General features: G+C 38.3%; 9 protein-coding genes across 15 annotated transcripts; 6 read left to right on the top strand and 3 right to left on the bottom strand.

Annotated features, from left to right (window-relative positions):
- The first annotated feature begins 20,227 nt into the window (after positions 1-20,227).
- Positions 20,228-21,436, top strand: LOC120110691 (zinc finger BED domain-containing protein DAYSLEEPER-like). Its single transcript, XM_039126283.1, has 3 exons — positions 20,228-20,316; positions 20,563-20,873; positions 20,950-21,436. Exons 1-3 carry the CDS (start codon positions 20,228-20,230, stop codon positions 21,057-21,059), a joined length of 510 nt encoding a protein of 169 aa, XP_038982211.1. The 3' UTR covers positions 21,060-21,436.
- Positions 21,437-41,208: 19,772 nt separating this feature from the next.
- On the top strand, positions 41,209-50,421 carry LOC103697284 (probable 6-phosphogluconolactonase 2). Of its 3 annotated transcripts, none has more exons than XM_039126122.1 (4): positions 41,209-41,306; positions 43,893-44,106; positions 44,195-44,330; positions 49,482-50,421. In XM_039126122.1, the coding sequence occupies exons 2-4, from the start codon at positions 43,931-43,933 to the stop codon at positions 49,977-49,979; spliced, it is 810 nt and encodes a 269-aa protein (XP_038982050.1). In that variant the 5' UTR covers positions 41,209-41,306; positions 43,893-43,930; the 3' UTR covers positions 49,980-50,421. The 3 variants fall into 3 exon arrangements, with proteins under 3 accessions (XP_038982050.1, XP_008777339.2, XP_017696120.2); XM_008779117.4 differs by lacking the exon at positions 41,209-41,306 and adding an exon at positions 41,412-41,601; XM_017840631.3 differs by lacking the exon at positions 41,209-41,306 and adding an exon at positions 41,612-42,273.
- A 227-nt stretch (positions 50,422-50,648) lies between these two features.
- LOC103697286 (fructokinase-like 2, chloroplastic) lies at positions 50,649-67,586 on the bottom strand. Its single transcript, XM_008779118.3, has 5 exons — positions 67,401-67,586; positions 65,925-66,250; positions 65,101-65,732; positions 51,465-51,936; positions 50,649-51,196 (listed from the first exon to the last, which is right to left on the bottom strand). Exons 1-5 carry the CDS (start codon positions 67,439-67,441, stop codon positions 50,988-50,990), a joined length of 1,680 nt encoding a protein of 559 aa, XP_008777340.2. The 5' UTR covers positions 67,442-67,586; the 3' UTR covers positions 50,649-50,987.
- Positions 67,587-67,698: 112 nt separating this feature from the next.
- On the top strand, positions 67,699-71,358 carry LOC103697287 (folate synthesis bifunctional protein, mitochondrial). Of its 2 annotated transcripts, none has more exons than XM_008779121.3 (3): positions 67,699-67,791; positions 69,007-69,238; positions 69,328-71,358. In XM_008779121.3, exons 2-3 carry the CDS (start codon positions 69,154-69,156, stop codon positions 70,845-70,847), a joined length of 1,605 nt encoding a protein of 534 aa, XP_008777343.2. In that variant the 5' UTR covers positions 67,699-67,791; positions 69,007-69,153; the 3' UTR covers positions 70,848-71,358. The 2 variants fall into 2 exon arrangements, with proteins under 2 accessions (XP_008777343.2, XP_008777341.2); XM_008779119.3 differs by having other exon boundaries at positions 69,319-71,358.
- A 1,716-nt stretch (positions 71,359-73,074) lies between these two features.
- LOC103697290 (COBRA-like protein 3) lies at positions 73,075-77,640 on the top strand. The gene is made up of 6 exons (XM_008779124.4): positions 73,075-73,389; positions 74,862-74,941; positions 75,251-75,707; positions 76,377-76,536; positions 76,620-76,897; positions 77,096-77,640. Exons 1-6 carry the CDS (start codon positions 73,206-73,208, stop codon positions 77,386-77,388), a joined length of 1,452 nt encoding a protein of 483 aa, XP_008777346.3. The 5' UTR covers positions 73,075-73,205; the 3' UTR covers positions 77,389-77,640.
- Positions 77,641-79,633: 1,993 nt separating this feature from the next.
- On the bottom strand, positions 79,634-82,075 carry LOC103697288 (peptidyl-prolyl cis-trans isomerase E-like). 2 transcript variants are annotated; one of them, XM_008779122.4, is made up of 3 exons: positions 81,952-82,075; positions 81,568-81,831; positions 79,634-80,073 (listed from the first exon to the last, which is right to left on the bottom strand). In XM_008779122.4, the coding sequence occupies exons 1-3, from the start codon at positions 81,986-81,988 to the stop codon at positions 79,856-79,858; spliced, it is 519 nt and encodes a 172-aa protein (XP_008777344.1). In that variant the 5' UTR covers positions 81,989-82,075; the 3' UTR covers positions 79,634-79,855. The 2 variants fall into 2 exon arrangements, with proteins under 2 accessions (XP_008777344.1, XP_038982051.1); XM_039126123.1 differs by having other exon boundaries at positions 81,568-81,858; positions 81,952-82,049.
- Positions 82,076-84,887: 2,812 nt separating this feature from the next.
- On the top strand, positions 84,888-89,640 carry LOC103722254. The gene is made up of 3 exons (XM_008812730.3): positions 84,888-85,096; positions 85,241-85,329; positions 89,334-89,640. The coding sequence occupies exons 1-3, from the start codon at positions 84,938-84,940 to the stop codon at positions 89,482-89,484; spliced, it is 399 nt and encodes a 132-aa protein (XP_008810952.2). The 5' UTR covers positions 84,888-84,937; the 3' UTR covers positions 89,485-89,640.
- LOC103722253 (cytochrome b5) lies at positions 89,179-97,147 on the bottom strand. Its single transcript, XM_008812729.4, has 3 exons — positions 96,771-97,147; positions 90,090-90,156; positions 89,179-89,930 (listed from the first exon to the last, which is right to left on the bottom strand). The coding sequence occupies exons 1-3, from the start codon at positions 96,855-96,857 to the stop codon at positions 89,683-89,685; spliced, it is 402 nt and encodes a 133-aa protein (XP_008810951.1). The 5' UTR covers positions 96,858-97,147; the 3' UTR covers positions 89,179-89,682.
- Positions 97,148-99,149: 2,002 nt separating this feature from the next.
- Positions 99,150-106,099, top strand: LOC103722255 (PI-PLC X domain-containing protein At5g67130-like). 3 transcript variants are annotated; one of them, XM_039126119.1, is made up of 9 exons: positions 99,163-99,320; positions 99,435-99,578; positions 99,699-99,821; positions 102,170-102,307; positions 102,400-102,498; positions 102,918-103,221; positions 103,599-103,822; positions 104,234-104,320; positions 105,680-106,099. In XM_039126119.1, the coding sequence occupies exons 1-9, from the start codon at positions 99,288-99,290 to the stop codon at positions 105,713-105,715; spliced, it is 1,188 nt and encodes a 395-aa protein (XP_038982047.1). In that variant the 5' UTR covers positions 99,163-99,287; the 3' UTR covers positions 105,716-106,099. The 3 variants fall into 3 exon arrangements, with proteins under 3 accessions (XP_038982048.1, XP_038982049.1, XP_038982047.1); XM_039126120.1 differs by lacking the exons at positions 104,234-104,320; positions 105,680-106,099 and adding an exon at positions 103,386-103,495 and having other exon boundaries at positions 99,150-99,320; positions 103,599-103,705; XM_039126121.1 differs by lacking the exons at positions 102,170-102,307; positions 102,400-102,498 and having other exon boundaries at positions 99,160-99,320.
- Positions 106,100-143,323: the final 37,224 nt, after the last annotated feature.

Here is a 143,323-nt window from a genome sequence, read left to right as displayed (position 1 = left end):
ATAATTTTGAGATTTCTAAGCCAGTCTCTGTAATTAGTACCGGTCAGTCGGTTGGTCTCAAGAATACGGGTCAAAAGGTTTGAGGCTGACATTGTGATATGTAGAGAGTAAAGATTCTAGTTAGATTTTTGTACTTGATCCTAATTTGTTCTAGGATCTTTTAGAACAAATATACCTCCACTATTTTTTCGAATTCCTCACACTCCCCTGGTAGGAAAATGGAAATCCTACACGACTAGGGTTTCTAGTGGGTACTGCGGTCCCACCGATTTATATGCCACCTCACCTAACAGTTATTGATGACACATAAATGGATGAGTGTATAACTCTTATACAATGCTTCTCAAGCATGTTGCAGTGCTACTTGGTCTCTAAGTCATGTAGACCTCACCTAACAGTTATTGGTCCCATTTCTTAGTTAAGTCAGACCCACCGTATAACCATAGAAATAAAGTTGTCATTGGGTCCTCACCTAACAGTTATTGGTGCCCAACCCCATCTTTATCCCTACAACATCACATGTCTATAGAGAGGTCCAGCCCTCCGATGCAACTTGCCCACTGTGTCCAGCCGAGACAAGTCAACACCAGAAATACTTAATAGCTCTACTACGGTGGAAGACCTATGGACTTAATATTAGTTAATCATGTCTTAGTGTTTGCAACTTGAGCTCTTCATAAGAGGTAATCGAACAATTGGCCAAGTAAGCAGGTGGGAGGCTCCCCTTACTCAGAGAGTAGGGTCCTAATTAAGTAACCACCTTTCATGCTTTCCTAGACACCAATTAGATCAATTAATCTAATATGACTTGCTCATGTTGGTTCACTCTCAACTTGATTGAGGAGGTTTTAGTTTAGGTCTCATTGGGATTGGTCTACTAGATTGCATCATATGTAAATTTATCTACTCCGCTCACATTCACATCACATGCAAACGGCACATCGCAGGCAGTTATAATTGCAGCAATAAATAAAAATTGAATTTAAATAGGTGATGATCATGGATTCTAATTAGGTCATATTACAAGCACATGCACGTCAATCGATCAACTGGTCTTCAACTCTTGAATTGGTCCCGAGCCTCCTTGATTCGATCCCTGATCAACTCTTGATCCAATCGCCATCAACCGCTCAGATCGCCGTTCATCTCATGTACTGTCTTCGACTTGATCGTTGACGTACATTACACCACAGAAATACAAACAGATATATAATAATAAATTACATCTCTTTTAGGAGGCACGCAGGCCCCTCAAAATATTAAATAAGATGCATGCAAGTATCTGAAAAATTACATGACATTACAGATCACATCTCAGGTCTTTACATTTAATACCAAAAGGATTTGAATCCTATGATCATCACCACATGCAACAATTATAATTTTCGGATCTGAAATATAATTGATTACGTTATGACATGGGAGAAATTTCAGCATGCATAATCTTTCAATTTTCAGATCTTATACGCCTTTTATTAATTAATCCTAATCTTAAACTACGAAGCCTAGGCTCTGATACCACTGTTGGGAACCCGCCCATGCCGTAGAAAATTAAAAAAAATTTCAGATGTAGCCGAAGTGGCATGCGCGGGATCAACGTTCATCTCATGAACATTATTCAAAAACCGTTCGTAGATAGATTAGGATTAAAAACTTTTTAACTAATTATGAAGATTAGATATTCACCTTGTGCGGGTAGATGATCACCGCAAACTGAAGTTCATAGTTTAGGATAAAGGTTCGCTTGAAGCCGTTCACGCATCCGGCCTCTACGGGTATCCACACGAAGCAGAGGACCAATCCAAACACTCCAATCTCCCTGGGATGTTAGCTCCCTTGCAGAGATTGGTTTTGATGGCTGATCTCCTCCCTTTTGATCAACCCTTGATTGTGCTTGGGAGGAGGAAGAAGAAGGATGAAACTTGAAGAAAGATCAAAGCACCTTGCAGCCTTTTTCTTCCCCTTGCGTTGGATGAAGGAAGGGAAGAGGATGAGGCCGCCAACACCACCTTGTTCTTCCTCCTTGCTTGCGGCTGATCCAAAGGAAAGGGAGAGGGGCTCACGGCTGAAAACAAGAGGGCTTGAATGCCCTAGGTGCTGCTCCTTGATCCCTTAAATAAGCAAGTGGAGCTCCTTAAAGTTAGGAGCTCCCTTGAAAATTTTTCAAGAGGGGCGCCAGCCCCTCTTGTGTTGCCGCACCAAGGAGAAAAAAGGGGAGGGGCGCACGCCCCTTCCTCATGGTTAACCCTAATCCTCCTCTAAGGAGGATTGGGATGCCCTAATGTGGCTAAGCCCTAATCCAATTAGAACTCATTGAATCATGACTCAATTGAATCCTTCAATCCTAATCTAATTAGGAGTCATCTTGATTCATTAGATTAATAATTAATTAGGACTTAAGAAATCCTAATCCAATTAGGATTTATTTAATTTTAATCCTAATCCAATTAGGACTCTAATTTGAATCCGAAGTCCTAATCCAATTAGGACTTCTAGGAATCCTATTCTAAGTAGGAATCCAAATTGAATTCAAAATTCTAATTCAATTAGGATTGTAGGAATCCTATTTCAAGTAGGACTCTCAATCCTACTCCAAGTAGGACTCCCAGTCCTACTCCAAGTAGGACTCCCAGTCCTACTCCAATTAGGACTCCAGAAATCCTACTCTAAGTAGGATTTATATTTAAGTCCAATTAATTAATTCCTATTGTTTCTTCTTCTACTGATTATCAATTGAATTGATTACTCGTGATTCATAATCACATTTCAACCATCGGATCAGTCAATACCTCTAGTGTGTGTGACCCCATAGGTTCTATTCTGACTGGTAATAAGATATATTGCGATCTCTATCACAATATCATTAAAAACTTCTTTCAATGGGTTGGAACAGTTCCAACTCAACTCATCAAGGTTTATTGATCATCAAGATATTCCCTGTGAGTCTCACCATCCACCAGTGACACCTAGCAGCATGTAGTGGCTATCCAGTAGAATGGAATGATGAACCTCTAGGTGCAGTTATCGTATGATACAGTCCTTCTATCATAGATCCCTACAGGATGGAGGTCATGGACAACTCGTCAAACCTCATCGTCTGTCATATGTCAAGATTTATTCGACTTAAGTTCGAGAGTAGAAAACTCTTTATCCACTGTATATACTACCCTGGCCGAGGTCTTACGAACTCAGTCTTATAAATCATATAGGATCTCTCCTTATTTACCAAGGTCGATAGATTCCATATAGGTGCATACCCTACTCCTACAGTGAACCTATTGCAGCCAATCTACACTGCATGGACCCGTATGTCTAGAGACCATGTATACGTGCAGTCAAACTACAATAACCTCACTGTGAGTAGCCGAAGCACCGCAGGTCAAAGGACCAGTCATACTACTGCAACATCAAGCAAGTCATTGATGAGTGGATAGACATCCAAGTGACTTCTTGTCTTGGTCATGCTCAGTACCCTTGTTCTTTAACAAGCATTTGCACTATTACTTCAGTGTCGCCACACTGTGGACTCGAGTCTCGTCCATCCACAAGAAAAGCAATGCGTGCACTGATCTTATCGGATCGATCACCGTCCTCATGATGATCCATCGATCAGGAGCATTTAGAAATTAATCACCAATGATACATGGCTCAAATTCTCAACTCTTGAGAATATGCATCATCATCTTATTAATTCCTTGGACGATTCATAGACACATAAACAATATGAATGAAAAAGATGTCTTTTATTTATTCAATAAAAAATTCAAGTACAAAATTATGTCCTAGAATTAACAATGTGTCAGCCAGATTGGCTTCTAGGGCATACATTTAACACCTTACACCATCAACCTTTGGCTAACCTAACATCAGTCCACATTGATCACAAATATACTTGGATACTAAATTGTGCTTTAATGTAATATTATTAGCCCAGCAGAGCATGTTATACACCCAATGGATTTGCAACAGTTAGCAGATATCTGATTACATTAACTCTATAAATCTCTCTTGCAACATCATCTCATCATTAAATTGACATTTCCAGAGGAACATCTACTGAAAATATATTAAAGAAACAGGGCCTGTATCAATTAGCTATGTATAAACCTAGTCAGGATCACCTAAATTGGCTCAATTTACTGTTCAAGCAGCTGGATTGTTATGAGGAGATGTAATTGAATCACTTCCCAACTATGCGACAAACATAGTTGCAGAAATGTCTCATACTTCGATCTTAGCTAAAGTTCCTTTTCAAAAAGTGCTTTGATTTTAGCTAAAGTAAAGTGAAAAAATATCAGAACCTGTATACACATTAAGTATAGACCAGAGATTCTGAAGGAAAAGTTTACAAAGTACAGATCTGCTGCTCCACTTCCTCAAAACAAATCTCATCCAGTATGCATGCAATACATGGTTAGGTAGTGATTGATGTTAGGAAGTATGAATATTATTACAGAACAGCATCTTCTGGACTCAAAGAACAATAAAAACATTCATTAGTTTAATCATGTATGTACCTACGTATGTGCAAGAATAGGGATGACACTTCCTGAATATGGTTATAGCCATGGACAGCAATATTTCTTTATATGGAAGAAAATATGTATTGCGCCCAAAAAGAGAAATTACATAACAAGAAAATAGGTGCCCGAAATTGGTGTAAGCATTGTCTTAACCATTTGGGTCAGATTTATGAAAAAAGAACTATAACTGTTGCTGGAAATTGGACCCGGGAGCGGCCGTCGGCTGAGAAGGAGGAGCTCCTGCGTGAGATGGCGGGTGGCAATCCATCGACGGGCGGCGTCCTCCGGGAGACCTGCAAAAAGCCGGTGGCCGGGGTTTCCGGCGTCGGCCCTCCGATGCCTAAGTCAGAGGGGGGCAAATGTATGGGGGGAGAGGAAAAATGTCTCCGGAGTTTCAGAGTCCAACCCCCTCTAAGATGGAGGGGTTCCCCTTTTATAGAGTGGTACAGGATTACCTGTGATGTGACGGGGCGAACGGGTTACCGTCATGATTGAGCATGTCGTATGAATTAATGCACGATCATGTGAATTAATGCATTGCCGTAGGAGATCAGGTCGGAGCCAATGAGTCGTCGTGGCTGATCGGACGTGGCCGAGCGGGTCAGCTGTTTGTCGTGAAGGGCTTGAGATCCGTAGATAGCATGCGCATTAATTGTTGAGTGAGCCGGAGATCAGCAGAGGCCATGCGCATTGATTGTTGACAGCGGTAGCAGGGCATGGTCCCTGGTCGAGCTGCAGAAGGATGTGACTGCGGCGAGTGGATGGTAAGGCCGGGCTTCCGAGGTCGAGAATGTTGAGGTCGGGTGCCCGAGTCGGACGTCTCGAGGTCGAGCGCTTGGTCGGGCGCCAGGTTGGGAGTCTCGAGGTCGAGCACTTGGTCGGGCGCCAGGTTGGGAGTCTCGAGGTCGAGCGCCTCTGGAGCCGGAGCGTCTTCAGGTCGGGCGCCTTCAAGTCGGGCGCCTCCAGGTCGGGCGACTTCAGGTCAGGCGCCTCTGATCACGTGCTGGCGATGTGCTCACATGCTTTGGGGTGATTTATTTTCTCCCAACAATAACCAAAATTTATAGGAAAATATTAAATGTAAGAGAATGTAGGCAATATAATTATCTTACAATTTTAATTAAATGAAATGTACTGGAATGAGTGTTCAAAAATTCTCGTGCAATAATATTCATACATGTTTTACAAAAGATAAGCATTTTGATAAGAAACAAATCTATATTTGCAAAATCCTCCATTTCAAAAGAAGAAATTATTTCAAATGTTGCTCCCATTTCAAAAGACACTAACAATTGAAAATAAATGTACAGAAGAATAACTGATGAAAATCACAAAGAAACACACTCTAAGAAAGAATTAAACCACATAAATATTCATATATTGTCCAAAGATGATAAAGGAGGAAAAGAGATTTTTTCATTACTATGGGCATAATTTGCATTTATCAGATAAAAATAACTCATGGTAAAATAAAGAAGTAAGCATAAATTCTTCTCATTGTGCGTGATAGGAAAGTTCTCCAAATACAAAGCAATGTCCAGGCACTGAGTATTCTGTACATTAATCCCAGAAATCAAGGGCAGCTGTTATAGAGGATGCATCTTGGTTAAAATGGGCTAGTGGAATATTAGTACATCATAAAGTTGGGATTGCAGGCTATGGTTACACTGTTACAGACTTACCGTGTTGTAAAGCAATTCAGCATCTATATACCTACTTGTACTCTATAACCAAAATTATGAATCAGCACACTTATATTAGGTGGGGCTTTCACCCGTCCTACTTTCTCGAAAAAAAACAAAACTATGATATTCAGCACATTTACAACTTACCATGCACTGCAAGAGGCAGATCATGATGTACACGAATTTGTAGATAACAGAATCTAAGAAACCGATTCTGATACTAGACTAACAATAGTATTCAATGAGATCAGTTTTCAAGTTGAAATACATGACTACGGTTTTCAGGTTCCTTGTTATGTTTCTTAATAGAGAAGCAGAAAGATTTGCTTGACTTCAACACTTTGAAAAAGAAACTAAAAGTTATAACTGTAAAAGCCAAAAAAAAAACCTCATACCACATCAATAGGAACAAATACAGCCTGGGCCGCAACGAGAAGCTGCCATGCCTGCAATTCCATTCGCTATGGCAGCCTGTACTGGTTCAGAGAGCTTAAATGGTTCGACCACCAGCTTGAGCGAAGCTACTTTTGTTGTTTCCAAAGAAGTAGGGAAAATAATGCTGACAGGAACAGTGCCAATGATAACTGTGCCGAATCCACTATATAAGCCTGGGATACCATCGACCTTTAGAATATTTTTGTGCAAATGCATTATTCTGTGCAACATTTTTTTGAAGAAACCTGTATCTTGGTCTTTATGACAGAGGTTGGATCAAGGTCTGCTGAACGAGTCGGAACCGACCGGTTCAGCTTGTACCGTACCGGTACCAGCCGGCATCGGTACGATACAACTATAGAATTCAGTTCTGACGCCAAAGGGGTCGGAACCGAGTGGTTCCTTACTCGTACCGGTGTCAACCACACCAGTTTGCACTGGTACTCGCAGTTTGAACCGATACTCGCAGGAAAGAAGAAGAAGAAGAGGAAAGAAGAGGAAGAAAGAAGAGGAAGAAGATAAAAAAGAAGAGAAAAAGGAGAAGACTACCTGTCAAAGGGAGGAAGAAGACCTCTCTTGCGGGGAAGAAGACTATCGGGCCTCTTTCTTCTACCTGAGTACCTCGCGGGGAAGAAGACTACTTCGCGGGGAAGATCTCCCTTGCTCGCGGGAGAAGGGGGAAAGAGAGGAGAAAAGAGGAGGAGAGAGGGAAAGAAAAGACAAAGGAAAGAAGAAGAGGAGAAGGAAAAAAAGAAGAAAAAAAAGGAAAGGCCGAGGCAGCGCTCGCGCGCGGGGCGCGGGCGCGAGTGGGGAAACGCATTTTCGACTCGCGCCCACGTGCGTTCCACGCGGTGCAAACTATGTGCCCACGCACGGCGCGTGGTTCCCCATGCGAGACAACGAGCCGCACCACGTGTCCATGCGTAGCGTGCAGGCTCGCCATGCGGGGCAGCCCGCGTGGGCTTTTAATACCACTCTGTGGCATAACACAGCGTCCGCGTGTTTTCTTTTTTTTTCGAACCGGTTCGGTACCAGTACCGGTTTCCACCGGTACGTTGGTTCGGTCAGTACCGCATACCTTGGGCTGGATACAGGGCCACTATAACACCACTAAAGAGGCCAGCGTACAACTTGGTTTTGTCAAGCCTGCAGGATTGGATAGAATAAGTAAGTGTATGGACTTGGTTTAAGAACAAATGTTGCACAAAAACAGTTTTTAGAAACATACACATTAATTTCAGTTATATACTAGTTATGATGGAAGGCCTTTGAATAAATAGCACAAGCTGTATGAGTACTTACATGGTAGTTTAGTTTTGTGAGGATTCATTATTGGTGGCAGCACAACAGAATATGCAAAACACAATAATAAAAGTAACAAGTAGAGCACCGAAGAACATTCCTGATTGTCTTCAAGAATAAGTGAACAACTAAGACAACAGTATGCACATCGAGAAGCAAAGAAGAAAATAATCAGGGAGGAACTGAGCAATGAAACAGCATTCATTATATCCTTCACCAATTTATAGAGCTTTTGGCTGAAACAAATCACATATTTAAAAGGTTGACAGGTAATAAGAGACAACAATCTTTTGAAAACAAATATAAAAGTAAACAAGTAGCATGAAAGAGAAGAGTGTGACTAAGAGTGATCTGATTAACTCAAGAAATGAAGTTTTACACCAGTAGCAGTTTATAAGCAACAAATTTGCTAGATATTACAATTAACAGAAGAAAGAAACCACGAAAGCAATACAAAATTGAACAACATGGACATGGGGATAACCTCAATATATAATCAAGTCATGAAGTCAACACTAGGCAGCTAACGTATACAATTTATTTTTTACACAAAAAAAGAGTATGCAATTTACATGCATGAGGTTAATCTTAACCACAAATGGTTTTCCATTTTAAGCCAAGTATGATGTGCCATGGTTGGAGAATGTTCGAGAAACCTATTTCACGTATAATTATCAATTCATTGTGAGTTGGTGAAAGATTCTTTGCCTAAGCATCTTTAGGCAAGATAAAGGCAACATCATGGATGACATTGTCAAAAGGCATATCTGCCTCATTGGTCACAAATAGCAAGCTCATGAAACTGAAGGACAGCACTCTTAACAAAGCAGAAAGAAGGCAACATGTTTATTCCTTTAAAAATCATTTCAAAAAACCTCAGGATCGAATGGGTAGCTTTCTATCATTTTACAAGAACAAATGTTTGTTCATAAAGATGGCGCTTAGGCATTTCCATGCATGAATCTTTTTGAGAGCACAGTTCCATGCTCCCATCGTCCCACCCAAATTCAACTCTTGCAGCAGCTCTTGGTCTAGAAAACCTAAAGTCTGATAATATGAAAGAGATGTAAAAAGAAATACCATCTAGACCTCAAAGCTATTTCCTTCCATATCAAAAACCACCTTTCTAATTGTTCATTCAAAATCCTATTCCAACACAAGAGCCTCACTTGTTAACAAAAATGCACAGCATTAGACAGTTAGCTTATAGCCCCTGACCAGGACACAAGAAGTAATATTCAATAAAGTAGACAACCACATGGCACACGATCATCAAATATTCTCTATCTTCAAAATTATACTACCTTGGATTTTTCTTTTTTAATAGTCCTTCAAATACAATGAATAGCAAAGGAGCTGTTCATAAATCCAACATATTTTATATGTCTATGTGTGTGTGTATATGTAAATTTATGTTACCTACCCACTCCATTTTTAAGCTGTCTGGAAGTGCTGACACTTCTGGACATATGGACATCACACAACATGAAACGCTGCACCTGAACACTCCACTTTGAAGTGTCCTGCTAACAACAACAAAAAGTGTTCAACACTTGGCACTTTTTTTTTCTTTAGGAGTGCCATGCAGGGGACTCAGAGTTTAGGTGAAGCGTCCAATTATTGTTGACACTTCAAGCGTAGTGTCCCTATGTTCTTAGTATAACATATCAAGATTACATGAAAATTTTAAGCAAAATGTCGATGTGATTTTAATATGAAACTATCATAATTATATGAACACTTTTAAGTGAAAAATCATTATGCTTTAAATATAAATATATCATGGTTCGTTATCAATTTATGTATCTCAACATATCGTAAGTAACTTTAAGTGTGCCTAGCAAATAGATTAACTTGCAATCTCACAGCTATCACTAATTTATTTGTTGGCATTTATAATTCTATTTTTTTGAATAAGCATCAAAAAATCACAAACACATGTGTGTACATATGTAAGTATAATATTTAATGTATATGTATGTGTGCTTGCATGTATGCATGTGTATGTTATGTATGTCATGTCTCTATTACTAGATTTTTGGAGCATGTGCTTGTGATGAAAACCAACTGGTAGATTTTGGATTCATTAAATGAAATGGTTCAAAATTTTACCAAGTTAGTCAAAACTCAAGTAGAAGCCTTACAAAGTGGTCCTTCGTGACTCAACCCACCAATTGAACATGCTTGGCCAACTTGAATAAGTACCAAAACAAATAGCTTTGGGGCCAAAGTTCCGTTCTTAAACAATTGGTAAGAAAAGATTGCAAAGCAGATAAAAATCTGTTGCGTGGTTTAGGTAAAGGAAAAGCTCACAGTTAATTATTCTAGAAAATGCATATTTGTTTAGATATGAGTTAAGACAATGTAAGGAAGATGTATAAGCAAGTAGTGATTTATGTCATAAATGGACATATTAACTGTATTACTTATTATCCTCATGAATTGAAACAGACTACAGAAGTTATAATGAGCCGTCATTGGTTTCACTTCTTTGCTTTGGCTAGAAAAGAAGACTTGGGTTCAGAAAGACATTGCACTGGATGAAAAGTAGGATTTCATTTAAGACAAACTGTAAAGAACCTATACGTAGTCATGCTACTTTACTACTTTGAAACAAATTGGTAAGAAAAGGGAGGTATATTGTATGGGTATGAGTGAGTGAGAGAGAGATCATAGGCTATGGACAAAGCAACAACAACAAATATGAGATAAGCATGATAAAGATGACCAAAAAAGGATCAAGGTTAATTTGCTTCAAATGATTGGAAAAGAATAGCTTGGAAAGAATGCATCTAAAGAAAGTGTTTTGGACTAACAAAATAGTTGCAATGATCAGCGATGTCCAAAAGACAAAATCAATGGAAAGGCAGGCATGCAGAAGGATCTGTGGAAGCTTATTATGATGAAATATCTACTTAGACCTATATGTTTCACGAGCTGAACCTAGTGATTAGAAAACAGCTAGTTAGATATTTTTGAAGGCTGCAGCAGCACTTAAGGAGTGAAATTGCTAGTCTTCTTTGCAGTTAAACAACTATTTCTACTTATGGGCACAGGTTCTCTGCACTTGATCCTCCAGCAAAGTTATGATTTTGCCGTACAATATACTATCCTGACAAAAAAACATTCATTTCTTTAGTTCTTCTGCAATATATTCTTCATCACCTGTGTTTAAAAAGCAAGAGCAAAAGGTGGTCTACCGGTTCATAGATGCGAAGAAACAGCAAAAACGAATCAATGAACAAGATACCAATAGCACATAACATTAAACCAACAGAAATGCAGGATACTATTTACTCAATGAAAAGAAGAAAAAAGGAATTAATGAAAGAAAAGAAGAAAAAGAATTGATGAAAGACTAGTCTTAAACAACATATGAATGCATCAAGCAATAACTAAATTGGGAAAAATCATCACCAACGAAATCCAACAGAAGTAGCAACTTCTAAGAATCAACACGCAGCAACTTCTTATAAGCTACACTACATAATATCTAATATTCAAAAAGAAAAAACAAAATCTGATCTTATGATGGAACTCAACCAACATCGGCATGATCGCAAACAGAAGCAATCTGGAAAATAAGAAGCCAATATTTTCAGACATAACAGGAAAGCTGAACTACAAAAACATGTTAATGAGAACTTTCATCAAGAAAAAAATTAATGAGAACTCTATCGGATGAGTGAACTGATATCAGAGAAAATATCATATGATAAGTCTATAAAGAGAAGAAAGAAAAGAAACCCACTTTTCATAAAATAAAAAAAAGAAAGAAAAAGAAAAGAAACCACTGAAATCATCGTTACGTGCAAAATAAGATAAAAATTACCGTACAAGGAAAAAAAAGGGACACAAAGGACCAACGTGGAAAATGTATTGCTCTGAAAAATCCATCAAACCAATTAAAATCTTGATATACGCTAAAACACGATGAAGAATACGGTGCAAGAAGAGATATAAAAGGGGGAAGAATGAAAACAAACAATGATGATAAATTAAGCACGTAATCAAAAGAAACGATCCAAGGAAACGAATCAAGGATCAACGATTACCGAGAGAAAAAAAAACGAAAGAGAGAACGATCCTTACTTGTCCCAATTGATGTCGGTTTGGTCGAAGGCGGGGACCTTGGGAGGAGCGATCGCCCTCGAATCGATCGCTTTCAAACGTGGCCAAGATGAAGGAGAATGGAGGGAAGGAGAGACGCCCTCGGTTTCCTTTTGAGACCAAGAAGTACTCGCGAAGGAGAGATCGCACTCGGTATTCGTCGTGCAACAACGTTCAGGGCGCACTACAATATGAGAGAAGATTGACAATGCTGCGTCAGCATATTGGATACAGTGCTTCCCCATCTATTAGGTTGCCATGTGCCGAGCTTCTGATCATTATCTATTTTGATCCCTACAACTTCTAACTCCAATTATTGCAGCCCTTTTCACTGCTTCGAAAAGTTGTGGCTTTCGTAACTTCAATCTTAAAATATTATTCGGGCCTAAGAGACGCCGATGAGAGAAAATGCCATACAGAGAGGGCCTAGGAGATCGTCGGTGCAAGGAGATGCTATGCATGGAGTTTCTCGCAAGTTGGAGCTCACCAAACGACCATCATCAAGAGATGCCATACAGAGTCCAATGTATCAGGAAACAGAACAGAAATACTCATCACAAAAAAATTTACCTTTCCTAGCACTTTTTAGAGCCTCTACCGATACTTATTCTGACGCTGACGCTTTCAAAAGCGTCACAAAAGCATCAGCTAGGTGAGAATGAAAATTATTTTTGCCGACGCTTTTGAAAAGCATCGGCAATTATAATGGGACCTTTGCTGGTGCTTTAAAGCATCGACAATACTTATTCTAACGACGTTTTAAAACATTATTAGAATTATTATTTTTAAAAAAAATAATTAAAAGGCCAAATTAATTTTTTTGGAGGCAAAAAAAAATCTAGATCTAGTCGGAGAGAGATATTAACAGAGCCAATTTTCGATTTCCTTCTCCATTCCAATACCAGGATAACCCTTTTGATTCTTCTTTTGATTAGCTAGAGAGAGAGAGAGATTAGCTAGAGAGAGTTCCTTTTGATTCTTCTTCTTCCAATACCATAAGATAGATAACCCCAGCAAGTTTTTTTAAAAAAAAAAAGACAAAGAATAACACAAAAAGAACAATTTATATGATGTTTGTTTTACAAATTACAGTAGAAAGCATATTACAACATATTTACAAATTACAATAGGAATAACACAGGATAAACAGAAATATTACAACAAATTACAACATACCCCCTAACCCCAATCGCAACCTCATCATCTCCAACCTCCGCCTTTCCTCTTCTCGCTCTCGCGTCGGCGGCGGCCGCTTCTCGCCCTAGCATCTTCTCGCTCTCGTGTATGTAGCTACCGAAGAACCACCTGAAGCTCCCTTGGCGGCCAGAGATCAACGGAGCGTGGGGCCAGTGCTCGTGGTGATGTTGCCGGAGAAGAGGGTGGCAGATCTGGTCCGGGCAGCGGAGACATACGCCAAGCAGGGTCCGGACGACAGAGCGTGGGGCCGCCGATAATACGCACTCCCTCCTCCTCTTTTCCTCTCTCTGACCCGCACTAGGGTTTCCATTGATTGGGGGCATTTTATAGCAAAACTTGGCCTCCAACGACGCGCCCCCATGGCCTCCGACGACGCACCCCCATGGCCTCCAACGATGCAGCTGGGCGTCATCTTGGACCATTAGATTCCGACGACGCTTCTCAGCATCGTCTAGCCCAAGCTTAACCACACCACAATCACAATATTAAGCCTTAACCAATGGTTAAGAATGTGCAGTAGAGAGTTGTTTGATTTTTTTCCTTTTTTTTTTTTGTAGAAGAAAATGAGCTGCAGCTTATAAGCGTCGTACATTACAACTTGTAAGAAAACCAAAGAAAACACCAAAGATGGAAAAGTAGAGTGTTGAAACCAGAACAGTGAGCCTTTGGCTCCCGACGATGCTTATACGCGTCATCTTGAATCTTTGGCTTCTGACGACGCTTATAAGTGTCGTCTTATATATGGTTTAGGCCATAGAATTTGGACGACGTGTTTAAGCGTCGTCAGCTAATTTTCCCATTGGCCTCCGACGACGCTTAGAAACATCGCCTTATAATTTGCTTGGACGACGCTAATAAGCATCGTCTTAGTTTGATTCCTGCCGACACTACTAAAAAGCGTCAGCAAATTTTGGCGCTGGAGCCAAAATTACCGACGCTTCTATCTAGCGTCGGTAGGCATATGTCGGCAGTGACCCTTTTTCTTATTATGACTCAATTCTTCCACTGCCCGACCATCATCAGGAGATAGAAACATGATCCAGTCTTTGAGAGATAGGGCTAGGCAGAGAGTGAAGGAGAAGAGCAGAGTCAGGCAAGTTCTATTTGACCTTTTCAGGTCCAAGGTGGACGGAGGACAATAACTCGGAGGTGTCCGCCTAATTTTCTTTGCTAGATGTCAGAGTTGGGATGGCGAAGAATGCAGACTTGATTCGGGCAATGTCAAAGACTGAGGTGCAGGGGGCCATTTGGACCCTCGTGGAGTACAAAGCCCTGGGGTCGAACGGCTTCACCCTAGGGGTGGCAAAATATGACCCGACCCGCCAACCCAACCCGTGTTCGACCCACCATAAACAGGTTTGGGTTTGGCTTAAACGGGTTCGGGTCGTAAACAGGTCGACCCATTTAACCTGTTTATTAATTGGGTCGGATACGGATTTTAGATGTTTAACCCGTGTAACCCGTTTAACTATTGAGCTGATAAATAACTAAGATAAGGGCCACAATCCACAAAGCCCAGGGCCGACCCAACTCCCCGCCTCAGCCCATTTTCTTTGCCTCGGCCCAACTCCCCGCTCGGCCCAATCTCAATGCGAGGGCCACCAGCCGTCCACTGCAGCACTGGCTTCACTGCTCCACCCATCCACCGTCCGCGACTTTAGAATCAGATGGATCTTTTAATTGAGACTTCTCTGTTGTTAGGGTGAGGACTGAGGAGTGAGGACCTAGGGTTTATGCGTCGGTGCCGCCCAAGCTCTATTCCCTCTTTCAGCATCCCTCTCGAGTGTCTCCCCTCTCCTCTCCAGCTCTCCTCCGGAGTCCGGACTCTTCGTCTTCCAAGCCCTCTCCTCCGGACCTTCGCCTTCGCCCTCTCCTCCCCCGTGTCGACAACTTCGGCCTCCCCGTCGACGGCGACCGCGGCGGCTCAACGGGTCTTGGGATTTTTTTGGCTCCCATCGCCTTCCCTCTCCCTCTTCCGTTCGAAGTCTTCCGTGCGTGCGAGGTCGGATCCTCTGCTCTACCGAGGTAAGAAAGATCCATCTTTTCTTCTTTCTTCCCTTAATCTTTCCTCTTTTCTTCTCAAATCTGATACGGATTCATCCCTTCCTTCGTTTATTTCTTCGATTTCTAAGTTTTTTTTTGTTGTTCTCTTTTCTATTGTATTCTAGGTCATCGGTCGATGCAGGCTTTATAAGTGATTCATTTTGGTATAGTTTCTGGTTTTATTTTTTGGGTGAAGTTGATGATTTCAATATTATTTTTTTGTTCTTCCGGCATTGGTTCTCCTAGAACCTAGATGCTGATATTTGTTTTTTTTTTTCCTTTTTTTGTGGGCTTTCGACTATAATATGATGTTAGGGTTTGGGGTTTACTTCATGTGGCAGAATATTTATGTTGTATGCGTGATTGCGTGGTTGTGATTTTCAGTCATTTAGTTAATTAGAATTTGTTGCTTAGCAATGCATTCCTCTTTTGTTGCAGGAGCTTGTGACCGAGTTTCAGGGCACATCTAAAGAAGGTAATAGATGAGAAAGCCTTTTGTTTTTCTGTCATCTGGATTAAGAAGCAGTGTATTGATGCTTTGTTGTTAGTTGTATAATAGAATCAGAACCAGTAAATGTGCCAGGCCAGTGCCTTCTTATTATTATTAATGTTCAGCTGGAAATGGATGAATCTTTATAAGGGTTTTTTTTTCATATCTACAGTCATGTTTATTGCACATATGACATATCCACCTTAATATACTTATATTGGTCAGTTCTCAAACATTGTGAACTATGCTGCTGTTGATCTTTCTATGTCCTTCTAGGCATGCCATCCAAATGTAATAATTATGCAATGCTGACAATTTTATCAGCATGAATTTCAGCACAACATGTCTTTGCTAGCGATGACCTCTAACAAACAAAATTTAGCGTTCTTATTGAAATACAAAACATAGCCATCACATTTTTCAATATAAATTTGAATGGAGGACACTCAGATTTAACAGTATCTTAACCATCCATCTTTATTTTTTTTCTGAATATTAGTGAGTCAGTTCCTTGCAGAAGTACAGGGTGTTTGATAATGTTCTTGCAGTGCTTCATGGAAGAACAGCTTTCACCTCCTTCCTATCTGCACCAAACACCTGAAACATAACAAGTTCAGTTTAATCATAATGTACCAATAGTTCTTTGCATAACATGAAGGGTTTTAGCATGTTATAATGCGCAGCGGAAGCTAGGGATTTTAAAAATTTCTTAATAAAGTTCCTATGCATGAAACCCTTTTAAACCTAGATCACCTTAATGATTACAATCAAATGATATAAAATAAATGCAGAATTAGTAGAATACCTCAAACGCTAATCCAAAGTGTACAATCTCCACGAGGCATCCAAGTGTCCGCCCTCCAATGGTGATCCACACGAAAACTTGATCAAGACTTTAGCTCCAAAGACTTTTGATCCTTAATGCAGAATTCTTCTAAAGAACTCTAATGGCTTGCTTTCCTTCCTTTCTATTTTCCTTTAGCATTCTAAAATCACTTCTAATCCTTTTGTCCTAAAGAAGACCACCTTGTCTTGGCTTAGGACACACTAGAAGCAATGCTAGAAAGAAAGAAACTAATGTAAGAAAGAAAGAAGAGAGGAGTGGGGTGGAATTGAAATGATGAAACCCATGGAGTGCTAACCTATTTATAATAGGTGTAGGGATGCATCTCCAAGGGATGCATCCCATCCACACATCCTCTCATGAAAGGGCATCATCTAAAGGGCCATATCAAATAAGAGGGGGTGCAGATCAAGTGAGGAGGTGTATCAAATGATATGTCCTTTCATGTGGTGCCATATTTTGACCAAGTCAACATCACATGCTAATCACATGTCCATCACGCCTCACCTCTTGATCTTTCATGATGATGATCCAAGGGCTCCAAAGCAAGGCGCCATTCACTTGACCCATTATGTCTTCATCCAATGGTGGGATTAAGATCCAATGGTCAATTATGGTAGCCATCCTCTAACCCAATCCAATTGGGTTAAACCAACACTCCATTATGTCTTCATCCTACGGTAGATCAAGATCTAACGGTCTAGATTGAATGATTTATTAAATCTAATCCAATTAGACTCAAACCAAGCCAATTAGGTGCCAACTCTTGGCTAATCCATATTAGAATATGATCTAATCAAATTAGATCAATTAAGAATCAGATTCGAATCCAATTCGAATCAGATTCGAATCCAATTCGAATTAGGAGCTAAGGTTTGCAACACCTGCTAGGATATTTATCTTGCAAACATGATCTAATCCAATTAGACCCTTGATAAGTTTTCTTGTGTGTGACCCATTGGGTTCCATACTTAGCCAGCAATAGGTGTGAGTGCGAGTTGACCCAACTTGATTTAATCGATTTAAGTCCAAACTGCGCGAACCCAAACTTAACAATTAGAATCCTTTCTAATTGGTGATCGAATTAAACTCTTTAATTTGATCAAACCTATAAAACAAGATTGACGTCTAGCAACGTGTCATGTCTATCCGAAAAATATGGAATTTGGTAGAAATACCAAAAATACCCTTCAGTGGCAAGTTACCATGCAATTCAATCCTTTAATCAAACTGCATCCCAAATATGTATATGAGTATGAATATATGTCAAACTCAATTTCATATTCATATTTTTCTCAATCTTTTAGTGATAATTCAAATAATAAAATATTAGAAACTCTTTCTAATTTTCATTCTGCTTTGATCAAAGGCTTTCTGAATTATCATATAATTAGAATAAATAGGATGCTATCTTCTCTTACTAGAAGTGATTAATTCCTTGTTGATCTACTCATAATCTTCGTACACAATTCACCATATCCAGAAGACCTCGTACATAACTTATTGTCATGAATGAGTGTAAACCAAAATATGGGTTCATGTGCACAAGATACCATGGTGTCTCAGGTCATAGGATCAGTTGCACAACTCCCACTAAAAGAATCATCTTTTGACATTTAAGTAAGACTTCATAAGATTTCTCTTTGTAGGTCAATTCAGTGAACTCATTCCTCTAATGAGCACCCACATCTTTGTATTAGTGTCTCCACACAAATGATTGTGAGATCAATCATCCTCTGCATCGAGCATACATAAGACATGCCAGTTTTTCCGGTAATCATTGATCCCCGACTCAATGTACCAATGACTGGAAATATTTAAGATTAGGATTTTAGGATTTTAAGTCTCACTAGTATGATCTCATCATAGTCTTAAAACCATTGCCCTAATCTAAGGAGTTTATCATAAATATAATCAACAACATATGATAAAACATAACGCCTTTATTCATATTTAAATGTCATATACATGATTTGGACAAATCAAAAGAAAAAACCTTTCGCAATACATATTGCGATTAGCTTGTAGGGCATCTACTCTTTCATAACACACCAATCATTATTCCTCCTAACCCACTACCTCATTCAATTTTCTTTGACAATTATCTGAGAACTGTTGTGTCATTTGAATCGGCTGCTTTTCAAATTATGTTTCCGTTCTCTTTTCAAATTATTTTCTTTCTAAATTGGTATTCTGATATAATTTTAAATTATATGATATAGATGGATAAACAGTTCGTGAATATAGAGTTAGAGAGTGATGGTGATAGGGCAAATGAATCGACGCCCTTAGGTTCTAATACAGTTGTATGAGACTCCACACATGGAAAACGTAAAAGAAAGTTGACTTCTCCTGTTTATCAATATTTTCATATAAATGAAGCAACTGAAAAATGCAGATGTATAAAGTGTGGTGCAGAATATTCATTTGGTGGTAAGGCTGGGACCGAAAATCTAAAACGTCATATAGAGAATTGCAGAAAGAACCGTGACATAGGACAGATGATCTTATCACAAGCTCAATGGTCCATGTCAATGTGTTCTACTAAGTTTGATCCTGATAAATTTCGTGAATTGCCAACACTTGCAATTATTAAGCATGATCTACCATTTCAGTTTGTTGAGTATGAAGGCATTAGATCTTTATTTGCTTATGTTCGTGAGGAGGCCAAGTTAGTATCAAGGAATACTGTAAAGGCTGATTTGTTGAAATTATATAAAAAGGAGAAGAAAAAATTCTTCATTCAATTCCATCTAGAATAAGTTTAACTTCGGATTTGTGGACCTCCATTACTACTGATGGATATTTATGTTTAACTGCCCATTTTATTGATGATGAATGGGTGTTACAAAAGAAAGTTCTTAACTTTCGCTTCATGCCTCCTCCACATAATGGCATATCTTTATGTGAAATAATTTATAGTTTGTTGATTGATTGGGGGATTGAAAAGAAATTGTATTGCATGACTTTAGATAATGCATCAGTAAATGATGTTTTTGTTGACATGCTAAAGATCCAACTTAATTTGAATAATGCACTTTACTCAGATGGTGATTTCTTTCATGTCCAATGTTGTGCTCATATTCTTAACTTAATTGTACAAGAGGGATTAAAGGAGATAGATGAACCCACCTCTAAAGTTCGTGAAAGTATTAAATATGTGAGAGGTTCACAAGTTCGGAAACAAAAATTTTTGGAATGCGTTAGACAAGTTTCTTTGGACAGTAAAAAAGGCTTAAGGCAAGATGTTCCTACAAGATGGAATTCAACTTTTTTGATGTTAGATAGTGCTCTCTTTTATCGTCGTGCCTTTCTTCATTTGAAATTAAGTGACTCTAATTACAAGCATTGTCCATCTGAAGAGGAGTGGGGTAAAGTTGAGAAGATTAGCAAGTTGTTGAGTGTATTCTATGATGCTACTTTAGTATTCTCCGGAGCTAAATATCCTACATCAAACTTATATTTTCCTCAAGTTTTCTTGATTGAGCTTACTTTAAGGCAAAAGATTCAGAGTGTAGATGCTTTCATACAAAGAATGACACGGCAGATGTATCAAAAATTTGAAAAGTATTGGTCGGATCATAGCTTAATCTTGGCCATGGCAGTTATTTTGGATCCTCGGTACAAATTTCAGTTTGTGGATTACTATTATAAGAAGTTGAATGGGTATGGTTCTACTGAGAGCATGTACATCCGTGATTGTATGTTTTCTCTCTTTAATCAGTATATGCTTGCTTCTTCTAAAACTCCAACTGCTAGCACATCAACTCAAGGAGGTGTAGAGACCGGTACTTCTTCTGAAACTTTCGAAGCATTTAGAAAAGCAGATGCTTTTAAGGTAATATAATTTTTTTTAATCTAAAATAAATGTATTGTACTTGTATATGGTATTGTTTCTTATAAATAACTCATTCCATTTTTTCAATAATGTAGGATTTTGATACATTTGAAATTTGATTTTGTGACTACTGCACAGAAATCTCAATTGGAATTATATTTGGATGAGCCTAGAGTTGATAGGATGTCCAATTTGGATATCCTTGATTTTTGGAAAACCAAACAGTCTCATTATCCTCAACTTTCTCTTATGGCACGTGATATTCTAACTATTCCAATATCTACGGTCGCCTCTGAATCTGCTTTTAGTATTGGTGGGCGAGTACTTGATAAGTATCGTAGTGCTCTTAAACCGGATATTGCTGAGGCCTTGATTTGTACTCGAGATTGGGTGTTTGAAAAGAAAGGTATATGTTTTATCAATTACATTTCTATTATTTTTTGAATGAATTTATTATTAATTATTGCAATATTTCAATGTAGATGTTGAGGAGGCCGAGTTAGATGAGATTGTAGAAGATGTCATAAACTCAAGTTCCTACAATGAAACTCAATCAACTCAATGCTCGGCCAATGTTGAATCCAATTCATAGTGAGATGAATCATGATCATGGATACTACTTTTTGGTTTTGGTTTAAATATGGATGTTGTTATAGTTTGGGACTTTTTTTAGTTTTGCTTTGACTATGGATACTCCTTTTTTGATTTTTTTGTTGTCATTGGACTTATGGAGTTATGGACCTTATGGCCAATGTGGTTTCCTTTGATATTTATAGCTATTTGGTAGTTTATTTTGCTAGATTCTATGCAATGCTGTTTTTATTTTTATTCAATAATAGTCTAACTCTTCTTGGGGTAAGTTTTCTGAATTCCTTGAAAGTAGAAGATCTGACCTGTACCAAACCAGAAGTGAAGAGATTGTAAGTTTTTCAGACATTGCAGTGTGGTGAGTTAGTAACTCTCTTGTATGATTGTATGCTCAGCATGTTGTGGAGGTAAAAAATGTTGATGCTTGTATGCATGAGTTTCAGAAATATATAGTACTTATCAAAACCAATTTTCTGGTAGATGCCTGCAGCAGCATTTGCCAAAGGCCTTCTTGATTTGGAGGGTCAGTTAACTCCAATTCTGGTTCGTTTTCAGTTTTTTTTGTATTTTTCATTGTAAATTATTGATAATAGTTTATTAGTTTTACTTTTATCTATCTTTTTCTGTCCTTTAGGATTCACTGGTTAGTAAAGACTCTTCTATGCTGGATGGACTAGAAGATGCTAGCACTGAGATGGATGAAGCAAAAGTTTGTTTTCTAATATAGATATGCTGATTAGTTGGACCAACATGTTTATCAAAGATGAAAAATCACTGATATTTGGACCATCATGTTTATCAAAGATGAAAAGTCACCTATTGATATTATCTTGCACGGTTGTTTTGCGCTGTTGCCCTGAGAGTATTGTCTTCACTGCCATCTAATGATATTAACCATTGAATTGTTGGCACGTGCAACTGCAAAAGTGCAAATCATCCAAACTCAGAATTGTGCTGGAATCTGAAAATTGACATAGTATCTCATTTCCTATTATCTCTTTTACTTTTTGGTGTTGGCCTAGTCTAATGAATTTGAATTCAGGGCCTGGTTGTTCTTGGCTTTGGAGAGGCAGAGGAACTTGGACCTTGCTTACTTTAACAGGGGACTTGCAAAAAGGTATGCAAAAAGGAACTTGGACCCTGCTTAATGAACAGGGGAGATGCAATTTGCAACAACAAAATATTATACTAATGCTTGATTATGTCTTCTGCAGGCAGAGAAAATAGGGCTTGACTATATGAATGTTGAGCACTAAAAAAATGAACAAAAATAGGAAGCTGGTCAAAAAGCTTGCTAAAACGTACCATGCTTTCCTAGCATCAGAAGCGATTATGTATATTGACATTTGTTCTATGTCAAGCAGATAGTATTTTCAGGCTATCCCATATGTAAATTTGGATGATTTGACTTGTATTCCTTGTCTTTGTAAAGATTAAATGCTTTTTGAATATTGCTGGTATTAGATGAATGAACAAATAACTTGTATTCCTTATGTTTAGCTTTTTGTAAAGATTGAATCCTTTTTTAATGTCGATGATGTTGGGACAAGATTTTTGTAATATTTTCTATATTTATCTTCTTTTTTTCTTGTGCTGCTTAAATGCTTAAATCTTAATGTATAAAACAGGTTGGGTCAGGTTGGGTCGGGCTAAGGCCTAAGGCTAAGAACCTAAGAGGTGACCTATTTATTAAACAGGTTAAACAGGTTTGGTTGGGCAGGTTAAACGGGTCGGGTTGGGTAGGTTAAACGGGTCGAGTTGGGCAGGTTAAATAGGTCTAAACAGGTTAAACGGATCAGGTTAGGCAAATAGGTTAAACAGGTCGAGTCGGGTTGGGTAAACAGGTTACCTGTTTATTAAACAGGTTAAACGGGTCGGGTCGGGTTACCTGTTTAATAAACAGGTCGGGTTCAGATTAATGATTTTCTGACCCGACAACCATGTGACCCGACCCGTTTATGAGCCGACCCGACCTGATTGCCACCCCAACTTCACCCCCCCCCCCCCCCCCCCCCCCCCCCCCCCCCCCCCCCCGCATTTAGGAGTTATTAGGGCATAATCCGGAGGGCGATAGTGGAGGCAGTCTAGTTGCTCTTCAGTACGACATCGATAGCCGATGACTGGAAGGCAACCTATGTCACCCTCATTTCGAAGTGCTTGGACGCGGCGAAGCCTAGTCACTATAGGCCTAGCAGCCTTTGCACTACCTTTTACAAGGTAGTGGCAAAGATCATGGTGGGCAGGATGAAGATCTTGTTGCCCAAGCGAAGATCCGAAGGGCGATCGTGGAGAGTCGGAGCATTACTAACAACATCTTGATTGCCTGAGAGATAATATGCGAACTGCAGCGTGCCCCGAGGCAATGGAGCTACATAGTAGTGAAGCTGGATATGAAGAGGGCCTACAATAGAGTCCGCTAGTGCTTCCTCACGTTTGCGTTGGAAAGCTTTAGTTTCCATGAGACCTAGATAGACTGGTACTTGGCTGTGTGTAGAGGCTCTCCTTTTCCATCCTCATCAACAGGTCCTCGTCGCATTTCTTCCGCTCTACCATTGGGTTTCACCAAGGTTGTCCCTTGTCCCCTTACTTGTTCATCATATGTGCTGATGTGTTATCTCGCACCCTACGAGTTGTTTGTCGGGAGCGAGAGTTAGGCACCTATGTGCCAACCCCTATTGTCCGACCAATCCCCTATCTTTTGTTTGCAGACGACTGCCTCCTTCTTGTTAGGGCGAGGACGAGGGATGCACTGGCCCTTAGAAGTGTCCTAGAGAACTACTGCGAGATATCATGGCAAAGGGTGAACCTTCACAAGTCTACCATTCATTTCAGTCTGAAGACAGAGTTGCAGGTGAAGCAGGAGATCAGGGGACTCATTGACATGAGGGAGCAGGAGGGGCCAAGGAGCTATTTAGGCGTCCCCATTATGGAGAGGAGACTGCAGGTGTTGGAGTGCCTTAGCATGGTGCAGTGCGTCCAGGAGCAGCTGGAGGGCTGGAGAGCGGCCTCATTATCTATGATGGGTAGGCTGATGCTGATAAGGTCAGTCCTGAGCTCCATACCAGTATATCTCATATCCAACATAGTTGTCCCGAAGACTATGTTGATGAGGATTGAGCGGCTTCTTCGAAACATCCTTTGGGCTCTTATGGCAGCGGACATGAGGTGCATCTGCTGGCATGGGAGACGGTTTGCCAGCCGACTCACGAGGGAGGGCTGAGTGTCCAGTCGCTTCTTATAAGGAGGGACGCTGATTGCTCGGCACGCAGGGGACTTGTACTTGAGCTGTAGTGCTTCTGGACTCAGGTGATGACTGCCCGCTATGGATCGGTGATTGCGAGTGGGGCAGCTCGGAGTGGCCAGAGGTGCTCCTTCTTCCGGCGGAAGATTTGCAAGTATGTGCCCACTGTCTTGGATAACATCAGGTGGAAGATAGGTGATGGGTGTAATGTGGATGTGGTGGAGGACCCTTAGGTGGACACTCTCTTGGTGAGGCTTTGGTCGACCAGGGTCAACGTTGAGGCCGTGGGCGGACTTCGAGTTTGTGATCTTCTACGCCCTAAGAGGGTTAGGTGGGACACTAGCCGGATCGGCTATCTATTTTGGGAGCACCTCATAGAGAGAGTATGGTCGTTGTCTGTTCTGGAGAGTGCTATCTCAGATGTGAGGGTTTGGCGTACATCTTGCAGCCCTAGAGTCAGAGTGAGAGATATCTATGGCCTCCTTCAGAGTGAGCAGCACCCGAGGCAGGAATGCGCTTGGGTCTGAAGATTCTGTCTTCACTCGAGGGTTGCTCTATTTCTCTGAAAGGTGGCTTAGGGACTGTTGCCAATGAGATTGGTGCTGAGTGGGTGGGGACTGGGCATCCACCTTAGTGCCCTGATTGCCAGGTGGATGAGACTATGGGCCATGCTCTGTTTCAGTGCGAGCAAGCTATGAGGGTCTCAAAGCTCATTGATATCCCGCCGGATGCTCGGTGCCATTCGGGCTCCTTCACTCAAGTGCGTAGATGGTGGGCCACTGCTCCTCAGATCCAGTATGTGCCCGTTGTGGCGACTTATACGGCTTACCATATTTGGCTGGCCAAAAATGTCTAGATTTTGTTGAGAGCAACTCTACACCCAGGTTCATCATTGAGTGGGCCCGAGCATCGGTAGCGGAGATCACCCATGCAAATCCAGCGGACGGGCCTTTGCTAGCGCATTTGGGGCTCTACATCTGCTCTTGTAGTGCCATGGCCAGTGTTCTTCACCAGGGAGCCTCCATCCCCAAGCTTCCTCAAGGTCAATTTCGACGGATGCGTACTAAACGATGACAGGAGGGGTGATGCAGGCTTCGTCATCAAAGATCCGAACTCTAGGATGGTTGTTGCTGGTGGATGCCAGATCTTTGACATCTTTGTGCTGAAGGCAGAGCTGAGAGCAGCTTGGGTTGATCTGTGTCAAGCCCGATGTATTCTGCAGGCCAGCGCAATTCCACTCGAGGGTGACTCGGCGACAATGATTGGCTAGATCTAGGGAACACCGACGATGTGGTTGGGTACCACCCCTTGCTCTGGGATATTCGAGTCATGGTTGGTGGAGACGTTGCTTTCTAGGTCAAGCATGTTTATGGAGAGACCAATGGAGTTGCGGATTGGATGGTCTCATATGTGGCTGACCACTTTGGAAGGCCCTATGTGTTAGCGAGGGGGAGTTGCCTAGAGTGCTCCATGACTTGTTATCTTTTGACTTTTTTAATATATTCACATTAGAAATGTATGAACTATCTGTTGTAGTAAAAAGAAAGAAAGAAAGAAAGAGAAATCGCACAGCCGTTTCAAATGAGCGCTCTTCTTAGTTTTTAGTTTTTCGTAAACCGCCCTCGCGAGGCCTCGTGCCCTCAAGAGTGCCCATTTGTCTTGAGCCCAAAAAGAAATGGGCATTCTAGAATAATTGTTGATTTATTATTAGTTAAATATTCTTGACCCATCCTTCAATTTGACAGAGAACACCTATATTAGATGATGCGTCATTCTTCTATTGGTGCAAAAATTTCGTTACATAATTTTTTAATTAAATAAATGTATACATTTACAAATAAAACTATAACTCTATTACATGGAAGTGTTTTGATAAATTCTTCCATATGAAGTTTTCTAGCCTCATATTTTGTCATGCATGACATAAATCCAATCCGTAGAGCATATGAACCGACCCCATATAAATATGATACACCTTGGTTGATGACCCAAAGATTGATTTAAAGATTGATTTTGATGATCACAAAACCTTGAAGTATAAATACTAATGTTTGTGTTGCAAGGAGAAAGATATTTATTTTGCAAGGAACATAGCAAGTTGGAAGAACACAAGAAGGCCTCCAAAGCTCTCAAGAAAAGTTGGAAGAAAGCTACAATTTATTGGCCCAAGTCTCAAGTTCAAAGGATTCAATTTAGAAGAGCAAGTTTTAAGAAAAATTCAAAGGAAAGGCACTCGAGTTGACTCCTATAGTTCCGAGTCGACTCCAAGGAGCAACAGACAGACGGACAGAAAGATTCATCTCAGAACCTGTCAACGAGTCGACTCCTGAAGAGCGCGAGTCGACTCCGATGTTCACCGAGTCGACTCCAGGGTAGTATGAGTCGACTCCTAGGAGTCACAGGCAGAAAAGTCAGAGAGCAGTTTTTGGGTCTGAGATTCGAGTCGACTCCAGTGGAACGCGAGTCGACTCCGATGGTTGGCAAGTCGACTCCAAAGAAAGTGAGAGTCGACTCTCAGAGGAACACAAGGAAAAAGACAGAAGACCAATTTACTGACTCTGAGATTCGAGTCGACTCCCGCAATACGCGAGTCGACTCCTAGACACCGCAATCCAAAGACAGAAGACGGTATTTTCGTCTCTGAGAGGCGAGTCGACTCCAAGACAGTTCGAGTCGACTCCAAGGCAGCGCGACCCCAAAAATGCAGAGGATCAGTTTTCGGGCTCTGAGAGCCGAGTCGACTCCAAGAGAATCCGAGTCGACTCGAGGAAGAAAATCAGAAAGTATGTCCTCTGGATTCATGGGATGAGCCGACTCCGAAGATGCCAAGTCAGCTCCAGATATTGGCGAGTCGACTCCGGGTTAAGTCGAGTCGACTCCCAGTCAAGGCATGCACTTTAATTCAAATTTGGAACAGTGGCCGAGTCGTCTCCAGTAAAGCACGAGCCGACTCCTGCAACAGGCGAGTCGACTTCTGATCGCGCGAGTCGACTCCGATCCCAACGGTAATATTGTCAGGAAGTGCAGACTGTGTCCAACGGCTCTATTTTTGTCTCTAACGGCTATATTCTTGTTTCCACGCCATCTAAAGCTATAAAAACAAGAAGAGAGCTAGGGGAGAACTTATGGAAGTGGGAGAGAACATTTAGGAAAAAGATTCCAAAGAGATTACACGGAAAATCTCCCATAAGCACAAAAGGGCCATTCAAAGGAAAATAGAGAGAAGAAGAGCATCCAAGTAAATCCCAAAGCTTCCTCTCCATCCGTGTGCTGCCTCGGTGATCTTCTATTTTGGGCAAAATCAGAAGAGGGTCAAGTAAAGAAGAAGCCGAGTTCCTCCATCTACAAATCTGTTTGAGGGCTTCTTCCCTTTACTTTACTTGTTTATATTTGCTATATTCGCTTATTTGAGAAGCTTGTACTTGATTTAAACTCTTGCTCTAAATATCTTGTAACTTGATTCAATCAAGAGATTGAATCAAGGGGTTAAGGTTTGTTGGTGAGCCAAAGGAAAAAACCAACGTTGTAAGGTTGTGGTTGGTGAGCCTTTGGGAAAACCAACTGGGTTGATTGTGAACCCAGAAAACAATCGTTGTAAGGTTGTGGTTGGTGAGCCTCTGGAAAAACCAACTGGGTTGGATTGTGAGCCCGTGAAAACAATCGGGTGGTTCTAGTCGGTGAGCCTGGGAAAACCGACCGAGTTCGTTGTGACCTCGTAAAACAACAAGTTGGGTTGTGAGCTTGTAAAACAACCGGCTGTAATCTGTAGGATTATAGTGAAATTCCCAAGAGGTCTTGGGGAGTGGATGTAGGTGCTGGGGTGCACCGAACCACTATATGTTTGTTGTGTTTGTGATGCTTTTTGTCATTGTCTATCTTGCTCACTTACTTACCTAGATAAATTGCATGCTTAACTCTTATCCGCGCATCCTTTAGTTGCAAGCATATTAAATTTACTTAATCAAGTCTCATTCGATAAATCAACCTATTGCTAAGTTTAAATTCCACTGTGCAACTATACAACTTAGCATAATTAATTGAAAAGTGTTAGAAGTAGCTTAAAAGTTTTATAAGACCCAATTCCCCCCCCCCCCCCCCTCTTGGGTTGTATCTACTGGGCAACAAGTGGTATCAGAGCAGGTGCTCAAATATTATTTGTAGTCTTAACCAACTAGAGCCAAAGATCATGACAACCCCACATAACGTATTACCTGCTAAGGGACTGTCCACAAACAGACCTCCACTGTTTGATGGATCTAACTATATTCAATGGAAAGCTAGAATGAAAATCTTTACTCAATCACAAAACTATGAGTTATCGAATGTCATAACAAATGGCCTACACACACCCACGAAATTAATTGAAAGTATGTTTGATAAAAATTTGGCTGAACTGAATGCTAAGGCTATGAACCTATTATATTGTGCATTAGATAGGAATGAGTTTAATTACATATCTTCTTGCATGACTGCTAAAGAAATATGGAATATGCTTGAAGACAAATATGAATGCCCTAACAAATCTGAAACATCATGTGTAGAAGAAGAGCAGTATCATATTGCAAATTCATGTTTCATGGCACATGAGGTACATGCTGAAACTGAAAGCAATTTTACATTTGATGAATTTCACGATGCCTTTTCTGATTTGTATTTAGAATATAAGAAACTTGTTTGTAAGAACAAGAACTTGAGGAAAGAAAATCAAGAACTAAATCAGAAAAACCAACTTCTCACTGAAAGCCATGATAAACTTAAGAAAAATAATGAATTGCTTTCAGAAGATAACAAAAGATTAACTAAAGAAGTTGACACATTAAAACCCGTTGTTGAAAGATTTACTTTGAGCTCTGAAAAGTTGAATCTAATGATAAATAATCAAAGAGCTGAATTTGATAATATTGGGTTGGGATGTCAACCTTGGTACACCCAAAAATCTTTCAAGAATATGTTTGTTAAAACAGTTTCTAATCATTTTAAAATAGATTCTTATAATGCTGATAAACAGGAACAAAGGTTATGCAAAATCTCTTCTGTTCCTAAATCTGTACATTACAAATTTGATAAACCTAAAAGGCAAAAATAGAAAACTGAAGGGTTATCTACCACTCATGTTAAATCCATGTTTGTTAAATTTAATAAGAAGATGCAGAAATACACTTCTTGTAGCCCTAAAATCTGCAAGCCGATGGACAAAATAGCTATTAAGAAAATATGGGTTCCAAAAGGAACAATAATAGCTAACCTGCACGGACCCAAAAGAGCTTGGGTTCCTAAGTTGAAAATCTAAATATTTTCTGCAGGTGTGTCTAGCACTCAAGGCTCCAACAAAAGATGTTAAATTGGACATTGGGTGCTCTAGACATATATTAAAGAATGAAACTTAAAATATACTTAAGAAAAGTGACTAAAATGGAAGAAATAATGAAATTAGTAATTCTTGCATCCTCTCATACTGAAATTGTTTTATTAGTTGATTAAAACACATCTTGCAAGTATTAATCATTCTTTTCTTGTGATATAAGTGATATTTCTGATATGAAAAGAAAATATATCCAAATCACTCCATCTTTCTAGATTATGCTTTACTTATAGATGGATAATTTGGTAAATCAATTCTCCTAAGAATAACTCTATGAATTCTCTATATGCTTGACTGAGAGTTTTTATCCATGGCATTATTGTTCATTGATCATAGATATGAAAATGTGTACTTGGTATATCTTTGAATATATGCATTATAAATACTATGATCAAAGAATTCTTTTTGGCATATAAAATTAACTTATGCTAGTATGGACCTAATCTCAAAAGATCTTGTCATTGGTTTACTTAGAATATCTTCTGCAAGGTCAAAGTTTACTATGCATGTTAACTAAGGAAACAAACAAGAATCAAGTTCTAAATCTAAAGATGTTGTTTCCATCACTAAGTTTTCACAAGCTTACATTGGATTTGTTTTTGGCAAGTAAAATTAAAATATTTTCTGCATTGGCACAAACTCACAAAAAGGGTTCAAATGAAAAAGGTTTGCAAAAGTATCATGGGATAGTCTTGAAAACCAATTTTTTATCAAGTTGTGCATAGAAAATAATATTGAATACAATTGTTTCAGCACCAAGGACACCATAAGTAAAATAGGATTAATAGATTTCTTGAAGAAATGAAAAAGACAATTGTGTATGTTAGTCATTTTTAAAAGCTATCATCACTGCTTGTCATACATATGATTTCTATTAAATCTATTTTTTTTTTGATGAAAACTCTTTTTGATCTTCTGAAAAATAGAAAATGAACTATTGCATATCTTTCATATTTATCAGTAGTATATGTTATACTTGATATGGTTTCTTGAAAGTAATGCCAAATCTGATAGAGATATGTCTATCCTTGGATATCATTCATCAAGCAATGCATATAGAATATTCAATGAAAAGATTTTAGTTGCAGAAATATCAATTCATTTTATTCTTTATGAGACTAATGATTTATTATCAAGATACTAAAATCAAATTATATATGTATATGGTTAATCTTTTACATATAACAATCTGAAAACATGTTAATAATTAGAACCAAATTGAGCTTTTCAGAAATGCACTTAATGAAGAAAAATTGATGACTACTAAAAGACTAAATCAAGAAAAGATGTAATAGATCTTGATTCTTGCATGATTAAAAGTAAAGATCACCACTATCATTTGCTTGCCTCATGAGCTTTATATTCTGTCAAATGAATGTGTAGAATTCACTCCTATGTGGTTATTTCATTAAAAAGGAGATCTAAATAAAATAACCACCATATTTAAAGATTACACATTACATATATGATAAAGCAATATGTGATTTGGAACAAGCATCAAAAGCATGATAGCTTAAGTAACCTTTTTGATAGAAAGTAATCGTGATAAATCTATGCATCAAAAAGAAGAACTTGTGATGTCTTATTTGCTCAAAGTATACATAATTTTTGGTTCTACTAATGAAAAGTTATATGAAGATTTTACTTAGCTCATGTTAAGTGAGTTTGAAATATATATGATGAATGAATTAACATCTTCTCTCAAACTCCAAATTAAGACAAACAAGAAAGGGGATCTTCATTGACCAACATTAGTCCACAAGAAAACTCTGATAGAAGATTGGCATGAAGAAGGTATGTCTATGACCCCATCTTGTAGAATTTGTAAAGGATGAGCAAAGTAGATCTATTGTTTAAAGCTGTATTGAAGCATGATAGAATAATTATTTTATCATACAGCTAGTAGACCAGATTGTATGCTCATTATGTGACCTTGTGCAAGACTTCAATCTAACTTTAATTAATCATATTTTATTGATAACAAATACGTCATAATCTGAATTTTGATAGAAACAAACGTTTAAGATAAGTTGATTAAAACTTAGTTAACACATCTTATTGATAATTATCTTAAGCAAATAGAATCTAAACTAAATTGATTTGACCTTGATAAATCTGTCTATTGCCTCACATGCTTGTCCTTGAACTATCTTGGTTAATGAATTTATCTCTTTAGTTCAAGTGATATGTGCTTGCTTATATTTAGGCAATCTCTTGAGGAAAGTGACTCAACATGCAACTATTGTCATATCTCATATTGAGTCATCTAATTAAAAAATATATATATATGTTGGATGAATGCTTTGTATCTTAAAGAAACTAATGACCTTCCTTCAAGAAAGAAAAATGAGAAATTTCAACTTGAAGGATATCTTCATGTAAGATACACTAAGCATTCACATGCAAACAAGAGAGAGGATCTTTTTCAGCCAAAAGTTCACACATAAGAAATCTAGTTTGGCTTGAAGAACATATAATGAATAGGTAATTTTAGATACCTTTCTCACAAATTAATTGAGCAAAGTCAATAACTTAAATCCTATTATGGCATGATTAAATTCTTTAATTATTAATTTTTGATATCATGTCTATATGTGTATTGACTGACTTATACTTTTAGAAATTGTTTCATGGTTTGCCCAAACTAAAATATATCTTTGCCTATGTTATAACCATGAAATACACAAGTATATGCTTAAAATTTTGATGTAAAATAACTTGTGAGAAGTTATGAATCCTTGAGCACAGTGAAAATGTTGTTTGCATGATATACATCTATATGACACATAAGATTATTTCTTTATTCTGCTCTTTCATGTAAATTACTTGAGAATAACAAAAAGAGAGAGAGATAAAGAAAAGAAAATAGATATTATTCAAGAGAAGTAAAATCTAAGTAAAGGCAAATACTTCAATCTTGAGGAAAAGCAAAACAAGCATAATATATTTGGGACATTTGTGAGCATTCTTTTGGAAGGGATAAAATCCATAATTAATTACACTTAAACAGGGAGAGTTTAAAGTAAATAGTTTAACCTTTCTATATTGCTCATCATAGGGATGGTGCCAATGGGGAGGCTAGTGGTAGTACCCGGCACTATTTGACCCAACTATTCGGTGTAGGGCATATTAGGGACGGCACAAGAGGGAGGCTAGTGGTAGTACCCGTGCCCCTTCCCAACTCCACCGGATAGGGAGCAAGTAGAGTATAGAACATAGGAAAGTTAAAAATGAAAGACAAAGTAAATGAAAGTATATAAGAAGAATCAAGTCAAATTTTTAATCACTTGAAAACACACTTTAAGGATGAAATCAGTGCAAAATTATATTTAAATAGGGAGAGTTTATTTGAAAAGAATTGATTTTGATCCTTGATATGCTTGTTCTTATTATTTTAATGCATGACTTAACACATAATATATCTTGCATGTGGCATGATGTCTTGAATTATGGGTTCTCAATATTTTGTAATGCTTCATACTTGGACAATTTGATTGAATGTTTGAAATGCTACATAACATCTTTTGTTTGGTATTATTGAAAAGAAATTTTCAGATTTGTCGTTAACAATCATCGTTAAAACCTGAAAGTTGAATAAATTTGTAAAAAGGAGAAGAGAAGGATATCTCTATTTAGGCAAAATGAATTGAGTTGTTTTTATCCTTCATCTTGATTAACTTTGGTATATAATGTTCTAACTCATACCAAAACTCAACATAAATACAAATACTCTGAATATGCTCTTACATGTTTGAAATATGTGTTTTCAAACGTAATGATTTAAGATGAGCTACAATCTGGAAGATACATATCTCAAATTAGGTTTTTAAAAGCCTCAATTGAAAATCCTATGTAATTCAGAATCTGATTTTGTATAAAAGCTTGAACTCCATATGATTTCTAAATAAAATCTTAATAAAAGAAAAACAGAATTAATTTTGATGCCTTTGGTTGATTGCTCCGATACGCATCCGAAACATATCATTTCTTATCTTCAAAGTATACTAATATTGGCCTAAATGATGTGGCTTTCAATGATCTTGATTGCAAGTAAATATTTTTAAATATATGATTTTATTTTGATATTAAAAAAAAACTATTGGACTTCATGTATACATTGCTGAAAAACTGTGATTAAGAAATTGAGTTCTATAAATATATATATTTCAATGATCATCTATATGTTTTTCTCTCCTACATTATTAAAGACAGAATAGAGTGAATGATCTTAAAGCAAGAAATATTTCAGCTCACTCGAATGATTCTAAAAGAAAGAAAATGTAAATGCCTTTGAAAGAAACTGAGCTTCAAATGAATCATTTTCTGATTAATATTTCTATACATTTTTCTCTAAGATTAGGAGAAAGCATAACTTGTTTTTAAAGGATTAGAAAGAGTGATTACTATAAATTTTGAATAATTCTAGATCACTCTACATTCTTGATATCATAAAGTTTCAGGTTTATTCACGTTTAACATTAAAATCTGAAATTCAACAAAAGAAAAGAATGATTAAAGAAGTATGCATCTTTTGAGGGGGAGCTTTAGATATCTTATCCTAAAGTTACTTCAATTTGAAGCATACCTTGATTTTTATGGATTGATTTTGATGAACCTCCTTATAATGCAATACTTGTTTTAATTATAAGTTTATGCCTTGAGAAGAGTTCTATAAAGGTTGTCTTATCTCATACCTTGAGTCTTATGAAAATAAGCTGAAACTTATGGAAAACATATTTTTGAGATTGACAATTTTATTGAACATTATCTTCAAACTCTAAACTGTTAAATGGAATAATCAATTGAGGGGGAGAAAGAAAATTTCAGAAGGAGAGGTATTATGGAACTTAACCGCAAAAATCTTTATGATACATCTTGAGGATTGTTATTTGGTTAATATTTCTTATGCATACATCATGAACCAAATTGCAAGTCAAACAGTTGATCTTAAGAGCCTCTAACTTAATGAAAAAGGGGGAGAATAACGTGTTGAATTTTTTTTTTAGTATCTCTTAGAAAATCTATTTTGAAATTTACTAATGAGTCCAAATTGGCTTGCTCTTTAGAACTTAAATTGTGTGCCAATTCCTATTTTTATGTATCAAATTGTGCTTATTTTCTAAAGGAATAAAAGAAAGTCTTTAAGAGAGCTCTAAGATATATCAAAAATTGCATGAATCCATATTTTGGTATTTGTGCCCCAATGCTCTTATTATCATTAAAGAACTTTAAAGTCATTAAGAATTAATGATCCAACGTGATGATATGTTTTTCAAGTATATGAGTTTTGATCTTATACTCTGAAAATTAATTAAATTGCTCTCATGTTGATAAAATACTTAATATTTTGGGCAAAAGTTCTTAAATGAACAAGCTTTCATACTTATTATTGAAGAGATGTTAGATTTCCATTCGTGTTTTCCTTGAATATCATTTGTGGGACTTCTTGAATTAACTTAAGAAAGATTCCACCTACACTTGATTAGAAAACTATCTGTGGTATCAAATTAGAAAACTTCTTGAAATCACATTCGATGTGTTCTGCTCTGAAATTATCTTAATTGTCTCTGATCTATGCTCATTAATCTGATTCTAATATTATTGCCTTGAGTTAGATGATTCATATCCTTGCAATAATTTGACATGCAAATCAGAGTACAATAAGAAAAAGAAATATTTGAGTATTCTTATCTTTGTGCTTAATGTTTCACTATCTTTTTGATGATTTCAAAAAGGGGAAGAAATATCTAAGTATATGCTCAATGATGCTTTCTGTTTTGAATTGAATACAAATTAGCTTAAATTGAAATATGTTGATTGTGTTAAGCTGATTAAATCTAAAGCATTATCATGAAGTATGTTCTTAAATATATATGTTTTTACTTCATGCAACTTAGCTATGCATTACTTCTAGAACACAATATATCTTATATTGCATATACTCCAAGTTTTGTCATCATCAAAAAGGGGGAGACTGATGACCCAAAGATTGATTTAAAGATTGATTTTGATGATCACAAAACCTTGAAGTATAAATACTAATGTTTGTGTTGCAAGGAGAAAGATATTTATTTTGCAAGGAACATAGCAAGTTGGAAGAACACAAGAAGGCCTCCAAAGCTCTCAAGAAAAGTTGGAAGAAAGCTACAATTTATTGGCCCAAGTCTCAAGTTCAAAGGATTCAATTTAGAAGAGCAAGTTTTAAGAAAAATTCAAAGGAAAGGCACTCGAGTTGACTCCTACAGTTCCGAGTCGACTCCAAGGAGCAACAGACAGACGGACAGAAAGATTCATCTCAGAACCTGTCAACGAGTCGACTCCTGAAGAGCGCGAGTCGACTCCGATGTTCACCGAGTCGACTCCAGGGTAGTATGAGTCGACTCCTAGGAGTCACAGGCAGAAAAGTCAGAGAGCAGTTTTTGGGTCTGAGATTCGAGTCGACTCCAGTGGAATGCGAGTCGACTCCGATGGTTGGCAAGTCGACTCCAAAGAAAGTGAGAGTCGACTCTCAGAGGAACACAAGGAAAAAGACAGAAGACCAATTTACTGACTCTGAGATTCGAGTCGACTCCCGCAATACGCGAGTCGACTCCTAGACACCGCAACCCAAAGACAGAAGACGGTATTTTCGTCTCTGAGAGGCGAGTCGACTCCAAGACAGTTCGAGTCGACTCCAAGGCAGCGCGACCCCAAAAATGCAGAGGATCAGTTTTCGGGCTCTGAGAGCCGAGTCGACTCCAAGAGAATCCGAGTCGACTCGAGGAAGAAAATCAGAAAGTATGTCCTCTGGATTCATGGGATGAGCCGACTCCGAAGATGCCAAGTCAGCTCCAGATGTTGGCGAGTCGACTCCGGGTTAAGTCGAGTCGACTCCCAGTCAAGGCATGCACTTTAATTCAAATTTAGAACAGTAGCCGAGTCGTCTCCAGTAAAGCACGAGCCGACTCCTGCAACAGGCGAGTCGACTCCTGATCGTGCGAGTCGACTCCGATCCCAACGGTAATATTGTGAGGAAGTGCAGACTGTGTCCAACGGCTCTATTTTTGTCTCTAACGGCTATATTCTTGTTTCCACGCCATCTAAAGCTATAAAAACAAGAAGAGAGCTAGGGGAGAACTTATGGAAGTGGGAGAGAACATTTAGGAAAAAGATTCCAAAGAGATTACACGGAAAATCTCCCATAAGCACAAAAGGGCCATTCAAAGGAAAATAGAGAGAAGAAGAGCATCCAAGTGAATCCCAAAGCTTCCTCTCCATCCGTGTGCTGCCTCGGTGATCTTCTACTTTGGGCAAAATCAGAAGAGGGTCAAGTAAAGAAGAAGCCGAGTTCCTCCATCTACAAATCTGTTTGAGGGCTTCTTCCCTTTACTTTACTTGTTTATATTTGCTATATTCGCTTATTTGAGAAGCTTGTACTTGATTTAAACTCTTGCTCTAAATATCTTGTAACTTGATTCAATCAAGGGATTGAATCAAGGGGTTAAGGTTTGTTGGTGAGCCAAAGGGAAAAACCAACGTTGTAAGGTTGTGGTTGGTGAGCCTTTGGGAAAACCAACTGGGTTGATTGTGAACCCGGAAAACAATCGTTGTAAGGTTGTGGTTGGTGAGCCTCTGGGAAAACCAACTGGGTTGGATTGTGAGCCCGTGAAAACAATCGGGTGGTTCTAGTCGGTGAGCCTGGAAAAACCGACCGAGTTCGTTGTGACCTCGTAAAACAACAAGTTGGGTTGTGAGCTTGTAAAACAACCGGCTGTAATCTGTAGGATTATAGTGAAATTCCCAAGAGGTCTTGGGGAGTGGATGTAGGTGCTGGGGTGCACCGAACCACTATATGTTTGTTGTGTTTGTGATGCTTTTTGTCATTGTCTATCTTGCTCACTTACTTACCTAGATAAATTGCATGCTTAACTCTTATCCGCGCATCCTTTAGTTGCAAGCATATTAAATTTACTTAATCAAGTCTCATTCGATAAATCAACCTATTGCTAAGTTTAAATTCCACTGTGCAACTATACAACTTAGCATAATTAATTGAAAAGTGTTAGAAGTAGCTTAAAAGTTTTATAAGACCCAATTCACCCCCCGCTCTTGGGTTGTATCTACTGGGCAACATTGGTCATCTTGCATGGGTCTCAATTTTACACAGCATGAAATCATGTAATGACCTTTAGGACTGCCTTTGCATGTTAGCTCAAATTATTCAAATTTTTCCTAAATTTCTTAGCAAAGATTATGATTGATGTTGACTTACTTTTGCCATGCCATATCAAATTTAATGTTTGGTTTAGTCAGCATCGTCAAATTTATAGATATAGACCTATCATCTCCTATGTTCATGTATGTAGCACTGTCGCATTTTTGGTAAAAATGACGCAGCGGGATAAGATAGGCGGCATTTATTCAAATGGATCCTCAAAAAAATTTAGATGTTATAAAAATATTGTTGGAATGGTGGCTAAAACAAAAGTTTAAATAACGTAGTAGGAGATTCAATCTCTTGGCACAAGAAACGTTTAACAAACTTTTTTGTGCCTCCCACTACTGTTTTAGCCGGTAGTAGCAATCTGCTGCGTCCAAAATGTTGGTGTTTTTTTTCATTTGGTTGTTGGATAGACAAGAAATGATGGGTGACAAAGACAACTTGTCGGTGACAAAAAAGATCATGAGAGGGTTTTGCATAGATTGGAGATTAGATTGTTAATTAATATATAGATGCAAAGAGTGTTAATTTGCAGTAAAAAAGTATAACATTGAGAACAAAAGGTATGGAAATGTAAGGGCCACAAGATGGTACATTCATTCATAATTTACAGGAGGAAGGAAAAAGGTCTGCAAGATGGTCAATGAAGGTAAAATTGGAGATCATCAAGTCTCTAACACAACCATTTAGGGGCCTTCCCAATAAAAGTTAGCTAGCTATCACTTGCTAGAAGAAATGGGTATACCAACACTTCATGGGTTTTTTTTTTATACCAATAAAATTTGTCTTAAGGACCTAACTTGTATAGAACAGGCATGGCCTGACCAAAACCAATTTACAATATTAAACCCAACCCAAGATATCACATCTAATCTAATTCTCGAATTCGATGCTAATCAAACTTACATTAGAACATTTTAAATTGATTGTATTAGTGTGCATCCAAATTTTAGACACAATGTTAATTAATTGGACGGAATCAGACTATTAGCTTTGGACTTAAAAATATTTTAAAAATATTTGCAACCACTCTCCCATATTATCATTTTGTCCTTTTTACAAGAAAATCCACCTCAATCTACAACTACGGAGTATTAAGAGAGATGTAAAGTAGAAAGTCTTATGTTGGTAGTCAAGGATCAAATAATAGTAATTTTATTGCAAAGGCAACAAGATAGCAAGTATTTATTATTTAAATGCATGTTGCACGCACAATATATTGTACTAAAGTGTGAGTTGCGTCCGTCTTTCAATTTATCTGCTTTATCTTTTTTTTTTTTTTTAGGATAGTCAACAATAGCATTCAAAGAAAAGTCTATTCAAAGAAAAATATTTTATTTTCTTAGTTTGAATGTTGGTAAAATCATGTTCGACTATTTAATTGTCTCTTTTGTGACTATCTATAAACGATCTTATCTTTTTCTAAACTCTAGCCCATTGATTTGATTCTAGCATTAGTTTTCAAGTAAGAGTTCACTCCAACAAAAATATGCTAATGATATATCAATGTTAAAATCATATCATATTGATTATACTCAACAATCTCTTCCATTCTAATGTGCAATCTATCTTATCTCGTCAAATTTATTCAGATTGCCGATTCTGAATGTTCTTTTGCACATTCCTAATTAATAGTAATTGCATGTAACAAACAAAAAAATACAACTTCTTACAACAATACTTGCAAACAAAGTGGTTTGGGGTGCCAATTTATGGGACATTCTTTAGATCTGCTAAAGTATTTCTCACAATATAGCATTCAAGTTTGCAAAATTCTTGGTGTATGACGTCAATTAGAATGAGTTGCACTAATCCTCTTGCATCACGTAACGAAGGGAAGTCTTCCTATTGACAAATGGTTTGCTCTAAAACCTTGGACACAAGTATGATGAACGGCAAAAGTGCAATAACCAAGAACTTTGACAAAAGCAAATATATAGCCTTTTTTTAAATAAAAAATGAATATAAAACTCACTTCTAGTTGGTGAGAGGAGAACATATTCCAACGCTATAAAGAATCATGTCTTTCGACACCAATGACGTAAATTGAACTTTTTTATTCTCCTCACGATGTTTTATATTATTATTGTCAACTCATCTCTTTTCCAAGAGAATCTTGCCTCTCTCTGGTATCTTTTAGTACTTGACTTGCTTATGCCAGTCATCTACCAGGCAACGTAGTTGGTATAAAATTGCAAGCTTGGATGGGTACGGAGGAGACAATAAATAATCTAGACGTGTTCAAAGGAAAAATAAATGAGATAAAAAAAGTGGGGCACAAGAAAGAGGAGGGGCGGTGGATCGCAAGAGATTTAAATAGCTAAGATCTATGAGCTAATAATGCAATGGTAATACTATATTTTGTTAGTAAAATAATTTTTCATACAATAAAGTCCTAAAACAACAAGCAGGTAATACTATCTTATATTTGACCAAATACTAAACTCATATAAATTAAAATAAAATTATATTCTTCAATTTGGATGGTTAGATAGGATTTTTCATTTAGATTTTTAATGCTAGTAGTTGAAGCCGCACAATCAAGTTCAAATTTTTTACTTAAAATGAGTAAAAGAAATAGGAAATCATCCTGCCACAACCCAAGAATGGCATCAATCAACCTCCTTTTTGGCAGAGGGGATAAAAATATTTGTCATTCTTTCACTCCTGCAACTTTATTTAATTTCTTGTGCCTCAAAAAATGAGTTCAATATTTTAATGATATGTGTCCATCATGCCTACGCAGCTTAACACATTTGTCAAGCGATTTATAACATTACTTTTAATTTTTAGACTACTTTTAATCATTTTAAGTCTATATATCAAGATAGACTCTCTCTCTCTCTCTCTCTCTCTCTCTCTCTCTCTCTCTCTCTCTCTCTCTCTCTCTCTCTCTCTCTCTCTGTGATGTATGACAAAATTAGCCAGTTAAGAATTAATATGTAGCAACCCAGCTTTGATTTCCATGCGCATTGCTAATCTAGATAAACTTTGCAAAGCAAGATGTATATGTTAGATATCTCTCTTTGTTTGGTGTCTAATACACCTGATTATAGATTAAGATTCACCGTAATAGAAGAACAATAATACCGCTCTGATACTAAAATTGATTTTTTTGATAGATCGGATAGATCATATACTTTTAATATAAATATATTCAATAAAAATAGAAAATAAAAAATGATTTAAGGTGATGCGACATGAGCTATAGTCTCTTGTCAGTGTGAGAATATCTGGTAATAACGAATGCTTATGGTTAACCTGCACTGACTCTGGATCTACCCAGAATTGGTTTCAAGGCAGACAACCGAAAACAACAATAAATAATATAAAGAATGGAGGAGGAGGGGATCCATGGAGCCCCTGCCCTTCGAAACCCCACGGAAGGGTGGGGGGTTTCGGACGATGGAAGCTGATTCGTCCACGTTTCAGCTTCCCATTTGAACAGGTGTGGTAGTCCTTCCCTCCCTCCCTCCCTCCCTCCCCTCTCTCTTAAGCAAGCTCGGGAGAGAGAGAGAGAGAGAGAGAGAGAAATAAAGAAAAAGATTGCTTCTAAACTTATACAATCTAAACCCTCCACCCCGTTCTCTCTCTCTCTCTCTCTGAGTCCTGCCGCTATAAATAGTAAGTAGTCGGTGTCTGGGGTTATAAACTTGCTTTGGCGACATAAGTGAGAGGATTTTGGAGTTCCGAAATTTTCTAAGAGAAAGACAGAGAGAGAGAGAGAGAGGGAGGAGCGTGGGGTGAGTTCGAGGCGTCTTCTTTTCTCCTCCGATCTTTCTTTCTTTTTTCGTTAGAAAATTTGGTGTTCGTTTCTTAGGCGATCTAGTTTTCTTTTCTTTGCTTTTGTTTTGGCGGAATTCTGGATGGTTTTCTGTTGTCTTTGAAATTCTTAGGTTACGAGACATTGTGCTTTGTTTTCATGATGGATTGATGGATTTTGAGGACAATGGCCGGACTCGGGCGCTGGTTTTCTTTTCTTTACTCTTTACGGTGGAGTTGCTGCTTCTTGGATGGAAAACTTTATTTCGAGACTGATAGCTGGTTTCCGTCGGCGATCTGTGTTTCCATGGAGTGACTCTTTTTTGGTTTTTTGTTTGACTGGTTTGGTTCTTTAGCTGAATGGTTTGGAGTCTTTTTGTTCCTTCTGTTTTGGTTGAATTGGAGATATGTTTCTGATCCTTTTGATTTTCCTCTATAAGAGGCTCTGTTTCGAGGTTCTTTGTATGGGAGCGTTGGTCTTTGTGTCAGTTTTGCTTCAGTTCGAAGTTATTTTTGTGATGGATTCTTGATTCCTTTTGAAAGGGTTTCTTTAATGATTTTAGCTTTTAATGAGTTGTGGATGGGAGAAGTTGCGGAATCGTTTTATATATTAAAATAATCTTGGAGTTTCTTGGGGATTCTTTAGCTAACAGGTATGGAATCTTTAGGAACTCTCTGCGGTGAAATGATGGCTGTTTGGTCTTTTCCTGACATGCCTTCTTTATAATATATACTCTTTCAGGAATCTTAAGCTTTTGTGATACAATTGGTTTAGTTTTTGTCTTTAAATTTCCGCTCCCTGTCTCGCCATTTCCTGACATGGGGAATTCTCTACAGACTACAGCTCATATGGTTTTGGAATTGCTCTGTTTAATTGGATAGTATCAATTTGATATGGCTTTTTTAACTGAAAGATTTTATGATAATGTTCTAAGATGCTTACCTTTTTTATTTTGTAATTGGTTTAGTGCAAAGTTGAAATAAAATGTGCGTGTTTTATGTGCTGAGAATAGAGTAATTTAGCTCGAGCTTTTCTTTTGTTATTTGTAACTTTCTATTGGAAACTTTAGTTGCTATTTCTACCATTGTATTCTTCTATGCTGGTTGTTGCAGTGTTTATGAAAGTTTAAGTTGGGTTGAACTTTGTTCATCATCTTCTTGCGATAAAAGCTACGTTGGATCAGAATGCTTTTGGATTGTTCTGGCGTTCATCATTTGTCTGCATCTTTTCCTGTAAAAGATCATAGTGTTGGAATATGTTACCAGTCAGATTTCCTGTAAAAGATTTCATTTCTTTTCTTTTTTCGGTAATATAATCTTAGAACCTACGCTTCTCTTTGAGCCCTTTTACTTCTATCAATAATTTGTCTCAACTAATAGATATAATCCTCCTTTTAGTCTAGATTATTGCTTGTCTGAAAAGTGAAGAATGACTTTTCTAGAGTTCCTTTCTCGCTGATCTTGTTACATAACCTATATCAGCGACGGAGTTGGTCTTTTTGTTTCTTGTTGTCTGCTTCTAGGAGGATTTTGATCTTTGATAGTTTTGGGATTACAATTTGTGTCATTACCTTTGAAGTGGAAGTTGATCAAAGATGAGTCACAAGAAATTTTTGAAAAGGCCTTCTATAAACTCAAGATGGTTTACTTATCTGTTTATTATACTTGTTCTGAAAAATGCAGTTGATTTAACTGATTAACCGGCCTTCCTTTTTCCTCTGCAATTAAGCAGAAACTTGCATTCCTTTTTCCTGATGGGAAGGCCACAAGATGAAAAGCCTCAGATTTTGTTCATACGACATGCTGTAATTTGTTTATAAATAATACATTGAACTCATCATTTACAGTTGACTCATGAACCTGTTAAAGATGGCAGTCTCTTGCTATTTCTGCTCTTCTTACTATTCGTTAGTGTCTCAATATAACACATCGTAGATCTGTTTCTCTTATTTTTGGTTTATTTTGTCAAGATTTTTGGTTTACTTTGTCAAGATTTTTGGTTCCAACCCTTGACTGTAGATGATATGTTCGTGCATGGTCAATGCTTTGAGGTATAACCAATTTGAGGTTTCATTGGCCAAAAGATGTATCTCCTTTATACACGCCCATACTGAAGTTTGTATATGGAATGTCAGCTCCTAGAGAGTTTTGTAATCCACATTTTTGATTATTTTTTGATATCTAATTTATGTCATTCTGAAGGGGATGGATTTGCTTTAGTTTTCTGTTCCGTGTCATTTTAACTAAGACTTCACCTGTTCTCTTTGTACAGGACTCTTTCTGTTTGTGAAACAGCAATCTGAGAGAAAAATGGCTGCTTCTTCCAACCATCCTAAAATGAAACGTGAATTAAGAATAAGTGACAGTGTGGACGAACTTACCACTGATTTGGTGGAGTACATTGCTCAGTTATCTGAAAATTCAGTAAAGGAGAAGGGACGCTTCACTATTGCTCTGTCTGGAAGGTCCCTCATCGACTTAATAGGGTATAAACACTTTTTGCTCATAGACTTTTGTATATTGGCATCTGCTTTCAGTAATAATAAGGATTAATGGTGTATGGGTTGGGTGTAGGAAACTCTGTGAAGCTCCTTATATCAGGACTGTTGATTGGAGAAACTGGTATTTCTTCTGGGCTGACGAGCGTGGAGTGGCAAAGGATCATGTTGATAGCAATTACAAGCTAACAAAGGATGGGTTTCTTTCCAGGGTATATGATTAAGACCATCTTTCCTTCTGCTACAAGTTCTACTAATACTTAATGTCGGAGTCAAGTTATATGCTCTTAGGCAGAAATCTACTTCCAGTCATTGGGAGTAGAAGAAAATATAGCCTGCGATCATTGGATTGAGTTCACCATATGTTTGCATTTCTTCAAGTTTCTGGTTAAAACATTTCAACTGTAGATAATTCCCTCCGGCCATATGCTTTTAGTGTTTATTCATTTGCCATGGCAGATGTAGAGGATGTGCTCCTAGATGCTACAATCTGAGCATCAGTTTCAACACCTTGGATCTTGAAGTTTTTTTAGAAACTCTAAATGACTTATAAATGTACTTTGTACAAGAATTTTACTTACTGTTGCCTAGATATCTTGTAGCTTGCGCAAAGTGCTGAAAACCTCAGTTCAAGTGCTTTTTGAGTCTATATCTGTAGAATCATAAAGAAATGGGGTCCTAATTTTGTGTTAGGTTTGATGAGAACATCTGACATGTGTTTTCTTTTCTTTTGCCTTCTCAATAAGGATAGTTAGGGGAGTTTGGATTGTCATGGGTACACATTGGTGAATCTTGACGGAGAGACTGTGCTACTATTGATTTGGGACCGAACTAGTGCTGAATATGGGATTATCTTTAGGAAACAATAGGAGGATCTTTGAGGGAAGATAATGATTTACTGATTTAATTGAAAGAATCAGGGTGACTGTTACTGCATGGGCTGGCCGAGTATCATTTTGGTTCTCACCTGGTCTTCATTTTTACGTGCACTAAATTTTAAGTTTCTCAGTGCTTTAGTAATCATATTTACCTCCATTTTGTAACTAATTAAAATATGCTTTAGTTATATGAAGTCTGTAGTGTCAGTAATTTTGAACAGTTAAGTACATGACATGGCTTTTACTTCAGCTTCAGGAATGCTGAAATGTTGTTCATAGCTTAAATTTTGTAGATAAATTGATCATGATTTTTTTATGTGTGCAGTAACATGATAGAAATTATAAAGCTTAGATTATATGCATCTATAAAGTATCGATAGACGTATGCTGGTCTTTGTTTTTGGGGGACAATTTGTTCCAAACAATTATTATGATATTCTGCACTACTCCAGATATCTGACATAACCAAATGTAACATTTGCATTTGAACGTACCCTGTTTCTTTGTTTTTTCCTTTTCGAGTTAAAAATATTGCAACACTTGAAACACTTACACACTCTTTCTAGGTGCTTAATACACATCCATTCTAGCACCATGTTAATGTGAGGAACTGTTCTTTGCTCTTTTAATTTAACAATGCTGTTACGATATCATACATATCCAGATTTCTGTCCAGAAGCAGAATCAACAGAACCAGGACCACATTATCTCTAAAGGGATAAGAGCAAAGATAATGGTCATTGGAAATATGATGGTCGATAGCATTGCTGGCCAAACATAATGCATCAAGTTGCATGAGATAGGTGGTGACATTAGTGCTCACTTGTGTGCATGTCGCTGTGCATCTCATGCATCTTCATGTGTGATGTGAAGCTGGAATTGCATGACATAATCAAATGGTCTGATGAGAGTTGAACCTAGCTTGGTACCTTCACTAAATTCCCTCCACACTAATTTCTGTTGACTTCTAGCTTCAACACATGTTTGTGTGCTTCAGGGCCTGAATACTTCAAGTCTTGAGAAAAGATGGATTTTCAAAACTAAATACCTAAAAACCAACACTTTGATGGGTGCTCAGTGGTAGCTAGAATAAAATGTGTTAATGTATAATAATATATACATATATCCTGCAAGAAAACACATATGGGCTGCATTATTGTGCTTGCAAACTTTTTGCTGAATCCTACCAGATCTAAGTCCAAGCCATATATACCAGGCTTGAGGTCAACCTGTCTTTCAATTCCTTGACCCAGCTACTTAAGAGGTTGACAGAGGCAGATGGACCATGAGCTGGCCCAGCCCTGTGTGTCATTTTATGTATGTAACTATGATGTGTACGTAGTACAGATCATTTGCATATCTCTATCTCCTTCTTGTGGTTGCATTTTTTTTTTTTTTTATTGATACACATTGCTAGCAAATGCTGCTGATTGCTGAACTTGATAACAAGTTATACAAAATATAGAAGATGGAATATTAAATTTTGTCTATAATATCAACTGTATGTTTAAGACTCAACTATGAGAATGCTTTCCCATGAACTCTAAGCAGTAGGACTGCTCAAGAGCATGGACAAATAGATTTGGTGCATTCCCATCTCAGGCTACAGAGTAGCATTTCAAAGGTCAGAATTATCTCAATTCTCAGTCCTTCAATCTTGGGAGTTTGGAATCACTGACTTGTTACACTTTCACGAAGAAGTAAACTATCCTTTATAGGCCAGTCATTCCTTGCTTTAATTTACTATCCAGCTTCGGAAGATTCCTTTCTGCAAATGTTTATAAGTTTCACATCGATGCCACCGGTGTTGAATATAGCAAAACAAGACATCTTCCTCTTCAATTTTGATCTCCAAAGCTTCTCTAAATCATTGTCAAGAAATATGCATTCGTACTCTGATCAGGCAACCTAGTTTTTGTGTACAGGAAAACCTTATTTTGGAAAACTGGGCTACAGTGTAACAGTAACCCTCTTTTCCACTCGCAAGAGGTTCTGTTTTCAAACGTTAAGACATTTAGCATTCAAACATTGGAAGGTTCCGTATAAGGGAATGGTAATCAATGTGGTTTGGTGGTGCTGCCTCCATTATTCTAACTAAAAACAAAGAGATATTTAAGTCCATTAATAGATTACGAGTAGCTTGCTGTGAGTTGTTTTAACAATTGATTTTATGCTAGTTATCAGAAAGTGGTTTGGTGTTTACACAACTTCTTTTACATTTGAATGTAACTTTAGCATATGCTTGAACTAACATGTATTGCAGGACAGCTTGTCATAAATGGATTTTGGCAGCAAGGTGATATTTTGTCATTTTCGGTAGGGTAATATGTGGAGATATGAGATGATTGACATTAGATTCTCAGACTATTTACTCAGTGAAAGTTTTGGTATTAAATTGTTGCTGCAGACTAGCAAAAAGGATACACACACATACATATAATTTATTAGATACATTTATATTCATCCAGTGTGGAGGGGCGTTACGATGGACGTGATGAAAACTAATCCTGGTCCTTCTGAAGTCATTTAGTGCTACCATTACATACTGTTTGTTATCTTCCATCAGCAAAACTATGTTCTTGACCCCATTGGCCATCAAAAGCTATAGGAGGTCTGTCATAACCTCACATAAGAGCCTTTGAAGGCACTAGGCTTCTTATAGCAAAATAACATTTTGTAAACCCTACGCTCCTGTGGCTTTTGTAAATCTGTAGTCATAAATGAATTATAGGATAAGAAGGTTAATGACTCTTGCCAGTTTTTGCATTTGGTCCAGTCTTCTCTATATTCTGCCATGTTAGAAGAGTCCTGGTTGGTGCACTAGGGGTGCAGTTTCTATTATATAAAGAACTCATCACCATTTGCCTGACAAGTGTAAACATGACATCTGTGACCTATGTATACAACCAACTCTGCAAATTGCTATTATTGAAGCAAAATCTGTATTTTCGGAATTCTTTAATTTTCCTTATCATTCTGGTCTTTTATTTTATTCTCGACCTTTACATTTTTTCCCTAGATTTTCAAACTTGTTTTTGATATTACACAGCTTAATCCAAGTGAATGAGATCACATGAATGAGCTATGACACAAGAATCAGAAAGTCACATTATCACATACATATGTGGCTCTTTTTATCTATATTTGTAGATAAAAACAGAGACCAGTTGTGTGGTGGATTTTGGTTATGTGGATTTGCCTTGGCATAGTACTTCATTGTGGCCTTTTGTTTTATCTGTTTGTTTATTTCCTTTTCATTTTGCTTCTTTAGGGCTTAGGTGATGGGGACATCAGAGCCCTTCATCCAGATGATCCTGAGCCCCCGGATTGAGTCAGACCCGGATTGGATCCATTTGAGTCCGAGTCATTTTCTTTTATTGCATTATTTGTTTTTGTTTTAGTCAAGTCAATTTGGTCCGTTATTTTGTTATTAGACTGGTCAATTGGGTTTATGTAATTGGGTCAATCTGTAAGGTCTATATAAAGACCACCCCTCTCATGTATGGGGGAGTGATGATTGAATGAAAAAACCCTAGCCTCCTTCTTGTTCTTCTTCTTCTTCCTCCTCCCCTTCTTTTCTTCCTGCGTCTCTATAACCTCTTCTTCCTTCTCCCTCCCTTGTTCTTCCTCCTTCTCCTCTTCCCTTGCAGTTGTGCTACATCATTAGGCCTTGTGGATCACCAGGTTAAAGTTTGGTTTCAAACCGTGCTTTTAATTTATTGGTTGATGCTTCGGGTCTATTAGTTGTTGACTTGGATAGATGTGAAGATAGGTTCTTCAAAGTAACTACGATCAGTTATGAGGGCTATGATTTTCAGAAGGCCTTTGCTTGACCTGTGGCAGTGTATGTGCTAAAGTAACAGTTTGTCTTAAATTTTTTAGTTGGTTGATTGAATAGTATCTCTTTATTAATTTGAATTTTACCTTAAAATTCAAGTTTGATTTATGTTCATCATTGCGGCCCTTTTTATAAAACCTAAGATGCAGGTTCATTTCCAAATAGGAATCATATAGCAATTATGTCAAATTATAATTTCAGTATCGTTCTTGTTAATTTACTGAGAAATCCCTGCTATCTGACTTGGCTGGATCGATCTTATTCCATAATCGAGAATACCTGTTCTTGGTACAGGATATAGTCTCAGGTTTAATCAAGTGAAATGCCTTTGTCTAGTTCTACCACATGCAGAAAATCCAAGCATCTGTACCTTTTATCTATTTTCTTTTATTTTATTTTGACAATTGTGTGATTTAAATGTCACAATAATGCAGCCATTGTTCTATGGATACTCCATAGCAGTTCAGACCACTGTCAACACCATTCTTAAATTGAGAAAGTAACGCATCTTAGATCTAGTTCAATGTTTCAGGGCTGTCTATTTTACTGAGCAGTTATCTTTATCACCAACAGCAGCTTCTGTATTGCTAATTTATCATGGTTTTCCTATCCTGAAACAAGCATCTGCATGCAAATGAACTTGTCAGGTGCCTGTGCCCAGCAAGCATATCACCTCCATCAACGACAGCATCTCGATTGGGGAGGCTGCATTGCGCTACGAATTTGACATTCGCCAGCTGGTAAAGGCTCATAAGATCGATGTTGATGTGGATGCTGACTGTCCCAAATTTGATCTCGTCCTCCTTGAGATGGGTGCAGATGGGCATGTGGCCTCACTGTTCCCTAACAAGGAGGCCCTTCAGGAGAAGACTAATTGGGTTGTTTACCTCATCGATTCCCCCGAGCACCCACCTGAGAGGATCACTCTTACACTTCCCGTGATCAACTCAGCATACAATGTGCTCATTGTAGCGACAGGTGAAGATAAGGCTGATGCGGTGCACCAGGCAGTTGCTGTCGGTGAGGATGGGGGTGATGGCTTTGATGTCACTTCATCACCTGCTCATATGGTTAATCCATCTGACGGCAAGTTGGTGTGGTTCTTGGATGCTACGGCTGCCTCAAAGCTTTGTCCTCGGGGATGATGGTCCAGACTCCAGAGAGTGTCTGACCAAATGCAGTTGCTGATCTTCTTTTGCAATGTTTTGAGTATCTCTATGTAAAACATACGGGATTTCACGGATGTTCTTTCAGACTTTCACCGCCTGTCCCTTGACTCTTTTTCCTCTTCTGTGGTCGGTGGGGGAATTTTGATTTGTGTGGCCTGAAAGATAGGGCATTAATGTAGGAGAATATTAGCATGGGGCTTTTAAAGCCCTTCTTGGTTCTAAGAAACTGACAGGAATATGATGTAGAGAGAGAGAGAGAGAGCAGATTTTGTGGTAGAACTCTGAGTGACCAATTTCTTTCTAACATGCTGCTACCTAGAGGAGAGAATCTTGAGAGAGAACAAATTTTGGACTTTTTGCTCATCTCTGCCCGGTTGTGAATTTTTGGGATACGTCATTGCCTGCATTTTTTGGTTTTTCCACTGTGGGATTGATGGTTGGTTTGGTTCGGAACAGATAAACTGCTGCAGTTCTTACTGGTTGCCTTCTGTTATGCAACAGATAAATCTTGATCTACATGGTGTTGCGCATTCGCATATTAATTGTATAGCACCTTAAGAACATGTACACATACTGAGAATAATGTTGCAGGATTAGATTTTCGTGTCAGAATCTTTCTTGCAAGGGCATCAATGAAGGGTCATGTATGGTTTATGTGAGCTCTGGATCAAGAGCTCGTGGCTTGCTGCAGAAATTGGAAGCATATGTTCTGGTCCTTGTATGGAATACATTTTAAAGAGCTGGCGTACATCACAGTATACATTTTATTGTTTCGGTCAGCATTTGCATCACGACATGAATTCCGAACACTTCTGGTACCTACATGCTGTTAGTGTAACTCCCTTGAGTTTCTGCCACCATTACCATCAACTCAGGAATTTCAGAATACCTGTGAAGCCTCTCATAAATGTCCATGATAAGCCGGACCCGGAGATGTTGACCCAGGGGGGAAAAGAAGCACAAAAAGGTGCCGACATGTTCGAATCAGGCAGCAGGTTCTTCCACCGTACGATATTCCCTCTCTGTAATGGACCTGACACTGAAATCCATCCCTTCTTTCGCAGGGAAACCACAAACTCGTGCATGCAACCACTGGTCGATGACACCACAATTTATTGCATACTTGATCATGTGCTCCAAGTACCCCTTGTCGGTAGCCAGATGTGGTTGAACCGTCAACATTCTTATGAGAGCTGAAACACCAAAAAAAAAAAAAAAAAACAAAGTATTTCATCACCATTCAAGGTAAAATAATTACTACATGTAATATTTCTAATAAGATTCATGTTTCATGAACTTATGAAAGTTCCTTGACATTATAAATTGAACCCAAGAGGATCCTTCAGTTCTATCTATTGCTGCCTGTGGCAGACATGTTCTTTCTCCCATGCTCGTTAAATTTTACTTGAAAACAAAAATGCCTATGACACCTAGTAAGGTCATGTGCCCGAAATTTCGTACCTGCAACGATGGCATCGCCTGATATTGACATGTCACCAGTAAATGGAGTAATAGGTGGGTCTTCCATTCCATGAACGCATCCATCATCCTTCTGTGTGTAATAGTGTATTTTAGACGTTCCATTTGTCACAAACAGGACCTTGAGATTTTCATGCCATAGCTGCATGACCACTTCGGGTTTGTGATGGATGAATTTTGATTTATCATTATCTTTGGTATCAAATTTCTCTGAAGGTTCAATGCCACATAGAAACTCAAGTTCCTGTTTGGTCACTTCAACGATGTTGGCGATATTCCATGCTTCCTGAATGAATGTCTTGGTTTCCTCACTGGACTTCCACAGTGGCAGTGGGAGGTTCAGATCAAAAAATATGACCCCTCCGAATTTCTTGGAAATCTTGATCGCTTGCATTGCTGTCGATCTCAGATTTTGATTGAGAAGGGATGAGGAATTAAAATAAAACATCTTTGCCTGCAAACAGGATCAGATTAGACAGGTGAAGGACCATGCTTTTTTACCTTGCAAGAACTTAAGAACAATAATTTGATAGTGAGACAGCTTACTAAACTTAATCTGTTGGTAGAAGTGAAAGTTTACTATGCTTGTCACTAGTTGCTGAAGTCCACTAACTTTATTCCCAAATATGACAATACAAACATACTAACTTTTGGAACATACACATCCTACTCAACCTCCTGCAAGTTAGTTCACTAAATGTTTGCCTCCTGTTCGCTTACCAGAATAGGCCTTTCCCCTCCAAGATAACCATTCAGCTGGCATCATAGCTGCTACATAGAGTTTCAAAGCTTGGCTCCATCTCAGATTGATCTGAATAAACCCTACTATGAATACCAAAAATGTTCTGGCATAAGAAAAGAGAATGCTTTGGTTCCTTTTTTGTATCAGAACTTATATTATCAAGATAAGTTTAGTCTAGAAGATATCTTCACTAATTGGAGAGAAAAGAAAGAATCTTATATGATAAGATGTGACTGACTGGTGGTGCACTTAATTAAGTTCAGGAGCATTAATTGGTGGGCTTTGAAGAATAGGAGTTTCAAAAAGTTGCTTCCATGTTCACTTCAAGAAGTAACATAAGATTAATTCTTAATATTTCTAGCCTAGGGAATATGATAATAGATATCATAACCTATTTCTTTTAAAAAAAAAGAATTATAGGGACACCCCTTCAACTTAGGGCCTGTTCTAGATACATCCCCCCGACTTTAAACAGTTTCTAAAGTGTTCCAAACGGGTCTTGGCGTTCATCTCCATTAACAAAATGGTATCATGTGACTATCATATAGTAGCATAAGATTATATTATGACCAAAATGCCCCTCGTATTAGTTGTTTGTGGAGTGAAGTCTTGGAACAGATCTCAATGAACTCTTAGCATATGATTAGGAGTGCAAATAAGCCGAGCAGCTCGCAAGCTGCTCAAGCTTGACTTGGGTCCAAACCCGACTCAATTTGAATGCTACCAAGCTTAAGTAGCTCGAATAATTTTTCGAGTCGAGCTCGAGGAGCAAAATATTCAACTCAAAGGCTCGCGAACCTAATCAAGTATATAAAATTTTAATAATATTATATTTATTTATAACATATATTATTAATTGAATATTAAAAATATAATATTTTATTTTATTTTAATCATATTTTTTAAATATAACCAAATCTCAAATTCGAGCTCGAGTATGGCTCGGTTGATATTCAAGTCGAGTCCATCTCGAATATTACTTTCTTTGATTGAGCCGAGCTCGAGCTTGGATATTAAGACTCGATTGATCTGGAGTCACGTTTCAAGCCCAAGTATTTTGAATCGAGTCGATCTCGGGCCTCTAGCTATTTGATTTCACTCGGCTGGATTGCACCTTTATATATGAACCGTAGTTAAGGATCACTCGCCGTATAAATCTCAAAGCACTCCGACCCTCTTCATTCATCCACCTACACAAATCTCAAAGCACCCGAATCATCTAATGCACAAAATCTCAAAGAACACCAAACATCTTCATCTACCTACACAAATCTCAAACCACCATTAGTATATGGGCCTATAGTTAAGGATCACCGTTGCATAGATCTCAAAGCACTCCGAATACCTTCATTCATCCTTCTGCATAGATCTCAAAACACCCTTAGTATATGACCCATAGTTAAAAATCACCCACCGCGTAGATCTCAAAGCACATTGAACCTTTTTATTTGTCCACCTGCATATATCTCAAAGCAATCCGAACTCCATCCACAATCTAAGGAGGGTGAGGGGATTTTGGTCATATATAATGGCAAACTAATGTCGTCTGCTAGTTAGGGAGTCGGAGGATCAGTTTGAAACAATTTGAAAACTTGAAGGACCTATTTGGAACTTTTTACAGTTGAGAAGGTGTCTCTAGGTTAGACCCTAAGTTGAGGGGGTGTCCCTATAATTCCTCCCCCCCCCCCCCAAAAAAAAAAAAAAAAAAAAAAAAAAGATAACATAACCATTAAAATGGCTAACCTTAGGAAAAGACTTTATTTTTAATACTTAGCTTAGATGGCAATCCTATTAAATGATCACCTGCTAGCATGACAGAGGTAATCTCTATTCACTTGCCGTTAGCTATCCGGGATTTCCTTACTGTTTAAGCCTTAAAAAAAACAATGGAGCTGAGGGTGTCGACTGGCCAAGTTGGTAATTTCTCTTCTTCTATTACAAGAAGCCAGAGTTCAATTCCACCATCAATTTGGTATTTGGTCAAAAGGAACAAAATAAATAAAAAGGTGAAGTCAGCATCTGCTCTCTATCTCTATTATCTAATGTTTCCAAACATGAACATACTTGAAGAGTTGAGGTCCTATTTCACTGTAGGATGGGGATGAAGCATGATTCCAAGAAAGCCTCTTCAAAGGATGCTTTCTTTTAACAAAAAAAGAAAAACTTATCTAGATCAAATGCTGGTTTTTGCTCTTTACCATTGCACCACCTTTTTATATAACAAATATCAAGACACAAAGCCATCACCATCTAGGTAAGCTAAAACTCCCAGCTGCATGCTTTAACTATCCTATTATGCAGAAATTAAAGCTTAAACACTAGCCAACCTCTCCTACTACCAAGTTGGATTTCAAATAGGAGACAGGAGTCACTACATGACATCTATTGCTTTGGAAATCACTCCAGAATAGGACTCTAATACCTGCATTGAAATAAAACAAAAAACCCAACCAAAAAAAATGCTACTCACTATGAGAAAATCCATGTCCTCCAATTAAATGACATGATCTTTTGCTTTCCATGAGTCACAAACATGTGCTGCTGACACTAACAGTCTTCCATCTATTCGCTGATGCATGTAGGCATGATCATCATTACTACTCTAACCATGCCCCAAGAGCAGAACAAGGAACAGAATGCATGCTAAGATTGTCTTTTTGGGAAGGATTCACATAAAGCAAGATGTGGTTTCATGAAATAATTTTCTTTTAATCATGTTTTCATATGTTTAGCACATGTATGGACTCTTTCATTTTGTGCTTTTTATATTAGAGCTTTAGTTCCAATGCCAGTCTTTTAACAATCTAGGCAAGTTGAATTAAATACTAGAATCTTGTCTAGCAGCTTTTTTAACAATTGCAGATTTCTGTATGATCAAAAGCAGCTAAGGAGCTCTTTTTTTATGTCTTCCATTTTATACAAGCGAATTCTCTCTTTCTCCACAAATTTTTTGTCTCCTATCTGTCCCTGGCTTCAGCACAACAGATATGTTGTTAGCTCTCCCAGAACAGAGCTAACCTTGTGATGCAATAAAACATTTCAGAAAAGAGGACGATGTAGAAGAAATAATCCTAACTACCCTAGTTTCGAATATTGAAGAATTCTTCCTAGCCCCTACATGTTCTTAGAAGAGAGACCCAAGTTTCAAGTATTTCCTAGGTTGACAATTAATTTCGGGAATCTAACTGGACAATGGCTAGAATCCTATGAAAGTATAAAGCAACAAAAGATCCCAGAGGTTATAATGATATTAATTACAATCTTACAGGAAGTTTATAAGGACTAGAAAATGTAGAGAACTTCCATCTCCATGAAAAACTGCCATCACAAATCACTAAGCATGTTTATTAGTTAATCTCTTTGTAAAAATGCCAGCAAACTGTGTCAAGTACAATTAGAACAAAATACTCTCATTTGTTTCAGCCAAATTAATAGAGGTGGGCAACGGGCCGTGCCGGGCCGGCCCGGCCCAGGCCCCCCGGGCCCAAAAACTAAACGGGCCGTGCCTGGCACGGCCCGTCCAGCACGGAAGGCCAGCCCGGCCCGGCCCCAGGCCCCTCTATTGGTGGGCCGGGCCGGGCACGGCACGCCACGGGTCGTGCCAGGCACGGCCCGCAACGTCTCCAAACGGGCCGTGCCAGGCACGGCCCGTAACGGCTCCAGACGGGCCGTGCCAGGCACGGCCCGTCTGGAGAGGGTAGAGTTGGGCAACGGGCCGTGCCGGGCCGGCCCGGCCCAGGCCCCCCGGGCCAAAACTCTAAACGGGCCGTGCCTGGCACAGCCCGTGAGGCACGGAAGGCAAGCCCGGCCCGGCCCCCGGCCCCTCTATTGGTGGGCCGGGCCGGGCACGGCACGGCACGGGCCGTGCCAGGCACGGCCCGTAACGGGCGGTAACGGGCCGTGCCAGGCACGGCCCGCAACGTCTCTAAACGGGCCGTGCCTGGCACGGCCCGTAACGGCTCCAGACGGGCCGTGCCTGGCACGGCCCGTCTGGAGAGGGGGGAAGAAAATAGCCGTTTCCAACGGCTATTTTCGAGAAAAAGACGGTTTTGCCCCTCCTAACAGTCCTATAACGGCTGAATTGAGGGGTATTTTGGGAAAAAAAAATTTTGGGCTTCTATAAATAGCCCATTCCTCCCTCATTCTCACCACACCAAACCTCTCATTCTCTCCTTCTCTACTGCTATTATTTCTCTCTTCTAAAGTGCTCTTCTAGCAATTTAATTTTTAGTTTGTTCAAGTGCTACACAAGAGAAGGTTCCTGTTGAGAAGAGAAGGTCGCTTCTGTTGAGAGCACAAGAGGAAGCTCGGAATCTCGGCGCTGCCTCTGCCCTCCGACCCTCTACTCAATTCCTCCTTGCGGTTAGTTTTTATTTTTTGAATTAATCATAGATATGTCATCTTTTGAGGAAAGTCAGTTTGGCATTCCTGTTTCTGAGGGGGAAGAAACTAATCCCCAACCCCCTGTTCCTAGTTCCTCTAGAACTGGTGAACCGAGTGAAGGTCAAACCTCTTCTCGTAAGAGGACTAGTACTGTATGGAATGAATTTGATAGAGTTATGGTTGAGGGAGTCTGGAAAGCTAAATGTAAAAAATGTGCCAAACTTTATAGTTGTAGTAGTAGTGGGGGAACAGGGCATTTAAAAAGACATCAAGAGAGTCATAGGATGCATGATTCTCATGCTCAAACTCAAAGTAGCCTTAATATACAAGGGAGATTACTTGTAGGTAATTTTGCATATAATCATGAAAATCAAAGAAAAGCACTTGTAAAATGGATAGTCAAGGATGAATTACCTTTTAGTTTATGTGAATCTTTTAATTTTGAAGAATATGTTCAATTAAACCTACAACCTGCTTACAAAAGAACTAGTAGGCGTACATTTAGAAGAGTAGCTATGACCAATTTTTTAGCAATGAAACAAAATTTAATTGAAACACTTTCTACTTTAAATGTAAAAATTTCATTAACTTCTGATATTTGGTCAGCATCTGTAGGTAGTAATTCTTTTATTGCCATTACTGCTCATTATATTGATAATGATTGGCAATTAAATAAACGTATTCTTGCTTTTCGTGCTTTTGATTTTCCACATTCTGGGCAACAAATTTCAAATATAATTTATCAAACTGCATGTTCATATAATATTAATGATAAAATTATGTCTATTACTTTTGATAATGCATCTAATAATAATTCTGCTGTTGTATTATTAAGAGACTCATTGCATCCCATATTAGATGGAAATTTACTGCATATTAGATGTGCATGTCATATCTTAAATCTTTCTGTTCAAGCTGGCATGGGCATGATTCAAGATGTGATTTCAAAAATTAGAAATGCAGTTTCTTTTATTCATGCTTCTAGATCAAGACTTCAAGAATTTAAGGAATTATGCATAAATCATGGTAAACGTTTTAAAAAATTTAAACTTGATGTAATTACTCGTTGGAACTCCACATATAGCATGATACATGATGCATACCCATATAAAAATTTATTAAGTGCATATATTAATGATCGTGGATTAGGATTTACATTGACTGAAACTGATTGGAATAAAGGAAAAATTTTGGAAGATTTTTTGCTTAGTTTTTATAATGCTACCAATGTTCTTTCTGGTATTTATTACCCTACTTCATGTTCATTTTTACAACAAGCATATATAATTAGTCAAAAATTTGCAGAACATAGATATGATGATGTTTTAATGCCTATTATTCACCTAATGGAATCTAAATGGAATGAGTATTGGGACAGGATATGTCCTATGCATAACTTAGCTGCTGTATTTGATCCTAGAGTTAAATTAAATGGCGTGCTAATTTTACTTGATGCATACGCTGAAAATATGAATCAAGATGCTGAATCTGCTAAAGATGAGGTAAGACAACTTCTTTATGATATTTATGCTATATATGATGAAAAAATTCGTGGATCTAGAACACAAATACAAACCTCTATTCCTCCTTCTAGTAGTTCTCGTTCGTCATCTATTTTTTCATTCATTGCACAGAGAAGACACACACATGCTTCAAGTTCCTCTTCATCTTCTTCATCTTTAAGTAGTGAACTAGAATTTTATTTACGAAATGATCTTCAGTCTGCATATGATGAAAATCAAATAGAGAATCTAGATGTATTATCTTGGTGGAAGAGTGTTAGAAATCAATATCCTGTTATGTCTGCAATTGCACGCGATATTTTAGCTGTGCCGATGTCCACGGTAGCATCGGAATCCGCTTTTAGTGCAGGTCGGCGTGTTCTTGACGAAAAGAGAAGTAGGATGACGGGCGAAACGGTGGAGATGCTTCTCTGCTTCAAGGATTGGCTGGATGCTGAGGCAAGACTTCAAGATAAAGGTGGACATAATACAACATCCTCTGATGATGATGATACAAACACTACTGAAGACTGAAGACTGAAGACTGAAGACTGAAGAGTGAATACTGATTCACTGAATCACTGATGATTAGTAAGATTTCTTAATTTTTTATAATTGTACATTTTTATTGTATTCTGGAGGTCAGACCAAGGTCCAAACCTCGGCCCTTTCTTAGTTTCTTATTGTATTCTAGAATCTAGAGGTCAGACCAAGGTCCAAACCTCCCTTCATGTACCATTTTGATTGAAATTAATAAACTGGTAGGGGTCTATGCCAAACCCCCCACCATTAAGGTGGCTTTATATTCATAAATCAAGATTTCTTAGTGTTCATAATTTATTAATGTATTAAAAAAATTTTATCGGGCCGAGCCGGGCCCAGGCCCGGACCGTGCCAGGCCCGCGTGCCAGCCCGGCCCAGGCCCTTATGGGCCGTGCCGTGCTGGCACGCGGGCCGTGCCGTGCTTGGCCCGCGTGCCTAGACCGGGCCGTGCCGGCCCAGGCCCGAAGCGGGCCGTGCCTGGCACGGCCCGCTGGCCAGGATTCGCTAGCCCAGCACGGCCCTATCAAAGGGGCCGTGCCAGGCACGGCCCGTCACTGTAGCTGGCGGGCCGTGCCAGGCACGGCCCGCTTCGTGCCGTGCCGTGCCGGGCCGTGGGCGGCCCGGCCCAGTGCCCATCTCTAGGAGAGGGGGGAGGAAAATAGCCGTTTCCAACGGCTATTTTCGTGAAAATGACCTTTTTACCCCTCCCAACAGTCCAATAACGGCTGAATTGAGGGGTATTTTGGGAAAAAAAAATTTTGGGCTTCTATAAATAGCCCATTCCTCCCTCATTCTCACCACACCAAACCTCTCATTCTCTACTTCTCTACTGCTATTATTTCTCTCTTCTAAAGTGCTCTTCTAGCAATTTAATTTTTAGTTTGTTCAAGTGCTACACAAGAGGAGGTTCCTGTTGAGAAGAGAAGGTCGCTTCTGTTGAGAGCACAAGAGGAAGCTCGGAATCTCGGCTCTGCCTCTGCCCTCCGACCCTCTACTCAATTCCTCCTTGCGGTTAGTTTTTATTTTTTGAATTAATCATAGATATGTCATCTTTTGAGAAAAGTCAGTTTGGCATTCCTGTTTCTGAGAGAGAAGAAACTAATCCCCAACCCCCTGTTCCTAGTTCCTCTAGAACTGGTGAACCGAGTGAAGGTCAAACCTCTTCTCGTAAGAGGACTAGTACTGTATGGAATGAATTTGATAGAGTTATGGTTGAGGGAGTCTGGAAAGCTAAATGTAAAAAATGTGCCAAACTTTATAGTTGTAGTAGTAGTGGGGGAACAGGGCATTTAAAAAGACATCAAGAGAGTCATAGGATGCATGATTCTCATGCTCAAACTCAAAGTACCCTTAATATACAAGGGGGATTACTTGTAGGTAATTTTGCATATAATCATGAAAATCAAAGAAAAGCACTTGTAAAATGGATAGTTAAGGATGAATTACCTTTTAGTTTATGTGAATCTTTTAATTTTGAAGAATATGTTCAATTAAACCTACAACCTGCTTACAAAAGAACTAGTAGGCGTACATTTAGAAGAGTAGCTATGACCAATTTTTTAGCAATGAAACAAAATTTAATTGAAACACTTTCTACTTTAAATGTAAAAATTTCATTAACTTCTGATATTTGGTCAGCATCTGTAGGTAGTAATTGTTTTATTGCCATTACTGCTCATTATATTGATAATGATTGGCAATTAAATAAACGTATTCTTGCTTTTCGTGCTTTTGATTTTCCACATTCTGGGCAACAAATTTCAAATATAATTTATCAAACTGCATGTTCATATAATATTAATGATAAAATTATGTCTATTACTTTTGATAATGCATCTAATAATAATTCTGCTGTTGTATTATTAAAAGACTCATTGCATCCCATATTAGATGAAAATTTACTGCATATTAGATGTGCATGTCATATCTTAAATCTTTCTGTTCAAGCTGGCATGGGCATGATTCAAGATGTGATTTCAAAAATTAGAAATGCAGTTTATTTTATTCATGCTTCTAGATCAAGACTTCAAGAATTTAAGGAATTATGCATAAATTATGGTAAACGTTTTAAAAAATTTAAACTTGATGTAATTACCGTTGGAACTCCACATATAGCATGATACATGATGCATACCCATATAAAAATTTATTAAGTGCATATATTAATGATCGTGGATTAGGATTTATATTGACTGAAACTGATTGGAATAAAGGAAAAATTTTGGAAGATTTTTTGCTTAGTTTTTATAATGCTACCAATGTTCTTTCTGGTATTTATTACCCTACTTCATGTTCATTTTTACAACAAGCATATATAATTAGTCAAAAATTTGCAGAACATAGATATGATGATGTTTTAATGCCTATTATTGACCTAATGGAATCTAAATGGAATGAGTATTAGGACAGGATATGTCCTATGCATAACTTAGCTGCTGTATTTGATCCTAGAGTTAAATTAAATGGCGTGCTAATTTTACTTGATGCATACTCTGAAAATATGAATCAAGATGCTGAATCTGCTAAAGATGAGGTAAAAAAACTTCTTTATGATATTTATGCTATATATGATGAAAAAATTCGTGGATCTAGAACACAAATACAAACCTCTATTTCTCCTTCTAGTAGTTCTCGTTCGTCATCTATTTTTTCATTCATTGCACAGAGAAGACACACACATGCTTCAAGTTCCTCTTCATCTTCTTCATCTTTAAGTAGTGAACTAGAATTTTATTTACGAAATGATCTTCATTCTGCATATGATGAAAATCAAATAGAGAATCTAGATGTATTATCTTGGTGGAAGAGTGTTAGAAATCAATATCCTGTTATGTCTGCAATTGCACGCGATATTTTAGCTGTGCCGATGTCCACGGTAGCATCGGAATCCGCTTTTAGTGCAGGTCGGCGTGTTCTTGACGAAAAGAGAAGTAGGATGACGGGCGAAACGGTGGAGATGCTTCTCTGCTTCAAGGATTGGCTGGATGCTGAGGCAAGACTTCAAGATAAAGGTAGACATAATACAACATCCTCTGATGATGATGATACAAACACTACTGAAGACTGAAGACTGAAGACTGAAGAGTGAATACTGATTCACTGAATCACTGATGATTAGTAAGATTTCTTAATTTTTTATAATTGTACATTTTTATTATATTCTGGAGGTCAGACCAAGGTCTAAACCTCGGCTTTTTCTTAGTTTCTTATTGTATTCTAGAGGTCAGACCAAGGTCCAAACCTCCCTTCATGTACCATTTTGATTTAAATTAATAAACTGGTAGGGGTCTATGCCAAACCCCCCACCATTAAGGTGGCTTTATATTCATAAATCATAAATTCTTAGTGTTCAATATTTATTAATTTATTAAAAAAATTTATGAAGCATTAATTTTTATCGGGCCGAGCCGGGCCTAGGCCCGGACCGTGCCAGGCCCGCGTGCCAGCCCGGCCCAGGCCCTTATGGGCCGTGCCGTGCTGGCCCGCGGGCCGTGCCGTGCTTGGCCCGCGGGCCTAGACCGGGCCGTGCCGGCCCAGGCCCGAAGCGGGCCGTGCCAGGCACGGCCCGCTGGCCAGGACCCTCTAGCCCAGCACGGCCCTCTCAAAGGGGCCGTGCCAGGCACGGCCCGGCACTGTAGCTGGCGGGCCGTGCCAGGCACGGCCCGCTTCGTGCCGTGCCGTGCCGGGCCGTGGGCGGCCCGGCCCAGTGCCCATCTCTACAAATTAATAATGATAGCTCCATCCCACTCATTTGTCAGCACCACATTTATTCTTCACCTCGATCCCTTTATTCTTAAAAGAAAGCTAGCAATGGGGATCTCATTCATAACAAAGCAAAAAAAAATAAATTTGTCTAATATATTTCTATATCTGGACTTTCATGTTTCTCCATTGCTAAACCTTCAGCCTGGCATTAATTTTTTTTCCAAGAATACTAAATCCTCAAAATAGGATATCTTGGTAAACTGCCAATTTCAAAGCTTAAACACGAGATCCACGTGCTTACTAGTAGTGCGGCATGTTCAATGGATGTAAGCTGGTATTTCACTGTTGAATCAACTGGCTATCATAATAGCAGTGATAAAGCAACAAGTTCATGCACCATAATAAATCCCGTCTCAAATCATACTACTCCATTCCAAAAGAAGGGATATTTCGTCCATGAACTAAACCTATCAGAACACTCTAAAATCTAGAAAAAGTAGGAAGAAATATAATGATATCATCAATTATTTCTAGCTTTTACACAACCAGAACCATAAAACTTAGACCAAACATTAGAATAAGTGAAATCGTTCATCACGCTTGCAGCAATACCTCCCGGATGATACTTCTATAATATCAGACAGAATCTTGGTTTCTATTTTGATGTCCATGATCAACATTTTAGCAGTCTCACTAGATCTTCAAACCACTTTGGCCGCCAAGTCCTTATGCTGAAACCTGGCCTTCTAAACATCAAATGTCAGCTTCTATTTGGCTATGTGGTTTGACCATATAAACTTTGTAGACATGTTTCCCAAAATATCTCTGTTTAGCAGCATTATCCCTAGACAAGAGGAGTCTTGCATATTGCATCTGTGACTACCAAGGGATTCTCGTAGCGCTTGCAGAATAAGTCCTTTGTTACATATGCTTTGATCTTCATCATAGCTGGCCTCTTAATGGATGACATCTTCACTTACAAGATCTACCGCACACCAGACGGTGCTTGATGTCTCATTGAAATTCAAATTGTATTGTTGTAATGAAACCACCCAATCACAAGTCGGAGGTGTTACTCATCCCTCAATTTTTACAACCAGCTTCCAACAGATTCTAGCAACCAAACATTGCAACAGTTTCACCTAGGTTCAGGTTTTCTAATTGGAGTGGTCTGCTGTAGCTTTTGAACATTTTGGTGGATGCTCAAACTCTTAAGAGGCTGTTTGGTTGCCTCCATCTGGGCCTCAGATGATGCATCCTAATTGCAATCGGACAGGTGCAAGTATTTGGTTTCCTGTAATTGGGCCAGAGTCAAACAACTAAGATGCACATAAAGGCCCTTTTACTGCATCTAGAGATGTAGCCAAAAATGACCGCTTCCCCAGATGCAGGCTCTAGATAATAATATTATGATCTCCCATTCTCTCCAATAACCATAAGAAAATAATATTATCAGGATTAGATAATAAAAATTATTATAATATTAGCATCATTCTTATTATATTGGTTTTCATATGATGAATAATAATTAATTATTAAATCAAGATAATATGATGATAATATGAGTTGTAATTACATCATAATATCATTACATTATATAATAAATATACTTTGTTATAGAGTCATATAGTGTACTATATTAAATATATAATATTATAATACGATATTACAATGTATTATAATATAATATAGTATAATATTAATATATATTATTATATGTTATGTTATATTATATTATGTTGTATCTGTTTGTATAATATTATATAATATTATACTATAATAATATTATACTGTAATAAGATTGTAATTATATTACAGTATAACATTATAACAATTATGTAATGTGATAATATGATAATGATATAATAGTATTAGGAGAGGTAATCTTACCATGTTAGTTGTAGGGCGATCATACTCTCTCAGAATTAAACTACCAAACACAGAAATTATAGATACAATTTTCAGATGCAACCAAACCAAACAGACACTTGCAAATATAAATGTAGCATTTCTAGTTGCGGCTGCATCTAGATATACAGGCAACCAAACAGCCCTTAATATAGGATGTGTGGAAGTCAATCATCACACCCGTATATCATTCCATCAATTTACACCATAAAATACTATATTTCATGTAGATGAATGATACTGATGTGGCACTTGTTGCTGTTTTGATGTTTGATAATAGTGCCAAATATTACTCTTCCATAGAAATCATTATCGTAAAGTTAGAGATAGTTGTCTGGTTAGACCAATTACAGAAACTGATGTTCAATAGTAGATTTCACAGCTGAACAAAACTCACTATTACTAGCAATTCATGCAAAAATCTGCATGTAATTGAAGTTCATTGCAGAGATCTTAGGAAGAATTACAAGAATAACAGATATATCTCAAAATGCTATATATTGTTGATACTTTAAAAATTCAAGCTCACCCAGAAAGCAAATCATGGATCACAGCTTATTACAGTCAAAGTTAACATTTTGCAAGAAATTTAGAGAATGGACAGAGAAAATGGAACAGCAATAGCAAAGGTTCATGATAAATATTTTTGCAGGTCCACAAACAATCAATTTAAGATAACAAGCAGCATGGCAGCTGCTAATAACAAAAGTTTAATCGGAAAAACATCAAGCATGATCTGATTAGATGTCACATATTTAAGAGGAAGAAAATAACAACAACATGAATAAATGTCATTAACATAAAAACTGTGCATCTTTGATAAAGTGGTATTTACCTCTTTTAAAACATCAATGTTGATCTCAGAGCTTAAAAAACTGTCTTCAGCACAGGGTTCGACACAACTCACTCTTAATCTACCCTTTTTAGTAAACTTCATGCAAGATACTGCTGTTGGTTTTGAATTATCAAGCTTTACTGATCGAGTTTGTACTTTGCTTTCGTTTAGATAATAGAGCATGGTTTGACCATATTCATCATCCCCAAGTTTTCCCATGAATTCAACTCGACCACCTATCTTAGCAAGCGCAACTGCCACACCGGACGATGGACCTCCAGGTGCTCTAATAAATTTAGTTGGAGACCAGAATGTATCCTTCATTGCATCATGAATCTCATGATCTATCAATCTATTAGCTGGCCTTCCAGAAGGTATGAATAAATGTTGGGCTGCTCCAAAGCAACAAACTAGCGGTGGCCAACTATAGGTAAAACTAATGTCCTCTCCCTCATCTTCGATTAATTGCAGCTCCTCATTTTCACTATCAAGAACATTTGTGCATATGGGCTCAAGATTATTAAGTTTTTCGCTCACACTCTGGTCCTTCATGGTGTCCACCTTTTTCCTAGTCCTTCTCTTTGTTGCTTTCTTCTCATTGCTATCTGCCTCTGGACTAGGCAATGGAGTAACTGCAAATCTCAAAATTAAGTATTATAATTTGTTAAAGATGTTCAAGGAAGAAGTACAAGCACCTAAATTTTTCTTCACTATTGATGTTATGGGGCAAGGATATGATTTGAAGAAACTGAAAATTACAACTAATGCCAAGCTAACTGCAAGGAAAAATTTGAGAAAATTCTAAAATGACACAGGATTTGCACCTTTCTTCCTGCCTTTTCTTGTAACCTTCCTGGAGTTTTCAGCAGGTGCCTCTGGAGCACATTTTTCTTCTCTGTTGACACTACTAGCCATCACCTCAGGGCTCTCTTCTGAAGTCTCTTCACTCAGTTTCTTTCTACTACGTCTGGGAGTTCGTTGAGGATTCTTGGAAGCTTTGTCAGCACTTTCTCCACTCAATGCATCTTCTGCATCAACTTGTGAAGCACTTCTCTTGGTCACTGCTCTATTATACCCCTTCTGCAGTCTCAAATCATTAAGTTGAATCATACTTTGCCTAGAAAATCTTTGCTGTTGATTTGACTGCACCCTGTACAATTTAAGCAGCCATAACAGATGCATCTGAGTCCAAAGATTTACACTGTCAAGTTTTGATGAAAGGAAAGTTATCCTGTTATAAGTTGTATTACATAGAGACATTTATATATCAAGAAGAAGAACAAGAAAACTTGGTGGAAATAAACTTTAGACTTCTTCAGATAACATATCTCATACCCACATAGTATTTTCATTCTTTAGCTATTAGGAGCTTTTGAATTGTCATGTCATATATGTATTGAATTTTGCTAACACTAACCAAGCAAATAACTGAGTGACAAAAGAAGTTCTCGTGCTGACCTTGAAAGTTTTAGAATCCATGATACAAGATTCTAACATGGAATTCCAGAACCTAGCAAACCATTATTGCTTAACAAATGCAAAACGTTACTAGAAAAACCTTCTTGAGTGAGAGATGATGAAAGAAATGCCATATCCTTCTTATAAATGCAAATATATTGACACTGCCCAAGATTATCTAATTTTAGCATAAAAACTAATAAAAGTTTGTGCGCAAAAAAGCCTCATCCTTAATGTTTTGTATTAAACATCCAAGGAGGAGCTCAGTCGAAAATCTAGATTAGGATTTTTCTTTTTTTTTTTTGTAGAACTGAAATCCGTAGAATGGAAATGCATAGCCACTGCAGCAATAAAGTGCAAAGATTCCAATGCAAAATTACCCTCTATGGAGAACCTTCAAATATGTGCAACATTTTGCATCCTCAATCCTATACATTGGCAACTAAAACCTCCATAAAACAACATTGTTATGATGCCAGTTTTTAACCTAATTTTATCTTCAATAAAGCATACACTTAAACATGACAATTTTGGGAAAAGATATTTTCTGAATTGCTGAATTTAAAGTGAAATCAACCCGCTATTTATCTATTTCTGTTAACGCAATCTTTACACAAAAAATACACACAGAATGAAAAAGTTCCAATCTTTCATATGAAACATGCCAAAATTCCTATTCAAATTCCTCGTTTAGTATACACCTCAAAGAGATTCACACAAGAAGGTGATAATTATTCCAGACACTAAAAAAATATTTATCCCGTCTCCAAAGGAATATATATACAGCAAGCATCTCAAAACCAAAAGCTTAGAAAATAGAGAGGGCGAGAAAGGAAGAAGACCAAAGCACAGGGAGAGGGCAAGTGAAGAAGAGAGATGCCATTGTTCCAAAAGTTTCGCCTTTGGATCTCTAAAGGACCAAGCAGAACCTTCCCGGAGCCACAGTTAATGGGTTCCTCTCGAGCTATTGCGGAGTTCAAACTCAATAATTTTTCTCCCAGCAAAGGCCTAGGCGGACAAAAAATCCATCCAAAAATCCATCAGAGAAATAGCTTTAAGTGGAATGACTAAAATACCCGTAGGCTGTTCTTCTAACTTCCGAGCTTTTCCGTTAAATACGGGAGGCTACAACGGTAAACTTAGCGCTCCTTTTCACCTCTAAAAGCTAACCCCTAAACTTATCTCTCTTGCAGGGAAGATCTGGAGAACGCCGTGCTCTTTCTCCAACAAAAGGTACTTTTTTTTCGGTACTTATTTTATACTAATATCATCGATGCTTTCCCTACTCACTTCTGATTAGAGTTTTCTCTTCTCGCAATAAGTATTCCTTCCCTTTTTTTTCTTGACCTATACGGGTAGAACCAGGGGAAGCTGATCGGATTCATGGCTCTATTTACTGAGATTTTTTTAATCTCTCTCTCTCTCTCTCTCTCTCTCTCTCTCTCTCTCTCTCTCTGTGAGTGAGGCTGGTAAATTATTTTTCTTTTTATTTTTGAGCAAGGGTGATAAGATTTTTTTACATTGCAAATTAACTGCTTTATTTATTTCTTAAAGTTTGCTTGATTGTATTTGATCGAAGTGTTTGCAGTTAATTCTGAATAATCTCATTCTAACGTTGGAGAAGCAAAAGTTAACATTATTTAATCATCATATTGTGATTAATAAGAAATTTATGAAAACACGCTGATTGCTATTTTCAGCATATACAACAAAATTGTGGTTTACGTCAATGCTTAATCCCAAGACAACGGAGCAAGTGTTTTCAGCATAGGTGTGCAATTTGGACTACACAATAAATGAGAACTATGCTTTTATCACCATAGTGAAGTTCATTTCATTGCCATCCGAGAAAGATCCTGGTTCTGCCCCTGTTTATATCTATTTCAGAATCGTTCCGTCTTGCAAGGCCACACCTGACTGAAAGAACCTCCATGAAAATAACCAAAAATAATCACAATTGCTTGAAGTTATTTCTTGGATGTTAGTTTTCCCAAAGAGTTACATGTCAGATTCCATTTTCTCTAGTTATTTCTCATATAACAAAGAAGTAAAATAGAAATTTGTTGTGTGATGATAGACTGCATTCCGTATTTGAGCAATTATTGTGTTAAGGGTTTGGACAGTCATGGTTGAGAGAGATTAGCTTTTACATAATATAAATACAAAAATTTCTATACAATAACTGTCTTCTTCAGATTTTTGTATTGTAGAATTATCTTCTTTCTCTTTAAATGTATAATCATGCTTCTTCAACTCATTAATTCTCATGCATGCAGTCCTTTGGGTGCTTCACTAGTCTGTTTGCCTGTTCTTTGTGCATCACCTATGCTTGCGGACTCAAAAGTTCGTATCGTTCAGTTTATTGTGAGAGCTGGGGCTAGTTGCTAGTTTTAGCATATAACTTCAAGTTTCAAAGCATTTAAACTTATTTCCTTTGCCAAAATGCAGAATTTTTGGAGCTGTAGAATCTAAGCATGAGATTAATACAGTTTGGAAGACTTGAAGGGCTCATGGAGTCCCTCATTTCTATTTCTCGATGCCAATAAATGCCCTTGCTTTGCAGTTCTTGTGGTTTTGCATGGAACTGGTGTCTTGATGTCAAGCATAATGTTTCATGGCATGGGAATGTTTAAGCATTTGCTTGGGTTTAAAGGATTGTCCTTTAAAAATATTTCTACCGGTAAGTTTCTACCTTTTCTAGGTGTTCTCTTTGCATTTTGTTATGATACTGAAAACTCTTCTTGATCAATATATCTTTAGCTGTTGCAGGATTGAACCTGAAAACCTGTCGTTGCACCTCACTTTATACAACTACATGCCGTTCTTGTATCCATTCATCTGCAGATTGTTTGCTAGATGTTCATTCTCCAGAACAAGAAATAGCGATTGCTTTAGGCAGCAATGTAGGTGACAGAATACAAAATTTCAATGAAGCCCTATGTTTGATGAAGAAATCAGGCATAAACATCACTAGGCACAGCTGCTTATATGAGACAGAGCCTGCTTATGTCACAGATCAACCCCTTTTTCTAAATTCTGCGATTAGAGGTACTACCAAACTAGGACCCCATGAATTACTGAAAGTACTTAAGCAAATCGAGAAGGATCTGGGCCGTACTGAGGGAATAAGATATGGTCCAAGACCAATTGACCTAGACATTCTTTTTTACGGGAAGCTCAAGATCGAGTCTGAGGCTCTTACCGTGCCTCATGAGCGCATTTGGGAGAGGCCATTTGTAGTGGCTCCTCTTGTGGATTTGTTGGGATCATCAATTGATAGTGATACTGTAACAAGTTGGCATTCTTTTTCAAGAAAAAGTGGCGGCCTATTTGAATTATGGGAGAACCTTGGTGGTGAATCCTCAATTGGAAGGGATGGATTAAGAAGAGTTTTACCAATAGGAAGCGTCCTATGGGACTGGTCAAAGAGAACCCATGTCATGGGTGTACTCAATCTGACACCTGACAGTTTTAGTGATGGAGGGAAGTTTCAAGCAGTGGAAGCTGCAGTCTCTCAGGTCAAGTTGTTGATCTCGGAAGGGGCTGATATTATTGATATTGGTGCCCAATCCAGTCGCCCATTTGCAAGTAGGCTGTCTGCTGATGAAGAACTTCAGAGGCTGATTCCTGTATTGGAAGCAATCGTACAAATTCCTGAGGTAAAAGGGAAGTTATTATCAGTGGATACCTTCAATGCAGATGTTGCGTCCGAGGCGGTGAAGAGAGGGGTTCATATTGTTAATGATGTCTCTGGAGGACAGCTTGACCCTAAAATCCTTACTGTAGTAGGAGAACTTGGTGTGCCTTATGTTGTGATGCACATGAGAGGAGATCCAACTACAATGCAAAGTAATGAAAATTTACAGTATGAAGATGTTTGCAAGCAAGTAGCTTCTGAGCTTTATGCAAGGATGAATGAAGCAGAATTGTCAGGGATCCCATTGTGGAGAATAATCATTGACCCCGGTGTTGGGTTTTCAAAGAAAACCGACCAGAACTTGGAACTTCTTATGGGCCTGCCGTCCATCCGAAGAGAGATAGGAAAAAAGAGCTTGGCTGCTTCATATGCACCAATCTTGGTTGGACCCTCCAGAAAAAGATTTCTCGGAGAGATATGTGATCGTACAAATCCTGTTGAGAGAGATCCTGCCACCATTGCTGCTGTCACAGCAGGGATTTTGGGTGGTGCTAATATCATTAGAGTGCACAATGTTCGCTATAGTTTGGATGCTGCGAAGGTCTGTGATGCGCTGCTTAAACAAAGAAAAACCAGTGGGATGCATGTTTAGAAAGAGAAATATTCAACCTAAATACCATATCGGATTGAGGATTCTAATGTAAGAGTAGCAATGAGCATACAGCGTATTGAGGTTGCAAATAATAGTTACCTTAACGGGACAATATGAGTTCGAAGTTCTAAGAACTCACCCAGGAGACCCTCTGATAAATTTGGTGTATGATAGTTTGATCAGGGTTATGCACTAATGATGAAAATGGATAGTTTCTCCTGTTGCTTGTCCTGTTGGGGGAGTCGGCACCCTGCACCTCGGATGGCCGACCGGAGTAAGTGATTGTCTAGTGCTCACAGTGGCGGCCTGCTTTGGTGGTTTTTGCTTAACATGGAGATAATTATTGTTGTTTGGAAGTATCATTTCTGGTCTTTTGATTCTATATTTCCTTTTTACTTAATTATTCCATTTTTACAAAGACAAGAATTGTTTTGCCTCATAACATTATTCTGGGACCTGCTTCCAATTCTTTAACTGGACTTTATTGCATCAATTGTTCTAATGGTCCTCATATTATTGTGTCTGCTTGGCTTTTTTTTTCCTTCCATTTAAACTTCCAGGGTTGGCTGAGCCTGTTTCTATATGTTGCATTGACAAGAGGGAGAGCCATTTCCCTTGGTGAACATAATTTGATACCTCTTCGCGAGCTAACTCTGAATTTTTTGAGGCAATTATTGCTATAATTTACTCTCTCTAATGGTGAAATAATCCTATGGGCAAAATCAGAAACTTGTTTGATGATATTAACACTCAGTGACTTTACCAGACCAGTTGTCACCCACTAATATTGTGCACTTTAGTTCGGCAAATTGGTTTAGCAAATATTATTCCAAGTTCCGACCATTTTACCCAAGTTATATGTAGTCACACAAGCAAGGTCATCGAGGAAAATTCTAATTTATGGAATTGGGTCCACAACTCAGTATAACAATGAAACAGAGACCATTTGTATGCAAATCCCCACAAACAAAAGCAAAGAACAAAATTTAGGACACAATGATGTCTGAAGCTACTTCGTCTCTGCTATTATAACGCTAGCGCCTGGGGGTTACAAATACCTCCTCCGTTTTTATCAATTTAGGAGCCATCCTTGTCCACTCCTGTGGACGAGGATAGTTACAACTCCAGCTTGTCCCACTCTCTTTTTCCTTCTTATTTCCTCCCCTTGGTTTAGCTCCCATGCATAACAGATGCATTTATCATGGGAAACTGTTTCACAATAATAACTTGCAGTTGAGCTCACAGAATTGTTACTTCTCTATTCAGAGGCTATGGGTTTACATCTAGTTGAAGTGTTATAGAATTCCATGCATATTTTGTTGCTTATTAAGCCATTTTTATGGGGCTTATAAGTTGAGGAAATCCTTTTCCTAGCCAAAAGATAAATATCCCAGCTAAAAGTTTCACCAAATCATACATGAATCACCCTGAGTCAGCTTGATTCAAACCACTTCTTAATTTATCCAAGATTTTTCCAATTTAAAGCAATGCTACCAATCAGCATCCTTCGGACCCACCATGCATGTATATTTCCGATCGTTTGTCATGAGAATTATTCGGATCGCTTGGTGGTGATAAAACTATTTTCTTTCCATTATTTCTTTGAAGCGACACAAACGATCATCTTGTTGCTAAGGAATAAATAACCAACGCCAAATATTTTTCCTTCTTCTCTCTCTTATTCCTTCTATTCTTGTGCTGCATATTTTAATCCTTTTTCATCTCCAACTCTTAAAGTAGGTGATAAAACTATTTTCTTTCCATTATCTCTTTGAAACGACACAAACGATCATCTTGTTGCTAAGAAATAAATAATCAATGCCAAATACTTTCTTCTTCCCTTTCTTTTTCTTTCTATTATTGTGCTGCATATTTTATCCTTTTTCATCTCCAACTCTTAAAGTAAACCACCCCCCCCCCCCCCCCCCTCCTCCTCTGTTTTTTTTTTTTTTTTTTTTTTTGACTCGGTCACAAATATAATGCATGTTAATTTTAATTTTTATTATTTAATGTTTATAATGTCTACAACCATAATGGGGACACTTAGAAAGTCTCTTTAATCACCTCCCAAAAGTGGGACCTTTTCTTTTCCAAGCTGTCCTTCCATTCTCTCTCTCCCCCCTCCCCACCCACAGCTGGACTGGAGGTGGTTGTAACTTTGGAGACATCGAGAAATAACAGCCATCCACGTAACGTGTCGTGTGCATGGCACTGTACGTGTCCAGCTCTAGCTATGAACTCACTGAAGGGGTTTGTTAGACGCTTGTTCAAATGCCAGCTTAGTCCTAAGACAAAAACTAACACCCACTGACACGAGTAAAGAAGCAAAAGCTTGTCTCTTCTGTCCTTTCCATCCTAATGAGTTTATTAGCCTCCATCCTCCATTTCCGCAGAAGTGCAGATCTAGAGCCCTCTACACAAACTGCAGTGGAAATGAGTCTTGCGTCTTCCTCCTTCGCCAATGCCAGACCAATCACAAAGCTTACACCTTCAGCCATTTTTCTTGTGTTCTTTGTTCTCTGCTCCACTCTAACCTCAACAGGTCAGCACCAATTTTTCATTTTTTAGTTTTTATTCTTTTCATATCCTTCACTGCTCTTCTCAAAGTATGATCTTTTGGATCCTGCAATGCAATCTTTGTGAAATGTGTCATTGTGGAAATGTAATGATGGAATTTTATTTATATGGTTGTTGATATAGGAGAAGATCGAGAATAGGAGTTTCTCTCCTCTTATTTATTGTGACATATCAATATGAATCAGTTTCGGCAATTTGTGCAATGCAAGGAGAAAAATCATATAATTCCTGTAAAATGTAGTATTATTGAACTGGAAATAAAAGAAAAATGAGGAAGGAATTCTATTATGTGTATGCTTATGCATGTGTGTGTGGTTATAACAAGCATAGGGTATAAGAGGGCATTTTACGCCCATTACCAGATTTAATGACCAGACTTATAAAATGAAGATCTAAACCGCCGGACATGATCCATAAGGTCTAAAATACCTATGTGCAAAAACTCATGCGCCGTGCCAAATATATAGTTCTAGTGATGCAGTACAATATGTTGATTTTGCAGTGATAAGATTCATAGGCTAAGGGTTTCATTCAAAAATATATGAACTTTTGTAAATATGTATGGTATGCCTTCTAAATCACATCCAATGGTTTAAGTTTCCAATATTTGGTCATCAACATTGGATTTTATGGTCGGCGTAAAATTTGCTTTATACATCTTAGGTGCATTTTAATAGCAAGTGCAAGCATGCACACACCGACACATATATAGGCATTTAATATTTTGACATATCAGTATTTGAAAATCAGTGCATTTGGTTGATCTGGTATCCAGATTCTCACCATCCAAGCATTTTCAGACAGATGCAATGTAATAATTTAAATTTTGAAGTATCACAGATGATAAAGAATTGCAATTCTTAAATTAATCGAGAGAGATCAGGTTATATATTCGTTAATAGTCAAAAGCATGATAGATAACAGCATTCTTTCTTCAACAAATATGTCCTCATACGAAAGGGTTTTCAGCGGAATGTTGTTTCAGCTAAAAATACTATTTTCTGACAAATAAATAGGAGATCCACTTCAAATTGCTGATCGCTGAATTTTTTTGCAAACTTGGATTTTGGGTTCCAAAGAGAGTCACGCTCAGTTGTTTTCAGAACTTTCATTTTTCAGATTGATGTGTAGGTTTCTTTAAACAAGTAGTTAATTTGCAACTTAAAATAACTAGTTTGCTTTTTGTTTCAAAGACTGTTTTATCTTTCCAGATTAGGAGATCTGTTTTACGATGCAGATCTAAAATTTAAAATCACAACAGGTTCCTATTTTAGTTATAAGAGCTCCATTATTTCAGAATGTTACAGCTGTTGTGAAACTTTCTTCCATTTAGTTTTCTTTTAAAAAAAGGATTCAGAGTTTGAACTTTGATATGTGAATCTTTGTTCATTTGTTATGTGGTTTATCCTTAATGTGCCTCCTCTTTTGCTTTTACAGAAGCTTATGATTCACTCGACCCAAACGGAAATATAACAATTAAATGGGATATTATGCAGTGGACTACTGATGGCTATGTTGTAAGTATACTGTAACCGGATGTCACTAAAAATCTTCTGAATGCCCAATATTTTCTCTATGACATAGCATTTATCTTTCATCTAGTATTGATCCAACACTGGTTACATACTTACATATGACGACACCAAGATTAAGAGAGCTGTTCTCCTATTTCTTTTTAAAATCCTTCTGAATCTGTGACATGCCAATTTAACAAAGTGATGTCATCAATCTATGCACAGGGGTAGTAGACATGCTGTTTTTACTTGTTACGGTGCCAATATCTAGGATACCAGCTAAAAATATTTACAAATAACATGTTTCCTCAGGCACTTGTTATGATATATAATTACCAACAATACCGTCATATCCAAGCACCGGGATGGACGTTGGGATGGGCTTGGGAAAAGAAGGAGGTCATCTGGTCAATGGTCGGGGCACAAGCTACCGAGCAGGGTGATTGCTCAAGGTTTAAAGAGAACATCCCACATTGTTGCAAAAAGGATCCCATAGTAGTTGATCTGCTTCCAGGAACTCCATATAACTTGCAGATAGCTAATTGCTGCAAAGGAGGAGTGATGAGTTCATTGGTTCAAGATCCAGGCAATGCTGCTAGTTCCTTCCAGCTCAGTGTAGGTTCAACAGGGACGAGCATCAAGACTGTACAAGCACCCAAAAACTTCACATTTAGAGCTCCAGGGCCTGGATATACATGTGGAAAAACTGAGGCTGTGGAACCCAGTAAATTTGTTTCAAAGGATGGAAGGAGAAAAACGCAAGCTCTGAGTAAGTTACAAACTTTAGTTTTCTTCAGTGCTCTACTAGATGGTTTATTAATGAGACTGTACACTGAACATTTCAAATTATGTCCTGGGGCATAGTCAATTTCAATAGTAGTAGAACAAGAACTGTAAACAGAAAAACGAACATGCGGTTCAGATGAGTTGACCTGGTCCTCTTTCAAGCTCTGGCTTGTTTTTGCTGTCACACGATTTCTAGTGTCAGTTCATAATATCCTTGTGCTAATATCCATCTCTGATTATCTTAATAGAACCCAATCAGAAAATGCATTACTATGGAATCAGCCAAAATGCTTATGAGTCTCGAACAAAAAAAACATCACCGCATTTATGCTGGTAACCGGTATGCCTACAAGATAATGGTATCTGTGTGTCTTCTTGATGACAGAGTCACAAGCTTGGTGATCATTAGCCTTTTTGTAAATTTGAAACTTTTTACTTATAAATGTTTCTTGGTTGTAACTACAAAACTGTATATTAGGTGTTATCAAATTTCATACAGCAAGCAGAGCTGATTAAGACCTCCTCATCATCAGTTCTATCAGTACTTTGGCAATTTGATTTATTCTAACACTGAAGTTGTGGATCGGCTCGGCAGCTTATGAAATTTAGACCTGTTAATAAAGCTAAAGTTTTTGTGACCATCTTAATGCAGTGACATGGAAAGTTACATGCACATATTCTCAGTTCCTCTCTCAGAAGACTCCGACATGCTGCGTCTCCCTTTCATCTTTCTACAATGATACTATAGTCAATTGCCCGGCATGCACTTGTGGTTGCCCAAATAATCTTACTCAACCAGGAAGCTGTGTGGAGTGAGTTCTACCTCTGGTACATGAATTCTATTCTCTTGCAAGCTATGCTCTAGTCTGATATGTGGTTCTGTACTCTTTGACAGGAGCAATTCACCTCACCTTGCTTCTGCTATCCATGGCCCTGGTAAAAGCAGCTTCACTCCTTTGGTCCAGTGCACTTCTCACATGTGCCCCATTAGAGTGCACTGGCATGTCAAACTTAACTATAGAGACTATTGGCGTGCGAAGGTCACGGTCACAAATTTCAATTATCGGATGAATTACACGCAATGGAACTTGGTTATGCAGCACCCCAATTTCAATAATCTCACTCAAATCTTCAGCTTCAATTACAAGGCACTGACCCCTTATGGAACCATAAGTAAGTTACTATTGCACTATCCCCCTTGTGCAATTGCTTATCTTGCTGATCTAATTGGAAAAATCGGCATTAGACATGCAATAGGTTGTACACAAGCATCAGGAGTACCTTCTTTATCTATGATGGTTCTTTCTGTGAGTGGATATGAAGCACCTAACTTCCTCAAATAACACAAAGTTTTTCTGATCTGGTCTTCAGATGATACGGCAATGATGTGGGGCATAAAGTTTTACAATGAGTTGCTCGTGGTAGCTGGTCCAATGGGAAATGTACAGTCAGAGCTTCTATTCCGGAAAGACCCATTAACCTTCACTTTTGGGAAGGGATGGGCCTTTCCACGTCGCGTATACTTCAATGGTGATAACTGTGTCATGCCACCTCCAGATGCATATCCATGGTTGCCGAATGCGAGTCCTCTATCAAAGAGTCCCTTAGTTGTCTCCAACATGATCTTCTGGGCTGTTCTGGCATGCTTTATAGTCTATGTCTAATTTAGTACATTCAGCCTATAGCGATGTTCTAAGTTATACTCACATGAATGTCTGAAAGCTCTTAAAAATAAGTTTTGCTGTCCTGGAGCATGGCATGTATATTCATGGGACACAGTCATGGAAACATGGAGCTTCACCAATGCAGGCCTCCAGTGTTTGGGGTTGTATGGCAAAGTAGATGTATATTGATGACTTCATTTCAGTACAAACTTACTGTAACCAGTTGTTGCAGTTGAGCCTAACTTCTTATAATTCAGTTTGCTTATGCAACTACCTTGGCTGTAGGAAACAGAAGGATGTTTATAGTAATCTTAGAAGATTTTGTAAGCAGAAAAATGAGTTAATTATGGCCGAAGAAGGAAAGCCGAGCATCAATAATTTGCTATTGTGAGATTATTGAATCTTATTTGCTGCAGTCAGTGGTTTGAGTCTTAGCTTCTTGTGATCTACTGTATTTCATATGGTCCTTTCGTTTGCAGGAATATGTGGGATGATGTTAATTTGCTGCTAATAGAAACAATACTACATAAAATAGATAGTAGTAGAGGATGCTTTAGTGAGAGTTGGAGTTATCTATTGATTGTTCCATCTAATAGCCTGTTTTCGACTAATATCTGATTACACATAACTCATATGACCAGCATGAAGAAAGCATTCTCTACATGCAAAACCGTGATTGAAATTATACTCCTAGGACTAATGTAATCATCCAAAGAAGAGATCATGAAGAATTCTTTGGTGGTTTCCTCTGATTTTCTGAAATATTTTACACTAAAGGGTAAAACATTTGATGGTCAACCTATTTTTTTTTGTTTTTTGGCTCTAGATTCTCCTGAGACTACATAAATAATCCATTCTGACATAAGTAAGTCATTCCAACATACTTCCAGATATTAACTCCCACTTGATATGATTTTGCTGGTTGGTTCCAGCAGATTATATGCTGCAGATTCAAGAAACTATACATATGGAATCACTAACAACAAAGTGATGGATCGAGGAATGCTTCATTTTCTTGTTTATCAGGACCAAAGCTGCTGATGGAGCAATAAAATGTTTGCTTCTCTTAAAGCTTTCAAGGATTGGCTTGATGTGTTTGTTTATCTCTAATCTGCGCATTACTTGAAAGTATAGTTCACAATAATGGTAACCTTCACCGGTGCTCTGCTGATAAAGTGTCGGTATAAGTCGATGCATGGTACCAAAATTTGGTATAACCCTTGTACCAAGTATCAGATCACTGTTGGTACCGTACGATCTGCCCGGCACCAAGCAGTATGGCTCTGTATGGCATACCACCCAGAGTTGTGCACCATGAAGTTGCATGTTTTCTTGCAATTGTTTGATAGGAAGTGCATACCTAAGGGATAAAAAGGAAGAAATGTGCATTAAAGTGATGGTTGACCTACAGGTCTACTATTCTCCTGAAATAATCCTACTACTCTTGATTTCTGTTTGCCTAATCCGTCATCTTATGAAACAGTGCATTTGTAATAGGAATGTCCGAAATGATAGGAGATTGCAATCTAGCTTGTGACAAGGCCAGTTAAATAACTGTCACATATGCCCCTCCAATGCTCCATTTGTTTATTTTGTAGGAAATTTGGTCAGTTGAATTAATTGCAGCAGTTCAGTCATGATTTAGTGATGGATTACATTCCCCTCTCAATAGGAAAGTGAGGCTCTTTCCCATTAAGTGGTTGCTAGAGACACTTTTACTAGAGACACTTTTACTAGTCAATGTCAATTTGATCTGAAAGAGATGCATTTTTATTGTGGTCACAATAGTCTAATGATGATGTAGTTTGGAAGAAAGAGTTGCACCCAAGTAAACAAAACCCCCATACAAAGATCATTCAACTGATTTTCCAACCTTCAGAGAAATGAAAAATATAGAGGGGCTACATTTGTCATACTTGTGTGTTCATACAATTTCAGAAGAGTTGGAGATTTGGAGTCGAACAAAAATATTTCTTCGAATCCCATAATAAGCATTCCTTCTGATCTGAAGCTAATAGAGGTGCCTAGGTATCAAAGTTTGCTACCAAACAAAGCAGCCAAGTCGTTCATAAAGCTATGGCATCGGTCTTCAACAGTAATTCTTCCAATCCGCAGGACCAAATCAGAGTATTATCTTTCGGACCATGTAATATATCATAATGAGCTTTCTTTGATTTTATTTTTCTCACCAATTTCTGAACACCACTAACAGTGTTACTGAACACAAGCAATGTCACACAAATACTTTTCTGGCAAAAAATCGGCAGATTTACTTTTCCAGGTCAAAACAACTATCATCACAGAATTTACAATACGAGTAATGACAATGCATAGTAGCTGATGACAGAATCCTCTGGAGGAAAACACAATAGAACCTTAATTTTTTAATAGTCTAACATACAGACAGCACATAGAAGTCACCTTTAAACATGGTCTTCTCCAGTGTGAACTCTAGATTCTAGATGGTTCAAGCATTCTGTTGTTTCAAGGTCTCTGCTTCAGCTGCAGCCATAGGATCAGCCTTTATTTCTGTTTCTTCTTCCTTCTCTCCTTCTCGCTCTTCAGCCAACTTCTTCCTATGCAGCTCCTCTGCTGCTTTCATGGCAGCTTGCTGTTCTGCCTGCAGACGCTGCATTTCCTCCTCTTGTTGCTGCCTCTCAAACCATGTATCAGCATCCGCCCAAACTGAACAAGACAAAGATGTCAATTAGACTCACCTGGAATAGAAGAATTACTTCCTTTTGAGAGATCTAACATCATTTTGATCAAATGATTACATCCAAAGTTGCAGGGACAAAGCATGGCCACTAGAACCGAGACGGTGTTAGTGAGTTATGCTAGGTAAGTTTGTTACAGTTGGTAAATTGTTGATGGACACAAACATACCATTTTATGTAAAGTAGCAATATACCGTCAGGTCAAGCACAGAGTGCTGGTACAGCATATGGCATGTAGTATAGCTATCCTAGTTCAGAACACACATAACCAGCACTGCCTCAAGTATCATATTAATCCAAACACTGTATAAAAGCAGTTTATTTCCTGACTTTTTAATTTCAATCGCAACCCTAATCAAATTTCTCTCTCCAAAATCTATGCCATGCTAAACATTTATGAAAAAGGATTCTAACATTTCTAGGAAGGAGTTCAAGGGGAAAGCTCTCTTCTTAGGTAAGAATTTGCATCATTCAATGCATAATAAGAATCACATTCTCCAAATCCAAATCCATAGTAACTTATTGGTCATAGAAACACTTATCTAAATTAAGAGCATAATAAACTAATATCTAAATCTTTAGTAGCAGCCACGTGCATTTGCAATGGCGTTAAAGCTAGTAGTATAAAATCTTTATAGTCATCTCATTGCAGTATTTCCAAAACATCATCTTTGCATGAAAAAACCAAGTGATGGCTTAAAAGGTACCACAGTATGAACTACAAGAAAAGGCAATCCAAAAAATTCAAATGCTAATTGGATGTACAGCTTGCGACAAATGACAGTCCCATAAAATCAGAAAATCAATATCAAAATTAAAGTTTAGCCATACACAGTTCTCACGCTTTCTTCTTGTTCTTTTGTTCATGCCAAATAACTGATACGAACATACAACAATCATACAATTCTTTCAAAAGACTAGAACATGGAGTCGAGCAATTGGCCTCAATTCACCAGGAAATCCTGACACCAGGAGCATTCTATCTCCTTGATCCTAGCCAAATTGGCTTTGCTACTCTCTCTGTCTCTAAAATTTCTTCTATGCTGTATTTATTTCTTTTTGGCTAAAAGTGATTGTTAACTTCTACAAAAACCAGCCTAACATTTGCCATAACCATTCTCCTATAGACAATACAATTTATAGGAACGACAAAGGTTTCAGCTCAATTCATATGCAAGAACTCTTGTAGACCGCCAATATAAACCTCGCCCACAATTTTGAATAAAAAAGGGGCAAAAGGGAAAGTAACAGCCAATTTAGGGTTTAGTGTCACATTGGTGAATTTAGTTTTCTGGCTTTTTTTTCCTTAAAAAACATATATATAAGAAAAACCGAATAAGCAATAGGGCATGGCAATCGGACAACTTATCAACTGAGTTGAATCCAAATAAGGAAATAAATCCAATTGTAACAGGAAAAAGAAAAAGGAGGTGGAGAAGGGCGAAAGGAGTAAGGAACGCACTGGGTTGGGCGGCCCAGCCCTGCTCGCCTCCCTTGATGCGCTCGGGGAAGGCGTAGTTGACGGTGAGGACGCGGCCGTAGAGTTCCGCGCCGTCCATGTTGTCCATGGCGGCGGCGGCGTCCTCGCGCTCGAGGAAGGTGACGAACCCGAAGGAGCGGTGCTTCTGGGTGGCCTGGTCCAGCGGGGTCTTGACGTCCTTTATGTCCCCGAACGGGATGAACGCCGAGTGCAGGATCGCCTCGTTCACCTCCTCCGCCAGCCCTCCTGTCGGTGTAGGGTTTTTTTTTTTTCCTTTTTAACGTTAATTTCGTTCAGAAACGGAACACCGCAAGAATAAAACCATCAATGTATTCTGTCACAGAGGCATAGCATCGAACGGCTTACCTACGTAGAGGGTGTTCTTCTGGACCTGGAGGTTCATGGCGTCGCTCTTCTTCCTCGTCTCGAGGCTTCGGCTTCCGCTTCCCTCCGAGGCCGACTTCGGTTATTCACATATGAAGCAGCGAGATACACGTGAGGTGCACGTGACGTAGAGTACGTTTGGGATGCTTCGAGTGGTATGCACGTGACTTGAAGACCGGAGGCATGGATCCCCAAAGTACCATGCACAGAAGGGGAAGGTGGTCAATCCAACGGTGGATCTAGCATCCACCTGTTGAACGTTTTGGCTGTTGAATGAATGATGCATCATACGTTCTCCCAATGTGCACGCGCATGCGCGTGCCGGTGTGCGGGAAATAGTGAGCCCCATTAGGGCTGAAAATAGACTCGGCCAGCCTAAGTCCATCAAATTAGACAGACCTCATATTAGGCCCGAAAGAGTTTAAATCGAATTTAGATTTAAATATAGAGCTTATTTATTTTTCAGACAAGGCTCGGATATGTCAAACCCGAACAAACTCCCAAACAGAGTCTGAATTTAGATCCGAATCAATTTATTTTTATATTTTATTATTTAAAAAATAAATAATAAATTAAAATATATTTAGCTGAGAATAATGTATCATGTATCATTTACTTATGTTATAGAAAAGAGTCTATTTTTTAACTAACTCATTTACTTATAAAGCAATATTATGAAATATTTAACTTCAATATTGATCAGATGGACCTATTTTTGGCCCAAACAGATAATTCGGACCGCCCAATCAGGTTCGGGCCAAGCTCAAGCCTAGACTTGGGTCTGGATTATCCAAAAAAATTTAAGCCTAAGCTTGGCTCAAAGCCCACAAATAAATTGGGATGAGTTTGGGCAGAAGCATGGCCCGGCCCACTTCTTGCCCTAAGCCTTGTGCTTTCTTGAAAGCCAACCTATAATTAGAGATGTCCTTTGCTTACACGTACATAATGTACAAGAATTCTTTATGCAAGATATATTTTGTATTTTGCAATAGTAATTAAATTTTTTATTATGTACTTACAAGCATAGCTTATTACATATTTATTTTCTAAAAATTACTATTTAAATACATGCTCTTTGAATCATCTTGTTTTTGCATGGATAAAATTACTATTTACATGCATGCTCTTTGAATCACCTTATTTTTGCGGCGATAAAATTACTATTTACATGCATGCTCATTACATATTTATTTTCCAAAAATTACTATTTAAATAATTGCTCTTTGAATCACCTTGTTTTTGAAGAGATAAAATTACTATTTACATGCATGCTCTTCGGATCATCTTATGGTACTACTAAACAACTGGCGGGGTTTGCATGCAAAATTTTTTTAAAAAAAATATTGAAAGTGGCTATGATATATGGCAGATGTTTGATTCAAACTTAGTAGATAAATTGGGTGGGATTAGGAAACCATCCTTCTTAAAAATAAGAAAAAGAATCGGAGGGGGAGAGAGAGAGAGAGAGAGAGAGAGAGAGAGAGAGAGAGAGGAAAGGAGGGAGGAAGGAGAGAGAGCATAATACGTTGGAGTTTTAATTTTTTGAAAGATTTAAATTTTCAAAATAAATACTCTTCTTATCCACTATTTATCAGTTGTTTCAAAGACTTTAAAACTCTTTCAATTTTTTTTTAGTTATATATCAAATATGTAAAAATAAGCCTTCTTGCTAAAATAAAAATCCCATTTTATAAAGCTCAAATTGGGCTTTGAGGGAGTGCTTAACTCAGCTCGTGTCGTGCTCATGGCCCTCTGCTTCCACAGAAGTGCAAGAGGGACTTCAATCCACTTACTATTTTAATTTATTTTATTATTTTAAAGCAAAATAATAATTTCTAGCTATATTCTACCAACATAATACAATAGGAGTTATCCAAGGGCTCAAGAGAAGTAGTCATGCTGAAAATAAATCTCCAGTTCTAGTCCATTATAGATGAGTGCAATTTCTGTTATCAGAGAAGTTAAAAGCCCTTTCTCCTTTTGCTAATACTACAAAACTTTTTTTAATCAAATAAATTATAAATTTTGCAGAATATGAAATTTTTGAAAAATAATATTTTCATGGAGATACAGGTAGCTGTGGGGTCACAGGACAAGTGGCTCGATATGAAATTAGAAAACAACAGGCATTATTGAGTACTAGCTGTAAAGATATATATTCATTGTATCTCTCACAGGTTCAACGAATAATCTTGCACTCATCAATTGCATCCATATTAGTTCTCAGTTTCTATCTTTATTACAAACTGCACCCATGAATCATATTTTTCACTCTCAAGATAATGACAGAAATATACACAGCAATATCGTCAATACACTAACACCTAATCTCCTCCAGATATAAAAATATCTATAATATTTAGAAATAACAATTTATGCTGAACCATTTAATTTATTTTATTTTATTATAAATCAAACTATATTATCTATTTTAATAAATATATTTTTGACTCGTCCAATAAACAGGTGAGATTTATGCTAATAAATTTTTGATTTACCGTATATCCAATTCAGCATCTTATTCTCATGATATTGCATTGACTCAGCAATAAAATCCAGGTACGATACTATCAGTCCGCGTAGGCATGGGACCCACACGTGTGTAGGATGTCTCGAGAGCCAAGCCTATCGCCACACGGGATAACTTATTCTATTATAAGTTAAATTCGTTCATGCGCTGAGAGAGATAACAAATCGCTATTTATGTGGCTCCATGGGAGCAGGAGAAGCAAACTTTAGTTACATTCCAAATGGATAATTTCCTGGTTCTTCTAAGTACGACCGAGCTAAGGAAAGGAAGGGTAACATCGAATCTAACTAAAATTAAATGGCGTGAAACTGGTGGCGGAGCACCTGGTTTTGACCACCCTACGATTCAAACGTCAACACCAGCCCACAGTTCCACCATTGCACCTTGGCCTTTACAACCTTCTCAACCTCGACTCTCTTCTTCTATATATACGTTCACATGCAGGCTCCTACGTGCATCCACAAGAGGGCAATTCTCAAGAAAGATTGGGTGCAGGCACGCTTCTTTTCTTTCATAAAAATTCAGGCGTCCAGCTTACGTCCTTGGAAGAGTTCTGAGTCTTCTCATCTCCAAATGGGTCGTTGGGTGAGACCAGAGGTTAGTTTTCTTAGTTTCTCGGCTCTTCCAGTCTTCTTCCATTTTGTTGCAGATGAGAAGGAGATCATGTCCATGTATTTTTATGGAGTTTTATGATCATTTGAGATGGTAGTGTGATCTTTGTGCATGACCTCTTATGATTAGGTGTACCCGCTGATGGCAGCGATGGCCTTTGTGACGGGCATGTGCGCGTTCCAGCTGACGAGGAACATGATCTTGAATCCTGATGTCAGGTGAGATATGATCTCTCTTCTTCTGCTGTGGATTTTTACAGGATGAGAGTTCCTTTCTGTATCAATTAATTCAGGGATCGTTTCTTGGTGTGTTTTTGGGTGTATGTTTATGTGTTTAGTTTTAGTTTTATTCGTAAGTGATCTCAGACAAAGGATTTCTTGGTTCTTTAAGGAAGGACATGAAATTTTTAATTGAAAAAGTAGGAAAATCGTCTCTTATCAATTATTAGGCTTTTCGGTCTAATTGACAAGTAAAAGCTTGACCTTGATAAGTGTTAGCATAGTTGGCTGGTACCTTGTTCTTAAGAACTTGGCCCAGTTCAAATCGTGAGTATTGCTCAAGAAAAAAATTTGTCGAAAATCTTAAAATTAAGATGATGGATGATTGATGCTGAAATGAATTGAGGTACATTTGTCAAAGTAATTTTTGACGGAATCCAAAATATCTAGATATTTTGGCCAATACGATGGCTAGAAGTGCCAACCAATCATTATCGACATCAATTTAAATTCAATTTAATTGGCAAGTAAGAGCTTGACCTCGATAAGTGTTAGTATAGCTGGTTGGCATCTCGTTCCTAAGAGCTTGCACTTCAAAAGTCCCAGTTCAAATCGTGAGTATTACTCAGGAAAAAAAAAACTTTCAACTTGTAGAAAATCTTAAAATCAAGATGGTGGATAATTGATGCCAAAATGAATTGAGATACATTAGGCAAAAATTTTTTTGACAAAAACCAAAATATCTAGATATTTTGGCCAATATGACAGCTAGAAGTACCAACCAATCATTATCTACATCAATTTAAATTCGATCTAGTTGACAAGTAAAAGCTTGGCCTCGATAAGTGTTAGCATAGTTGGTTGACATCTTGTTTCTAAGGCCCGGTTCAAACCGTAAGTATTACTCGGAAAAAAAAAAATCTTCAACTTGTCAAAAATCTTAAAATCAAGATGGTGGATGATTGATGTCGAAATGAATTGAGATACCTTAGGCAAAATTTTTTTTGACAAAAACCAAAATATCTAGATATTTTTGGCCAATATGACAGCTAAAAGTATCAACCAATCATTATCTACATCAATTTAAATTCGATCTAATTGACAAGTAAAAGCTTGACTATGATAAGCGCTAGCATAGTTGGTTGGCATCTTGTTCCTAAGAACTTGACTTTCAAAAGGCCCAGTTCAAATAGTGAGTATTACTCAAAAAAAAAAAAAAAAACTTTCAACTTGCCGAAAATCTTAAAATCAAAATGGTGGATGATTGATGCCGAAATGAATTGAGGATATTAGGCAAAGAAATTTTTGACAGAAACCAAAATATCTAGATATCTTGGCCAATATGACGGCTAGAAGTATCAAGCAATCATTATCTACATTAATTTAAATTTCTAGTTATGAAAATCCTATAATTAGATGACAAAATTAGATAAAAAAATTCAGATGGTATATTCGGGATGGACATAATTATATTTTTGTATACTATGTTTGTGAGATGAAAAACCGAGTTAGAAACTCAACTAGATTTTTGTTGCATCAGTATTGCTTGTCGAAATTGAAAAATCGGCAGGTTGGATGCAAGAAAATAGATGATTAGCTATGGGTTTGGAGGAAGCTTTTAGGAGAAGAGTTGAAACACTTTCAAAAATAAAATTAAGTAAATAATAAAATTGTGCTCGCATTGCGGCAAATAGACATGAAAAAAACTGTGACTAGCTTTACAGAAAAGGGATCAAACATACCCCAGCTAGTTAACATCTTATTCATATAAAGTGGTCTGGGTTTGAACTAAGCGCGAACCTAGCAGTGGCATACATTAATTTAAATTTCTAGTTATTGAATACCCATAATTAGATTGCAGAATGAGATCAAAGGAAATTCAGCCAATATAGTTACATCATATCAGGTGACATTTAGGATGGACACAATTTAGTGCTATTATTTTTTTTAATATCATGTTGGTGATATGAAAACCATGTTAGGAACTCGATTAGATTTTTGTCGCATCAACTATTGCCTGTCAAAATAATGAAAAATTAGTAGGTTGGCTGGTTGGATGCAAGAGAAATAGGGAATTGTCCTTTGGATTGGAGGAAGGCTCTAGGAGTGGAGTTGAAACACTTTTTGACAATAAAATAAATAAGAAAATTGTGCTAATATTGTGAACATGGAAAAAAAATTGTGACTAGTTTTATAAAAAAGCACTTAGAGAACTTTTGGCATGTTTATCCATGTTGTACAAGTGGTCCTAGGTTTAAACTAGACATGAACGCTGCAGTGACATAAGTTACTGCAAAATTTCTGGGTATCAAAAACCCATAATTAGATTGGAAAACAAGACCAAAGAAAATTGTAAATATCAAGTGATACTTTGGATGGACAAAATTTAATGCTGATATTTTACATATCATGTTGGCGAATTGAAAACCGCATTAGGAAGTTGATTAGATTTTTGCTGTATCACTATTGCTTGTCAAAACAAGGAAAATTTGGCTGATAGATGTGAGAAAATGAATGGCTCTAGCTACAAGATTGGAGGGTTCTAGGAGAAGAGTTGAAACACCTTTCAAATATAAAATAAACAGATAAAAAATGTGCTAATATAGATAGAAAAAAATGTTACTAGCTTTATAGAAAAGCGCCGACCAAACTTAGATTAGCTAGCTAACATCTTTATCCTCACGAGAGTTGTAGGGTTTGCAGGCAGTGGCTTCTCCTCCATATTTCTTAGAAGTTGTGTCTACTTCGGACTTAAATAGAATAGAGATCTTTTATCCTATTTGTTCCACTTTAACCTACTAAATGCTAGAAAAATAATAAAACTATTTCAAAAATAAAACATTGTTAAAAATTAAAAGAGCTACCTTTTCGCCTAACTCAGAATAAAATATTCTATCATGTAACATTAGATCCAAAATCTTTATTGAATTGCTTATCCAGCGAGTGTTCTCAACATTATTGCCTTAAAGAGGACTCAAACATCCACACTCTTATGATATTCACCCATCATAAGGCTGCAGACCCTTTATCCTCTCCAGTTCATAACTAATGTGATGACCATCATTGAATGAGCCCTACATGTTACATGAAACAATGTGTCTCTTGGTTACTAGACGGCAATTGTGCCTATCATGGAAAGAAGACACCAATCCAAGTAAATAGACGAAGGAATTTGAGTATCCATGTACAAGAACATGATCAAAGATATATTGCTCCCTCTAACATACTCTTGGAATTGCTAGTCTTGTACACAGAGTCCCATGGATATAATGGCAGAGCATCCAAACATCTACCAAGTTTGATTTATATAAAGCAAATCACTGTGTTAGATCGACAACGTAGAATACAAATTGTAGTGGGTGGCCAAAAACCAGAACTCGCTCATGATCATATGTAAGAGGAGTATTTGATATATGGCTGTGATCCCATCTAATGCTTAATAGAAATAGAATAAGGGGAGCAAGGATCTCTGAAGTACTGCAAGAGTCATGATGGATTTATGATGAAGGCCTGAAGTTCCAACCTTGATATATAGATGTGCCCCTCCATGCCAAAATATCTATTTATAAGGTTAGACAACACTAATTCAAACAGAGAAAAACTGTAAGTCTTAGCAACACGTCTTACAGCCAAAAACAAAGGCAGATGGCACACCTGTTAAACGTATCATCGCATCTGCTCAAAAATTTAAGATTGACTATATTCCTAAAATCATTGAGGTATGTCCTTGGTCACAACTAAATATATAGCAATTTTTTCATTCCCTTTTTTTACCCAACAGTAATGTCCAATGACATCTTAAAGGCCTGCTTCTCCAAATCAAATCTCAGAGCCCAGGGGGTCTCTAGGAAATTGAAAGCTCATCAACTCAAATCAGAGCATAGCATTTCAGAAAAAGTTAATGTGATGTTTCACATGCTAAGTAGATAGTGCATTCGATAATTATGTAGACAATCCTGTGTATGAAAGAGTACAACTTAACAAGAATGACCTTCCCCTTGCAGAATCAACAAGGCCCGTCGCGCCTCTGCAATCCTTGACAATGCAGAAGAGGGTGAAAAGTACAGCCAGCACAGCTTCCGCAAGTTCCTCTACCGGCAGCGTTCTGCGGTCATGCCTGCTCTTGACGGCTTATCCACCGACAGTGACAAATAGAGTAATACACTAATGCAATGTCTGTTACTTATCACTGCAAATAGTACTCTTTTTATCAAGAATGATGCATAAACTTTGAAGACAGAATTTCACTCAATTCAAAGTTGTATTGGGATGATGAACCCATTTTAAAATAAAGGAATGGTGTGTATGAAATCAGGAGTCGCATAAGATAAGGTGGTAATTTTTTTGACCATATCACTTCTTGCGTGAGTACAAAATGGCAGCAACCACTGAGATCCCAGCAATGGCTGCTGGGACAGCCCAATACTGCAATGCCCTGCTTGAAAACTTGGTAACGAGGTTGGAAGGTTGGTCCTTCCTAAAGATTTCGAGCTCTGGGATTGCAGGTGTTGGATCTAATTCCCCAATGCAATAATCTTGCATGAGCTCTCTAGCACTTTTGCTGTGGCCTGCCTCTTCAAACTCTTCAGTTGAGTCCCTCCCTTCAAAAAAGTTGAAGAGCATAAGATTTGGCGATAAGGCATTAATTTAATTTGAAGTTGTATGCCATTCCTACCAACAGCAATAATGGGGAGACTCAGATATAATTTCATCTAAATTTACATTAAAGAGGACTTCATGTTCAGAAGAGATCAGAATACCAGCTGCTGATAGGAGAACATCATCTCCTCCAGGGTGCTCGTCCAAATAGTTTGTCACGTCATATACCTGTCATAAACCACAAAGATATAAATGCAAAGCTTGGATAAAGAACTGCCTTTGTGAATCTCATCATAGAGGTTGTGGAAAAGAAAAAGGTAGGTTTTTTATCCACCTCTCATCCTAGACACTTGAATTTTTTTTTCTTTCAATGTGATGTTCTTTTTTTGCAATGAAGGTACAGATAAATTATACATGTCCATGCAATCTATGTACTGGAAAAAAAAAATTTCTCGTCTTCCAAAGTGATAAATTTTATTGATCAAAGAGGAGAACCAAGAGTTACAAAATATTGCAACGAGGTGACAAATGTTGATTTCTCTTTACATACATCATCTACTATGCAATTGACTTCCTGGAAAATAGTTAAATAAACATCATTATGGTCTGTCCTTTGCTGATGAATCTAGTGGTCATTTCTATTGCCAAAACAAATTTAACCAGAATGCTTTCTACACAAATATGGTTTCTAGTAACTTGAAGGCAGCAGTGGACACAATCAAGTCAAACAAATAGATGGACGAGAAGCATCTGAAAATTCTCACAGATACAAGCCAGTTAAAAGATTTGAGAATTGAGATAGTGGTCAGTTGCCAATGAGGAAGCAGATTTCCACATGGATAGGATACTATACCAGGAATGGAATAATAAAAGCATAGACTTCCCTATGCAATTATCGAAACAAATCCAAGAAGCTCCTTCATGGTTGAGGTTGAATTATTCTTTGGCTCGAGATTCTTCAGAATTGGTAATAACTACATATTTCTAGCCAACTTATTGCGTGCCCATCTCCATCTTAAGGAATCTGACATACTCGCAATTGATGAACAACCAAATTTGAGGCTGTTGTTAATTTAGCTTATGATCAAATTGGATGGTTATAATTCTATCTATGCTCCACAAATTGGCCACCATCAAAAGATAAGGAATCAAATCCTCAAACACACGTCCAGTAGATAATGACATATTTAAAGTTCCACATGCTGAAGGTTAAAAGCCTGTTTAGATGTATAGGCAAAAAATACAACAGAATCGAAAGATGAACTAAATGATGTTGCGAAATAAACTTCCAGGAAAATCTTCCCTGGTATATTCTGGTATTGTTGTTTGGTTGACTATATATAGTTATTCTGGGAAATTTACCAATTAATGTCACCTTCCAAGCACATGTGCACATCAATGATCATCACTCTCTCCCTTCTTTACCCTTCTTTGACAATGCGAAACTCCATGATACTGATCATGACACTGATCTTGTCCATCACTGCCAATAGGAAATGGTCTGTTGCATCACCATGGAGGAGTTGAGGTGGACATGGCCATTGAAGAGGTGATGGAAAGCAGTCACTAGGAGGGGATGATGTGGAAGATGGGTTGCACATAATAGAGGTGATGAAGGGAGACCGGTGACATGATTGGTTTAGGTGTCAAGGAAGCCTAGGAGTTACCAGAAATGTCATATTGGTGGAACCCATGTGCTGAATGAAGAAGGGGGGGCGGGGGGTTTCCCAGCTCGGTGGATGTGTTGTCCACGATTAATGGTGGGGCAGGTGGTGAGCATTTTGGAGCAAAATTTTAGAAGTAGGGGAGGTGCAGAACATTCTTTTTGTTTAGTGTGGGGGGTGGGTTGGGGGAAGGAGGTGTTCAAATCTTACACAAGAAACATAAAAAATAACAGAAGGAATGAGGTCTTTCTCATGGTTCATTTTTACATCCAAAATACCTTCCAAACATCATACTACAGAAAGAAAACTTTTGATGGTTAGGATTCCTCTAGAATGCATAACTTCTATAAAACGAAATGGGGTTTACATGGATCCTGATAGCCCTAACGGGAGAAAAGCAGGTTATCCTTTATAATGACAGCATTCCTATGTTTCATATCAGTTTCAGGTCAATAATTTGCCTCATTTCCAGTTCTCTTTAATCTGTTTTCTCTTCTTCATCCTAGAAAATTTCAAAAGTTTCCAAAACAATCCCTCTAATTTTGACAATGAGATGAATTAGTCTCAGTGAATTTATCATAGATATGAATGTGCATGCAAATACCAGTGTACATTGTTGAAGTGTGTTACCAGATTTATAAGCTGCAATAGTCAAGCTGAACCCCTTCCAATCAGTTTATAAAACAATCCAATCATGGCATTAAAATGATTCCAGATATTTCACATAAAATCTGCTTCTCTCTTAGGATTTAATCTTCTGTTTATCCAAATACACCAAAATATAGATACTCCCAATTCCCAAACTCAAAATCATTTTGCATCCTGATCACTCATTCATTTGCCACTTTGCTCAGCCTTTTATCCAAAGTTCCCCTTTTCTCCATTTACATACACTGTTTCCAAACTTGTCCCAAGGCTGGCAAATATTGGCAATCATTCTAAATAAAACACATCAACATTGCAACATTGCTAGGGGCATAATTGATCTAAAATTCAAAGAGTTGTTATGAGAGCAACCACAATCCAAACACTGGATAAAGCATGCTCAGAGTCCCAAAGTCTCCCCTTGATGGTCTATTTAGTCTCTCAAGTGTTGAAAGGTAGGAAGTGTCCTGGTAGTTCTTCATAAATGGCAAAATTTATAGGTATTTGAATGTGATTGTTTTGTATTTGTTTCGTAGGGGGGTTGGCCTCAACTTCAGCTTTTTGCTTTGACGAATGGGGCATAAGATATGCAAGCCATGGCTTGAATATAAGGCTGTCAATAAGGATATAATGACCAGTATTTTCAACCTCCCCTCCTAACTGAACGAGTACGGATTTCCAAATGTGGTGCCATCAAAAAAATTTATCTGCCAGGAGAAAAGGGACAGAGCCAGGATTCAGCCTCATGGGAGGCCAAGTTACTTTATAAGGGCATGACAATATTGTTATAATAATCTTTTAGAAAGATCAAATCTTTCACTTTATTATATTTTTTCTTCTTTATGATTTGAAATTTAATAACATGAAAAATCTTTACTTGTCTTTATGTCACCTCCTACAAATATCTCATTTGCTCAAGCCCAATATGCTCATAGCTACAATTTAGGGAAAACGAGAAGAGGACAGTGGGCTCATACCTATCACTCCGATGAGAAAGGGGGATAGGAAGAAGAGTTGGAAGAGAAAGAAGAGAGACTTCCAAACCTGTCCCTAGAAAAGCTTATTGTTGGAGATATGCGGAAAGTCTGTTTTGAGATAACCCGATAGCTATCTTAAAATGATTTATTTTTATTAAACAAGTGATATACACAAGAACGTATTAAAGAGAAGTTCTATAATTATTTCCATTTTTGGCAAACTTATTACTACTTATCTCAATAAAACAAAGTAAACAAACAGCTCTGTTTCTTGATGTTTCAGGATTTAAAATTTAAAAAGATCCTAATAGAGTCCTTATTTTTACACCTGCATTAGTAATTGGATTATTATGGCAAAGATATTTTTCTTTGATAGTGGGGTCTATGCATGAAGAAATGAGAGGAGGAACAATCAAAATTAGAGGTGGAGGGGCAGGGGGGTGTGGCAGGTAAAGAGGACATGAGGACCCACTCAATGGAAGAATAAAGATTTATAAAGAAACTTTCAGAATTTGGGGCGGGAGGCCACCCCTTGCAATAAGGTAGCTCCGCATTTGTTTGGATAACTACTCATCTGACATTGGAACGTTGTGTCTAGGATCTCTCAAAACTTGCATCAACTTCTAGTAGCTTTGCTTGCTCACAGCTATTGAAGGCCAAAATGCAAGGTAAAAAACAACTATATGATCGTCTATCAAAAGGCCAAAGACTGCAACAGAGCATGCTCTGCACAATTTTTCAAGGATGTTACCTTATTCAAGCTGTCTCTATCCTTTAAATAGTATATGCAAGCTCTGAAACAGTCATTACGCACTTTGTTATCCACCTGACTTGGGAAAAAATAAATAAGAAAGAAAACTTCCAAAACCTCTTCATGTTTGTACCATAAATTGGACAATAACTTCAAACAATTCTAGCTATTGTGCTTTTGAAGCACATCAGAGTTGTTCACTATTGGAGTCACTGCTGTCTCTGAGGAGAGGGAAAAATCCATGCTAACAGCGTTCACTAAAACAACTTATTGATAGACTTCTCTATATTAAAGCAATATAAATAGTCTCTATGGAGCAAGCTTTAGACAGATCACTCCATATCAAAACAGAATGAAGAAATAAAAGAGCGGTGTGTAACTCATAATGAGACCAGGTTTCTCTTCCTTTCGTAACTAAGATAGTTTGAGTGTTGATAAAATCATTTATATCAAAAAAAAATTACCATATATGACGTGAAATTTATCAGAGTCCTAATTAACCAGCCTTCTCAAAGCAGCATTCTCTCTGTCAATCCCCAATTTGAAATAGTTTAGTAGGTTAGTGGATGCAATTCGAAAGGTTAAATTGTTTATATTTGCTACGCATCCAAAAATCTTGCTCATCAATCTATTCAGCATAAACAAATCATTGATATACTTGAATTGGTATAACCCTTCCCGCACAACTATGTGCATGCATATCATGCAACCACCACTCCTTCCCCAAGATGGAAAAGATTAGATTAATAGATGTAACTACAACATTAAACTGTAAATCCTTGCTATTTTTCCTAGAGTCTTGCTCATCTATCTCTAATCCATAACCATGGATGACCTCCATCCAAAAACTATCATTTTAGCTGCTTAAACCTAAAGCCACTTTGCAAGAATTTAATTATTCCTTTAGCCCCAAGAGTGAACTTGGTCTCCTTCCCTCTTAGGTAAGAATGCCAAGCTAGTCGGAACATGTTTCCCTATTGCCTTACCACACTACTCACTCTGGCTGATGATATATTGAATTTGTCATAAGACATGCTAACTAGCAGGCCTTGTTAGGATTTCCTGCAGTAATTTGAAATAAAGTTAATCTAAACAAGCATTTTAATGTTGAAGTTTCGAACCGATAAAGTAATTGACATCAGTCAAGTTTACCATAGTGTGTCTTACAAAGCCAATCAAAAAAACACGCAGGTTTTACCAAAACATTATCTTGGATACAATGCATTACAAATATCTGATTGTGATAACTTAGGTATTTGACAAGGCATTTTTTTGAGAAATACAGTGGGTTCCCCAGAAACTCAACCTTTTTTTGAGAGGGGTGCTGATGAACTGAACTCCAGATGGTTGGCAATATTCAACAAAGCATTTAAATGATTAAAAAAACAAGAAGCATTACAACCAGAAGGCTTACAAAGCCAATCAAAAAAACTTGCAGGCTCTACCAAAACATTATCTTGGATACAATGCACTACCAATATCTGATTGAGATAACTTAGGTATTCAACAAAGCATTTTTTTTGAGAAATACAGTGGATTCCCAGAAACTCCCCCTTTTTTTAGAGAGGGGTGCTGACAAACTGCACTCCAGCAGGTTGGCAATATTCAACAAAGCATTTAAATGATTAAAAAAACAAGAAGCATTACAACCAGAAGGGTTAAATCAATGGATGCCCCTTTTTAGGTTCTTAACTGCATTAACAAGTTAAATATGACAGTTGTACAATGAAAGAAATAAGATAATTTTTACCATCTGGATTTTCCTTGAGATAAATATACACTTCAGTAAAATGAACAAGGAACAGAGACATTCAAATACGCCAAGCATCTCTCTGCATTTTATTTTTGCAATCATATCAACCACAGACTCGACCAGCGAACATATAACAAAACTCAAATTCTGACAATTTGCTTTCACCATTTCATACAAAATCTCTCTGTCCAGGCAAACTGCTAAACGATTACCTCCATTCTCTCAGATATAACCTGAACAATGACAGGAGCCTGAATATGCGACCACAATGTACATTATAACACAATACAATCTGATGTTTTTACTATAACATACATCCACGGACCCGTCAGATGTCATTAACCTGCAAATTAGCTGTTATCCTAACCATCAATTGATCATTAGAAAATTAAAAACTTGTAAGCTTCGGTTTCCACATTCAACGATCTAAGATTTCTCACTACCCTAAAATTTTAGCTCAAATATCGCCAATCTTAGCCAATCTAGCCATTTGCTAAAATATCTCCAATCTTAGCCAAACAACACCAAATACTGGTTTACTGGTTTATTGAATGACATGGTGCATCTCAAACTTTCTAACAACAATTAAAATAAGCAAATCCACACTACTCTCACCTCGTGCTTGATTTCACAAAGAAACAAGGGAAAGGATAAAGGAAAAGATAATCTCAATATAATATGAATTCTCACAAGAAGGGAAAAAAAAACTCGCAATCCGATCATGGTTAAAATTTAACGTCAGCTCATCAAGAACAAAGCAAACAAATATATATAATATAACAAAGGAAAGGACGAGAGAGATGAATAGCAAACTGACAACAATAAGAGTTCATGGCCTTCCCCTGACTGGATTAAAAAGCATCAACTGATAAAGAGAAACCCAACACAGTTGCCCATCAAGAAAAGGTAACATACGAATATCAAAAAGATCCAAAGAGCTCCCTTTTCCAATCAATAACAAGCAGAAAAGGCCGCACCCAGGTTCATCGAAAAAAGAACAAAAAAACATAATTTTCATCCAAAAAAGAACGGACTACAGAGAAAGAGGGTACCTTGCCGTCGATGACGACCCAGCAGTCATCCTGGGTGTTGTGCTGGGAGGCTTCTTCCATGGAGTAAAGCTTCGTGATGGTCGGCATCGCTTCGATTTCTTCTCTCTTTCGGAACCGGTGAGAAGTTCTCCTCTCCAACAACCCGAGCGACAAGCGGCGAGATGACAAGTAGCTTTTCCCTTCTGGGCTCGGCCTCGGAGGAAGAAAAGACCGGTGAAACCACCAGAACTATAAAGATTTTGGAGGAGCCGCCTAGGGCTGCGACGTTAAAATCGTGGCCTTCCATAACATTTGGGTTTTCGGCACGCGAGCGCGCTGACGACTCATTTGGTTGGTTGGCGAAAAAAAAAATATTTGGGAGAGGTCTTCCTTTGCTGCCCGCGCAGATCCTGTAGGCAGAATTTGATTCTGTCACTTTATTTCTCTTAATACTGCTGCTGATTGTATTCACGCTCATTTGACATAAACTATTATTGTACCAAAAAAATTTAAAATGTTTTTTTTAAAAATAAAAATATAATATTTAAAAAAATAATTTTGATATATTTAGTTGATTATAGAAAAAATATTTTAGACTTATATTTGATTGAGTATCTATTTTTCTTTAAAAATTGTATAAAATATTTGCTATATTTATAATAAAAAAAAATATAATTTTAATGGCTTAAGAATATTTTTTTAGAATAAAAGAATCCCAATTTATAATATATCCCCCATGAGTTTTTTTTTATAAAATAAACTCTAAAAAAAACAAGAATCATTTTTTTTATTTTCTCCCTAACCAAACTTTTTTTTCTTCTTTTTTTCGTGAACAAAACAAATTCTAAAAAATTTGGCCATTTTCAGTCTGCACGAATATTAAAGCATGATTTCTAGAAATTGGAAATCATATCTTTATGGGGCAACGCCCATATCCAACTCGATCCAAAAGATTGGGGTTTGATATTTTTTTTTAATAGAAACCCTATCTATCTAGGAGTAAGGTCAAGTCCTATTGGAGCATGAGGCGGATTCAAACATGCTGAAACTCATTATTTTACTTGATCCTTTGTCTTGTTTGTGCCGGGTATCATGTGGGTTCTATTATAAAAAAAAACTAAGATCTCTTTATAATTATATCATAAAAATAATTTATTAATGATATATTGAAAGTATCATTTATTTATATATATATATATATATATATATATACACATACACATTTGTAAGTTCTTGAGCAATGCAATATTCCAATTTTTTTAAAAACTATTTTTTGGAAAAATACACTATAAATAGAATAACAAGATTTTATGTTATATATCATATAAACCATAAGGTCTTGATCAAGTTTAGACTTGGTCTGGCTCCTAAAACTTGGCCCCGATGGTCTGATGAATTATATTGTCAATTTAGATTAAATCTTAAGAGAATATTTGCCAAACCAAGTTCTGCGCCTCTATTGAGTACACACTTTCACCCTTGGAATCGAGGTAGGATCCGTCCAAAAGTCTGAAGATGACACAATTACCATCCTCCCCCTCTATTATTTTTCTCACCTTCGCTTGCCCAAGTAGAGATTACACATAGGATATGGTATAAACTCAGGAAAATATTAAACCGTGTCATAAGAGATTCTGCGAGCCAACCGTGAAGCAGACGCATCAACCACCAATCATTCGTTTGCCATATAACTTTTTTTTTCATGAATACTATTCTAAATATCTAATTTTACATAAATATTCTTTCAAATTAATATTTGTATCTATATTCTTCTAAAACACTTGTTTTGTTTTTTTATTTTTTTATTTTTATTTTTACATATATACCAACGCCATCTAACGCCGTTAAAAAATTAACGCTTTCAAATTAAAATAACTAAAATATTTTTACTGAGTAGATGTGGAAAAAGAAATATTTATAAGACAGCGATGGAAGACAAAAAAATAATTTCAAAATTTTATTTTATTTTTAATTAAAATAAATATAGTTTTTAATAACAGAACCATTGTATTAAGAATATTTGTGTAAAAATAGCATTTTATGAGAATAAAAAATAAATATAAATTTTAAAAAGATATTTATGTAAATTTAAATTTTCAGAAGATATTTATGAAAAAAAAAAAAACTTAAAAAAAAAAAAAAGTCTTTTGTGCTGCTCCTTTCTTTCTCCCCATTTCTGCACGTAGCTGCTACGTTTAGAATATCTAACCGCTACTCCCCAAGATCATGCTAGACAGCATTTGTTCGTCTCCTCTTCCTTATTTCCCGACGAGGAGGAAGTCGCTTCTCTGACATGGGTCCCAGCCTCTGGAAAAATTCCAACATTAACGTTGAAAGCCTTCTTCGTACCTTTTACTCTGGTCCACATTTGTGGACCATAAGACCCGGTCCATTTCAAGCTCTGGATCAGGATCGATGTGCCTGTTCCTTGGTGTACAAGGCTAGGAATTCAGTAGAAAAACTTTGATTTCATCCTCTTCTTTCGACTTCATTGTGTTGCCAACTTTTCACCATTCATGGTAGAATAATATTTGTTGGATGCAAAAAGAAAGAAAAGATACACCATATATGGTACCCCGGCACATCACAATAGTACCTGGCTTTGGCTTCTCAGCCAGCATTTGGTGTTAAGATTTGTTTCCTCCTTTCACATTATCTAATCTCAACCTTCCTTCTCTATGCAAGGGTACTAAAGAGTCCCTGCCGCTTTGGCTACATATTTCCTGCAGCATCCTGGAGTTTCTCCCACTTTCTCAAATGGACCTTCTCAAGAGCATGCTTGTACTCATCTTGGTGGCTTTTATTGGCTGCTTCAATGGAGAATCTAAGGTTAGAATTCCTTTGCATTTCAGTTGTAATACACTAATACCAGCTTGCACTGGATTTTAAGAAGGAATTTTGCTACAATATTTTTATTGTTCTTGAGGAAAAATTCTATTATATATGCAGCTTCTTGATGAGTGCTCTTCAGACAGTGATTGTGAAGCCGGATTGTATTGCTTCTCCTGCTCCCAAGGGTTCTCGGGTTCGAGGTGTGTTAGGTCAGCAATCACAGACCAATTCAAGTTATTGGTACTCTTTTTCCCCACTCATGTAGTTTAATTCTGCTTATCTCTTCCTTGTTTCTTGTCTCAAACAAAGTAGACTATCTTCCTCCTTTGATTGCCTGTCGCAAAGTGAATGAGGAATTGGATGTGCAGCGATCTTGATAAGTATGTCAGAATGAGTATTAGAAGAGGATATCATACTCTAGGTGTTTGAAGTTGTCCTTTCAAACTTGGTTTCCTTTCTATGCAACTAAATGGATACAGTTATGAGTTTTCTCAAGTTTTTTTTGCTTAAAAATGTTTTTTTAAATATCTTAACCAAATATTGCTGCATCATTGGAGAATTTTACCTCAGGTACATGTGATATTTCTCCTCCTATCTTTCATTAGTATTGTTACTGCAAATTTAGGTTCTAATATGAAGAAGGATTGGACTCGATTCGACTTATCAACTTAGGGCAAACAAGCAAATGGGATTTGATTCTCTATCTCGGTATGCATGGCTAACAATCAAGCAAGCAACTTATTCAAAACCAACTGTATCATATCTTGATTTTTCTACTTCCTTGCTACTTTTTCCTAACAAAGGTTCCGCAGATTTCTTTTCCCATTACAAATACAATTGATGCCATGGACTTTCTTTAGGAATTACATAATATGCAACCAAATCACGGTTGCGAGCAGCATGGGGTTGTCCTCGTAGCAAGTCATTAGATTGCATTGTTGCCTTGTTGCTTTGCATCTTAAATTTGTGATTTGATGTTATATCTGAAAATTACTTTTGATGATTTCTCAACATGTCTGTCTCCCCCCCCCCCCCTCTCTCTCTCTCACGCACATCCTTATGCGCATGTACATAGAGAGAACTGCCACCAACCCTTTGGTTGAATGTATGGAACCTTGTTCAGAATGTTCTTTGTTCATTTCTGTCAGTTTTTAAGGCATCTGCAATTCAATCTGATTCCCTTTTGAATCTCAGTGTAAAATAGGTCATCCATACTTTCTAATATCATGTCAACTTCTCTAAGTATGCTTTATTCATATTAAATTCCTTTGACAGTTCTATTCAACTCTTTCATCTTTAGGTCATCTTGTTTTCTCTGCAGTGCCTACTCTGGAAAAAAAAAAATCCTTTATGTACTAGAAAATTTCTTCTGTAATTCCTTATCAACCCCTTTTTTTCAACATTTTCCCAGACAACCATATAAGAATAATCTAAATCTGCCTGCTTTCTTGGACTAGAAGGCCTCCGATGTGGAAGCCTTTTCTGTTTCATGGGAGGAGAAGTATTTCCCCAAAAAAGAACTAATCTGGTAGGAAAGAAAGAATCACTTCTGTCGGAATGTTCGCATCAATCTCCAGTTCTCCACTGCAAACTAATTTTGCATGCTTAATACCAGTAAATATGAGAGGTAAAACTCAAGGTTCGCCGTACCGGTACCGAACCCCGTACCGGTGCCGCACTAGTATAGGCGTACCGAGTGTCGATACGGTACCGTACGCTCGGTACCGACCGTACCGACATTGGTGTACCGATACCGGTACCCATCGGTACGGGTACGGTACGCTCGGTACCGACCGGTACAGCGAACCTTGGGTAAAAGTTTAGTAAGGTCTGCTGTTCCCTAATGAAAGTACCACACTTTTCTCACCATTGATTATTGGCAGTAGAATCTGCCAATATAATTTTTGTTTGCTAAAAGATAACCATTGGCTTTCCATTCTCTAGGACCAGTAACTGTGCTGATGACAAAAGGTAAGACCTTAACTTGGCAAGAAATTATCTCTTAAACCAACACAAGTAATTTCCCATGAACCCCGTTGCATGACTTTGTCATGCCAATTTGGTAGCCACATCTCAATCTCTCTTTCTCTTTTATTGGGTCCATTAGATAATTAGAGAGCATATAATTCCATGATGTATCAGTATGCTACTCCCTTGCTCCTTTTCATCTCAAAGAGCTTCTTTGGTATTTTAGCTAGACTCTTTTTTATGCTCACTTCCATGCATTTTATTAGACAAAAGTCTGAAGCAGATACTCATTTCGTTTCTCTGGAAGAAAGACTCTGTTTCCAAGAAACTTGTTTGCACATGTTCATATATTTAATATTATGTTATGCATGAATATTTTATAGAAAAACTTTGTGATTAGTCATACCACAATATGCTCAGTCATAGTACTGTATCCTCCCATCGGATGATGAAATACCCTTTCATCTCATGATCATTCATATCAAATCTCCAAATTGCAATCCTACATGCTAAAAGAAGGACTTTCTTTGTTATTTTTTTCTACCTTAGAGAATTTGCTCGATATTTTTATAGTGTTCCCACATGCTGATAATTATGTTCTTTCTGTTTCTTTGCCACAGAATAACTCATTGCCTTTCAATAAGTATGCATATCTCACTACGCACAACTCTTATGCAATTGATGGGGAACCATCACATACTGGAGTTCCGCGAAATGCTTTCACGAACCAAGAGGACACTGTTACCCAGCAGTTAAATGTAGATCCTTCTCTAATTTGCAATTAATTTTTGTTGAAGTTTGTTTTCAAAAGAAAAACATCATTCTCTTGTTTAAATTCTTTGATGTCTAGAATGGTGTCCGAGCCTTGATGTTGGATACTTATGACTTTAAAGATGATGTGTGGTTGTGCCACTCAAGTGGAGGGAAATGCTTCAACATAACAGCATTCGTGAGTATAGTCATGCAGTTCTCTATCATAAGCATTCCACTTATCTTAATTTTTTATTTTTTATTTTTCAATATATTCAACTCTGTTTCTAGATTGTAAGTCTTGTTTGTCATCTTTAGTAGCTGGCTTGCTAATAAATTAGGCTGCCATCATATGCTTATGTTGTCAGAAGAAATTTTCAGTATGATTTGCTGTTCTGTTTCCATCAAAGTCTTGCCTTGCTAAACGTCTTTTTTTCTTAATTTATCATTGCATTATTCCTTGTTCTAATACCTCCTTTATTAGCTATTAAGTGTTCATTATTTTAATTTTATAATATTGGGTGTGACATTGCAAAATTTTTCTTACTTGGATACTTAAGTAATAAAGAGCATAGCTACTTTTTTTGGTCAGCCAACTAAAGCAATCTATTATTTTAGGAACCAGCCATTGATACTATGAAAGAGATTGAAGCGTTCCTATCTACAAATCCTTCTGAGATTGTTACATTGATCTTAGAAGATTATGTTCAGGCAGCAAACGGATTAACAAAGGTCTTCAATGAATCAGGTTTGTTAGAGTACTGGTTTCCAGTCTCAAACATGCCCCAGAATGGTGAGGACTGGCCCCTTGTACATGACATGGTTTCTAACAATCACCGCCTGATCGTCTTCACATCTATCGAATCCAAACAAGATACAGAAGGGATTGCCTATCAATGGAACTACATGGTTGAAAACCAGTGTAAGCAAAAAAAATCCTCCTCTTCTTCAATGCATGTTCTCTTGTGTCAGTAGTGCCATATAATGCACATTTTGTCATGTACATAGTTCTTCAATGTTAATGGAATAGGACTTGCAGTCGAAAGGTCAATACACTTAATCAAAAATATTTTCTTGGTGAGTTAGGGAGATCTGCTACTAGGATTTATCATATTATAATGGTACAAATGCCCCAACTCTCAGTCGGCAGAAATCCGAAGGCTGTTATTGGTGTTTCAAATGAATTACAAGCAATGGCATGTGCCTTCTTTCATCTACTATTCATTTGAAAAATTCTATTACATGATTGTCCTTCAACTCTGTTAAATTTCTTGTACACTGTTGTTGGTTGTTACATAGATGGCGATGATGGAATGAAGGCTGGGACATGCTTTAACCGGGCCGAGTCTTCAACTCTCAGTGATGCAAGCAAATATCTAGTTCTAGTGAACTATTTTCGAACAATACCAGATAAATCAAGAACATGTGTAGATAATTCAGCAGACCTCATTAACATGCTCCACACATGTTATGGTGCTGCTGGTAATCGATGGGCAAATTTTGTGGCTGTCAATTACTACAAGGTATGTGCAAACACATTGCTCTCTGCTTTTAGTTGGTTCTAGGTTTGTCATACTTTTAACTTAGCTAGCTAACAAGTGTTATAGATTGCTGTAAGGGAACTTATATAGATACACGTACCGACAAGAAAACTGCAAGGGTTGTATGGAAAATAGTCGTTCGATCAGATAGGATCTTTTGACTGTTTCCATACCAGGGCAGAATATGGCATGCACTGAAGCTGTGTAATCATACATGTCATCTGACCTTGCTTGGGTCATTTGAGACATGTCTAGTAAACAATGCTCCTTTAGTTGGAGTATTGGATGGAGTCTGTATTCTAATGTTTGTCGCTAACTAGTGATGTTTTCAGTGACTCTATATACCATGAGAGAACAAGGAAATTCTAAGGTCTCAGCTTATTTTGACTGCAGAGGAGTGAGGGAGGGGGAGCATTTCAGGCGACAGACATGCTTAACGGGAGGCTGTTGTGTGGTTGTGATGATGTCCATGCCTGCACTGTAAGATCTTCATTTGTGCCTCTGCCCTTTATGTTCTTAAAACATTTCAAACTTATAACTGTTGAAAGGAGTATAATATGGATCCAATGGACTTAAACTTATTGGTGCAAATCCAGTTCAAACTAGTTGCAGCAGGTGATTGCCCAATCTATCACCATAGCTAAACACGATAATCATATGAATGGAACTCCATATTTAGGACACATGTAAGAACTACTATGAAGGAGATTGCATGATGCCTAACATAATCCAGATGGATTCCATTTTTTTGCCCAAATGTCATTAAGATGTGCCAGTAGCTTAATACTGTTCCAGTAATCCCATAGATGAATCAAATAATAAAAAGGCATGAATTTTGAGGCACTTTTATGTCCAATGCTAAGTGGTGTCTTATGAAATTTACCTTACTTTGAAGCATACCTGCTAACACAAACTGTTGATTAGAAGTGTATTCTCCGAGCACACATCTGCACTGTTCAAGGGTCTCAGTCGCAACCTTTAAGTGGTGCATATATACTTACTGCACTACTTTAGCATGCAGTGACATAAAGTTCATTGATCATAAATAAAGTTACCTTCTCGACCTTTTTATTAGATATGGTGGAACGGTTTTTGAATTAGTCATATCAAAATATGGTCTATTGCAACTCAGAGGCATGCTACTGTTGATGGAATCAGGCAACTCTGCAGTGGTTATATAACATGTGGATTCTGAATTTGTGTTTTAGGAATGCAATAGTTATTCAAGACAAAAATCCCCCAAAAGTTTAGTAGTTTGTTATTCAAGACAATATAAGGCCTTGTATTGATCTGAATGTTGGATATTTGAGGGGCCCATAAGCATTGCTTGAGTTTAAGCAGAAACTGGATTGAATTGGGAGGTGATCAAACTAGGAGGGATTAATTTAGTAATGACCAAATTACACAAGGATCTAAAGTTGTTGCAAGTGATAATACCGGAGAGTTTGCTTCAGCTGATACGGACATGTAAAGCATAGAAAGGGGACAGACCTTATGTAGGGGATTACTCAAAATATAGTTTATGATTCATTATAAATTAGAAAGAGCCTAGGCAAGACATGGATAGAAAGACTGAGATATGATCTAATGATGGTTCCAATTTGGGAAAACCTAACCTTAAATAGCACCCAGATTCCTCTTCATAAATAAGACTCTGGTAGATGTAGAAATGCTTGCATTAAACTGCAATTCCAGTTAGTTAATTTTAAGAAAAGGCAGCATAACAGCAATGCAAATAAGGAGATTGTGATGCAATGACATTTATTTTCAAGTAAGTTGCAATAAATTTGGAGAAAGGAATAAAAAATTTCTTAACATATTTTTTCTTTGTCTGTGCAGCCTGGGTCTACTTCTGGGGCATGCACTCCTCCATAACAGTGATGGTGGAACAACTCCTTGGAATATAAGGCATTTGTGGTTGCAAGAACCCCATGAGTGGCAAATTAGCACAGCATCTAACGATAATGCCTTCAAGCTGTGTCTATCTCTTTAATTATCTACAAATCCCTTAAAGCATTGTTCTGAAAAGTTGTGGCAGCAGGAGGATATCATGGGGAGACTGAAATATGTAACAGATTGGTGATAATTAGATATAGTGAAACTTTCTGCCTGATGAACATGTGTGAGCTGGATGGCTTCTTTTGTTGCTTGACAGCAAACAATTGCTTCTTTTCATTGGTTTGTCTGATCCTGAAAATAAACTGGTCTAAACTCTGACCAGAGTCTGGATTACATTACATTAGACAACAGTTTTGCTAAGTCTCTCTGTTTCTTTGAAAGAGATACATTTATTTGATGCTCATTTTCTTTAGGATTTATGTGAGAAAGCATTAATGTCATCTTTCCAGCGTTCTTTTGTAAATGCTTCCTTAACTTTCTCAGGCATGTTTTTCAAAAAAAGAAAAACTTTCTCAGGCCTGGTGACATTATCTCAGTACTCAACAAGTCTCTCCATTAAAATTATCGACTTCCTTGTCTCGCAATGTCATTCGATGAATAATAATCCCAGTGTTTAAGAAATTTCTGTTTCGCTGTTCTTCAGTATGGTATGTTCTAAATAGCAAGAAAGGAACTTATCAAGGAAAATGAAGAAAACAAGCAAGTGACAACTCAAGTCTAGCTACCGCAATAAACACTGCCAGATTTTTTGTATGCAGCAAGGAGTGGGGTAATAGTGGTGGAGGTGGAGGCAAGAATTGCATGGAGGATAAGTTTGTCTTGGCGAACCCAGTGGGTGTTCGCGGCTTTGGAAGCAGCGGAGTTCATTTTATTAATGGCAGGACATTTTTTGTTACCAGTGACAAAGTCAATGAGATCATAACCAATGAGTAATACTTCAAATTGAGCCCTCCACTGAGGGAAGGTAGAAGGGGTGAGTTTTTCATTGATGGTGGTTGCGGCATTGGTGGTGATAATTGGGGAATCAGTGGTAGATGTAGGAATGCCAGCCATGTCGCAGGAAGCAAAAAAGGATAAACACTCATTAGAGGTTTGTGGCTCTGATACCATGTAGAGAATGCACACTGCTATGGTTTTGAATTTTGAACTCACAAAATGATTTATATTCATACTCTGTATATTTATACAATCATAAAAGCATAATTTTAGGCGTACAAAATATGTAACTGAAAAGAAAATTTACAACACAATAAATGGTAATATTTACAAAAATAAAAAACTGATCCTGAGGATGATAGTGTTATTTTGATGATTAACAAGCAATAATCAAGAGTATGTTACAAGTTAATTTGATACTTCATTTATAAGTCTGTTACTCTCAGTATATTTATATAATAAGATAAAGATGCATTTCATTGTTTATTTGGATGAATCTAACCTTGAGTTGCAGCAAAGTGTGGATTGAGTCGACCCCAAGGATGATTGGGTCGACCCCGGCACATCAAGAAAGCATCTGGCACACTTCTGCAAATATGGCACGGATGAACAGTTGTTGGGTCGACCCAAGGAAAGCATGAGTCGACCCAAACCTCAAGCCTCAAGAAAACAGTTCTCTGGAAACACTGAGAGGGTCGACCCAAGAGGAAGTTGAGTCGACCCAAGCTTGAGTCGACCCAAACACTGAGAGGGTCGACCCAAAGGCAATGACAGAATACATGACAGAAAAGGTTCTCTGGAAACCCTGAGAGGGTCGACCCAAGTGAAAGTTGAGTCGACCCAAAGAAATGTTGAATCGACCCAAGTGAAGGAAGGCTGAATTACAAGTTTCTGTGGATTTGAGAGGGTCGACCCAAGGAAAGGTTGAGTCGACCCAAGTGAAAGTTGGGTCGACCCAAGGACAGGTTGAGCCGACCCAAGCACGGGCAGAAGCATAACGGCTAGTTGTGCAGAAGTGCTTTTTGGACTCCCAACGGCTATAAACGACTAGTTTCTTCAATCCAACGGTCAGGAAGGACTATTTGGAGGTTGGAGAAGTATTTAAGAGGGAGTATTCATCAGAGGAAGCAAGCTTTGGAAAATACATCAAGTGCATTCAAGAGAGAACCCTAGCAAGGTGAGGATGATAGTGTTATTTTGATGATTAACAAGTAATTATCAAGAGTATGTTATAAGTTAAATTGATACTTCATTTATAAGTTCATTACTCTCAGTATATTTGTGTGATTGATAATAGATACATGCTTTGTTCATTTGAATGAATCTAACCTTGAGAATGCAGCAAAGTGTGGATTGAGTCGACCCAAAGATTGTTTGAGTCGACCCCGGCACATCAAGAAATCATTTGGCACACTCCTGCAAATATGGCACAGATGAACAGTTGGTTGGGTCGACCCAAGGTAAGCATGAGTCGACCCAAACTTCAAGAACCTCAAAACATGAAGGAAATATGTTCTCTGGATTTACTGAGAGGGTCGACCCAAACAGTGGTTGAGTCGACCCAAGCTTGAGTCGACCCAAACTCTGAGAGGGTCGACCCAAAGGCAAGACAGAAAGACAGACAGAAAATGGTTCTATGAAATTACTGAGAGGGTCGACCCAAGAAGAAGTTGAGTCGACCCAAGTGAACTTTGAGTCGACCCAAAGAAAGGATGGGTCGACCCAAGTGAAGGAAGGCTGAAATCAAAGTTTCTGTGTTCTCTGAGAGGGTCGACCCAAGGAATGTTTGAGTCGACCCAAGGCAAAGTTGGGTCGACCCAAGGACAGGTTGAGCCGACCCAAACACGGGCTGAACAGTAACGGCTAGTTCTGCAGATGTACTTTTTGTCCTTCCCAAGGTCAGTAACGGCTAGTTTTTGAATTCTAACCATTGGGGCTTGACCAAAGAAGGTGGGAAGCTATTTAAAGGGGCACTATTCATCAGAGAGAACAACTTTTGAAAGATATATCAAAGAGTACTCAAGAACAAAAAAAGTGCCCTAATCTTCTTCATCAAGAGCTTCATTCAAGAATCAAAGAAAGGGATTGAGCAGATTCAAAGAGGCATCAAGAGCTCCATCCCCCCTTGAAGAGTGAAGCATCCTTGACAAAGAAGAGCAAAGCGACTTCAAAGCGATAAATACTTTCTAACTCTTCTTTGTAGTTTATATTGTTTCATATGCTCATTTAGGAGTTTGAATCTTTTCTTTTTGTTTGTCAAACACTTTGTAAAGGTTCGTTGGTTAGCCCGCAAAACCAACAAAGGTTTTTGGTGAACCCGGAAACCAAAGTGTAAAGGTTCGTTGGGGAGCCCGCAAAACCAACAAAGGTTTTTGGTGAACCCGGAAAGTGTATAGGTTCGTTGGTGAGCCCGTAAAACCAACAAAGGTTTTTGGATTGTGAGCCCAGAAAACAATCCAACTGTAATCCGCGGGATTATAGTGAATTTCCAAGGGGACGCTTGGAGAGTGGACGTAGGTACTAAGGAGAGCACCGAACCACTATATATTGTTGTGTTTGTGTTGTGCTTGTGCTTACGTTTATTCTTGCATCATCTTCTATCTTTGCACTAGTTTAAATCATTCAAATAGTTTAAGGAAGCATCCACCGCACTTAATTAAGAAAACGTTTAAAGCACCAAAATTTAGAAGAAACCAATTCACCCCCCCTCTTGGCTTGTCACCTTGGGCAACAAGTGGTATCAGAGCAAGGTGCTCTAATAGTACTCATTGATCTCACAATCAAGAGTTAAAGATCATGACAACCCAAGTGGGATGTGCAATGAGTGAGGGGCAATCCACAAATAGACCACCTCTATTTAATGGCACAAACTACACATATTGGAAAGCTAGAATGAGGATATTCATTCAAGCTTCGGACTATGAACTGTGGCAAATCATCACTAGAGGACCTCACACACCCACACTTAACATAGAGGGCACTATCATACCCAAACCAGAAATGGATTGGAATGAAAATGATAGAAGATTAGCACAGTTAAATGCAAAAGCTGTAAATATACTTTACTGCTCTTTAGATGTAAATGAATTTAATAGAATATCCACTTGCACCACTGCCAAAGAAATTTGGGATAGACTTGAGGTCACACATGAAGGGACCAATCAAGTTAAGGAGTCTAAGATAAACATATTAGTACACAAGTATGAACTGTTTAAAATGGAATCTACTGAGTCAATAACTGATATGTTTACTCGTTTCACTGACATTATAAATGGGCTTAAGAGTTTAGGAAAGTCTTATTCTAACTCTGATTTGGTGCGAAAAATTCTCAGGTCTCTACCAAGGAATTGGGAGGCCAAGGTAACCGCTATTCAAGAAGCAAAGGACCTCAACACACTGCAGTTAGAGGAGCTTCTAGGATCTCTCATGACCCATGAGTTGACAATGAGGCAAAACTCAGAAGATGAGGTCAAAAGAAGAAAGCCCATTGCCCTAAAGACTACCACCCCTAAACAACTAACTGAATCGGAAGATTCAGATGATGATGAAGAAATCGATGAAGAAGGGATGGCTGTGCTTGGGAGAAGATTCAGAAAATTCATGAGAGGTAAAAATAGGTTCCATAAAAAGAAACCCTTTCTTAAAGGTAATTCAAGCAAAGAAAAGGGTAAGGACAAGAAAAAGGAAAAAGAGACTCCCATTTGCTATGAGTGTAACAAACCCGGGCATTATAAGATAGATTGCCCAGATTTGAAATGGATGGCAAGAAAGTTGAAAAAGAAGAATTTCATGGCTGATTGGAGTGAAAGTGAGGAATCAAGTTCGGAGGAGGAAGATCATCAAGAGACGGCCCAAATGTGTCATATGGCCAATGACGATGAGGTAGATTCTGAACTTGACTGTGATTTTACTGTGAATGAATTACATGATGCATTCTTAGAACTCATGGAAGAACATAAGAAAGTAATTAATAAAAATAAAGCTCTAAAAGAAGAAAATCAATCTCTCATTAAAGATAAGTTAAAATTGTCTCATAACTGTGAAACATTAAGTAGGAAACTTGCAAATGAAACTAAGAATCTAATTGCTGAAAATATCAAGCTAAAAGAAGATGCTGAAAAATATAAAACTTTGGTAGATAAATTTACTCTTAGTTCTACCAAATTAAATTTGATTCTTGATAGCCAAAAAGCTGTATATGATAAGGCCGGTTTAGGATATAGAACAAATAGGAAACAAAAATTATTAAAGAATATTTTTGTAAAAGCTAAAAGTGAAAATATTACTTGTTATTGTTGCAATAAGTTAGGACATAGAGCATATGAATGTAACTTTAGAAAATCTAATCAAAACAAATTAAGTAATAATCAAAAGATTAAATTCAAGAAAGTTTGGGTTCCAAAAGGAACATGGAGCACTAACCCTAAAGGACCCAACTTAGTTTGGGTACCTAAAGTTTCTTCTTGATCTTGATTGCAGGTGTGTCTTGCAGCTGATAAAATGGAAAAACGATGGTATCTAGATAGCGGCTGTTCAAGACACATGACCGGTGACGAAGATCAATTTGTCACCTTGGAACCAAAGAAAGGTGGAGTAGTAACCTATGGAGACAATGGTAAAGGGTATATCATTGGAAAGAGTAAAATTTTCATTGCTCCATCTATTTTTATAGAAAATGTCTTATTAGTTAAGGGTCTGAAACATAACCTTCTTAGCATAAGTCAATTTTGTGATAAAGGGTTTAAAGTTACATTTGAAGCATGTGTATGCATAATCACTAATCCTAAAGATAATAGTATTGTACTTGTAGGACAAAGGCAAAGAAATATTTACTTAGTAGATCTTCATGAGTTAGGCAAGAAAAATGGTTTATGCTTAGTTACTAATGAAGATGAGGATGATAGTGTTATTTTGATGATTAACAAGCAATTATCTAGAGCATGCTATAAGTTAAATTGATACTTCATTTATAAGTTCATTACTCTCAGTATATTTGTTTAATTGAAAATGGATAAATGGCCTTGTTCATTTGGATGAATCTAACCTTGAGAATGCAGCAAAGTGTGGTTTGAGTCGACCCATAGGTTGATTGGGTCGACCCCTGTTGCCCAGATAGACAACCCAAGACGGGGGGGGGGGGGGGGTGAATTGGGTTTTTAATATAATTTGGCTAATTAAAACTTTGTGGATGATTAATTAAAAACTATAGCAAGTTATTTAATTAAAGCCTAGTGCTGTGAGTAATGTGCGGGGAAGGAGATGAGAGACAATGCACTACAAACACAAAGTTTTATAGTGGTTCGGAGCTAACCCTTGCTCCTACGTCCACTCTCCAAGTCTCACTTGGGAATTTCACTATAACCCCCTTGGATTACAGCCGGTTGTTTTACAAGCTCACAACCAAACTTGTTGTTTTACGAGCTCACAACGAACTCGGTCGGTTTTTCCAGGCTCACCGACTAGAACCAACCCCAATTGTTTTTCCGGGCTCACAATCAAACCCTTACACACGTTGGTTTTAACTTGGCTCACCAACCAACCTTAAACCCCTTGATTCAATCCCCCGATTGAATCAAGTAAATACAAGAGATAGGAGAAAATAGAAAATAGCTTCTCAAAAAGCAGATTTAAGACAATATAATCGTAAAGGAGTTAGAAGCCCTCAAATGCTTTTAAGCTGGTGAAGAGGTATGGCTTCTGGAACTCCGGTCTCCTCTTGAAAGAGTGGTCGACTTGAATGCAGGAGGAGGAAGCTTTGATTGTTGGGAAGAAGTTGTTGGAGCAGTAAATGCAGATCTCCCCTTTTTCGTTTAAGAGCACTTGGAGAGCTTGAAAACTTGAATGTTTGGAGTGGAATATCTGTTCTCTACCTTGCTACAGTCCTCTGTGGCTATTTAAGCCAATCCCCACGGAAACTAGCCGTTACTCTGCTTTTTCTGGCCGTTCTGCACACTCTGCGTAGCCTGACAATATGACCGTTGGTGGGTTGGAGTCGACTCGCGCGATCAGGAGTCGACTCGGCTGTAGCAGGAGTCGACTCACGCTTTTCCGGAGTCGACTCGGCAACTGTTCCAAATTTGAATTAAAGTTGCCGTCTTGACTGGGAGTCGACTCGTCTTGACCTGGAGTCGACTCGCCAACTTCTGGAGTTGTCCTGGCAATTTTTGGAGTCGGCTCATCCACTGAAGTCCGTGGATCCAAATTTGAATTTTGTCCACTCGAGTCGACTCGACTGTCCTGGGAGTCGACTCGAATCTCAGAGCCCGAACTCTCGATTCTCTGTCGTTTGGCTCATCCAGTCTTGGAGTCGACTCGAACCTCCTTGGAGTCGACTCGGCTCTCAGTTTCCGAAAGTTGGTCTTCTGCCTTTTGACGTGTAGCTTGTCTTGGAGTCGACTCGAGCTGTCTGTGAGTCGACTCGAATCTCAGAGGCAGTAACATGGTCTTCTGTCTGTTGATGGTCGCTCAGTCTCGGAGTCGACTCGTGTATTGCAGGAGTCGACTCGAAACTCAGAGTCCGAAAATCGTTCTCTGACTTTTTCCTTGTGTTCCTCTGAGAGTCGACTCTTACCTTCTTTGGAGTCGACCTGCCAACCATCGGAGTCGACTCGCGTTCCACTGGAGTCGACTCGAATCTCAGACCCGAAAACTCCTCTCTGACTTTTCTGCCTGTGACTGCTTGGAGTCGACTCTTACTTCCCTGGAGTCGACTCGGTGAACATTGGAGTCGACTCGCGCACTTCAGGAGTCGACTCGTTGACAGGTTCTGAGATGAAGCTTTCTGTTTCTCTTTCTGTTCTCAGTCGGAGTCGACTCGTACTAATCTGGAGTCGACTCGAGCTCGTGCCAGTGAACTTGATACGCTTGGAGTCGACTCGTGATACTAGGGAGTCGACTCGAGTCTCAGACATTGGTTCATGCAGACTTCTTAACTTATCCAAAATACTATGAACCAAGTCTAGAAACACTTGGACAGGATTTTCACTGAAACACTCAATTGAATTCATTAGTAATCACAAGATATACTCAATTGCTTTGAGCTCATCAAAATCAAATGGGGTTTTAATCAATCACTCCACAATCTCCCCCTTTTTGATGATGACAAAACTTTGAGTATATGTAAAATGAATTGCTCATAAAACAATGAAGTAAAATCCATAAATGAATTCAAATGTCTGATAATTTAATTTATCCAAGTTTGAAAGGAGTGAAACATTAAATTTCGGAGTTAAAGCTCCCCCTTTCATTTGGAATTATATAAGCCTTCATATTATGCAATCAATTGTTTGGCTTATATGTCATTAATGATTTAGCTTGATTAAAATTCAGATTCTCCCCCTCAATATATGCATTCAACTATGTTTTGATTCTCTGAATTTTCTTTTAATGCTTTGAAGTTTTTGAACTAAATTTTATCTTTTTAGAGGGAAAATCTGTCAATTTGTTCTTGAGTAGGATTCAGCTAATCTCCGAATATCCCTTGAATAGATTCTGGAGATTACTCCATTAGGAGCCCCAAAAGAGAGATAATGAGCCTCGAGGTACCGAATCCACTTAGAACAAATTTGTGTGTGTTTCTAAGAGTTTATCGTTATATTTATTTCCATTGATTTCTTTTACATATTGTTTTTTTAATATTTCTCCCCTTTTACATATTTTACCATATTTTATACATATTTCTCCCCCTTTTTGTCATCATACCAAAAAGGAGGTAATCACACACAATCAATGGCACAATCAACAAATGGCCCATAATTGAAGATAAAATGTCTACTCATTGTATTGATATGAATGTGAATACATTTGAGAATACAATAAGTAAAGCAAAACAAGACAAAACACAAAAACATCTATGGCCTCCTCGAGGATGAGGCTCCCCCTCTCGAGGATGGATCTCCTCCTCTGGAGGATGTGGCTCCTCCTCTCGAGGATGTGGCTCCTCCTCTCAATCGGCTCTGCTCCATGAGGAGGGTGACTGCATCTGTCACATGGCCAAGCTGTGCGATGATAGACGTGGTGGCTCTGCTATGTGTAGTGGAGAGCTCTGTCACCGACGCCTGAAGCCCAGTCACCGATGTCTGAAGTGCGTCCAGCTTGTCGATGAGTACATTCGACAAGCGCTCGGCCCCCTCAGTGGTGGTGTGCATGTCACGACCTATCTCCTCTCGCATCTGTCGAGTGGAGCTCGTGACCTCACTCATGCTGTGGAACTGGGCCTGGACCAAACTCCGGATACTGTAGATCTCTTCCCGTACATGAGCCGTCATGTCAGTCACGGCTGTCAAGGAAGGGACCAACTGAGAAGATACGGGTGCAGGAGTGGGAGCAGGCACCGCACCTCGGAGCTCCCGAAGCAGCTCGTCCCTCAGATCTCGGACGATCTCCTGCCGCAGCTCCCGGAGCTGCTCTGGATCAATCCGAACCTCCATAGATGGTGTAGCTGAGGAGGAAGGTCCGGCAAAGGTGGTAGGAGCAGGAGGAGTGGATGGGAGGTCTGGATGGTCTGGAAGGTCTGGGTAGTCTGAATCTGGCTCAGGACTGGGTGATGGTCTGGTGGTCTGAGCAGTGAGAGTAGACTTCCTAACCCAGATCCCTTCTCTCTTCCGAAATCCCATCCTGTGCATAGTCCCCGTACACAAGCGATCAGTCCATCGCAAGGCACGAGAGGGTTCCCTCTCAGGAATGGGAATCTCGTACTGCCTAAAAAGAAGAGTGAATAACATCCCGTATGGAAGTGAGAGCCTAGGTCCATCTAGGGGCTCACACATATACCTATAAATGAGCTTTGGGAAGTTGATCGGGGTGTCCTGAAGGATATAAGACATAATAGCTAAGTCCCTCTCATTCACAAAATCAAATCTCCCTGTCTTAGGGAAGATGGACCTGGACAGAATGCTCAAAAGGATTCTTACTTCAATAGGAAGTGAGCTAGCAGATACCTCATCTAGGGGGGACTGAGGTGGATGCCCTAAGACGACCGTAAGGGCCGCAACTCTATCCTCAGGGTGTGCGGGAGCCACCCCTACTAATGGAAGGTGAAGGATATGGGCAATGAGGTCCTCTGTGACACGCAACGGGACACCTACTACCGTACCCTCGATACCTCCATCTCCCCGATGGACGGTACTGTAAAACTCTTGAACTAGGCCAGGATAGGTGGGAAGGTCCAAGGTGAGGAAGTACTCTAGGCCCTGGGCTCTAAGCCTATCGCCTATGGTGAACCCCTCCCGGGAGAGATAGTCGAAATCGACAAACCTCCCGGAGGTGACGGCCTTCCCGGCCAACGGCCTAACGAGAACCACCCTAGGCGGGGACCGATCCGGAGGTGGTTGCCTCGCGGGATCGTGCCGCGCCTTGGAGCGTCGCTCGGGACCGGCCTCGGGACGGGACCTCTTCCTAACGACGGTCTTACGAGGCATCTTGACTTAAACGGGAAGAAAAATACCTAGAGGACGGTGAAGAACCGACAGAGGAAGCTCGGGACGGACCGGAAATGACCTAGGAATGGACGGAAACTCAATGTCCGGCGGAGAATCGACGGGAAAAGGGCTTGGAGACGATCGGGGATGACCTAGGAGTCGGCTCTAGGGCTTTGTGAACAGTGGCGGCTTGAGGAAAAGTGTTTGCGAAACGACAAACCTAGGGTTAAAAAGTCGGATCCCGACTGCGAGTCGACTCTCCTGAGTCGCGAGTCGACTCGACCTCGAGTCGACTCCAGAATATGCGCGAGTCGACTCTCTGTTAGCGCATGTAGACTTCGAGTCGACTCCCGACAGTGTGCGAGTCGACTCCCCCTCAGCTGCCAACTTTGCGAGTCGACTCCCGCTAATGCGCGAGTCGACTCCCCCTTAGGAGCCGGCTCTGAAACTTACTCGAGTCGTCTCTAACCTTGGCACGCACCTAAAAACCATGCCATAATCGTGCCAAATGAGGGAAAATCACCTAATTAAGGACTGATTTGATGATCACTGCATAGAAACTCTATTTTAACCTCATTCTAATCATCAAAATCAATTAATCTAGTGAAAAACTCCCACTAGGATGGATCAATCACTCCTAATCCCCTTCTAAGCACACTAAACCTCTCTTCACTTAGGGGTTTTGTAAAAATGTCTGCTAATTGATTATCAGTACACACAAATTGGAGTGACACATCACCATTCAATACATGATCTCTTATGAAGTGATGTCTTATCTCAATGTGTTTAGTTCTTGAGTGTTGAATTGGATTTTTAGTTAGATTTATGGCACTTGTGTTATCACAATTAATGGAAATTTTATCTTGTTTAATGCCATAATCTTCTAATTGTTGTTTAATCCATAAGATTTGAGCACAACAACTTCCGGCTGCAACATATTCAGCTTCTGCAGTGGATAATGCAACCGAGTTTTGTTTCTTGCTAAACCATGAGATTAGGTTTTCTCCTAGAAATTGACAAGACCCGCTGGTACTTTTTCTATCAAGCTTACATCCAGCGAAGTCTGAATCTGTGTACCCTATTAAGTTTAGGCTAGATTCTTTAGAGTACCACAGCCCTATGTTCTTAGTTCCAATTAAGTATTTAAAGATTCTCTTAACTGCAGCTAGGTGTGATTCTTTAGGATTAGCCTGATATCTAGCACACATGCACACACTAAACATAATATCAGGCCTACTTGCAGTAAGATACAGTAAAGAACCTATCATACCTCTATAAAGTTTTTAATCTACAGATTTACCTGATTCATCTTGGTCTAACTTGCATGATGAGCTCATGGGGGTGCCGATTGACTTGTTTCCCTCCATATCAAACTTCTTGAGCATCTCCTTGATATATTTTGCTTGATTGATGAAGATGCCTCCTTCAGATTGTTTGATTTGAAGCCCGAGGAAATAGTTCAGCTCTCCCATCATGCTCATCTCAAACTCACTCTGCATCAAATCAGCAAATTCCTCGCAGAGGCGATTGTTAGTAGCACCGAAAATGATATCATCAACATAGATCTGTACTAATAACATATCCTTATTTTTCTTTTTCAGAAATAATGTTGTATCTACATTTCCCCTAGAGAATTCATGTTCTAATAGGAATTTACTAAGTCTCTCATACCATGCTCTAGGTGCTTGTTTTAGTCCATAAAGCGCTTTGTTCAGTTTATACACATGATTAGGGTATTGATGATTTTCAAAACCAGGAGGTTGTTCTACATACACCTCCTCATTAATAAACCCATTTAGAAAAGCACTTTTTACATCCATTTGATATAGCTTGAAGTCCTTAGAGCATGCATATGCTAATAGAAGTCTAATCGCCTCAAGTCTAGCTACGGGAGCAAAGGTTTCATCAAAATCTATGCCTTCTTCTTGATTATAACCCTTTGCTACTAGTCTAGCCTTATTCCTTATAACAATTTCATTTTCATCTAGTTTATTTTTATATATCCATTTTGTACCTATTATTGAATATTCAGAAGGTCTCTCTACTAGATCCCACACTTTGTTTCTAGTAAATTGGTTTAGTTCTTCTTGCATTGCATTTATCCAATTTACATCATTCTCGGCTTCTTCTATATGTTTGGGCTCAAAGTGTGAAACAAAAGCTAGATGGTTATTCAAATTCCTAAGAGATGCTCTAGTCCTAACCGGTTGTGATGGATCATCTAGAATTAGTTCCTTAGGATGCCCGTGAGCATACCTCCAAGCTTTAGTTAGCCCATGATCCACTATAGGCTCTTGGTTTGATGATTCTCCTTCAATCAACTTTTGATTACCATCTTGTAATCCCACCTCATCTATCTTTTCTTCAAGTATTTCAATATCATCATCAAGATTGGCTTTCTTACTAGAGGAGATGTCACTAGAGTCATCAAATACAACATGTATAGATTCTTCTATAACTAGGGTTCTTTTATTAAAGACTCTATAGGCTTTACTAGTTGTAGAATAACCTAAGAATATTCCTTCATCAGATTTAGGATCAAATTTTCCTAGATTATCTTTTCCATTATTATGGACAAAACACCTACATCCAAAAACATGAAAGTAATTAACTTTTGGTTTTCTGTTTTTCCACAGTTCATATGGTGTTTTCTTTATGATGGGTCTTAATAAAACTCTATTTAATATATGGCAGGAAGTATTAATGGCTTCTCCCCAAAAGTACTTAGGGAGGTTACTTTCACATAACATCATTCTAGCCATTTCCTCTAGAGTTCTATTTTTCCTTTCCACAACTCCATTTTGTTGTGGTGTCCTAGGTGCAGAAAAATTATGGGTTATCCCCTTTTTACTACAAAATTCATCAAATAATTGATTTTCGAATTCGGTACCATGGTCACTTCTAATGGCTATGACTGAAGACTCTCTAGCATTTGTTACTTCCTTATGGAACTTTTTAAACATGGAAAATGCTTGGTCCTTATGTGCTAGAAACATGACCCATGTGTACCTAGAGTAATCATCTACTATGACTAGACCATATTTATTTCCACCTAGGCTTGTTGTTCTAGTTGGACCAAATAGGTCCATGTGTAATAATTCTAGAGGCCTAGAGGTAGAGACACATTTTATGGGTTTAAAAGAATTCCTAGATTGTTTGCCAAATTGACATGCTTCACAGATTTTGTTCTTTTCAAATTTTAACTTTGGCAAACCTATCACGGAATCTCTTTTAACTAATTTAGTTATTGTGTCCATGCTTGCATGACCTAACTTACGGTGCCATAACCAACTAGCATTATTATCTTTAGTTTCATTAACAACTAAACATTGGTTATGTTTTGCAAGGTCTTCTAGGTCTACCACATATACATTTCCACGTCTAATCCCTTTAAAAACTAAACTATTATCATTAGTATTTGTTATAATGCACAGTGATGGTTTAAACATAACATCATATCCTTTGTCACATAATTGACTAATGCTTAACAAGTTATGCTTAAGACCATCAACATATCTAACATTATCTATAAAAGTAGAAGGGGTGATTTGAACTTTACCAATACCAATGATGTGACCTTGGTTGTTGTCTCCAAACGTCACAGCACCTCCCTTCTTAGCTTCAAGGGTGAAAAATTGGTCTTTATCACCCGTCATGTGCCTTGAGCAGCCACTATCCAAATACCAGCAATTTTTGTTGACCTTGGCTGCAAGACACTCCTACACAGCAAATCATGTCATCTTAGGTACCCAAGTTTTCTTGGGTCCTTCATGGTTAGTCAAGTTGGTTCCTTTTGGAACCCATACCCTTTTAATTTTTCTTTTAGTTTTACTTTTCCTAAAATTACATACATTTGCTTTATGGCCTACTGTACCACAACAAAAGCAGGTTATTTTCTTAGTTTTTGTTTCCCCAGCTTTAACAAAGAAGTTACTAAGAAGTTTTTGCTTATTCCTTGGTTTATATCCTAAACCGGCTTTATTAAACACTGCACGTTGACTATTTAGTATCATGTTTAATTTTTCAGAACTATAGGTAAATCTTTCAACTAAGGGTTTGTATTTGTTAAGTTCTTTAGTTAGTGTCTGATTTTCGGCTTTTAGATCATTAAGTTCTTTAGTAAGATTCTTATCTAAGGTTTGTTTATATTTTTTAAGTTCTGAAAATTTCTTAGTTAGTTTTTTATTTTCTTTAGTTAAGGTGTTGGTCTTTTGAGTTAAAAGTTGGTTGCTTGTTTTAAGTTCTATATTTTCTTTGGTGATTAAATCCTTATCCTTAACTAATTTATCGTATTTATGTAGGTATGATTGATTAGTTATTTTCAGTTCTTTATTCTTAAGATTTATAGCCTTATATTCTACCATTAATTCATTAAATGCATCATAAAGTTCATCAAAAGAAAAATCAGGATGCGTGTCGGAAGTTACCTCGTTTTCGTTGGCCATGAAACAGAGATTAGCCTTCTCTTCTTGTTCATCATCTGATGAGGAGGATGATGAGTCGGAGTCCGATAGGGTAGTCACAAGTGCCTTTTTCTTCTTGTACTTACTCCCCTTCTTCAGTAAGGGGCACTTTGCTCTTATGTGACCCGGCTTCTTGCACTCGTAACAACCAATCCCCTCATTTTTCCTTTCCTTACCTTTGTCCTTCCGGTAGGAATTTGAGGGGCCTCTCCTTTGATGATAGGACTTCTTGTGGTTGATGAATTTCTTGAACTTGCGCACAAGAAGAGCCTCACCACCATCTTCCTCATCTTCTTCTTCTTCGCTGCTGCTGCTGCAAGACAAGTCCTTGTTAGAAGAAGTAGATTTAAGGGCTATTACCTTTTTCTTATGGGAGGACTCTTCCTCGTTGTGTTGTTTCATGGTGAGCTCGTGCGTCATGAGGGATCCAAGAAGCTCCTCAAGTGGTAGCTTGTTCAAGTCCTTGGCTTCTTGAATTGCTGTCACTTTAGCTTCCCACGACCTCGGTAGACACCGAAGGATTTTCCTGACAAGCTCACTGTTAGTATAGTTCTTGCCAAGGCTTTTTAGGCCATTGACAATATCAGTAAACCTAGTGAACATGGATGTGATTGTTTCATTTGAATCCATTTTAAATAGTTCATATTTATGAACCAAGATGTTTATTTTGGATTCCTTGACTTGATTCGTGCCCTCATGGGTCACTTCAAGTCTGTCCCAAATTTCTTTTGCTGAATTACAAGTTGAAATCCTATTGAATTCATTACGGTCTAAGGCACAATAGAAGACATTCATTGCTTTAGAGTTTAATTGTGCCTTCCTCATGTCATGTTCATCCCAGTCCATTTCAAGTTTAGGTACCTTAACACCATCTACGTATATGGATGGGATGTATGGCCCATTTACTACAATGGACCACATCTCATAGTCTTGGGCTTGGATGAATATTCTCATCCTAGCCTTCCAGTATGAGTAGTCAGATCCATTGAAGAAAGGGGGTCTTTGGGTGGACTGACCCTCAATGTGAGAAGATCCAAATGGGGTTGTCATTTTGATCTTTTAACTCTTGAGTGGAAGAGTTTTGGCTCTGATACCACTTGTTGCCCAGATAGACAACCCAAGAGGGGGGGGTGAATTGGGTTTTTAATATAATTTGGCTAATTAAAACTTTGTGGATGATTAATTAAAACTATAGCAAGTTATTTAATTAAAGCCTAGTGCTGTGAGTAATGTGCGGGGAAGGAGATGAGAGACAATGCACTACAAACACAAAGTTTTATAGTGGTTCGGAGCTAACCTTGCTCCTACGTCCACTCCCCAAGTCTCACTTGGGAATTTCACTATAACCCCCTTGGATTACAGCCGGTTGTTTTACAAGCTCACAACCAAACTTGTTGTTTTACGAGCTCACAACGAACTCGGTCGGTTTTCCCAGGCTCACCGACTAGAACCAACCCCGATTGTTTTTCCCGGGCTCACAATCAAACCCTTACACATGTTGGTTTTAACTTGGCTCACCAACCAACCTTAAACCCCTTGATTCAATCCCCCGATTGAATCAAGTAAATACAAGAGATAGGAGAAAACAGAAAATAGCTTCTCAAAAAGCAGATTTAAGACAATATAATCGTAAAGGAGTTAGAAGCCCCTCAAACGCTTTTAAGCTGGTGAAGAGGTATGGCTTCTGGAACTCCGGTCTCCTCTTGAAAGAGTGGTCGACTTGAATGCAGGAGGAGGAAGCTTTGATTGTTGGGAAGAAGTTGTTGGAGCAGTAAATGCAGATCTCTCCTTTTTCGTTTAAGAGCACTTGGAGAGCTTGAAAACTTGAATGCTTGGAGTGGAATATCTGTTCTCTACCTTGCTACAGTCCTCTGTGGCTATTTAAGCCAATCCCCACGGAAACTAGCCGTTACTCTGCTTTTTCTGGCCGTTCTGCACACTCTGCGCAGCCTGACAATATGACCGTTGGTGGGTTGGAGTCGACTCGCGCGATCAGGAGTCGACTCGGCTGTAGCAGGAGTCGACTCACGCTTTTCCGGAGTCGACTCGGCAACTGTTCCAAATTTGAATTAAAGTTGCCGTCTTGACTGGGAGTCGACTCGTCCTTGACCTGGAGTCGACTCGCCAACTTCTGGAGTTGTCCTGGCAATTTTTGGAGTCGGCTCATCCACTGAAGTCCGTGGATCCAAATTTGAATTTTGTCCACTCGAGTCGACTCGACTGTCCTGGGAGTCGACTCGAATCTCAGAGCCCGAACTCTCGATTCTCTGTCGTTTGGCTCATCCAGTCTTGGAGTCGACTCGAACCTCCTTGGAGTCGACTCGGCTCTCAGTTTCCGAAAGTTGGTCTTCTGCCTTTTGACGTGTAGCTTGTCTTGGAGTCGACTCGAGCTGTCTGTGAGTCGACTCGAATCTCAGAGGCAGTAACATGGTCTTCTGTCTGTTGATGGTCGCTCAGTCTCGGAGTCGACTCGTGTACTGCGGGAGTCGACTCGAAACTCAGAGTCCGAAAATCGTTCTCTGACTTTTTCCTTGTGTTCCTCTGAGAGTCGACTCTTACCTTCTTTGGAGTCGACCTGCCAACCATCGGAGTCGACTCGCGTTCCACTGGAGTCGACTCGAATCTCAGACCCGAAAACTCCTCTCTGACTTTTCTGCCTGTGACTGCTTGGAGTCGACTCTTACTCCCTGGAGTCGACTCGGTGAACATTGGAGTCGACTCGCGCACTTCAGGAGTCGACTCGTTAACAGGTTCTGAGATGAAGCTTTCTGTTCCTCTTTCTGTTCTCAGTCGGAGTCGACTCGTACTAATCTGGAGTCGACTCGAGCTCGTGCCAGTGAACTTGATACGCTTGGAGTCGACTCGTGATACTAGGGGAGTCGACTCGAGTCTCAGACATTGGTTCATGCAGACTTCTTAACTTTATCCAAAATACTATGAACCAAGTCTAGAAACACATTGGAACAGGATTTTTACTGAAAACACTCAATTGAATTCATTAGTAATCACAAGATATACTCAATTGCTTTGAGCTCATCAAAATCAAATGGGGTTTTAACTCAATCACTCCACAACCCCGGCACATCAAAGAAGTCATCTGGCACACTCCTGCAAAAATGGCACAAATGAACAGTGAGTTGGGGTCGACCCAAGGTAAGCATGAGTCGACCCAACCTTCAAAGAACCTCAAAACACAACAGAAGAATGCTCTCTGGATTTACTGAGAGGGTCGACCCACACAGTGGTTGAGTCGACCCAAGCTTGAGTCGACCCAAACCCTGAGAGGGTCGACCCAAAGCCAAGACAGAAAGACAGACAGAAAATGGTTCTCTGGAATTACTGAGAGGGGTCGACCCAAGAAGAAGTTGAGTCGACCCAAGTGAACTTTGAGTCGACCCAAAGAATGGTTGGGTCGACCATGGGAAGGAAGGCTGAAATTGAGGTTTCGTGGTTTCTGAGAGGGTCGACCCAAGGAATGGTTTGAGTCGACCCAAGGCAAAGTTGGTCGACCCAAGGACAGGTTGAGCCGACCCAAACACGGGCTGAACAGTAACGGCTAGTTCTGCAGATGTACTTTTTGTCCTTCCCAAGGTGAGTAACGGCTAAGTTTTTCAAATCGACCATTGGGGCTTGTTCTCTAGGGCAAGGTTTTGGAAACTATTAAAGGGCCACTATTCATCAGAGAGAAAACTTTTGAGTGGGATACTCAAAGAATACACAAGAAAACAATAAAGAGCCCTAATCTTCCTTCATCAAGCAGCTTTCATTTCAAGAAATCAAGGAAAGGGACTTGAGCAGATTCAAAGAGGGCATCAAGGAGCTCCCATCCTCCCTTGAAGAGTGAAGCATCCCTTGACAAAGAAGAGCAAAGCGACTTCAAAGCGATAAATACTTTCTAACCTTCCTCTTTGTAGTCTTCATATTGCTTTTTATATTGCTCAATTTAGGAGTTTGAATCTTTTCTTTTTTAATTTGTTAAACACTTTGTAAAGGTTCGTTGGTGAGGCCCGCAAAACCAACAAAAGGTTTTTTGGTGAACCCGGAAAACCAAGTAGTATAGGTTCGTTGGTGAGCCCGCAAAAACCAACAAAGGTTTTTGTGTGAACCCGGAAAACCAAGTGTATAGGTTCGTTGGTGAGCCCGCAAAACCAACAAAGGTTTTTGGATTGTGACCCCGGAAAACAATCCAACTGTAATCCGCGAGATTATAGTGAATTCCCAAGGGACGCTTGGGGAGTGACGAGGTGCTAAGGAGAGCACCGAACCACTATATATTGTTGTGTTTGCGTTGTGTTGTGCTTTCATTTTCTCTTGCATTATCTTCTATTCTTGCATTAGTTTAACTCACTCAAATAATCTAAGTAAGCATCCACCGCACTTAATTACGAAAGTTTTAAAAGCACCAAAATTAGAAGAAACCAATTCACCCCCCCCCCCTCCCTCTTGATGTCACCTTGGGCAACAATGGTATCAGAGCTAGGTGCTCTAATAGTGCTCATTGATCTAACAATCAAGAGTTAAAGACCATGACAACCCAAGTAGGATGCTCTATGAGTGAGGGGCAATCCACAAATAGACCACCTCTATTTAATGGCACAAACTACACATATTGGAAAGCTAGGATGAGGATATCATTCAAGCTTCGGACTATGAACTTTGGCAAATCATAACTAGAGGACCTCACACACCCACACTCAATATAGAGGGCACTATCATACCCAAACCAGAAATGGATTGGAATGAAAATGATAGAAGAACTAGCACAGTTAAATGCAAAAGCTATAAATATACTTTATTGCTCTTTAGATGTAAATGAATTTAATAGAATATCCACTTGCACCACTGCCAAAGAAATTGGGATAGACTTGAGGTCACACATGAAGGGACCAATCAAGTTAAGGAGTCAAAGATAAACATATTAGTACATAAGTATGAATTGTTTAAAATGGATTCTACCGAGTCCATAACTGATATGTTTACTCGTTTTACTGATATTTAAATGGGCTTAAAGTTTAGGAAAATCTTATTCTAATTCTGATTTGGTGCGAAAAATTCTCAGGTCTCTACCAAGGAATTGGGAGGCCAAGATAACCGCCATACAAGAAGCGAAGGACCTCAAACACACTGCAGTTAGAGGAGCTTCTAGGATCACTCATGACCCATGAGTTGACAATGAGACAAAATTCAGAAGATGAGGTCAAGAGAAGAAAGCCTATTGCCCTAAAGACTACCACCCCTAGACAACAACTGAATCGGAAGATTCAGATGATGATGAAGATATTGATGAGGAAGGGATGGCAGTGCTTGGGAGGAAATTCAGAAAATTCATGAGAGGTAAGAATAGATTCCATAAAAAGAAGCCCTTCCCTAAAGGTAACTCAAGCAAAGAAAAGGGTAAGGACCAAAGAAAAGGAGAAAGAAACTCCCATTTGCTATGAGTGTAACAAACCCGGGCATTATAAGATAGATTGCCCAGATTGAAGTGGATGGCAAGAAAGTTGAAAAAGAAGAATTTTATGGCCGATTGGAGTGAAAGTGAGGAATCAAGTTCGGAGGACGAAGATCATCAAGACACGGCCCAAATATGTCATATGGCCAATGACGATGAGGTAGATTCTGAACTTGACTGTGATTTTACTGTTGATGAATTGCATGATGCATTCTTAGAACTCATGGAAGAACATAAGAAAGTAATTAATAAAAATAAAGCTCTAAAAGAAGAAAATCAATCTCTCATTAAAGATAAGATAAAACTGTCTCATAACTATGAAACATTAAGTAGGAAACTTGAAAATGAAACCAAAATCTAATTGCTGAAAATATTCAAGCTAAAAGAAGATGCTGAAAAATATAAATCTTTGGTAGATAATTTACTCTTAGTTCTACCAAATTAAATTGATTCTTGATAGCCAAAAAGCTGTATATGATAAGGCCGGTTTAGGTATAGAACAAATAGGAAACAAAAATTCTTAAAGAATATTTTTGTAAAAGCTAAAATGAAAATATTACTTGTTATTGTTGCAATAAGATAGGACATAGAGCATATGAATGTAACTTTAGAAAGTCTAGTCAAACAAATCAAGTAATAATCAAAAGATAAAATTCAAGAAAGTTTGGGTTCCAAAAGGAACATGGAGTACTAACCCTAAAGGACCCAACTTAGTTTGGGTACCTAAAGTTCTTCTTGATCTTGATTGCAGGTGTGTCTTGCAGCTGATAAAATGGAAAAACGATGGTATCTAGATAGCGGCTGTTCAAGACACATGACCGGTGACGAAGATCAATTTGTCACCTTTGGAACCAAAGAAAGGTGGAGTAGTAACCTATGGAGACAATGGTAAGGGTATATCATTGCAAAGGGTAAAATTTTCATTGCTCCATCTGTTTTTATAGAAAATGTCTTATTAGTTAAAGGTTTGAAACATAATCTTCTTAGCAATAAGTCAATTTTTGTGATAAAGGATTTAAGTTACATTTGAAGCATCTGTATGTATAATTACAAATCCTAAAGACAATAGTATTGTACTTGTAGGACAAAGGCAAAGAAATATTTATTAGTAGATCTTCATGAGTAGGCAAGAAGAATGGTTTATGCTTAATTACTAATGAAGATAAGAAGAATGAAACTAGTTGGCTTTGGCATCGAAGACTAGGACATGCTAGTATGGAATTAATATCAAAAACTAGTTAATGAAGGAGTTAATAAAGGATGTGCCAAAATTGATTTTTGAAAAGGACAAAATATGTGGACCATGTTCATTGGGAAAACAAACTAAGTCATCTTTCAAATCGAAAAATGTAGTATCAACAACTAGACCATTTGAACTCATACACATGGATTTATTTGGACCTACTAGAACTACAAGTCTAGGAGGAAAGAAATATGGACTAGTTATTGTTGATGATTTTTCAAGGTATACATGGGTTTCATTTTTGGCACATAAGAATGAAGCATTTTCAGAATTTTTGAAACTATATAATAAAATCATAAATGAAAAGAAACTCACCTTAGTAGCCATTCGAAGTGATCATGGTACTGAATTTGAAAATCAACACTTCGAGGAATTTTGCACTAAAAATGGAATATCACATCAATTTTCAGCACCTAGAACGCCTCAACAAAATGGGGTTGTTGAAAGGAAAAATAGGACATTGGCAGAAATGGCACGCACAATGTTGTGCGAGTCAAATCTTCCAAAGTACTTTTGGGCTGAAGCTATAAACACCTCTTGCCATATTCTAAATCGAGTTTTAATACGACCTATAACTAAGAAAACTCCTTATGAACTTTGGAAGAATAAGAAACCAACTGCAAAATATTTTAAAGTGTTTGGATGTAGATGTTTTATCTTAAATAATGGCAAGGAGGACTTAAGTAAATTTGATGCCAAGTCAGATGAAGGTATCTTCTTAGGATACTCCACATCTAGCAAGGCATACAGAGTATTCAACAAAAGAACCTTAGTAGTGGAAGAGTCAGTCAATATTATATTTGATGAGTCTGATAGTGAGTCTGCTAGGAAAGAAAATACTATTGATGATGATACAGGAATTATCGACTTTGAAAAGTTGAAAATTGATGACGTGCCAAATCAAGATAAGGGAGATGATTGCGTGCCACCACAACCCCAAGACGTGCCAAAAGAATGGAGGTATGCACATGGACATCCTAAAGACTTAATCATTGGTGATCCATCTCAAGGGGTAAGAACTCGATCATCTCTTAGAAATTTAAATGATTATCTTGCTTTCGTTTCACAATTAGAACCTAAAACTTATGAAGAGGCTGAAAAAGATACTAACTGGATAAATGCCATGCAAGAGGAATTAAATCAATTTAAAAGAAGTAATGTATGGACATTAACTGAAAGACCAAAGCATAATTCAGTAATTGGAACAAAATGGGTATTTAGAAATAAATTAGATGAAAATGGATTAGTTATAAGAAATAAGGCTAGACTTGTAGCTAAGGGATACAATCAAGAAGAAGGAATAGATTTGATGAGACATTTGCTCCTGTAGCTAGATTAGAGGCTATTAGATTACTTCTAGCATTTGCATGTTTCATGGATTTTAAATTATATCAAATGGATGTGAAGAGTGCATTCTTAAATGGTATTATTGAGGAGGAAGTATATGTAGAACAACCTCCAGGATTTGAAAATCATGAATTGCCAAATCATGTGTTTAAACTACATAAGGCATTATATGGATTAAAGCAAGCACCTAGGGCTTGGTATGATCGACTAAGTAAATTTCTGCTTGAAAATGATTTTTGTAGAGGAAATGTAGATAAAACTTATTCTCAAAAGAAAGGACAAAAATCTATTAGTGGTACAAATATATGTAGATGACATAATCTTTGGTGCCACTAATGATACTCTATGCAAAGAATTTCGCTGATTTAATGCATGGAGAATTTGAGATGAGTTTGATGGGAGAACTAAGCTTCTTTTAGGATTACAAATCAAACAAACCAAAGAAGGCATTTTCATTCATCAAACTAAGTATACAAAGGAAATACTGAAGAAGTTTGGGAATGAAAATCATAAGGGAATTGGCACTCCAATGAATCCTACTAGTAAGCTAGACAAAGATGAAAAAGGGAAAGTGTTGATATTAAGCTCTATAGAGGACTAATTGGATCCTTGCTCTATCTTACTGCTAGTAGACCCGACATTGTATTTAGTGTAGGGATATGTGCTAGATACCAATCGGATCCTAAGGAGTCACATTTAAGTGCTGTTAAGAGAATCCTTAGATATTTAAGAGGAACTACCACCATTGGATTATGGTACTCGAGAGACTCCTGTCTAGATTTGCTTGCATATTCAGATGCTGATTTTGCCGGATGCAATTAGATAGAAGAGCACAAGTGGCACATGTCAATTCTTAGGAAATAACTTAGTATCATGGTTTAGTAAAAGCAGAACTCAGTGGCACTGTCCACAGCTGAAGCTGAATACATAGCTGCTGGTAGTTGTTGTGCTCAAGTATTATGGCTCAAGCAACAACTAGAGGACTATGGAGTTAAACTAGATAATATTCCTATTAAGTGTGATAATACTAGTGCTATCAATCTACTAAAAATCCAGTTCAGCACTCTAAAGCCAAACACATAGAAATAAGGTACCATTTTATTAGGGATCATGTGCAAAATGGAAATGTATGTATTGAGCATATATGCACGGAAAAACAATTAGCCGACATATTTACAAAACCATTGAGTGAAGATAGATTCTGCATGCTAAGGAGGGAATTAGGCATATGTGATCCTTTTATTGAAAAAATAAAAAGGGAGCTAGTAGTCTCATGATACATTCCTCTAATTTCAAAAATCCCATGAAACATGAGTCAAATTTGTTATCTATAGATTTCTACTCATGTATCATTGTCCCAAGAGTTTATAAGGATTGGAAGCAAGAAAATTTTTAGAAGCAAAAAGGAAGAGAAAAAAAATTTCTGCACTTGGGTCGACCCAACCCAGAACATGGGTCGACCCAACGTTGAGTCGACCCAAGAAAAATCTTGAGTCGACCCAACGTCGGGACCCCACTGTTAAAGGGGCCCGAGAGCATCTAGGGCACTTTGCCTTTGTCTTCTTCCGAAAAACCTACTCCCCACTCTCCAATCTCCACTAAACTCCTCCAAACAGTAGATTTCCTAAAGATCTTGGAGAAATGGGACCCAAACGAGCCGTGGCCAAGAGATCCGGAAGAGTGACTGGATCCAACGGGAGGAAAGGCAACCTACCGAGCCATCTCCCGTGTCTCCACGACGTGAGGCACGTGCGGAGGCCCCTCCTCCTCCTTCCCCCTCAGTGATTCTTGCTAGATTTGCGGGGAGGCCGGTTACAACGGGGAGAAGGATCCATTCCGAGTTTTTCAATCAAGAAGGGTTTCGGATTTGGGAATGGATCCAAAGACAAGGTTGGGAGTATCTTTGCTCCCTAGATGTGGTAATCTACCCCGGTTGGTACAAGAGTTCTATGCCTTCCTCAAGACTGGTTGGGAGGGCTTGTTTCAGAAGTTCGAGGGGTTCGAATCCGAGTATCCGAGGAGAGCTTGAGTGAGCTACTTCATCTACCCTGCATAGGAGCCACTCCGGAAAGGCCAGAAAACAAAATGAGAGCTCTACAATTGATCATGGAAAATGAGAACTTCGATTTCTCCACGAAGGTAATAGCTAGTTCTCTTTCCGCTGAAATGAGATTACTGCTCAATATGATCAATAGGATTTTGTTTCCAAAGACCGGGAGATTCGATCTCATCACTGAGCGAGATCTAGCAGTGATGGAGTGTATGATTCGAGGGACTCCCCTAAATCTTCCGGCTATGATATTGAGACAGATGAGGAAGGTAATGTGCAGCAACAGGGTATCACTACCTTATGGTATGATACTCACTTTGATATTTAGACAGCACGGTTTACCTCTCGAGGAGGAGGCATCCAAGAGTCTGCATCACACTGACACGTACACTGCACGGACACTTATACGCATGGGATATGAGAAAGTGAACGGGCAGTGGATTCACACAGGTGCAGGCATTCAGGGTGAGGCACCAGAGGGAGATGCACCAGAGGATGAGGATGAGGAGCATATGGATCATCCTACTGCCACCCTCCGAGGCTGGACATCGTCATCCGTTCCTCCGACAGATACGGATGACTTCTGGAGCAGGATGACTGAGCTCATGTCAGCTCAGGCGAGGACTATCACTGACGGGCTGACGAGCCCGATTGGACGCCCGGTTGGATGTCATGTCTGCTGAGATCAGTGATCTGAGGCAGCAGATTGGAGCACTCCGGAGAGAGAGAGAGACACATGGACCATCTGTGCCACAGGCTGCTGAGTCAGAGATATCGGCACAGAGTCATCCAGCTCGTCGTGCTCCACGCCAGACACAGTCTCACCAGGCTCGACCTCCCCTCGCCACGTATACTAGGAGGATGAGGACTAGATCCCAGCCATTGGATTCTCCCTAGGTTGATCTTAGCATCTATGTTTAGAGCCTAGGCTAGATATCTAGTTCTCACATGTATCTTGCTTTTCTCATATGTATCTTGCTTTCTCTCATGTATCTTTAAATCTTGATTAAGGAACATTGTATCTGTTTTTGTTTTTAATGTATGAAAATGTTCCTATTTTGATCAATGAAGATTGAAGTTTATGGTATATTGCATCTTTCCCATGTATCTTTTTGATGATAACAAAAAGGGGGAGAAGAAAGAAAGAGTATTTAATTTGAGAAGTAAAGAAAGAGTATTAATTTTGGGAGAAGTAAAGATATTGTTTAGAGAGTAAACAAAGTAACAAAAAGGGGAGAAGTAAAGATGTCTTAAGAGTAAGTAAAGCAAGCTAAAGAAAGGATTATGTAAAGAAAGAGAAATAAGAACTTATGCAAGAAAAGAGAAATAAATGGGCAAACAAATTGAAAATCATATAAGAAAGCTTATACATCTAAGGGGGAGCAATTTGTAACAATGAAATTGATTAAATCAAAATTTCTATCAAATTTCAGAATTTGGCACATATAAATTCAGAATTTGGCACGCACCTCTCGCCACCCCGATACATAAGCTGAAACTCATATTTTATCTCAAATTTTTGAAGTTTCATCACTAATGAATTATAAATGAAAGGGGGAGCAATTCAAAGAGTCAAATTTGGCAACATCTTAAATGATACCTAGGGGGAGATTTCACTCTTATATATGAAAAGCTGAAATTCAGCAATTTAATCCCTTTTATAACTGATTTTAAAGACAAGTATCCCAATAGGCTTATACTCTTTATTTTGTAATCATCAATAATTCCTAATGAGGGATTTGGAGGTAGCAAGATACGGCTCAGCCAACAACACTGACTTCTTTAGCCTCCACTTGCCTCAGGAAATTCTTGTCCATGTTGACCGCTCCATGGCAACAACATTGTAAACAGCTCAGGCATTTCTAGCTTGCTCTTAACTATTTTTACTTTAGAATTACGTGAACCGGTTTCTTAAATTTGTATCTCAAATTGTGTTTTTTTAATGGTATAACAAAATCAAATGCCGAAGCCGTGATTTGTATGGTATGTCTTGCCCTCCTAGTCCGGTTGGTTGGTAAGTCACTAAATCCCTATCTCCCGGTGGTCGAGTACCCCCGACGCGTTCGAATGGGTTGTTTAGTCTGACCTCAAGGTTAGGTCGACCAGACCAGGATCGAGTCGAGTACGACCCAACTCTAGAGGCGAACCGGGCATTTTTTCTCTGTGTTTTCACGTCGAGAATTCTTTGCAGATGAAGAGATGTCAAAGGGGCTTATTACTTACCAAACAAATCCTCCTACATCTATATATAAACGCTGGTTCATCAAGAATACGCAAGAAAAGCACTTCGAATTGTTGATTCATCGCCAGAGATGGCTTAGAAAGACGACTTCGGTTCACACGTGAAAGTGCTTCGAAAAGGTGTCAGCAGGTGCGCGGAGCCGGAGCCCGGCATGTTCGCCCGCTGGGCCGAAGTGTTCGCCTTACCTTCCTCCGGCTTATCACCGGCAGTCTGTTCAGCGGTTCCAAACTCAACGGTGGCAACCTAAACACGAGGGTTGCGCTCGTTGCGGGACTTAACCCCAACACCTTACGGCACGAGCTGACGACAGCCATGCACCACCTGTGTCCGCGTTCCCGTATTCCCTAATATTTAATAGGCTTTCTTTTTGAGTGGGCAAGCTCTTCTATTCTGGTTCATGGTTTCTCTTGGCTATATGGTTTATCTGGGGGGGGAGATATATAATGAAAATAGAGCCACTTTGAGGTTCCCTATGAAATGAGGCATGGAACGGAGCCACTACGAAGAAGTTCCGGGAGTACGAAGATTATAGAAGTTTAATTATATGAAAGGATTCTACTGACTTGTGAAAGGATGCATTAAATAAGACCATTTATGGTAAGCCTATGGTCGATCCGCTTATAACCTATTGCTTGGCGGTAGTCAACTTATCCTCCTTTTTTTTTTTCAAATAAAAAAAACTCATTGGCGCCAAGCCGTGAGGGAATGCTAGACGTTTGGTAATTTCTCCTCCGACCAAAATGAAAGATCCCATTTGAAGCGGCTAATCCCATGCATATTGTATGCACATCGGGTGGCGAAATTATAGAAGATCTCCTTTAAGATCAAACAATTCCATCGAATTGAGTATGACTGTATGTGTGATAGCATCTACTATACCAGGAATATCAACGATTCTTCTGCTTTTTTTTTTTATGTTTAATAATCAACCGGTGCGATGAACCACTAGGCCATCTCTCCTACGTAATCTTATTATTGACCAGTTAGGGGTAATAATAATAAAAAAAACTTATGTCGAATCACAATAAAAAAACTTAACAAAAAAAAGTTTAATTGAAACTTGAATTTGACCTCCCGCAGGGAGGAGGTCAATCAAAAAAAATAAATGTTACTCAATCAAAGGTCCAACTGATCACCACGTCTGTATTGTAAATAAAAGCAGTCACTAGTATGGGAGCTTACAAGGCGCCGGGCCCCGACGGCTTCCAGCCGGTATTTTATCAACATTGCTTGGACACAATCATCGGATCTGATTTAATACGAATGGTCCAGCTAGCTTTCGAGACGGCCACATTAGAAAACCAGATCAATGCTACCCACCTAGTGCTCATTCCGAAAACCTGACTCGAAATGGGAGCAGGTTGGATTTGAAAAAAGATCTTAGAGTGTCTAGGGTTGGGCCAGGAGGGTTCTCTTAACGCCTTCTTTTTTCTTCTCATCGGAGTTCTTTCACAAAGACTTGCCTCGCTTCCGCATCTACTTAGTTAGCATCCCAAATCAGCGTACCCCTGCTTCCTTTAACAGGCTAGTACACAAGCTACTAAAGCTAGTAAGCTAGTATACACGCATTTGCCCGATTGCTTTAACAGACGCTTTACCTCCTGGTTCCCACCTGTCCTGTCCAAAACTATGGAACTCATCTGAACTCCGCTTTCCCCCTTCGCCTTTCAGTATTTCCGAGTTCTACCGGCTCTCCTTTATCATATTTCCTATAACGAAGAGAGCAGTTGGGCGCCTAAGACTGATCTTTCGTGCCTTTTGCCGGGAGGACAAAGCGTAGGGCTTTTCGTGTCGAGCTGTAGTACCCGTGGACCCTTCAGTAGTATCAATACAGTCACATGGATCGTAAATGCATGAATGTGATGGACCAAAAAATCCGCGGTTCCTAATGGAATAGGTAACAAAGCTACTTTGCCGCCCTATCCCGATTCCGGGCAGTAAGCTTTCGAAGCCTGTGTTCTCCCGAATAGCAATAGAATATTTTCAGACGCAGATGGTATTTTCTCGGTTTCAAGTGGTATTGCCAAATTTTATGGATGGTGTTCTCGGTATCGTTTTCTTCAAGAAGGGAAGGAATCGGGGGGTTTTTTTCCCTCTCTCGCCCATCATCGTACCCAGCCCAGCTATCGGCTTAGCCCTATCTATTCATCTCTTTTTTTTTCACATGGATATTTTGGGATCTCTCTTGTTCATCGATCTTGAAACCGGATCAATAGAAATTTCTCAATGGGTCCATCTATCTATAGAAAGATCTAGATCTCTATCAGAATCTATCTCTATATCTAAATATGGAAGAACCTTCGAAGCCTGTCCCCGATATTGTTCTCCTACGATGTCCCCTGTCGTCCGGCGGAAAACAGTTTCTGAGTGGAGTAAAAGAACTTGGGATCGTCGATCTCTTCCTTAAAGATTGAGATGAATCGATGTCGGTCGATGGTGTGAAAACACTTCCTGATGTCGAATTCCAAAAACCAGCGAGAGGTTCCCCACTCTTCTTTTCGGAAAGAGACCCGGAAAATATGCGCTGTCCAACGCACACAGGTAGGAAGGGACGCCTTAGGCTCGGCCCATCACAAGCTCGTAAGCTTCACATGGCGATTCTTCTGCTACACACCTCTATGTAGCTAACGCGTGCAACGAGCTGATCTGGTCTTTCACAATAAAGTGATAAATGGAACTGCTATGAAACGACTTATTAGCAGATTAATAGATCATTTCGGAATGGCATATACATCACTAGGGGTTATAGTCGACGTTGGTTGATCATTTTTAACGTTTCTAATTCAAAACCGAACATGAAATTTTGGTTTCATTCGGCTCTCCGACGACTCAGCAGCAGTGTGGAATTGAGTTTCTCGTCCGGTGGATCTGATCTATAGTTAGGGGGGCGAATGAAATAGGGGATCTTTGACTTTCCGGTAAGGAAAGATATGGGAGACTCCTTTCACAACAATAGATAAGATCAAATGAATGCAAAATATGTTCATAAGCACCGGCGATAGTTCTGCTCTAGTTGGGCAAGGGTTGTTTAGCCTCTGTAGCTTCTGCCACTTTAGACCCGGAACTTCTTCGTAGTGGCTCCGTTCCATGCCTCATTTCATAGGGAACCTCAAAGTGGCTCTATTTCATTATATTCCATCTATATCCCAATTCCATTCATTTAATATCCCTTTGGTGTCATTGACATGTGGATGATTCCTCATTGGAGTGAAGAAATCGCGTTATAGCGCGATTTCGTCTATAAAGTGATACCTTAAAATGACACCTTGTGTCATTACAGCGCGCATGTGTGCGGGTTGCTCACGCAGCAGATCTCTCTCTCTAGATATCTATAGATAGAGAGAGAGATCTGTGAAAGTCATTGCCTTATGTTATGGTCGCCCCCCGAGGAGTACTATTGATTTTGATCCCTCAAAAGAGATAAGTATACTTTTTTTCCCGATTGAAGAAAAGCTTCAATTTCTTCCACTCTCGCCACTGATTCTACTGAAAGTTAAGTCACAACTGAAATGGAATGAACTAATAATTCAGTTTGAAATATACTTTCAAGCCTTATCTGAGTTTCTTAACTTAATAAGCTAGCGTCCTGTAAGGCTTTCATCAGGAAAACTTTAAGGGTTTTTCGTCAGTCAAAGAGGTAAAGAGGTCGACCCTGCAAAAGTCAAGGCCACCCAAGAAAGACAATATACAGGATGGGTAGAAAGAGCCCTTCCTTTGGCTTGATCTATAGCCTGAAACTACGGTATATAAAATGATCCAACAATCCCAAGATCCATAGGATTAATTATGAGATGAGCCCACAATGCCAATGGTGAAGGAGCTTTCTGTCTTTCTGGGATCAGTACTGCTTTATTAAAGACTCTCGAAAGCGAGTTGCCGGGTAGAACTCCTAACAAGTCTATAGGGCTTTATTGAGAGTGTACGTCATCTTTTCGAGTCTCGACATGCAAGGGGTAATCTCAAGAGCAATCCAGAAAAAAAGAAATCTCATTCGTACTCATAACTCAAGTTGGGTAATTCTGACAGAGTTCGAAAGTTGCAATAATAGAGATCTCTTTCCTCACCGAGTTTGCCGGCCTGGGATGCGGATTCGAACCGCGTGGTTTATCAGCTGATCGATCTACCATTTGATCCCGCGGGGAAAAAAAATGTTACGGGAATGATTGAGAGGGAGAGAATCAGTCGAATCTTGATCGATCCTGGCTCTTCAGTCAACTTAATGTCCTTGATGAAACTTCCGTTCGCCCCCTCTCATCATCGCTCTTGCTCTCTCTGACTAATCAATCGGCTTGGAAGTTGGAAGGGAGATGCCATGATATTCAACAACTCCAGTTAAAGAATAATCGCAGAAATCCAAACATTTATCTATCCAGCCATGAGGTAGATCAGCAGCTACTCCTCCGATGCGGAAATAATTATGCATCATTCGCATACCTGTGGCGGCTGATCATCCGAAAAGACCAGCTAAGCATCATTGGCTTGGTCAGCCTTTACCTGACCAACGACCTAATACTACGCAGGCTCATCAAACAGCGCTTTTGACAACCCAACAAGGCACACCAAGCTTTTACAGGCAAACCCTGCCCAACCTATAAATCTCATTCACTAGATTACAGGATACAATCCGGCCTTGGCTTTGCTTACAAGGTCTCCTGCCTTTGTCAGCATATTTCTTCATCCGTCGAACAGCCTTTGCAAGATAGGAAGGGGAGGGGGTTCGGGGGAGGGGAAACCTTCCCTTCCCCAGAAATCTTTAAAGTTTCCCGAACCTAAGTTTGCGAGGTTCGGGTTCCATACAGTGTTTTGTTGTATCCGTATGGAGCCAGTATCGGTCGATCGCGTTTCGTCGAGATAAACAAGACGTATTCTATCACAACTCGTTCCCGCCAAGAAAAAAAGTGCAGCACCAATAAATCCATGAGAGAGTATTTGTAAAATGGCTCCATTGAGTCCCATGTCAGTTATAAAAAGGGGGAGATTGAGGATGATAGTGTTATTTTGATGATTAACAAGTAATTATCAAGAGTATGTTATAAGTTAAATTGATACTTCATTTATAAGTTCATTACTCTCAGTATATTTGTGTGATTGATAATAGATACATGCTTTGTTCATTTGAATGAATCTAACCTTGAGAATGCAGCAAAGTGTGGATTGAGTCGACCCAAAGATTGTTTGAGTCGACCCTGGCACATCAAGAAATCATTTGGCACACTCCTGCAAATATGGCACAGATGAACAGTTGGTTGGGTCGACCCAAGGTAAGCATGAGTCGACCCAAACTTCAAGAACCTCAAAACATGAAGGAAATATGTTCTCTGGATTTACTGAGAGGGTCGACCCAAACAGTGATTGAGTCGACCCAAGCTTGAGTCGACCCAAACTCTGAGAGGGTCGACCCAAAGGCAAGACAGAAAGACAGACAGAAAATGGTTCTCTGAAATTACTGAGAGGGTCGACCCAAGAAGAAGTTGAGTCGACCCAAGTGAACTTTGAGTCGACCCAAAGAAAGGATGGGTCGACCCAAGTGAAGGAAGGCTGAAATCAAAGTTTCTGTATTCTCTGAGAGGGTCGACCCAAGGAATGTTTGAGTCGACCCAAGGCAAAGTTGGGTCGACCCAAGGACAGGTTGAGCCGACCCAAACACGGGCTGAACAGTAACGGCTAGTTCTGCAGATGTACTTTTTGTCCTTCCCAAGTCAGTAACGGCTAGTTTTTGAATTCTAACCATTGGGGCTTGACCAAAGAAGGTGGGAAGCTATTTAAAGGGGCACTATTCATCAGAGAGAACAACTTTTGAAAGATATATCAAAGAGTACTCAAGAACAAAAAAAGTGCCCTAATCTTCTTCATCAAGAGCTTCATTCAAGAATCAAAGAAAGGGATTGAGCAGATTCAAAGAGGCATCAAGAGCTCCATCCCCCCTTGAAGAGTGAAGCATCCTTGATAAAGAAGAGCAAAGCCACTTCAAAGCGATAAATACTTTCTAACTCTTCTTTGTAGTTTATATTGTTTCATATGCTCATTTAGGAGTTTGAATCTTTTCTTTTTGTTTGTCAAACACTTTGTAAAGATTCGTTGGTTAGCCCGCAAAACCAACAAAGATTTTTGGTGAACCCGGAAAACCAAAGTGTAAAGGTTCGTTGGTGAGCCCGCAAAACCAACAAAGGTTTTTGGTGAACCCGGAAAACCAAAGTGTATAGGTTCGTTGGTGAGCCCGTAAAACCAACAAAGGTTTTTGGATTGTGAGCCCGGAAAACAATCCAACTGTAATCCGCGGGATTATAGTGAATTCCCAAGGAGACGCTTGGGGAGTGGACGTAGGTGCTAAGGAGAGCACCGAACCACTATATATTGTTGTGTTTGTGTTGTGCTTGTGCTTACGTTTATTCTTGCATCATCTTCTATCTTTGCACTAGTTTAAATCATTCAAATAGTTTAAGGAAGCATCCACCGCACTTAATTAAGAAAACGTTTAAAGCACCAAAATTTAGAAGAAACCAATTCACCCCCCCCCCTCCTGGCTTGTCACCTTGGGCAATACAAGGCAAGCTTCATTCAATTGCTTCATTCAAAGAGCCAAAAGGAAGTGGTTGAGCATATTCCAAGAGACATTAAGAGCTCCACCAACTCTTGAAGAGTGAAGCAATCGTGACAAAGAAGAGAAGAGCCTTATTAAAGGGATAACTATATTCTAAACTCTTCTTTGTAGCTCATAATTGTTTTATTTGCTCATTTAGGAGCTTTAGTTCTTTGTTCTTTATTCTTATTGTAAGGTTTGTTGGTAAGCCCGTAAAACCAACATTGTTAGGTTGTTGGTAAGCCCGTAAAACCAACGTAGGTTGTTGGTAAGCCCGTAAAACCAACGTAGGTTGTTGGTAAGCCCGTAAAACCAACGTAGATTGTTGGTGAACCCGTAAAACCAATTGTGAAGGTTCGTTGGTGAGCCCGTAAAACCAACATAGGTTTTTGGTGATCCCGGAAAACCAAAGTGTAAAGGTTTTTAGATTGTGAGCCCGAAAAACAATCCAACTGTAATCCACGGGATTATAGTGAATTCCCAAGGGGTCGCTTGGGGAGTGGACGTAGGTGCTTAGGAGAGCACCGAACCACTATATTTCTTTTGTGTTTGTATTGTGTATTGTCTTACTTTACTACAATTACTTACTCATCAATTAACTCGATTAAGGAATCGAAAAGTTAGAAAAACCAATTCACCCCCCCTCTTGGCTTGTCACCTTGGGCAACAAGTGGTATCAGAGCAGGTGCTCTATATTTCCTTGCCTTTTTTATTTTGACCTAACCGTCAAAGAGCCAAAGATCATGATAACTCAAATAGATAGTTTTCTAGGAGAGGGACAGTTAATTGATCGACCTCCACTATTTAATGGCATAAACTACACACATTGGAAAGCACGCATGCGCATTTTCATTCAAGCACATGACTATGATTTATGGAGTATCATAGTCAACGGGCTACACACAAACTCTAATCATGATAAGAAAATGGCTCAGCAAAATGCAAAAGCCATGAATATTCTATATTGTGCATTAGATAATAGTGAATTTAATAGCATATCTTTTTGCATAACTGCTAAGAAAATCTGGAATATGCTTGAAGGTAAATATGAATGCACTAACATTTTTAGTGAATCTGAAACTAGCTCTGAAGAAGAAGAGCAGCAAACTGAAATTCAAAATCCTTGCTTTATGGCACATGAAGATAAGGTATGTATTGGAACACAAAGTGATTTCTCATTCCAAGATAAAGTACATGCTGAACTCAATCTGATTTTACATTTGATGAACTTCATGATGCTTTTTCTGATCTATACTTAGAATATAAGAAGCTTAGTTTAAAGAATAAAAAGCTAAATCAGAAAAATCTATCTCTTGCTGAAAGCTATGATATAATTCAGAAAAATAATAAATTGCTTTCAGAAGACAATGAAAGGTTAACTAAAGAAGTTAACAAATTTAAGCCTATAGTTGAAAAATTTACTATTAGCTCCGAAAAGCTGAACTTAATGATAATTAATCAAAGAGCTGAATTTAAAAAGGATGGATTAGGATATCAATCTTGGTACACACAAAAATCTCTTAATGACATGTGTGTTAAATCCTCCACTATCTATCCTAAAACAGATTCTAATTTATCTGATGAACCTAATAGGCAAAAACAGAAAATTGTAAGTTTATCTACTACTCATGTTAAATCTATGTTTGTTAAATTTAACAAGATGATGCAGAAATTCACTCCTTGTAATCCTAAAATCTGCAAGCCTATGGACAAAATAGCTATTAAGAAAATATGGGTTCCAAAAAGAACAATAATAGCTAACCTACAAGGACCCAAAAGAGCTTAGGTTCCTAATCTGAATATTTTCTGTAAGTGTGTCTAGCACTCAAGGCTCCAACAAAAGATGTTAATTTAGACATTGGGTGCTCTAGACATATATTAAAGAATGAAACTTAAAATATACTTAAGAAAAGTAATTAAAATGAAAAGAATAATGAAATTAGCAATCCTTGCATCTCATCATTCTCTTTGCCTTAGTATCTGATTAAAATATGAATTGCAGGTATTAATCAATTTTGTGATATAGGTAATATTTTTAAAAAATATAATCAAATCACTTCATTTTATAGTATGCTTTACTTACTGTTGGATAAGTTGCTAAATGATTAATCAATTTATTAAGAATAACTCTATGAATTCTCTATATGCTTGATTGAGAATTTTTATCCATGGCATTATCTTCTATTAATTATAAACATAAGAATGTCTACTTGGTATATTTTTAAATATATGCATTAAGAATACCAAGATTAAAGAGACTAGTTCTGGCATATTAAATCAACTCATACTAGTATGGACTTAATCTCAAAAGACCTTGTCATTGGTTCACTTAGATTATTTTTTGCAAGGTCAAAGTTTGCTATGTATGTCATCTAGAAAAACAAACTAGAATTATTTCTAAATCTGAAAATATTGTTTTCACCTTTTAGCCTTTGAAAATTCTTCATAAGAACTTATTTGGATCTTTAGGATTATGAACCTAGGAGATAAGCTTTTTGATGTTGTAATTATGGATAATTTCTCGAAGCTAACATTGGTTTGGTTCTTGGCACTTAAATTGAAATATTTTCTGCATTAGCACAAACTTACAAAAGGTTTCAAATGAAAAAAAAAAGGATTTGTAAACTGTGAAAGTATCATGGCACAGTTTTGAAAACCAATTTGTCAATAAGGTTTGCACAGAAAATGGTATTGAATACAATTGTTTTTGCACCAAGAACACTATTGCATATAGGGGTTATAAAAATATAAAAATAGAACCTTTGTTGTGTAAGGACAATGCTTTGTTATAGCAGTTGATTAATACTATCATCACAGTTTGTCATATTATAAGGTTTCTATTAAATCTATTTTTAAAGAAAACCCCATGTGAACTCATGAAAAACTGAAAATCAAATGGTGCATACCTTCATGTTTTTCAGTTATACATATTATGTTCTCAAGAATGAAATATATGCCAAATCTGATAAAACAAGTGTTTCTTTGGATATTACTCTTTAAGCAATGCATATAGAATATTCAATGAAAAGATACTAGTTGTAGAAATATCAATTTATATTATTCTTATTAAAACTAGATCTTTTATTGAGAATATAGTTTATCATTTTGATTCTATGTAACAATCTGAATTTTGATAGAAATAATTGTTTAAGATAATTTGATTAAAACTTAGCTAGCATGTCTCATTGATAATTATCTTAAGCAAATAGAATCTAAGCTAAATTGATTCTGAAAACAAAAAAATTGATTTGATCTTGATGAATCTTCCTATTGCCTCACATGCTTGTCCTTGAACCATTTTGGTTCATGAAACTATCTCTTTAGTTCAAGTGATATGTGCTTACTTATATTTAGGCAATCTCTTGAGTAAAGTGGCTCAATATTCAATTATTGTCATATCTTATGTAGAGTCATCTAGTTAAGAAATATGTTGTATGAATGTTTTGTATCTTGAAGAAACTAATGATTTTCCTTCAAGAAAGAAAAGGATTTTGTTAATAATGCAGGATCCTTGAGCAAGAAAATGAGAGATGTCAACTTGAAGGATACCTTCATGTAAGATACAATAAACATTCACATGCAAACAAAAAAGGGGACATTTTTCAGCCAAAAGTTTACACATAAGAAATCTAGTAGGTATTTGACTTGAAGAATGCAGAATGAATCGATAATTTTAAATACCTCTCTCATAAATTAGCTGAGCAAAGTCAATAACTTAAAATCTTATTGTGGCATGATTAAAGTATTTAATTATTAATTTCTTGATATCATGTCTATATATGTATTGATTGACTTATGCTTTTAGAAATTGTTTCATGATCTGTCCAAACTAAAATATATCTTTGCCTATGTCAT

The sequence above is a fragment of the Phoenix dactylifera genome, chromosome 4, assembly GCF_009389715.1.
Source record: "Phoenix dactylifera cultivar Barhee BC4 chromosome 4, palm_55x_up_171113_PBpolish2nd_filt_p, whole genome shotgun sequence".
Lineage (NCBI taxonomy): Eukaryota > Viridiplantae > Streptophyta > Magnoliopsida > Arecales > Arecaceae > Phoenix > Phoenix dactylifera.
The sequence above is the reverse complement of the archived record's forward strand: the minus strand, read 5'-3'. Positions and strand labels throughout refer to the sequence as shown.

What these genes read in the sequence shown, in the direction of transcription:
- LOC103697288 (XM_039126123.1), bottom strand. Translation starts at nt 81,988, where the DNA reads ATGAACCTCCAGGTCCAGAAGAACACCCTCTACGTAG. An exon ending in GAAGAACACCCTCTACGTAG is followed by an intron (nt 81,859 to 81,951) that starts GTAAGCCGTTCG and finishes AACGTTAAAAAG; the next exon opens with GAAAAAAAAAAAACCCTACA. An exon ending in GGGCTGGGCCGCCCAACCCA is followed by an intron (nt 80,074 to 81,567) that starts GTGCGTTCCTTA and finishes TGTCTTGTTCAG; the next exon opens with TTTGGGCGGATGCTGATACA.
- LOC103697286 (XM_008779118.3), bottom strand. Translation starts at nt 67,441, where the DNA reads ATGGCATCTCTCTTCTTCACTTGCCCTCTCCCTGTGCTTTG. An exon ending in TGCCCTCTCCCTGTGCTTTG is followed by an intron (nt 66,251 to 67,400) that starts GTCTTCTTCCTT and finishes TAAATTGTACAG; the next exon opens with GGTGCAGTCAAATCAACAGC. An exon ending in ACATTGATGTTTTAAAAGAG is followed by an intron (nt 51,937 to 65,100) that starts GTAAATACCACT and finishes TCCTGTTTGCAG; the next exon opens with GCAAAGATGTTTTATTTTAA.
- LOC103722255 (XM_039126119.1), top strand. Translation starts at nt 99,288, where the DNA reads ATGCAAAAAGAAAGAAAAGATACACCATATATG. An exon ending in GCTTCAATGGAGAATCTAAG is followed by an intron (nt 99,579 to 99,698) that starts GTTAGAATTCCT and finishes TTATATATGCAG; the next exon opens with CTTCTTGATGAGTGCTCTTC. An exon ending in TGGCTGTCAATTACTACAAG is followed by an intron (nt 103,823 to 104,233) that starts GTATGTGCAAAC and finishes TTTTGACTGCAG; the next exon opens with AGGAGTGAGGGAGGGGGAGC.
- LOC103697287 (XM_008779119.3), top strand. Translation starts at nt 69,154, where the DNA reads ATGTCAAGCATAATGTTTCATGGCATGGGAATGTTTAAGCATTTGCTT. An exon ending in CTTTAAAAATATTTCTACCG is followed by an intron (nt 69,239 to 69,318) that starts GTAAGTTTCTAC and finishes ATATATCTTTAG; the next exon opens with CTGTTGCAGGATTGAACCTG.
- LOC103722254 (XM_008812730.3), top strand. Translation starts at nt 84,938, where the DNA reads ATGCAGGCTCCTACGTGCATCCACAAGAGGGCAATTCTCAAGAAAGAT. An exon ending in GTCGTTGGGTGAGACCAGAG is followed by an intron (nt 85,097 to 85,240) that starts GTTAGTTTTCTT and finishes TCTTATGATTAG; the next exon opens with GTGTACCCGCTGATGGCAGC. An exon ending in ATCTTGAATCCTGATGTCAG is followed by an intron (nt 85,330 to 89,333) that starts GTGAGATATGAT and finishes TTCCCCTTGCAG; the next exon opens with AATCAACAAGGCCCGTCGCG.
- LOC103722253 (XM_008812729.4), bottom strand. Translation starts at nt 96,857, where the DNA reads ATGCCGACCATCACGAAGCTTTACTCCATGGAAGAAGCCTCCCAGCAC. An exon ending in GGGTCGTCATCGACGGCAAG is followed by an intron (nt 90,157 to 96,770) that starts GTACCCTCTTTC and finishes GGTTTATGACAG; the next exon opens with GTATATGACGTGACAAACTA. An exon ending in TGTTCTCCTATCAGCAGCTG is followed by an intron (nt 89,931 to 90,089) that starts GTATTCTGATCT and finishes ACTTTTTTGAAG; the next exon opens with GGAGGGACTCAACTGAAGAG.
- LOC103697284 (XM_039126122.1), top strand. Translation starts at nt 43,931, where the DNA reads ATGGCTGCTTCTTCCAACCATCCTAAAATGAAACGTGAATTAAGAATA. An exon ending in TCCCTCATCGACTTAATAGG is followed by an intron (nt 44,107 to 44,194) that starts GTATAAACACTT and finishes GGTTGGGTGTAG; the next exon opens with GAAACTCTGTGAAGCTCCTT. An exon ending in AGGATGGGTTTCTTTCCAGG is followed by an intron (nt 44,331 to 49,481) that starts GTATATGATTAA and finishes TGAACTTGTCAG; the next exon opens with GTGCCTGTGCCCAGCAAGCA.
- LOC103697290 (XM_008779124.4), top strand. Translation starts at nt 73,206, where the DNA reads ATGAGTTTATTAGCCTCCATCCTCCATTTCCGCAGAAGTGCAGATCTA. An exon ending in GAGAAAAACGCAAGCTCTGA is followed by an intron (nt 75,708 to 76,376) that starts GTAAGTTACAAA and finishes ATCTTAATGCAG; the next exon opens with TGACATGGAAAGTTACATGC. An exon ending in CAACCAGGAAGCTGTGTGGA is followed by an intron (nt 76,537 to 76,619) that starts GTGAGTTCTACC and finishes ACTCTTTGACAG; the next exon opens with GAGCAATTCACCTCACCTTG.
- LOC120110691 (XM_039126283.1), top strand. Translation starts at nt 20,228, where the DNA reads ATGGCAGTTATTTTGGATCCTCGGTACAAATTTCAGTTTGTGGATTAC. An exon ending in TATGGTTCTACTGAGAGCAT is followed by an intron (nt 20,317 to 20,562) that starts GTACATCCGTGA and finishes TCAATAATGTAG; the next exon opens with GATTTTGATACATTTGAAAT. An exon ending in TTGGGTGTTTGAAAAGAAAG is followed by an intron (nt 20,874 to 20,949) that starts GTATATGTTTTA and finishes ATTTCAATGTAG; the next exon opens with ATGTTGAGGAGGCCGAGTTA.